This window comes from Gossypium arboreum, chromosome 8 (assembly GCF_025698485.1).
Source record: "Gossypium arboreum isolate Shixiya-1 chromosome 8, ASM2569848v2, whole genome shotgun sequence".
NCBI classification, from domain to species: domain Eukaryota; kingdom Viridiplantae; phylum Streptophyta; class Magnoliopsida; order Malvales; family Malvaceae; genus Gossypium; species Gossypium arboreum.
The window spans coordinates 23,499,804-23,643,982 of record NC_069077.1 but is presented as its reverse complement, the minus strand read 5'-3'; the positions used below and the strand labels follow the sequence as shown (position 1 = coordinate 23,643,982).

Here is a 144,179-nt window from a genome sequence, read left to right as displayed (position 1 = left end):
ATCTGAGATGGGCGGAAGCCCTAAGACTGTATCTGATAATGATTCTGTGGGGCCCAGACCCGAGTTATGACTGTATTCTGTTATTTGTTTGTATGCATGCTATACTGTAGGGATATACATATTGAGTTGCGAAACTCACCCCTTTTATTTATTTATTTACCTGTTCAAGTAATCCCCAGCAGTAGATGGATCGATGTGACGGAGGGCTCGATGGTGACCACTGGCAGACATTTACGAATTTTTGAGTAACACTTTATTTTGTCTGTTTTATTTAACTATTTATTTTGGGTTTATTTTGGAGATTTTAAATTGTTAAATTATTGATTCGTGAAATAATGATGTTTTAGCTTCGCGTTAATGAAATGTTTTCACTTAATATTTGGAATAGAGAGTTCACGACTTAAGTAAAGATAACAAACTGGACAATTTTCAACTCGCTAAGGTTTATCTAAAAAGGACTTACATGTGACGCCGCAAATTCAACCGTAGCGTCTAAGTCGGGTTTGGAGGTGTTACATTTAGTGGTATCAGAGTCAGGTTTGTAAAAAACTTAGCTGTGGATTTGGGCGGTAAAAAGGAATGGTTTTTGAAACATAAGTGGTAAAGTAATTTGGAATGTTTTTGATAAACGAGTGGTTCACCGAGTCTCTGGCGCTGATCTTGTAAGTTCTCCTAAACTCTGATATATACTATCTGAAACATGCTTAAAATGAAATATTGTCTGTATTTGTCTAAAAGACTATGTATGTATTGTGAGACTACTATAGGTAGTACTTTACTAAAACACTTAGGCAGTGTAAATTGAAACTATAGTGAGCTTATTACTCACGATAACTGACTCTAAAACTCTGACATTGTTTTGTATAAAATATCTACTAATAATTATCGAAACTATAAACTGATGTGCATAAAACTTCTAAATACAGATTAATTTGATAGTTACAATGAGCGCACGTGGTACTCGTGGACAGGGTACTAAAGGCTGAGGTAGAGGCCTTAGAGGGATTCGAGTTGAGTCCTTCGCATCTGATACGATCCTTAATCTGGACACTAACGAGAAGCCGATGTCACCTGTTACTGAGACTGGTGCTGAGTCGCAAGACCATGCAGCTGGGGATGACGCATTGTCCCAGGCCATGTTGCAAATTCTGGAGAGAGTCATTGGGGCTAATGCTGGATGTGAAGGTCGTGAATCGGTTATGGAACGACTCCGGTCCAATGGGGCTGAGGGATTTAAGGGCATCGCTAGAGTTGCTCCTAATGTGGCTGAGTATTGGATGGAGGCCATGGAGTGTATTATGGATGATCTGGATTTTACTGCTGAGTAGAAGCTCATGGGGCATGTTTCGTTACTTTGCGATAAAGCATATCAGTGGTGGCTCACGGTCAAGGATGGCTCTCAGCCTGACGGTCTGACGTGGGACTTGTTTAAGATGGCTTTCCAGAACAAGTATGTCGAGGCCAGTTATATCGACGCTAGGAGGCGTAAATTCTTGAATCTTACTCAAAGAGACCATTCGATGGCCGAGTATGAGGCCGACTTTCTGAGGCTGAATCGTTATGCGCAAGGTATGGTGGTGACTGAGTATGAGCATTGTGTCCATTTTAAAGATGGTCTGAGGGATAACTTGAGGGTTCGGATAGCTCCGCAGAGGGAGCGTGAGGTTGCCGTGTTGGTTGAGAAGGCCAAGATTGCGAAGAAGGTCAAGTGCGCTGAGCGCAAAAATCGTGACAGAGGGAAGGCTAAGAGGGAGGTAGAGTATTCAAATGCTGGGGTGAGGCCCAAGAAAAAGGCTACATCTGATGGGCCTGTAAGAGTTGGGCTTACTGTTGCACCTAATGGGGTGGTGATTTGTCAACTTTGTAATAGACGCCATCCGGGTGAGTGTTGGAGGTCTACTAGAGCTTGTCTTAGATGTGGGTTTTCTGAGCATCGTGTTAAGGACTGTCCATTAAGGACTAATCGGTCTGACTCGACTCTTGAGGCGCATAGGCTGCGAGGATAGTTAATGACCACTTAGAGATCGAGGACAGGCAAGGGGTGGTAACGGTATGGGCCGAGAACAGAGAGCACCGGAAAGAAGTGTTGGGCTGACTGAGGCGAGGCAGCCTGTACTTGTCTATGTTACACTTCGTCGTGAGGATAGAGATTCTCTGGATGTCATCACGAGAATGTTTTTAATCCGTAATGTACCTTACGTTGCACTGATAGACATAGTCTCTACACATTTCTACGTTGAATGTTCTGTGTCTGAAACTTTGGGAATACTATATATGAGCACTTCTAGTGAGATTTCAGTGGTGAATCCATTGGGGTAGTCTATTAGGGTTAGTAAACTGTTCAAAGACGTTCCGTTGGAAGTCCAAGGAATGATATTTCTGGCTAATCTGATGGAACTTCTATTTGGGGAGTTCGATTTAATTTTGGGTATGGACTGGTTGGTGAAGAATCGTATAAGACTGGATTGTGCTAAAAAGAAGGTTGTTCTGAGGACCGAAAAAATAAGATGGTCGTGATTGGAGAACGACAGAATTATCTGAGCAATGTGATATATGCATTGGTGGCAGAAAAGCTGGTGAGGAAAAGATGTGAGACGTTTTTGGCCTACATTAGTGTCTCTGATTCTGTGGACTTATCAGTTAAGGACATCTGTCCTGTGAAAGACTTTCCAGATGTTTTTCCAGAGGAGTTACCAGGATTGCCTCGGAGCCGTGAGGTAGAATTTGGGATTGAGTTGATTCCTGGTACAGCTCCAGTGTCTATCGCCTCTTACCGAATGGCACCGAAGGAGCTGGCAGAACTGAAGGCTCAAATTCAAGAGCTATTGGATCGTGGGTTTATTCGTCCCAGTGTGTCTCCGTAGGGAGCACCTATTTTTTTCATAAAGAAGAAGGACGGTACAATGAGGATGTGTATCGACTACCGCTAATTGAACAAGTTGACGATTAAGAATAAGAACCCACTTCCGAGGATAGACGACTTATTTGATCAGTTTAGAGGGGCTTTAGTGTTTTCTAAAATCGATCTGTGGTTAGGTTATCATCAGTTAAGAGTTAAGGAGGTCGATGTTAATAAGACGACATTTAGGACTCGTTATGGCAATTACGAGTTTCTAGTCATACCTTTTGGGTTGACTAATACACCAGCGGCATTTATGGACTTGATGAACCATGTGTTTCACCCCTACTTGGATCGATTTGTGGTGGTGTTCATCGATGACATTTTGTTGTATTCTAAATCTGAGGCCGAGTACGATGAGCATTTAAGAGTGGTTCTGTAGATCCTTCATGAGAAACAGTTGTATGCAAAGTTTAGCAAGTGTGAGTTCTGGCTTCGGAAAGTGACATTTTTGGGTCATGTGGTTTCTGCTGAGGGGATTCAAGTGGATCCTCGTAAGGTTGAGGCTGTGTTGGATTGGAAACAGTCAAAGAGTGTGTCGACAAGCTACAGTTTTCTGAGACTGGCAGGATATTACTGACGTTTCTTAAAGGGGTTCTCGATGATCGCAGCACTGTTGACTAAGTTGTTGCGTAAAGGAGTTCCTTTTGTTTGGACTGACGTGCAGTAGGAGAGCTTCCATGAAGCTCAAGACACTTTTGATTCAGGCTCCAGTTCTGATACAGCCTGAGCCTGGTAGAGACTTCGTGGTTTACAATGATGCGTCACATGTGGGTTTGGGTTGCGTCTTGATGCAAGACGGTAAGGTAGTTGCCTATGTGTCTCGATAGCTTAAGAATCACGAGGCTAGTTATCCGACGCATGATTTGGAGTTGGCAGCAGTTGTCTTTGCATTAAAGATTTGGAGGCACTATCTATATGGTGAGAAGTGTACCATCTACACTGATCACAAGAGCCTCAAGTATCTCCTCACTCAGAAGGAGTTAAATCTTTGGTAGCGTCGGTGGGTTGAGCTACTCAAGGACTACGACTGCAGTATTGAGTATCACCCTGGTAAGGCCAATATGGTGGCCGATGCGTTAAGCCGTAGGGCTATGACCAATCTGAGAGCAATGTTCGCTCGATTGAGCCTTTTTGATGATAGGAGTCTCTTAGCTGAGTTACAAGTCAGGCGGACGTGGCTGGTTCAGATTAAGAATAAGTAGTTGGGAGATGAGTCTCTTCAGTTGCGATTTCGTCAAGTTGAGACTGAGACTGCTACTAACTTTGGGATTAATAGTGATGGGGTACTGTGTTTCCGAGGTAGAATCTGTGTACCTAATGATGAGGATTTGCAACTGTCAATTCTGAAGGAAGTGCATAGTAGTCCTTACACTATGCATCCTGATGAAAACAAGATGTATCGAGATCTCTGAGAGTTGTATTAGTGGCCAGGGTTAAAACGTGAGGTTACCGACTTTGTTGTTCGCTGTATGACTTGTCAGCAGGTTAAGGTTGAGCATCAGTTACCTTTGCTGCAGTCAGTTAGGATACCAATGTGGAAACGGGAGCGAGTAATGATGGACTTCGTTAGTGGGTTGCCCCTAACACCCACTAGGAAGGATTCTGTTTAGGTCATCGTGGATCGATTGACCAAGACTGTACGTATCATCCCTGTTAGGACAGATATCTCTCTACAGAAGTTGGCCAAGCTGTACATTTCTGAGATAGTGAGGCTGCATAGGGTACCGGTCTCGATCATTTTTGATAGGGATCCTTGTTTTACGTCTCGGTTTTGGAAAAAACTTCATGAGGCTTTGGGTTCTCGTTTTGACTTCAGTACTGCATTTCATCCTTAGATAGATGGTCAGTCGGAGAGGGTGATTCAGGTACTGGAGAATATGTTAATGATAAACCATAATTTATACATATTTTTATCCCATACTTAGCACATTTATGGATGGTTTCTCCTTAGATTTGGTGAGTTCGATGCTCCTAATTCTTTAATTTCATATTTTATACTTAGATGAGCATAAGAGAGTAAAAAGAGCGAGAAATGGGCTAAAAACAGAGAAAATGGACCTACATTGAAAATCAACATGGCCTGGACTTCCTCACACTGGTAAGCCATACGGTCGTGTCCATTTGGCAGGATCGAAGCACGACTTACACTGGTAGACTACTATTTAATAGCCTTGACCACGGGTTGGAGCAATCGCACACGGGCGTGTCGTACGGGCGTGTCCCTGTCAAGCCCAAGTATAGTCCTATTCTGAAAAGGCCACTTTTTAGGGCTCTTAGGCATTCTAAAGCCTATTTAAATACCTGAAGAGGCACTTAGAACACACACACGGAGTGGGAGGCAAGAAATTACTCAAGGGAAGCCCATTGATCCATCTCAGAAGTCGAATTCATCGTCAAGACTGAAGATTTCCCTTCAATTTCCATTCAGGGGTTTTGGGTTATCTTTATGTTTTGTATTCATTATTCTTCTGAGATTTATTCCTTTATAGTTATGAACTAAACCCCCTAAATACCTAAGGGAAATGAAACCTAAGATGGATCTTATTATTATTATCTGAATTGTATGATAAATATTTGACTTGTTCTTAATTATGTGTTTTTAATTCTTGTCTTAATATTCCAGGATATTGATTCAAGTTAATGCACTTATTTAGGAGATCCATAGATCTAGTTAATGCAACACTAGGGCGTTAATTAGAAAGAGATTTCAATTAATCAACCTAGGGTTAGACGTATTAGTTTCAAGAGAGATAATAATATAACTTAGGGATTTCTACGGATCAAGTCAAATGAATAAATCGTCTGATTCAGAGTCAAATAACAAGTGAAGTCTAGGTGGATTTTTCCTTGGGTATTATCTTACTCAATTAATTTTTCCCAAAAGCTAACCCCAATTTCTCTCTGTGCACTCTTAGTTTAGTTAATTAGTTTAGATAAACAAATCCTTTAATTTTTAGGCTAGATAATAAAAAGAAAGTAATTACTAGTACTCTTGGTTCCTTTGGGTTCGAAAATCTGGTCTTGCTAAAGCTATACTACTGTTCGATAGGTACACTTGCCTTCATCGTGATAATAGTTAGTTTCAAGAACGATTAATTATAAATTTTTAAAACCTTTCACGAATATCACGCATCAGTTAAGATAAGAGGGTGTGTTATGGATTTTCGAGGTAGTTGGGAGGAGTAGTTGCCCTTGGCAGAGTTCGCTTACGACAACAGTTATCTCTAGTATACAGATGGCACCGTATGAGGCACTTTATGGTCATAAGTGTTGCACTCCTTTGTGCTGGACTGAGTTGGGTGAGCGACGTGTTATAGGTCCGAATTTGGTATCAGAAACTGAGGATAAAGTCCGTTTGATTCGAGAACGTCGAAAGCGACTTCGATGAGCGAAGTCTATCTTGATCTAAAGATGAAGGACATCGAGTATTCTGTGGGGGACATGGTTTTCCTGAGGGACTCGCCATGGAAAAAAGTTCTGAGGTTCGGTCAGAAGGGTAAGCTGAACCCTCGATTTATTGGGTCGTACAGGATTTTAAAGTGAGTAGGGCCAGTCGCATATCAGTTAGAGCTAACTCAAGAGTTAGATCGTATAGATGACGTGTACCACGTCTCAATGTTGAGACGTTATCGCTTTGATCCCACACACATTGTGCCTGTGGAAGAGATTGAGGTTAGACCAGATCTGACGTTCGAGGAGGAGCCAGTTCAGATTTTTGGATCATGACGTTAAGGTTCTGCATAGGAAATCTATTCCGTTAGTGAAGGTGCTATGGCGGAATCATAGCACTGAGGAGGCCACTGAAGAGTCAGAGAAATCAATGTGTCAGCAGTATCCTCACCTTTTCTGATTAGGTAAAATTCGAGGACGAATTTTCTTTTAGGGGGTAGAGTTGTAACTCCCCAAATTTTTATAATTTCAACATTTGTGATTGTAGAGCATGGAAATATCGAAACTTTTGTTTTGATTCTTTTTGGCATAAATATATGTAGTTTAGGAGGTTATGTGCTTTAGGGTGTGTTTGGGAAGTCCCAAGTTCAAGTTTTAACTTGGGCTAATTTTGGTTTTTATATGATGAAAGTCTGACTTTAGGTCAATGGGCTTATAAGGAATTGATGGTAAAAACCTAACAGAATAGGCCTATTGGTCTAGTAGTTAAGATGTGTGTTAGGGGTCTAGAGTTCGATTCCCTGTAGTAGCGATGGGATTATTTTTGCTGCAAGTTTTAGCTATGTGTTGGGTTTTATTAAAATTCTGAGTACAGGGTTTTAGGAAAAAAATTAGGGGTTTTCTTATTTCCTTCTTTTTAGAAAAATATTTTCTTTTTAGTTCTTCCTCTTCCAAACCCGAGCTGTCAAAATTCTCTTCTTCTTTTTCCCTTCTCTATTTTTCTTCTTCTTCGATTGCTAGTGATTTCGTCGGCTCGGTCAGTTTGGTTTTTAATTAGGTTAAGTGATTTCCTAGGAGATTGTTTAAGAAGGATTTCGGTTACTGTTTAGGGAATATTTCAGGGTCTATGGATCATAAATAGAGCTCTTAACAGCGAGGAATCACCGTTATTCATTAAAGGTAGGTAGATCTCTCATTTCGGGATTTGCCTATTCTTAATAATCTGACTTAAGAGACCAATTTTGGGTTCGCTATGATCGATTTTAGGCTTTGAAGTGCGCGTGGTTGGATTAGCAGCAGAAACGAACCAGGTGTGTACTATGATTACACAGGAAACGAGTTTTGACGAAAGCCAAAAATACTACTGTCAACGCCACACGGGCATGTGGACCACCAGTGTGGAGGCCGCGTGGTGATACAAGGCCGTGTGCTCGACGAGCCAGACCGTGCGCGTGCCACACGGGCATGTGATAGCTTGGAGGCCGTGTGTAAGGCACAGGCTTATGCAAATGGGCAGTGTAGGCCACACGGGTGTGTGGGCCCACACGGGTGAACCACACGGGCGTGTGAAAATTTGAACCAGGCAGTGTGACCCACACTGGCAAGGCCAATTCATGCCGTGTTATCCACACGAGCGTGTGGGCCCACACGAGCAAGGCACACGGGCATGTAAGCCCTTAAATCTAAAATCTTTTGTATAGTTGCACGGGACGCCCAAGTCGACTGTGACCTGTAGTAGGGTCGGTAAGCCTTATCTAGACTCTTAATTCTGTGATGTATGTGTTCGCATGATTATCTGGTCTATTCTGTAAATAAAAGTATGATCTGTTTGTCTGCATTATAGCATGCCATGCTTGTATGATGCATTACATCGAGGTGGGTTTGACGAAGTGAGGGGAGTTGCTGAAGGGCTTCTTAAGCCCGACATCTGGAAGCTAAATTGCATACTTATGATATGTGCTACGATGTGGTACTTTATGGTGTGTAGGGTTGGATGGGTTGATTATATCCCCATATACGGTGTGCAGTTATGGGTGGGTCGATTTTATCCCTACATGGTGTGTTGGGTTGGTCAGAGTTGGTGTGCAGGGCTAGTGGGTTTACTCTGTTATTCTGGCCTATTATGCATGTTACATCTGAGATGGGCGGAAGCTCTAAGGCATGTCGATAATGATTACATGTAAGGGCCAGCCCGAATTATGGTATATTACATTATTTGTTTGTATGCATGCTATCTTTGTGGGGATGTACACCTTGAGTTGAAACTCACCCTTTTATTTATTTATCTTTTGAGGTAATCCCAGCAGTAGATGGATCGGTGCGACGGAGGGCTCGATGGTGACCACTGGTAGACATTTACGGATTTTTGAGTAACACTTTATTTTGTCTGTTTTATTTAAATATTTATTTTGGGTTTATTTTAGGAATTTTAAATTGTTAAATTATCGATTCATGAAATAATGATGTTTTAGCTTCCGCCTTAATGAAATGTTTACACATAATATTTGGAATAGAGAGTTCACGACTTAAGTAAAGATAACAAACTGGACAATTTTCAACTCGCTAAGGTTTATCTAAAAAGCACTCACATGTGACACTGCCAGATTCGGCCATAGCATCTAGCCGGGTTTGGGGGTATTACAACTCTATATTGAGGCGCACACATCATCTGCCGATTTTTGCTATTTTCTCGGAAACATCCTATAGGTTGGTCACATTGATGCCTAAGATGGGATTAAGGCAAGCTAAGTAGATCGAGGTCGGGCACGTGTACGTTCAGGGGGTCCTAAAGGCCATAGCAGTAAATTGTCAAAAGGCACAAACAATGAACGTAGAACTGTATTTGCGCGACTCGAAGACTTTCCAAGTTTAAGAGTACATCGGCCGTGTGTGAGTGTGGGATATTCTAGACTCTTCGATATCCGTGTGCGCATGTTCATGCAGGGTGTGCGAGAGCAAACTTAAATGTTGAACAATTCATAGACGAGATCTAATGTTGCTACGCACATTGCGTATATGGTGGAACGAATTTCCTGTAATGCCCAATGTCTCAAACTAGAAAGTTCCACCGCCTGCTTTCGAGATGGTGCCTGACTGTAGTTTCCGTAGACATCCTAAAGGTCAACCACATTCAACGAGAATTCAAAATGACATAAATGTCAGGGAGATGGGCGAACCCAAACTGTGCACTGTGTCGAACATCCGGACACAACCGATCAACTTGACCACATCGTGTCTATGTTTTCGGTCAATCGTCTCGTAATACCGGACTCGAAGATAACGAATGATATATTATTGAGTGCATGTTCTTGTAAAAACATTCTAAAAATATGAAAAATTAGATAAATGATATACTTTATTCAAATTATACACTTGATTAAATATAATACAATATGCATACGTATTTAATTTAAAACACATTAAAATGAAATAAATAACAATGAGAGAAAAATAAACATGAGAAAAATGTAAATTAAAATGGAAAGAAAGATAATTTAAATGAAAAGAAAAAAATTAAATTTAAATGAAATGAGAAAAAATTAAATTAAAATGGAAAGAAAGATAGTTTAAATGAAATGAGGAAGAAATTAAATTTAAATAAAAAAAGATAATTTAAATGAAATAAAAAATTAAATTTACATGGAAAAAATATAAATGAAATGAGAAAAAATTAAATGAAAATGGGAAGATAGATAATTTAAATGAAATGAGAAAAAAATTAATTTTAAATGTAAAAAAGATAATTTAAATGAAATGAGAAAAATTAAATATAAATGAAATGAGAAAAAAATTAAATGTAAATGGAAAATAATATAATTTAAATGAAATGTAAATGGAAATGAAATTTAAATTCAAATGAAAGAAATAGAAATTCAAATTAAATGGAATTGAAATAGAAATGAAATGAAAAAATAAGGTGAAATGACATGTTAGGCAGGCCTATGTCAGCCCTGCGCCAGGCTTGAGAAATGGGGTGCCATTGGCCGGCACCAGCAGGAAGAAAGAGAGGTGAAATGACATGTTAGACGGGCTTGGGTCAAGCTTGAGAAATAGAGAGAGGTTGGCCGGCACCAGTAGACCTACTCCTAGGATTGGACCCATTATTTCAAACCTAAAAAACCCAAAAAAAATCCCCAAAAAAATGGAATGATAAAATTTTTTATTTTAAATGAAATTTAAAATTTTGTATGGAATAATATTTGAATTGACAAAAAAATTAAATAAAATATGAAAAAATTTAAATGACCTTGATATTGAGACTACTAATTAATATGAAAAAAATATGAAATGAATTGAAAAAAATTGAATTGAAAAAGATAAATTGAAATGAGACTATTTGTGATTAATATGAAAAAAAAATTGTATATTAGGAAAAAATAAATTTAAATGACAAAAATAATGAAATGAAATGTTAAATGAAATGTGAATATGAAATTAAATGAAATGTTAAATGAATATAAAATGAAATGATGATTATCAAATGGAATGAAAGTTTAAATGAAAATAAATTATAAATTTGAATGAAAACAAATCTGAAATGAAAATAAAAACTTTGAAATGAGAAATAATTAAATTTAAATGAAAAAATAATTTAAATGAAATGTAAATGTAAATGAAATGAAATGAAAATATAAATGAAATAAACAGGAAGAATGAAATGCAAATGCAAATGAAATATAAATTAAATGAAAAAAAAAAAGGTGAAAGGACTTGTTAGGCCAGTCCTGAATCAGGCCTGTGTCATTGACCAAGGCCAATTTGGCCTTCTAATGCTCGGCAATAGTTAACACAATTTTTTTTCCAATTTTACCCTTGCTCAGCTACTATGGTCCCTCCACTATAAATGGGCTACTTCAACCCATAAAAGTCGACCACCACCGATAACTGCCGCTCACCGTTAAGGTTAGCATCCTTCACCGATCGACGACCACCGATCACCTCCAAACATCTCCAACAACCGTCGTTCACCGTCAACCACCGTTGATCACTCCATAGATCCTAATCCTAATATTATTTTAAATGACAACAACCACATTGCAGCTTATGTGCATAAGGTAAACGAGAAGAAAAATGTCTCATTTAATTTTAAATATTTATTTAAATTCTTTTTTAAAAGAGAAATATAACATTCTATATTTACTATAAACACAGGATCTGTACCGAATTGTGAGGCCCCTGTTGCATGATCCCGGTTATTTTCCCGATCGAATTGTTTTACTGTATTTAAATGTTGTGGGTTTTGGGTATCCACGTACATTCAGATATTTGAGCTACGGGCCGATTTAATATCAGCATTAGTTGAAAGATAGCGTTCGAAGATACATACATTCCACCTTCCGAGTGGGGAGGTAACTATTACACTACAAGACGTAGCAGTCCAATTAGGGCTATTTATAAATGGTGAAGCAGTGACCGACCTTGGAAAAGTGCCCGATCCATGAGGCACTTTGCAAGCGGTTACTTGGAAGGGTGCCCCCCAACGACGAGGAAGGACGATTAACCTATATTAAATTTACCTGCTTAAAAGAAAACTTCCAGCATCTTTCGAGCAGTCCAACGCAGATAGACATTATCTATGCAAGAAAGGCATTATTCTACAACTTATAGGTGGGATACTATTGCCGGACGTCAACCAAAATAAAGTCCCAATAAATTATCTCCCTTTATTAGAGGATCTCAAGCTTACCGAAAGATTTAGTTAAGGTTCTGCAGTGTTGGCATGCTTATACCGCGATCTTTGTCGAGCTACAAAGCCGTCAAAGAAAACAATGGGCGGTTGTTGCCTTCTATTGTAGTCTTTGGTGTTATACCGAATGTCATTTCTGGCATCAGTGAGCCACCAACCGTATGTGTGGCCACTCGTTAATAGGTGTAAATATATAGTTCAATTTTTCCATCTATTTTTTAATTGTATAGTATAGTGTACTCATTTTTTATGGAAAAAATAATCTGATAATTTATTCATTTTTTTAGATGGGCCACTGTATTAGGAATCGGGCGATCATTAATCGTACCTATGTACCGTATGATGATAGAGACTCATTCCAGGGATGGCATAAAATACGATTCCGAATCTTTCTTTTTTAAATACAATAATTGCGCAAGAAAAAACTAAATAATAACGTGTTGTCTATATTATGCATTTTCTATGGATGCCATATGATGAGGAAGAAACCGCGACACTCATACCATCATGGGTTATCAACTAGCAATAGTTGTTCGTGTCAAATGTGCCGCTGATTCATTTCTATATGATAGAGTGGCATGATGGATGTCGAGTATTGAGGCAGTTCAGTTGCGCACAACCTATCCTGAATCATCCCGTCAACATCACAGAAGTCAACAGAATGGAAAAAAAAGGTTCGGTTCAGGACACTTTAAATTTGGCGAAAAAATATAAACCGTATATCTTTCTGTGAAATGATCGACATTCGAGGGTCCCTCCCTTGTATGTCTTAGAGGGAGGGCTCTCTTCTATGTGCGAGTACACAGCATGGTATATGGCATACGAAAACCCTTTATATTCCAAGGTTCTGTACATGCTAATCCAAAAAGACGCACAACGAGAATATTTCTGATGGCAATAGAGGAACGCATGATTGCGTCATAACTGAGTTTTACCATTTGGGAACACCGAAATCGATTTTTCCTCCAGCTCGTTATCATACCACCTAGAGCCCGAGCCCGAGCCCAAAGCCCAATTTCCTCTATCGTTCGTGGATATTTTTGGTGATGACCCTAAGCCTCAACATTCGATACAGTCCGAATCGTCCTCATACCACCCGGAGCTCAACCTAGAAGCATGTAGACCTACCACTGAGGATATTTTTCCATCAGCACCTCCGGTCATGCAATACCCATTAACTCTCGATTATTGTGTATATGATTATACTACTTTTCTAAGTACACTGGATGGGAAAACAGAGGCTAGACCGAGAAATTATCAAATGCCTCAGGAAGGTGCACGGCGTCGTCGACAGAGGCATCCGAACCGTTACACTCCAGCGCTGGGGACGTCGCCGAGATCACGACAATTTTAGTTTTATATATAAATATTTACTTTATTTTTAATTATTCTGTTTTTAATATTAATTTAATTTCTCTAAAATAATTATTTACTTGAATAAATGACTTCAAAATATTTAATAAAAAATATTGAATAAGTAATAGTACACGACAAATTAAATTTACATATATAATAAAATACAAACATTCTAAAATATTAATATAAAAATATAAAATTCAAACAAAAATAATACGCACTAAATTAAATTTAAACGCTAAACAAACTACAAGCAGTGGGTAAAATTAATACATGAAAATTAAATTCAAACTACATATAATATGGATTAAATTAAATTTACAGATACAAAAAAATACAAATATTCTAAAAAATTAATACAAGAAAATATAAAAATGAAAATTTAAATCCTAAACAACTATATTAAATTTACAGATATAAAAAATACAAACATTCTAAGAAATTAATACGAAAATATAAAAATGATCCCTTACATCCTAAACAATTATATTAAATTTATAGATATAAAAAATAAAAATTCTAAAGAAATATTACAATTATTTTGAATAGTATTTTCTTCAAAATTAGTCGCCTTCTACTTTAATCAAGTCTACGTTGCATCAGTACCCCACTTATAAGTTGCGGAGTAAACATTATTTTACCATAGGTAATATCCATCTGCATTGGACATCTCGCTTAGCCATCAAAGGCGTAGAAATTCATCCAACCCTTAATGACATAACATTTGGGGTGGATATGACAGTATATAATTCACCTCCGTTAAAACATGATAGTATATAAGTTAACCTCGAAACTCAGTTGTACACTACGAAAAACTCTCACCTACAATCCACTACAAAAAACTCTTTTGATGATATACTACAAAACACTTTCATTTTGATGGCTGTCACAAAAATATATTTTTTCATCCATTTACACTATCAGAACCCAAACCACTCACTATATATAGGGTTTGGTGCCGGCCCTATATGCTCCAAAATAAGAAAAAAATATTTTTTTAATGTAATAAAGTTGGTGCTAGCCATCGCTGTCCCAAAACCCTAAAAATAATTTTCGATACCCGAAAAAGGTGGTGCCGGCCATTAATGTCCCAAAAGGAAAAAAAATTACATTGGGAGGCAAAAAAGGTACTTGGTGCCGGCCATCATATGCCTAGCACCTAAAATTTAACTGGTGCAGGCCATTACATGGCTAGCACCCAATTTTTTTTTCAAATTTAACTGGTGTAACACCTCAAACCCAGCCTAGACGTTATGGCTAAATCTGGTGATGTCACAAGGAATAGGTTTTGAAAACGTAGCCATCACAGTTAAGTTGTTTTGTTTTATCAATCCCTATTTGCTTATATCCATTGTCAAAACGATATTTACATAGTTTATTTGCCAAAGCTTATTTTATCGCGAAAGTTTAGCAAAAACCGTTACTTTTTAGAAATTCGTTTTGTATTATTAGAAAAGCCCTTTGCGTAAAAACCGACGATTTCATAAAATATTTTATCAACATACAGATTATCGGGCAAATAAATCCAAAATCAATTTAAAAACCAAACAGTCCAGAAAGTCCCAAAAATTACGAACTCTCAGAATTTTAACCTTAAAATAGTAAAAAAAGCCATAAGTTAATAACTAAAAACAGTTTTATGGAAGAGTGGTCACCGCTGAATCCCTACTGTACCGATCCGCCTAAGTTTGTGGATTACCTTAACAGAAACAGAAAAAAATGGTGAGTTTAGGTGAACTCAGTGTGTAACCTAACAGAAATAGACATGCATTACAAACAGAATAATATCCACAGTTAAATATAGATATAAATTTGGGCTCAAGCCCATTTTAGATACAGTAAACATAATCAGATAATCAGAATCCTACCCCCATCCTCTATACACCATCTCCGACCATCTCTACACATCATGTGGGGTTAAAAACACTCACCCATCCCTACAGACCATGTTGTACCGTTACAACACGTATCAGATATAGTGCAGCCAAGCTACCAGAAAATAGGTGATGATCGCCGTACAGAACACTTCTTCCGCATATAAATCCCACCCAAAACAGATGCAGATAACATATATAGAATTACAGAATAAACATGCTTAACATACTTAGGTATAGATAACAGATATGCTTATACAATACAATCAGACATACATTTAGTATTCTACTCAGATCAGTCTATCAGAATTTCATCACATACAAAATAGGGTTTATTTAGCCCTTACCGACCCTATAGTAGGCCCACAGTCAAACAAAGTGACCTGTGTGACCCTAGGAAAAATTACAAAAATATGGGCCCACATGCCCGTGTTGGCCCACATGCCAAGATTGGCCTTGCCCATATAGCCCACACGGCATGGCCTAAGAATCCACACGCCCGTGTGTCATGCCCGTATGGACCCACATGCCCATGTAGCCTACACGCCCAAATTGGCCTAGCCCGTGTGGCCCATACGGCCACACTCGAACCACCACACTGTTGTATGCTGCGCATGGCCATGCCTTCATCGACCACACGACCGTGTTCTTACACACGGCCTACCATAAGAGTGACCACACGCCCTTGTGGCATCGATAGATTCATATTTTTTACTTTCGCTAAGATCCCGTTTTCTGTGTTTTGGGTACATACCTGTTACAGTTTTTATACAAAAGTACTCCTAAGGCCTTCAAACCTATGAAAAGGCATCCAATTGCCCAATTAGCAGTCAATTTATGAATCGATACCAAAACCCGAAATAACGCTCAAGACTTACCGACGTAAAAAATCGCCGCTAACACCGTTCAAGCAAAAGGAGAGATACTCACTGTTTATAGCCTGCTCCTACACCAGAATAATTATAAGAAAATCAAACTCCACGATTACACCTACAGAAACTAACTCATAAAACAAAACTATCTCAAAAACACAATGAAACCCCTAACCTACACAACAACAAGGAGGATAGCACGTCCATCTTACACGGTTTGAAAGGGAAATTTCAATAGGAGTCTGAAAAGGAAGAAGACGAAAGTTGAAAGTGGAAAATAGAGAAAAAAAAACGTTAGAGAGAATAATTTTATGGTAAACAGAAAAAGAAACTGCTAGCATATCCCTAATTTATCTCTACTAACCCACTAACAACCCACTTACTAAGAATTCCTATTAAACTGAAACTCTCTGAGTTAAACGAGCAAAAATAAACTTTTTCGCTCGTGCAAGGATAACATAGGAACTCCAACCTCGCAACTTGTTACCACTAGAACCAGCAGGCTCATTCTTATATAAATTTACAGGTAATTTAATATAAGCCTACTGAACAAAGATAGGACTTAATTCCAAAAATAACATAATTTTCTATAGGTAGGGCTTGAACTTGGGACCTCACACATACACCTAAGACACTTAACCACTGAAGCATAAACAAATTTGTCTCAAATATTTACAGGAATAGGGATATACATATCAAGGCGTTACAACTGGTGCTGGCCATCAGTGTTCCAAAAAAAATAAAAAGTATTGGGACACGAAAAAAGTACTTGGTGCCGACCATTATACGGCCAACACCCAAATTTTTTTAAAAATTTAACTAGTGTCAGCCATCAGTGTACCAAAGTAAAAAAAATTGCATTGGGACACGAAAAAAGTACCTGCTGCCAACCATCAACTGATTGACACCAATTTTTTTTTACATCTCTGGTTCCGGCCATTACATGAGCAGAACTAATTTTTTTAAATACTGGTATTTTTGTATACCAGTATGATACGATTTAAAAAAATACCTTGGTTTCGGCCATTGGGTTCCCAAACTCAAAAAAATCAATTTTTTAAAGCCTGACACAATCATTAGGCAATCATGGGACCAAAACACCATGTAGTGCCGGCCATTGGGTTCCCAATACCCAAAAATACTATTCATTTCGATCATTTTGGTGATTGTTTCTGAACCTGGGTTATTTTTGTAAATATCAAAATTTTTTGGGTTAGATTGGTAAAATAGCCCATCCTATCCTATGTTTATCCGGGCTGAATAAACATATCAAAACAATACTTTATGATTTAGTCTTTTCCTCACAATATTGTACCAATTTGTAAACAATTCAAGGTTCTTACAATATTATGCATTCACAATCCAGCCACAAGCATTATAAATATGTATATAACTAAACCATATGAACTTACCAGGTACAAACAACAACAATAGAAGTGTTATGGACGATTATACAATTTTCTCTTTTTCTCGGTTATCTATTGGTTGGTTCAAATTTTGATCTATACGATATTTTATTTCAATTTATTAGTGCTAAATAACTTATAACAATTTATTTAATGCCTATGATATCCTATTTTCACTTTTCACAATTCCCTAAGGGGTTGTAGTTTATTCAATTTAGTCCTTAAAACCGAAACAAGCGTATCTTTCACATTTAAGCAACGTTTTACAATTTGATTTCAAAAGCATCCTTATACAGCTCTTAAGCACCTATATTTACAGAAATTTCATGCTAACTTTGAAATAAATACACTTTAATCCTTATACTCAAAATTAACAAATTTCTCGTTACAAAATAGTCTTATTCGATATTTAAGTTTCAAAATATACCATTTAACATCCAAAAATCTTCAAAAGAAATAATGACAACTTTCAAAATCTTTGACTGTTTTACAATTTAATCCTCAGGTTAGCTAAATTAAGCTCCCAAGATTTCAAAAATATAAAAATTAAAAGAAATAGATTAAAATATCATACCAATGCAAGGTTTACAAGCTTGGTTGAATGGTGTTTCAAAAATGGCCCCTTGAGTGTTTCTTTTGTTTGAAGAATTGGTGGTGGAAGGTAAGAATGATTATGACATTTTATTTTATTTCTTTTTAACATATATTATTAATAATTAAAAATAAACTTTTAACAAATAAATCACAAAAAAATGGCACTAACCGTCCACTTGGATTTAATAGTGGTAAATTGCCACTTAAAACCCTAAAAAATTACATTTTAAGCCTTTTAACTAAAAGAAATCGATTGCGATTAACTTTTACGATTTCTATGACTTAGTCCTTGTACCCTATTTAACCATTCAATCACTAAAATTTTTGAAATTTAATGTAACTCTATAATGACTATTATTTACTAACTCGATCATTCAAAAATGAGGTTCCGAAATTATCATTTCTGGTACCACTGAAAAACATGCTATTACAAGTAGAGGAAGATTGTAACACCCTTCTCTCGACCTGATTGCTGAGTTTGAGTTGCAAGATGCTACATTTGTTGTTGGAGCAACTACTAAAAAATTTTCAACATTCAGCCATTCACACATGTAAATTAGTATCTTTCACATTTAAAATATGCTACAGATCATTTTCAGTCTCACATGATGTAGTGCCCTAAAACCCGACCTAGAAGTTTAGAACGAATCTCGGAGGTTACATTGATTACTGAAATGATTGTAGGAAAATTTTAGTTTAACCAGCTAGAAAACAAATGATATTTAAGTTACGTAAAAACTCTCAGTTGTAAAATCCCGATATTACAAAAATTTTAGTCCAAAAGACGCTTACGTGCGTGTAACACAACATTTCGTACCACAGTCTGCAAAATAAAACTTACAATTCAAATCGTGTATTTATAAATGCAGAATTTATAAAAATACTTTTTAAGTTGATTCTAAAATGTAGTTGCCCGAGATCTCTAGCGTGCCGAGCCTAGCAACAGTATATGAAAATACCTGAAAAAAGGAAAAAGAGGGGGTGAGCTACGCGAGCTCAGTGTGAGTTTGGAACATGATTAACAAAATATTTACAGAAGAGAATTCAAAATAGCAGTTCAATAGCAAAACATACTTACAAAGATATACAAAAATAGAAGGTAAATTTGAGGCCAACATCCCAATAGAACGTAACAATCAAGCACACCACATTATAAACAAAAACTCAACCGATAACTGGTCAACGGGTCGGTACCAAAACACTTATCATCACAAACACGGTGTTCCAAAACGTCATTACGCTAACACCTTAATACACGTAAAATCAGTCACACATGTTAAGTCACTTAACCATATACGCATGAATGCAGTCAAGTAGAAAAGTAACCCACCCATCCAGCTGGAACACCTCTCCGTCCTTTGATCACACCCCAAAAGAGCTATTTAAGCTCGTCCAATCCAACACACCACATAGGACCTCGAAAGGCCCATCCAACCCTATACACCATGTATATGGACTAGGCCACTCAGATAGTAATACACAATAAAGATGACATATATGCAGTACAATGTAATGGGTAACTTGCTGTCCAAATAGGTTATAGTTTAACTACAAGATCAGAATAGTTTTCCTTCTTTTCACGACCAAAACCTAAAAGTTTTATGCAAATATATGTGTACAGATAGACGTACAGAATCAAAATACACAGTTTCCAGTCAATAACACACCAGTTAAGCAGAGTCAGAAGTGCGTATGTACGCAAACAGTCTCACAGAATAATGAATACTTCGTACAGACAATCAAACAAAATCGAAAACATATAAACCCCATTGACCAAATACAGAATCAGAAGCTTTAAGCGAATACTTTTGTGCAAACAGACTTACCGAAATAGAACACAGTGTCAGAAATGTACACATTCAAATGTTCAGATTCAGAATGAATTGCAACGTAATCATCAGATACCACTCAAACGAATTGCCGAACTAGCTACAATTGCAAGTAGTACACAAGACCAAACCGAAACAGAGTCCCGACCACCTTTACTAAGACCTAGCAAAGGGTCGAAACATACTAAAACACAACCAAGTCAAAAACTAGCGACGTATGAAAATTGGCGAGATAGGGCCACACGGCTGTGTGGAAAAGCTTAGGCAGTGTGGGATTCAACATGCCAATGTGGAGGGGCACATCCCAATATGGAAGGAGGCACACGGCTGTGTGGCTAAGGCATACCCCTATGTGACTAGGGACATAGCTGTGTGATTCGGCTGTGTAACTCTCTGTCCAAAAGTCCTAGATTAAAGTGTAAGGTAGATATGGCTGTGTGCCCATCATACACGGCCATGTGTCCAAAACACAAGCCCATGTTGGATCCCTAAATCCCCAAATTAGCCACACGACTATGTGGCTAGGCCGTATGGTGCCAAATCACCCAAAACCTAATTCTCAAAAGCATACGCCTGTGTGCCCACGAGACACAGCCATGTAGAAGTTGACTAAAATCCCTAAATTAGCCACACGACCGTGTGGCTAGGCCGTGTAGTGCCAAAATTTTCCCAAAAACCCTAGTTCCCAAAAGCACACGGCCATGTAGACCATCTGTGTGGGGGCACATGCCTGTGTGGACACTCGTGTGGTCACGAAACGACCCAAAACCAGCTTAAAAATCAAGCTTTTCTATCGCTAAATCAACCCCCAATCAAAGTATTTCAGAAACATAAAATAACAAACTGGATTTCATGCAATTTAATACCGATTCGAACATCAATTACTCAACTACCAAATCACCCTAAAGGTTACAAAGTTTAGAACACACACATTATGTCAAATTTCAAAGAATCAACTTAGTGTTTTGACAACGAAAAGAAGAGTTCAAAACCCACACCTTAATTCACGATCAAAATGCCCAAAATGATCGACGCTTCAAACTCGCCAATTCCAATTCACACCTGACAATTTAGCGAATAATTCCTCTAACGAAAACGCTTGGAGACTCAAAACAAAATATCAAGGCACCAGAAAATAAACAACAGAACAAAATTGGGAAAAGAGAGAAACTAAAAATAAATAAAAAAACTAAAGAAGAAATAGAGAAATATGGGAACGTGTAAAACAAATTAGGGTCCCCTCTTTTTTTTCTCTCTCCCCCAACTAAAATAAAAATAAACTAGAAGTAAAATATTAAACAAAATCTTATGTACTTAAAAACAATACTAAAGAAAAATTATTTCCCCAAAATGCACACAAGAAGACTCGAACTAAGGACCCAAAGACAAACTAATACACAACCAACCATCAGTATTAGCAGGCCCATTCTAAAACTAAAACACATGAAAACACACATAACTAGTTGAGTTACGGCTGGCTCTAATCACAAATCTCAAAACTTCTAACCTTAAAATTTGGGGTGTTACACATGATTTTTTGAAAACTCCTTTACTATCCCGAGCATAAATTAGGACCGAATTGTAAAGTTTTAAAAATCCCAGGCTGACATTGTGACTTTATAATTTTCTCGTCGCTATATTTTCAACTAAGTGAGTTACTTCATGACGACATATATATCTATGTTGTGACGTAATTCACTGTCAGATGATTTTACGACGCTATGATTTCATGACAGGTTTTACATTTATTCAATTTGGTCTCTAATGTAACAAAGTTAATAATAAGCTAGATTAACTTTACAATCTAGTCCTTTTCATATTATAATATTAAAATCTATTAAATTCAAGCTTAATTCTTCATGAAATCAACAATGGTAACTTTTTAAAGCTATAACAGTTTTACAAATCGATACATGGGCTAGGTAAATGAGGCTTTCATGACCTCATGTAACATCCTGATTTTCGGGTTTTTCGCGATTCTTGATATTTTAAGTAAGTTTCTAAAATTTGGTATGTGATTATGGAATTCATAATTTGGGTATGTAAATGGGCTTATGGAAGGCCCATGAGTTGGCCAAAACTTAGGTAGAATTTTTTAAATTTTGGACTTAGGAGTTAGGGGTTCTGGCGAGGTGCCCTTATATAAAGTTGTGGGTAAAGTGTATCACAAAAAGAGCCTTGGTAAAGTGGCAAGGGTGACGCCACTAAGCTCCAAAAAAAGTGGCGTGTGGAGCATAGAGGAAGACCTGGATTCGATTCCCTGGAATGGCAAAGGTAATGTTATTTTTATGCTTGTGCATGCTAGAGTTTAAAGCTGGATGGAACTCAATGGGAGAGAGTTTAAAATAGTCAAGATGCATGGATTAAGGAGGGATAAGGGGAGAGATTTTAGGGATTTGAGAAAGGGATAGAGCTTAGCCGATTTGAAGGGATTAGAGAGGGGATTTCGGCAGAGGGGTATTAGGTTAGCAATTTCGATGTGCCGTTTTCTCTTTTGTTTTAGTTTTTCTCTTCTTTCTTCTTCCCTAGCCGAATCTACCATCTTTCCTCTCATCTTTTCTCCCTTTTCTTTTTCAAAAACCAGCCCATACTTTCCTCTACTCATTTATTATTTCTTTCCTTAATCTTTACTTCTGCCGAAATACTGCAAAAGCTGAAATTAGTGAAGATAGGGGGTGCCGATTCTTTATGACCAGCAACCTTTTTCTTCCTTTTCAATTGTTGGCATTCAATTCCTTTACCTTTTAGGTATCAGGATTCAAGAGGAGTAAGACTGTGGTAAGTACTCGAACTCTAAACAATTCCTAGAGTAACTTTTGGCCAAAAGCTGAAACCCCTCTAGTTTAGGGAGGTGGCCGAATGTGGGTATAGGCCTTATGGGGTCTTCTTTTAGTATTTTTATGGTTTATTTAGTGGAGGAGCAGAAAGGTGTAGTGTCGACTTGAAGTAGCTTGGATCACCGGAGTGGCTAGACCTAGTCATCAATCACGACAAAGGTAAGATTCCTAAGGCCATTGTGGATGGTGGCCGAATGTGTAAGTATTAGTATTAGATGATTTTTTGGTTTGGTTCAATTATGGGAAGCTGATTATTAACGATGGATTATAGGAGAAATCGTGTAGAAGATCTCGTCGAGGAATATCGCCAAACAGGTGTGTAACGAACCCTTTTTCATAGCTAAAAGCAATAAAATGTCGAAAAGCCGAAATGCCAAAATTCTGGCATTTCGAGGACTTGTGAGCAAGTGAATGCTCACTACTTAATTAGAATTGATGAGATGATGCTCAGGAACAATGGAAACGGTAAGGATGTGTTTTTGGCGTTCACGGTAAGTTGGGCCTCGAGGGGCTGAAATAGGGCCCAATAGGCTTTCGGGGCCCATTTGGGTAAAATTGGTAAAAAACAGAAATCTGTTAAAATTGCGTGTTAAGACTGTTAATTCTGTTATGGATAATAGGCTAAATGGGCCTAGATGACAAAATCGGCTAAGTAGAGCCTATTAGGGGTTTTAGGCCCAATAACTCGATTTTGCTAAAAATGGGCCAAAATCACTGTTTGCACCCATGAATTGTTAGTAACCGTTGATGAACATGGAAACCTTAATTTTTGGTAAAATTACAGAATTACCCTTATGATAAGAAAATGATCGTTTTGCCCCTAGGTAAAAATGACCATTATACCCCTAGGGTTTATGTATGATTTTAATACATGGGATTTTGATAAACATGGTATGTATGATATGCACATGACATGTATGATATGCACATGATGTATTCATAAATGCATTGGGTTGGGTTTTTATATGAATGGAGGAAGTGAAAAAGGGCTTATGCCCCAGTTATCAAAACGGCTTACGCCCCAGTTATTAAAGGGCTTATGCCCCAGTTATTAAAGCGCTTATGCCCCGGTTATAAAAAGGTCTTTTACCCCAGTTACTAAAAGAGGCTAGGCCTCCAGTTATATGATAATGACTATCTTTGCCCAAAGGAGAGTTATGGCGGGGTGGGTTGAGTTAATCCCACATGGTGTGTTGGTTGGTACGGGTGGAGAGTAGCGGATGGTGGGTTGAGTAGTCTCCCCAAATGGGCTTGCATTCTTTCATTGACATTATCTGTGATATTGAAATGGACCTATGGGCCATACCGTTTACAGTAAAGGCTTCGGCCTAGTAATATGAAATTTGAAAAGGCTTCGGCCCAGTGTTATGAAATATGAAATATGAAAAGGGCTATGGCCCAGTACATGTTTGAGATTGGATTTGGGCTTAGACCCAACAGGCTGTTATTGTTTTGGGCTCTAAAAGGGGCTTGTTGCACACTAAGTTTCCAAACTCACCCTCTTTCCTTAACCTTGCAGGTGAGCCTTGATGTGGGGACTTGGGCCGGAGGGGATTCAGAGTGGCCACGGTGATCACCTTTGGACCTTTAAATAAGCGTTGGTTTTCATTTAATTTCCTTTAATTATTATTTATTTTTGGGTTGTAATAAGGCCATTTTTAACTTTTCTTTTATTTCTTCTCAGGATTATTTTATTTTTAATAACTTCAAACCTGGTTGATAATTGTTCAAATGGGCTAGACTTAGGACGTGTGTTCAAAGCGATACTTGTTTTCAAAATATCTCAACACCACGATTAATCGATTTATCAAAGACGTCCACTTAAACAAATTTAAACTCGATATAACAAAGTGTGGCTATGGTTGTGGGCATGTCTAGGATTGGATCCAATCAAAGAGCTTGGTACTTAGCGACCTTCATAGCTCACCTCCTCTCTCGGATACCTACACGGTGCCCGGCTTCCATACACTTTGTTAACTCAACAAAATATATGGTTTTAAAACACTAAAACAGAACGTGGGTTTTCAACTCCAATGTGGCACGTCAGATTCGGCCATAACGTCTGGATCGGGTTTGGGGTGTTACACCTCAAATCTATAACAATTACAATAAAATGACTTGAATTACTTACTAATTTGTTAGCTGAATGTTTTGAACTTAAAAACCTTCTCTGGGTTTTTTATGACTTTGGACGGTTGAAGAAATGAAAATTATGGTGAGTTTCCACTATCTTTGTTTTTTATACCTTAATTAACATTTAATTAGCCTAGTTTAATTAAATTAAACAGAATTTAATTAACATTCTAAATACTTTGATCTCAATTAGGGGAATATGCCATCATCATCGATTACTTCCTATTGAAAATTTGCTTATATGTCATTTTGGTCATTTTTTCAATTGTAACTTAAGTCCCTAATTTAGTCACTGGGCCTTAATTAATTATTTTGTTGACAACATATTTTTAAATAATTCTCGTAAATAATCATATTTAGTATTTATAGACTCGGATTACGAAAATGAGGTTCCAAAACTATATTTTTTTACCACTAAAAATCAAGCTGCTACAAAGATACATGCCATGGATCTTGTTGACAAACTTGTTTTGCAACGACATTCCCCCTACCATCCAAAACATCCACGCACTAACATATTAATCCATTTCAGCCGTAGGTACATATAGTTTAAGGTGTTGGGATCTAGTGCCCTTAGTGTAATGATTTTTTTAAACATATTGGTTTAATAAAAATTGATCATTACCATTAAAATATTTTGTATATTATCCTTAAAAATTTTTGCATACAAAGAAAAATGAAAGCAAATATTGACTCATTGATTATCTAATGTTTAAATTGTAATAGCCCGCCTGGTGGAGTCTCAATATTCGGTTACTGTTTGACATATAGATAGTAAAATTTAAGATAAAGATGAGTAAGTAAATTAGTTGTTATGTCTAAATAGGGTATTCTGAGTGATTCTCCATTTGGTGAATACTAGGGTTTGGTGGACTATTCTGTTAAGTATTCGCCCCTCCAGATGTTTAGTTGAGACTTAATTAGTTATATTGGAATTTAGTTGAGACTTAGTTAGAACTAAACTAGACTACTGTAGATGATAACTCAAAACTTGTTAAGTGCACTTAATCACGAGAATCAAGAGTGTCAGTGGAATTATCTGGTCTTTCCACTAATCCTTGTCTCTGTTGCTTAAGTATATAAAGATAGTGGTGGTCTTTCAGAAACACCTTTACGTCTTCTTCTTTCTTGAATTTCGTTGTAAATATCTAAAAAACCTAAGTTTAGAAGAACTTATTTGAAGAGAAAGTTTGCATTATTTAGCTAACATCTACGTTAGTACCAGCTCACTGGTAATTTTTAATGAACCTTTTAGATATTATCGAAGTAATTTACATGTTTTTCGTATTGCATACATAGATGTTAGAATAGAGTGTGAAGAAGGAAACTTCCTTATTCTAGATTAAGTGTTATTGATTCTTACATGCATGTTAAAATTTGATAGAATGATAATCTAATATGTATAATTATTCTTCTTTTAACTCAAGAAGCTAACGAGGGTCTCAACAATAAAGGCAAAAGACTTGCTGTATATACGTGTACTAAAGTTTCTGGTAAGTTCCTTCTTACTTCCATATGTTGTAACTTCCATTATTATATAACTTGTGTAAGGTAAGTAACCTTCTTTAGTGATGCATGAATGATATATGTGTGGACGATGGTTGTTTAATATCATCAGTTTGAGTTCAATTTGTTTGTGTTATAAAGTAATCACCATCCTTCATGCTTAAGCCAATACCATTCGTTTATGCTATATAAGATATGATAAGTGGTGATGGAGAAGAGGAGATATGTTTGTGTACCCTCCAGTAGGACAGCTATATTGCAAACTGGTCTGGCAGATCACGATAAAACATGTTATTCTGAAGGAGAACAATATGAGGAGTTAAGGGTGAATATGTATGTGAATGAGACTGTATGATATATTTCTGACTCTGAATTCTAGGTATGTGGTTGGTATAAGGATGGGTTTGTCTAAGTTGTGTTAAGTTGGTGTATAGTATTCGCCCATGTGTTATACAAATTGGCATACTAAGTCTATCTGTGTTTTGTTAGCGCCATTGAGCGTATTATGATTATTATGTGAAACTCTTTCTGAACGGTTTAGTACTATTATAAGAAATAATGTGTATGATTTCTATCTACTTTTGGTAACTCACTAAGTTCATATGAACTTACTCCGTTATCTTTTCCTTCTCAAGCATGTTGATAGAAGGAATGCTTTCTGTTCAAGGGACTATGCCAGAGCACTGTTGCCATTGTGAGCTGTTCGTTTTGTTCTGTATCATGCATGACCTTTAAGAATGACGTATAAATGTATTTTTGAAACTAATATGTATAATGATCTTTTATTTTGTTAAGCCACTATTTTAAAGAGAATCTTTTTAATTTCAATGTTTGGATTTAAATTAATATAAATTGTTCATGAATCTATTTATTTGTACTTATATGCTGGATGATTTGAGCAATACTTTCAACAGTCAATGATGTACTTTGAAACCTTTATTAAGTAAAAGCCCATCATTTATACTCACAAATTTGTAAACTTTTACAAGTTTCCACTGAATAATTTGTATAAGAACTAATCTGATTTTAGGTGTGACATATCATACTCGGATCCAAGTGTTGGGTCGGGTTTGGCGTGTTACATAAACTAATATTAAGCAACATTACGTTGTCAGATCGTAATGTGAGAAGATTGTTGGATCTGGTGCCCTAAGTGTAGTATTTTCGTCTAATTACACTTGTAATTTTTGGAACAGATTGGTTAATAAATTTATTCATGAATTACATTAATACTTTGTGTATTGTCCTCACATTGTTTTTTCACACAAAACAAAATGGAAGCAAATGTTGCTTATTAGTTGTCTAATATTTAACTAATACTAAGTGATATTACGTGGTCAGATTGTAATATAAAAAGACAACTTATATTAGTAGATGAACCTAAATATGTCTTTAGTCTAATCGAAAATAAGCAAACCCATTAAAAGACTAATATGTTGTCTATCAAGACTAATATTGAATTTTTTATGGATTTATTCATTTGTGATGTTCATAGTGTGGAATACCTAAATCCTGAACGCATGACGAACTATTTATGCATGACTCATACACTTTGATGTAAGTAAAAGCCTGAGTTCGAATAGATAAGGAATCAAAAGCTGGTGTGTTGGGTGTACGACTTCTGTAATACGTAATGTCATTTACAACAGTGGAATTCATAGCCCGAGATATGGGTAAATGATATCTTCTCATTGGCATTACATGGTTAATGATAAGTAAATGTAGACATGGGTCGTTTTTCTTTATGATGGATGACTTGACCACTATTTAATAGTGATTGACTTTTCATGAAGGAAGATGTAATGGTTACCATGAGAAAAAATAGGATCATATGGAAGAGTGGATATTATCCGAAAGAGATCAATGATATCCTATAAGGGTAACACACTAAGTATATCCTATAAGGTCATTGGACGAGCACTGAGTAATTGTTTTCGTTATGGTATGTCGTTAGGGAGAGCTCAGTCACAATACTATAGTGGAGTGACTTTATGACTAAATGAATTTATAATTAATAGACGAAAAGATAGAACTTAATTATAAATCATTTGAGCGCTAATTACATATGTCTAATCGGTCCCTCCGCTAGCTCGTTAAAACTAGAAATGAATTGCGAGTTTGAATAGAAATGAACAGAATGAATAGGAAAAAAGAAATGGAAATCATTTAGGAATTATTATGGGTTTTTCCGAAATGGAAAAATGGAACCATTTGAAAATGAATGTAGGTTTCCAAAAAATAGAAATGGAAATGGAAATGATCCATTTGCAATTCTATTGAATTACTTACAAATGATCAGAATAATAAGTTTATGTTTTTAAGCTATTTTAAAGCCTGAAAATGAAAACAAATCATTCGGTCACAATGAACATGTTAAGTTATGAAAAATTGAACATATTTTCTCAAAATTTTACCAGGGGTAAAATCGTCAAAAATTTTATCAGAGGTGAAATCGTAAAAGATTTACTAGGGTAAAATAGGGGTGAGAAATTTTTTTAACATAGAATATTACAGTTTATTTTGAGAAATAGAAAAATTGAATCGGGTTAGATCACTTTACAAAACACTGGGTCAAAAGACTTAGAAAGTGCTCGTAATTGGACTAGATGTGATGAGTGGCCCGAATTCCCCATCATAATACACGAGGGGAAGCGCACCCTATTAGCCTTTCTCCCTCCCCTAGTTGGACTAGGAAGTTGTTTTTCTATTTGAAATAAACCTCTGCAATTCAACAAGGGTTCTACCTTGTCTTCTTATAAATCGATGACACTAGTAGGTCATTATATACAACTTTGAGAGATTGTTGCTCGACCAAAAAATGAAGAGAATTTATTCTCAACTATTAAATATATTTATTCTACTGTTTTCTATTAAATAAGAGAGAATTTTCGTTTTCAACCCAAATAAAAGAGAACTTTTTTCTAGTTCTGTGTTTCGATTCAATTGGTTCGAGCCCACACTCAAAGCAGTTTGTGGTGTGAGAATAGCGGAGAAGATCATTTGGTTGAAAGACGGGAACAATGAACATCTGCTAGGTCAAAAACATATGTATGAATTCAGTTAGGGTTTAGTGCTATAAATATCACAAACTGGGTCGATTTTCAAAATTTTAATTTTTTGCTGTGCAAGAAAATCATTTTCAAACCGATTTTTTTTTCCAAAAATTGGTATCAAGAGCCAAGTTGTGTTATGTTTATAGTGTAAACTGAGACTGAATCTCTCTCTTCATCTTGTTTGATTGATATTTGATCAGATGTGACATTCTTGTAATTATTCGAATGTTTTGGGGATTGTATGTGAATGAATGTAATATTATATATTTGCTATATAATTATTATTTTTGTCGAGTTTGTGGTTCTTAGGAAATAGATCATGGATTATCATCTCCATCAATGATTATTTTTTATATATATAATTCTTGTGAGCCAAAAACGGACATAGGACTTAAATATAATTTTTCCCAAAAGGAGTCCATAATGGTTTTGGTTTTGGTTTTGGTTTTGGTTTTGGTTCAGAATAGTTTTGGTTCCATACGACTATAGTTAGTTACACAGCTTGGCGACACTACCGTGTGACTCAGGCATACACGACATCATTTTATCACACGGTTTGGAGACACGACTCTATGATATTGCATCACATGGCCTCAGTCTATCACACGGCCACAATCTAGTCACACAACCTGTTTAGCCTTTTTGCCTTTTTTTTGTAAAAGTTTCAAATTAGTCCTAAATTATTTTTGAGTTGGTTTTAGTGCTTCGTAAGCTCGATTAAGGCTCGATTTTAGTTGTGGATCATATTATATTTATGATATTGAAAACTTGTTGTTTAATTTCATATTTAAGATGAATACGTGCATTTTAAATGTTGTTCACTATCGTAACTTCTTATAGCTTGGACTGGCGACTGGAGTAGGTATAAGGTGTTACACTTCGACAGTAAAAAGTCCCATGTATGTTATGTTATGCATACGCCCAAATATCTATTTTGTAATGGGATTGGTAAGTCGATTTCAAGCCAAGACACAAAGCAAGCAGTTAAGCATATAATAAAGTATTTACCGAGAACGATGTATTATATGCTTCTGTATTCTAGAGGAGATATTACTCCTATTGGATATACTGAATCTGACTTCCAACCATGTCAGGATTCGGAGAAATCAACATTGCTGTGCTTTTGTTCCTAAACGGAAGGTCTATAGTGTGAATAAGTGTCAAGTAAGGTTACATTGCTAACTTCATTATAAAGGGTCAAATTTGAGGTTTGGAAAAGCTATGGAACTATAACAATGCAGATAGAGCTAAACCTAAAAGAAATCACATAAGGAAAAACACATTAAAGGGGATGGTAGTATTTGACGGAATAATAAATGTAGTTAAAAATCTCATTTGAAGAGAAACTCGGAGTATTTGTTTTGCCAAGACTCTACTAACTAGAGAGCTCTTTGGGAAACATATAGAGAGGCATAAGAATGCAAAACATGATTCATCTACTTCACTAAGGCTAGTGGGACTATTAGATCTAATGCCCTAGGCGAAGTATTTTCCTCTAAGTACAGTTGTAATTTTTCAAACAGATTGGTCAACAAAATTATTCATGAATTACATTAATACTTTATATTTTGTCCTTACATGGTTTTTGCATGCAAAGCACAATGGAAGCAAATGTTGCTCACTGGTTGTCTAATGTTTAACTAATCTAAGCGGCATTATGTGTTGGATCGTAATACAGAAAGACAACTTTATTAGTAGACAAACCTAAGCAAGTCTTTAGTTGACCAGCTGCGCATGTGCGTTTAAAAAAAATGAATTTATGAAATAATTTTTAAAATCCGGTTTTACTGCAAGCATACAGGTCAGGTGTAATATTTATAGTGTTACAATGAAACACCTAAGTATTCCAAGGATTGAAACCAAAGGAAGAGGAAATTAACTAGGATACATAATAGAGGCTAAGTGGCTACAAATAAGATTTTATATTATGGGGATTCATAAAAGTTAAGTTTGCACAAAATTAAATATTCTACTCCAATGACTAAATTGCAAGAAATATAAACTAAAGAGATTATCTAGAAAATGAATAATGGGGGTTGGTTAACTTCGATATGGTTCACCAAATCTCGAACTAGGGACATAAATCGTGTAAATTACCAAATGGCTCTATTTTATCTTCTGATCTCAATTTCACCGACTTAAACGAATTAGGTTCTGTTTATCTTTCACGATTAATCCGAGACTAACAAATAGGTGCACGACAAGATTACCTTTCGGCCTCATTATATCTTAATATTCCCTTAGGGACGTCACTACTTAAGTTCTTAGTTCTATTCAAATTAGTCCAATTTGTTACGATCTATTCCTTTGTCCAAAGATTTTAGTTTATCCATATCTCTATCAACCAACCTCCTAAAGGATTTAGTTACACATGCTCAAAGTCAAGAAAATAAAAATAAAAATGGAAAACAAAGTAGCCATAAAAGTAAAACTTAAGAAAAAAAATGTGAAAGTTGAGATTTTTATGCAAGAAAACTTAAATAGCATGAACCCAAAAGCATTTAACAAAGAAATCTCAAGCAAGAAACAAAAAAGGAACAAACTTTAACAGATTTAAAGTGAAATAAATTGAAATACATTAAACTAAAGCTTAAAGAGTCTTGAAAACAAAGTACAGAGACTAACATAAAGGACATCAACAGCAAGAAGTAAATGCAGGAAAATAAACTCTAATATAAGGTAGAAGAAGAGAAAATTAAGAACCCTTAAAAAGTGCATAGAAAAACTAAACCTAAAACTAAGCTAAAATGTGTCTCTCTCATTCTCAACAATTTTTGGCTTATTTTAAAGGGTGTTCTAATGGTTTTTCGATGCCAAAATTGCAACTACATGAGCCTTGTGTGATTGGTAGGTCAGGTAGACAAAGGTTGCCATTTTTGTCCAAGTTTGTCCCTCTAACGAAGGTGATATTGCAATACCCAGAGGAGGATATTGCAATATCTCGAGTAGTATCAACTTGGGGGTCTTCCTTAAGAGGTGGATATCGCGATACCCAAGGAGGATGTTGTGATACCACTAAAGGGTATCCTTGGTCTTCTATATTGCCTGGGAGGTCGTGGTTCCAAGGGTTGGATGTCACGATATCCTTGTCCTTGACACTTTTTTCGCTCATTTTCGACCTCCAACACATCTTTACATCACTCAAATACACATTAGACCTCCTAATGGCACTATTGGTCAATTTGGGTAAAAAGGTTAAAAAATAGCAAAAAAGAGATATATTCACTTATTACCTGAAAAATGTAAAAATAGGAAAATAACAAAAAACTAAGCTAAAAATTCTATTTTGTTCGAAAAAGATCTCCTTAAGTGTGTCGAAAAAGCCTAATTTGCCACATCGATTTGTGATAGATCATATTCCCCCACACTCAAGTCTTTTCTTGTCCTCAAGCAAACATATCAAACATGCAAAAAGATAACTCTTAGACTAAATCAAGCAATTAAGTTCTATAGCTATACAAATCAAATTTGTACAAGAATTACTTCACATGCAACTTAAGAATGATATCTAGCTAATTTACCTACTCCTAATGTAAATATTATTAGTTCAAAAAGTTAAAGTGTCAATAGAGATAGAGACAATGTAAATAAACATATGTACAAATGTGGTCCTTCAAAATAAATTATACGGATCGCTCATAGATATTTAAAAATAATTATTTATGTTCGTTCTAACAAATGTAAGCTATACAAATTGATGAGTCAGTGATTTATTCAGGTCCCAAAGGTCTTTTCAGCTTGTAATGTTCTAAGGTTGGTACGGATTCAAAGAAAGTTCACCTCAAAATGATTCAAGCACTATTAATAGTATAGCACACGACATTATTCACAATTCCCCCCAAAATGTGATCTTTACATCTCATCACCTCATTTCTCCTTTTCTCACCTTCCTTATCTCTCCAATAATGTGGGAGAGGATAATTAATATTAGCTCATTTTTGCGCACTATGATTTTGGGACTATTTTATACTCATTTCTTTTTCTTGTTTTTGAGCATTTTTACATTTTGTTTGTTCTTTTCTTTCATAATGCTTTTGATCCTCACTTTTCTTTCTTTCACATTTTTTTTCTTTTAGCACAATTTTAGAGAGAATCAATTATGAGCTAATTCAATCCCTCTTCACTAATCACTCGAGTACATATTTGTGAGAAACCTCCATAATGTTCCTACCTAACTCTTAATGTTCATAGCTTGACACCCATTCAATAGTGCATTACAAAGTTTAGGGATAGTGAAAGGTTGAGTTTGAACTCAATTAAGCTTAAGGTTTCAAACAAAGAGGTTCATTAAGAAGGGCAATGTAAGCCTCAAATTCGAGAAATAGGGATAATGTAATGTTTAAGGTTGGTCCTTTAAGCTCAAAGTTATACAAACAATGCCTACGGTCCTTCTTGGATTAGTCACATAGCAACAATTTTATTAAGCATACATCTATCTAAACGAACAATTAACAATTCAAATTATTTATCTACAATGATCTATATTTTTTATTCATCCTACGGTACATTTTGTACTTTTTTTAATTCGATTATTTCCACTAGCCTATTATACCTATTAACTAAGTGAACTAATTAATCAATAGTTAAGACAAAGAAATTATCTAGCATCATTCAAAATTTACATGTTTGGCAATTCTATATATGCATTTGATATATACAACTACAAACTTATTCTTTGATCCAAGTCCAAGCACCATGAAATAACAAAAATAAAAAACAAAGAGGAAAACAAATATTTTTGTATTTTGAAAAATTAAAATTGAAAATAGAAAATATTTTTGGGATTTTGAATTTTTTGAAAAATAAAATTGAAATAAACACACAAATAAAAATAAAAACAAAAAAAAATACACATAAAACTTATGTGCACCCCCCACAATCAGACTACACATTGTCTCCAATATGTTAAAAATAAAGGTTAGAATGTTACTGTAGCTCGGGTGTCCACCTCCTCGTTGAAGCTCTAAATATTTTGTAGTCTTTCAGGGTAACTCGCTGCACATAAGAAAAATAAACAAACAAAAACAAACATAGAAATGTAAAAATAAAGATGTCCATAAACAAAAACCAAAAGTGTTTAATAGTTACAAACCGCATTAAAAATAAATAAGATGCAAAGACATGTAGCTGATCCTAATCATCCTCGGGACCCTTGCTTGGTACTACAATTCCTTTACCGCACATGACAAGTTTCGAGATTCGTTGTCGACTGAACTGTTCACTCGACTCTCGAAAGATTGGTCCCCCTCTTGCCGTAGATTATGTGCTGGAAAATATCTCAAAAAAGTTATCCTGGTAAGGCATGTCGTCTTCAGTTGCCTCATCATCCTCCTCGTCATAGTTACTGTTCTCACTACGTTCTTCTCCTTCTTCCTCGGATGCCTTTTCCTTGGATCTATCACTTGATCTGACCAACCATTGTATGTTCTGTCCCCCTTGGCTCTTTACAAACATGTCTATGCCTATTTTCATGGATTCCAAGAGTCGCACATTGTAACGCACATCGCGACCGAATCTATGCTCCCTTTAGGTAGGCTCATTAGTCCTCTTCGCTTTTGGCTTAGTTGATCTCTTTAGGGGAGTGGGAGGCATTTCCATTTTATGCTTTCTTTGTTGGTTCTAATTTTGAAATTGTTCTCGGTGCAAAGCTTGGAACTGGTAAAGCATTGAGTTGCCAATTATGCTGCGGACCGATTGGTGTGACTGCTCTATTGGGCATATAATCACCTTCTTTTTATGGGCATATAATCACCTTCTTTTTATGGCATAATTTCGTAATTAAGGGAGGAAAATAGATTCTCACTTTAGCTCTTGCCACACACTTCCTTATTTCACAATTAGTCTAATGTCTTATGCAAATACGCTTACACTGCAAAATAGAGAAAAGAAGCACAGCTCGAAACACGTTAACGGTGTTAGTGTTGAGTGAAAGGCTAACACGAGTGTAGATGAATTGCATCCATATCTTAGCTATGGGAAACATAATTTCTTGTTTAAAAGAAAATGTGAATCAATGAACCCATCACGTTTCTATACCCCTAGGTTTCCAATTAAAAAATTCAATACGGCATCCATATCCATATATGAAAAACGATAAATATCCATGTTTTGAATAGTGTCCTTTGGATAAAAAGGAACATCGTAATGTTTACAAATACTCTCAGGGGAAATGTCTATCCACTTATGCCTTACGTAAACATGATCATCTTCTGCAAATTTTAAGTTAGTGTAAAACTCTAGAACCACGGGTATAACAACAAGTGTAGTTGGCAGAACCACATATTGGCTACACCAATGATGACGAATTAAATTCCAAATTTCTCTGCAATCCAAAGTGGCTAAGTTAAAACACATTCATAAATGAACGATTGACCTTGTATTGATTGAAAATGTTTTTCCACCTCTTCAGAAAGAAATTTGGCTTCATGATATCTAGGTGAGTGGATAGGGTTGGTTCAAACTCTAAATCGCTTAGGTCTCTTAGTCGCATTTTGAAATTTCTTTTTCTTTCAACAAGCAATCGAATTTAAAATAATCCCAAGTACTCAACTAACTAATATTCAAATAACTATAGTATTTGAGAATTAAAATGATCGAAAGTATCTATTAATAAAAAAACTATTAAGGGTAAGAAAGATTTAACAGAATCGATTGTTGTTAGTTGATGTGAATGAGGCTACGTTTCGCGATCGATCCTGAGCAATGAAGGATTTAAACCTACAAAAAATGTAAGTAAATAAGAAAATTAAAGCAAAGAAACCAAAGATTTCAAATAAAGTAGAGAGGATTTAAAAGAGAATTTAAACCTACACTATAGAAAAATAGGGCTTTAGCGGTGTTTTTAGCGGCGTTTTATCAAAAAACGCCACAAAAATTATGAAACATAGAGCAATAGCGGCGTTTTTGGTAAACGCCGCTAAAAACAGAGTAATAGCGGTGTTTTTTGTTAAAACGCCGTTAAAAACAGAGCAATAGCGGCGTTTTTGGTAAACCGCCGCTAAAAACCAGAGCATTAGCGGCGCTTTCGGTAAAACGCCGCTAAAAACTGAAGCAATAGCAGCGCTTTCGGTAAAACGCTGCTAAAATTCATATAACCCCTAAAACCCTAAACCCCCCAAAAAATCATAAACACTAATCTATAATCCTTAAAACACTAAACTGCTAAACCTTAAAAATCTTAAACCCTAAACTATAACCCTTAAAATACTAAACCCCAAAAAACATCACATGGATGTTGATGTACATCATATGTTAAATATTTTCTTATATAATTATAAAAGAGATAGTATTAATTTTAAAATATTGAATTAATTATCATTATAGTTTAAGGTTTATGATTTAGGGCATATGGTTAAGGGTTTAAGGTTTACGAGTTACTATTTTAAGTTTTATGGATTATGGGTTTAGGGATTATGGTTTAAGGGTTAGGGGTCTAGGATTAAGAGTTTATATTTTAGGATTTAGGATTTAGGGTCTAGGGATTAAGGATTAAGATTTTAGGGTTTAGTTAATTAATGTTTTTAATTTATCGATAAATATTTTCTTATATAATTGTAAAAAGATAATATTAATTTAAAAATATTGAATCAATTAATCATTATAGTTTAGGGTTTATGATTTAGGGATATGATTAAGGGTTTAAGGTTTATGAGTTACTATTTTAAGGTTTATGTATTATGGTTTAAGGGTTGGGGTTTAAAGTTTAAGGGTTAGGGGTTAGGGGTTATGGGTTATGGGTTCAGGGTTAATGGTTAATGGTTAATGGTTTATATTTTAGAATTTTAGAGTTAAGAGTTTAGGGATTAAGGGTTTAGATTAATTAGTGTTTTTAATTTATATATTAAATAATTTATTATATGATTGTAAAGAGATAATTTTAATTTTAATATCTTAAAATTATGATTATAGTTTAAATTATTTAAGAGATAATAGATAAACTTTATATATATTAAATGATTTAGGATTTAAGGTTTACTTGATATTTGTTAAATGATAAAATTTTATACAACCAATTAATACTTTTATTTTAAAAATATTTAATCTAAACCATTTGATATATTTAAATATTAGATTTTAAAAAAATAATAAAAAATAAAAAAATTGATAACAAATAAAAATGAAATACAAAAATGAAAATAAAATATAAAATAGAGATTAGTGTCGTTTTTATGAAAAACGCTGCAAAAAGTATGCAATAGTGGCGTTTTTTTATAAAAACGCCACAAAAAAATGCAATAAAAAAAGTGGCATCGCCAAATTTCCCCCCGAAATCTCTAATTTCCCCCCTAAAATCGGTATCCTCAAAACCCTTTAGGTGTTTCTCTCTACCGCTTTTGCTACTTTCCAATTTTCCCAGGTAGATCTGCATTTGAATTCATCAAACAGCCATGGAAGCTTTCCTCTCTCAATTCACTTTCCTCTCAGATCAAGCTTTACAAGGCAACAAGAATTTCGATCCATCCGCCATGGAAGACCTAATGAAGCTTTTCGAGATCGAATCTTACAAAGCATGGGCAGCTTTGGAGCTAGAGGAAGAAAAACAAGTGAAAGGAGCTGAAATAACCATGCAACAAGCAGAGGATTATTTTGACTCAGTCATGGAAACCGCCGTGGATGAGTTCAGGAGATTCGAGGAAGAAATGGAACGCGAGGCAAAAGCTGAACTCAGTGGTGTTGATGATACTACTGAGAAAGTTAAAAAAATGGGGGATTTGATGGAAAAAGGTGCAAACATTGCGTCTAAATTGTATGTTGAAGCTGCTATGAAATCTACAGGTTTTAATGGACTTTTACCTAACAAGGTTCATCCTTCATGAAAAAAGTTATATATATATTGTATTTATTTAATTTCATTTTTTTTGTAATTTATATGTATGATTGATAAGGAACCTTGATGGGGGTTTCTTTGATGTTACTGTTTTCTTTAATGGATTATTTGTTTTTAATTAAAATCCATGAACTGGGTTTCAAGCAATTTTTCCACAAATTCTTCGGCTATGAGTTCTTCTTTCCATGCACAGTCATAGAATCATTGCTTATCACATTATGAAAATTTTCTTAGTTTCTTTCTATCTTTGCTGTAAGCAGAAGAAATGGGATTCTTAGTATCATTCAGAAAATCAAGAGAAGAGAAAAGAAAAGGAAATGCGAATCCTTATGGTGTAAGTTTCACATTTTTCTCTCCCTTCAATTTTTTTCTTCTTTTTGTTCATTCGATAATTTGTATTCATAATTATACCGAATTGTTGGCGCAGTGGGCTTGATAATTCAGGGAAGACCACGATTGTTTTGAAGATTAACGAAGAGGATACAAGCGTAATTAGTCCTACTCTTGGCTTCAACATCAAAACCATCACATACCAGAAGTAAAACTTTTGCATTTTTTAACAATTTCTAATCATTAACTACCTGATCTCACCAAGTGTTTGAAAATAAAAATTTTTGGGTTGTTTCTTTTTGTAGTTTTCTTCATTATATTTATGATTTGTAATGTTGAATTAGATTTGATTTTGGGTTTCGGCAGATATACTCTATATATATGGGATGTAAGTGGTCAAAGAACTATAAGATCATATTGGAGGAACTATTTTGAGTAAACAGATGGTTTGGTTTGGGTTGTTGATAGCTCAGATCTTAGAAGATTAGATGATTGCAAAATGGAACTGGATAATCTTCTAAAGGAAGAGGTAAGATGTTAATTTGACTTGTTTTTTTCCCCATCAAATGCACGTCTTATATTCATTACGGTGAAGCTATCCATCTTACTATAACAGTTTGAGGTTGCTGCAATAAATATTAGAAAATGAAACCTTGCAAGCTAATGCCGTGCAATGTAAACTGTGGCTTATGCTTTCTTTGTGTTGCAGAGGTTATCAGGAGCATCCTTGTTGATACTAGCAAACAAACAGGACATAAAAGGTGCTCTTACACAAGCTGAAATTGCTAAAGTAAGATTACTAGTTGATAATTAAGTACTTACTTCAGCTTGTTAATTTTTTAATTTTGTTGTCTTTGTCTATGTTTGTTAGACTGCAAAACCGTGAATGCGATGTTTAGTTCTTAATTTGAAGACACCAAATTTGGTTTCATTTTTGAAGAGTCAAGTCCCTACTTACCTTTAAATTTGCCCCTCTAGTTAATTTTTTTTAATTATGTGCTCTATTGCATGCTGGTTGATCTTTAAAATGATGTTAAGGATATCCTTTTTTTCATTAGCAGACATCATGCAATATTTTAACTAATACTATTAGCATTTATCATATGCTTTTTACATGAATCCATATGATTTTTGGGTTTTATGGAAGTTTGTATCTCTTAAACTGGAATAACAACCATCAGTATGAGTTTCTATTAATGTGCTCTAGATATGAAATCAAATTGTGTTGAATTATATTGTAAAACCACCGGGAAATGTTTATGTCCTCTTAATATCAAACTTTAGAGTCTAGAATCCAGGCACCTCGGTGTGGATAATAGATTGTAACTAGATTTATCTACCAAAGTGACAATGAATCTGATCATTTGGTTTTGCATCCTTTAGATATTGAAGGTGCGGCAGAGGATTCAATCCCTTCAAGCTGGAAAAGCCAAGGCTTAGCACTTCTTCAAGTGGAACGTTATTTAATGTTGCATTCCTTGGTCATTCATCTTAGTCAGAACTTGAATTTTGTGTTATGGAAACAGGGTTTGTGTACTAGCTTCTTTAACCATGATGGTTAATTATTACGAGTTTTGTAGCTTCTTTTATAATTGGCCGAGTTAATATAGATTAGATGAGCTGTGAGGTAGAATGCCCATTTATTTAAACATAATATTTAAATTCATCAATTTTTATATTTAGTTTTAAAGTTAAAATTTTAATAGAAAATTTAATTTAATTAATATTTTTTATTTATCCTTAAAAGTATATAGTTTAAAGTTCAAATTTCAAAAATAAAACATAATATAATATTAATCACAAAAATAAATATTATTTAATTAAAATATATTTTTAAAGGTTATATTTTTTAGCGGCGTTTATTTGAAAAGAGTCGCTAAAGGTCTGTTTTATAGCGGCGTTTGTGAAAAAAGTGCCACTAAAAGTTATGGTCTTTAGTGGCGTTTTTGAGAAAAGCGCCGCTTTTAGCGGCGTTTGTGAAAAAAGCGACGCTAAAGGTCATGGTCTTTAGTGGAATTTTTTAAAATAAACGCCGCAAAAATTTGCAGCGTCAGCTATAGCGGCGTTTTTTACGGCGCTTGTGAAAACGCCGCAAATAGTTCTAGCGGTGCTTAAAAGCGCCGCTAAAGGCAAAAAAAACGCTGCTAAAAGTCTGTTCTCCTGTAGTGCTAAAACCAGGTATCGTGTGACCCCACTTAGGTATCGTAATATCCAAGGGTGGGTATCGCTATATCCCTTGTTTTTGGATCCCTCTTATTCGATTCTTTCTTCGATGTCACGATATCGAGGTGTGGGTATTGCGATACCACTATGTAAAACATAATTTTTTTTTACTTCTGAAATTCCAAGGGTATCGCGATATTAAGGCTCCGATATTGCGATACCCAAAAGATTTTTGGTCCTCCTTAAAACTATCTAGGAAGTTGCAATATCCCCTTTTGGGTATTACGATTTCACTGAACTAATTCCTAAAAACACAACAAAATCATCAAAAACCTAACCTACCAAGTCTAAGATTAAACTAACACAATTTAAAATCCCAATCTAAATGCAAGAAATAAATAGAGTCCATGCTCAAAACATCTAATTATTTACAAAAAAAAAGATTATTCAATCACCACAGACGTTGAATTAAAAATCAATCTACAAGCTGTTAGTAATACCACCGAAATACTGTTTCACCAGTGTCTTCGACACTCAAACACGTCTTTCGTTCAGTGTACGACCAGAGCCTTTTGAGAGATGTAATATCTTCTTTACCCTCGTTCGTTTCCATATTCTCTTGCATGGTCCATGAACATTTAAAAAATTACACCATTCTATGAAAGTTGCAATTTAGTTGGCATGATAATCTTTCGTCTCAATCACTTGGCACTCATACTCTTATGATGGTTGCACTTTCTCAGACCTAAATTTGGGTTTGACACATTTGAAAACTTTAGTTTCTCCCTCGATGTCCATAGTAAATTCTCCCCATCCTACATTTATGGTCGGGTTTGACACATTTGAAAACTTTAGTTTCTCCCTCAATGTCCATAGTGAATGCTCCCCATCCTACGTCTATAGTGGCCCTAGATGTGGCTAAGAAATGTCTCCGTAAGAGTATAGAAATTTCTAGATTATCCTCAAAGTCTAGCATGATAAAATCAACTAGAAAAATAAGTTTTCTAACCCTCATTAACACATCTTCAAGGAATCATTTGGGTCGTACTAAAGATCGATCGGCTAATGGCAAGGTAATTTCCATTTCCTTAAGCTCTTCCATATCTAACCTCCTGTAAATTGAAAATGGCGTAAGGTTGATACTGGCTCCTAGGTCATACAAGGCCTTCCCGAAACTTAATCTTCCTATCTCAATGGGGATGGTAAAGCTACCAAGATCCTTTAGTTTTGAAGGAACTCTCTAAAACACTATTACGCTATATTCTTCATTAAATGCAATTTGTTATTTTCTCCCTATTCTCCTCCAACGTGACATTACTGTCTTAAGAAAATTAGCATATTTGGGCATTTTCTTAAAAAGTTCTAACAAAGGGTGATTCGTATTCAATGCTTTAAACATTTTGAGGAAGTCTATGAACTGCTCATCATCTCTCTTCTTCTTTTCCTCCAAGTGGCTAGGAAATGGTACAGGTTTCAAGCTAGGTGGTGGTGGTGAAAAGTGTTTATCCTCAATTTCAACTTGTGTGGGTTCACTCTCAAGTTTTTCCTTTTCAGCTACCTCTTCTCCAACATTAGGAGTGCGGGTGCTCTCGTCCTTCTCTCTCACTCCTTTCTTCCTACCATTTGGTCAAATAGGTTTCTTTACCACAACCCTAGATCTAAAAGTGATTGCCTTCGTGTGCTCATTTCCTTCTCTCTTTGGATTAGGTCCGATATTACTGGGTATGCTAGAGGTTAAATTGTTTTGCAAAAATTGCAAAACTTGGTCCAATTGGCTCCAATTTTGATGCATATCAGCTTGTATTACATGCAAACATTCCTCTAATTTACTTACCCTAATAGACAATGGAGGGTCACACTATAAGTTGGCTTCCTTTCTTGGTCTTGGAGTGCTCTAAAAGGTAATAGAGGGTGGCATAGTACGTGGGGTTTTAGAGGGTTAGTATTTTGGTTCCCTTGATTTAAAGGTCCCGCTTAGTTCTCTCCCCACCTGAGGTTAGGATGATCACACCATCTAAGGTTATAGGTGTTGAAGTAAGGGTTATATCTTTTATTCCCTACAGAATTAGCCTCTATATGGTTGCTCTCATCATCTTGCCCTATAGTAAAATTGGTTAGATTAGGTTATTTTTGGACTCTCACCTTGGTCGCATTTATCTCCACTTGATTAATCCTCTCGAGGACTTGTTGATATTTATCCTTGCTAGTGACAGCGTTTGCTGCCGCTTATTTGGCTTGATATATGAACCGCACAGTCAGCCACATGTAAGATTTTATCATCATATCCTTGATGAGTTGACAAGCCTTGGTGTAATTCTTTGACATGAATGCTTCAGTGAATGCTCCATCAAGACTAAAGCGTAAATTCCCATCAAGTTCATTTGTAGAAGACTTGATGTTGCAACCAATCTTGTAAACCATTGTACGAACAATTGCGCAACATCAATTTGAAGTGCTCTCGAGTCTTGTATAATGACTCTCTTGTCGAAAATTCATAATATCCATCCGAAGTTTCATCGTCTTGCTTGGTGGAAAATATTTTGCCAAAAATTTGCTCGCTAGCTCATCCCAAGTGTTGATTGAATCTACCAGCTGCAAATCTAGCCACATAAAAGCATATTCAGTAAGAGAGAAAGGGAATAACCAAAAACAAATAGCATCATCGAATACCCCATTATATTTGAAAGTATCACAAATGATTAGAAACAGCTTAAGGTGTTGATTTGGATCTCCATTCATTGACCCTCGAAATTGAAGGTTCGATTATATCATTTGGATTATTACCGGTTTAATTTCGAAGTTGTTAACATTTATCGTTTGGCAATCAATGCTACCTCGAATAACATCTAAGTTAAGCATCGCATAGTTCTTTGGTCCATAGGTAGTTGTGGTGGTTTTCGAATTTCTCTGTGCGGATCTTCAATAGGTTGCTCTCTTAGTGGAAATAGAATGTCTCTCATAATTTGTGTCTTTTGATATGTTCCGATTTTGGCTAAAATAGTAAGAAATTGTTATCGGTTCGACTCATACTACGTTCCTGCAAGTGCAAGAGATTGAAGAATATTACCTAAAAGTTAAATAACACAAAAATAAAGGGAAATAAAGTTGTATCTATAAATCCTACTTTAGCTACTTATCTCTACCTAAAGGTGTACACTAAGGATTACTCAATCTTACACCGTCTTCCCCGGCAACGACGCCAACAACTTGAATAGCTGCGCGTGTGTGAAACAATTTTTTAAATATGGTTTTACTGCAAGCATACAAGTTAGTTGTAATATTTATAGTGTCACAATGAAATACTAAAGTATTCTAAGGACAGAACCCAAAGGAAGAGGCGATTGAGAAATAACTAGGATACATAATAGAGGCTAAGTGGCCACTAATAATATTTTATATTACGGCGATTCATAAAAAAAAAAGTTTGCACAAAAGTTAAATATTCTACTCCAATGATTAAATTGCAAGAAATATAAACTAAATGGATTATCTAGCCAATGACTAATGGGGGTTGGTTGACTTTGATGTGAATCACCAAATCTCAAACTAGGGACATAAATTGTGTAAATTACTAAGTGGCTCTATTTTATCTTCCAATCTCACCAGTTAATCTGAGACTAACGAACGGGTGCGCAACAAGATTACCTTCTGGTCTCACTTTATCTTAATATTCCCTTAGAGGCATCACTCTCTAAGTTCTTAGTTATATTCAAATTAGTCCAATTTGTTACGATCTAGTCCTTTGTCCAAATATTTTAGTTTATCCACATCTCTATCAACCAGCCTCCTAAAGAATTTAACTACACATGCTCAAAGTTAAGAAAATAAACATAACAATGGAAAAAAAAGCGGCTATAAAAGTAAAACTTAAGAAAAATGTGAAAGCTAAGATTTTTATGCAAGAAAACTTAAATAGCATGAACCCAAAACATTTAACAAAGAAATCTCAAGTAAGAAATATAAAAGGAACAAGCTTTAACATATTTAAAGTGAAATAAATTGAAATACATTAAATGTAACACCCCTAATCTGACCCTAGTCGAAAAGTGGTTTCGGGACCACGAAACCGAGTTTTATAAATAATTGAAAGTTATATTCTATGTTCATGAGGTGAGTAAATGCATGTGTAAAAATTTCAAGCATTAATTTTGCCATTTGTATGTGAAATTTTGAAACGGAACTTATGTGAAACATTGGTAAAATAGGTTAGGTAAATATATAAAGTGATCTAATAAAGCATGTATTCAAAAATGTGGACTTGCATGTCAATTAGACCATTTTTGAATGTAAATGGCTGGCCAATACATGCATGTAATAATGTGTTCTCTTGTCTCCATTTTTAATTGGTGGGAATTATGTATAATAAAGACATAAATAAACATTTTATTATAAAATGATTTTTATATATTGAAATAATTTCAATAAATTTATATTAGTAGTGGTGATAAAAACAAAGTTCCATCATCTTTTTTTTCATCTTGCCGAAACCATAAGGAAAGGAAAAAGAAAAATGGGAGAAAGAACACCTAAGGCATTCGGCCATCTTGTGTTGGGAATTAAGGTATGATTTCATATGTTTTTCTTTGGATTTTGAGAAATTTAAATTGGTTTTAAAGCTCCTAAAATGACCCATGTATGTGATTTTGTGTTTGTGATGCATGAAGCATTCGATCATGAGCTCAATGGGTTACATTGTGTATGTTTTGATAATTTGTAAGGAGAAATGTTTCTAATTGAGTATAAACAAACTAAATTACTATATATGGCTCAAATGAGCTTGAGTAGTCGGCTAATGAAGTTAGTTGAGTTATAATACTTGCTTAATAATGAAAAGAACATGAGCTTAATGCTCAAATAGCATTCGGCTTTGGACTAAGTTAAATTAGTTAAGAAATGAGTTCCAAGATAGTGAATTATGTGTTAAAAGAGGGATTTAGGTTTTATATACGTGTTTAGATTGAAAACAAGAGGCTATGTTAGTTAATTGAGGGATTCGGCCATAATATTATAGTGAATAATAATTTGAACAAGGGTTTTAATTGTATGATAGGTTTTCGGATATGGTTGATTGGATAATAAATTGGTGTGGATGTTTTGAATGAGATATGTACAATTATAAGTTAAATTTAAGGTTTGTTAAATTTGTCCTTATCATTGCCGAATGAGTTCAATGGCTAAAGAAAATTGTTAAGTGCTTAGTTAATGTGCATTCGGTCATTTAGGATGAGTATACATTTGATAATGTTTTGATACCTTGAAATGGAATTTAATTATTAAATGAGTTATAAGCTTGTTGAATTTTGAGATGTAATTGGGAGTAAATTTGACATAAGCATATTTTGTTAATGACATATTGATAAATGTTGAGTTACGATACCATGATATTAAGCTTAAAGGCATTCGATCATGAGATGGATTAAGGTGAACTAAATGATATTCGCAATGGTACTTTTTACATGAGGAATTGGTGTTAATTGTATTAAATAAGGTTGAGGTAATTGCGAATGTGTTTATAATTAAGTAAGGTTAATAATAGAGCAATGAGTGGCTAGTAGAATCTAGTTAGTCTTCTTGTTATATTCGGCCATGAGTTTGTATAATTGGTTTGTAATAGATTCAATTTGTTTATTCAAGCTCAAGAGCTTAGGGAGTCTAATTCGGATAAGAGAAAAAGCTACCTAACCGAATAGTCAATCTGTAATCGTTCGGCAATTTCCGAGGTAAGTTCTTAAGTAATTGAGTTTGATTCCTTTGTAAGTTTTAAGTTTTAAAATGGGATGAGTATGAATTATGTATATACGTTAAGGTCAATGACTTTTCTAAATGACGGCATATACGATATTATGTTTTAAATATGTGAATGAGAACTTTACAGAGTAAATTGTATAAATCTGCTAGGGACAGCAGCAGTAGCGTGTTTTGGAAAAATTACCATAAATTGTGGGAGTTGAGTTAAAGGCTGAATAAATTATGTAATTAAAGCTTGATGCGTCTAGTTTCGTATAAAAGAAATCGTGTAAGTAAAGGGTTGCCGATAATGAGATTTTCAAAGTTGTGTGAGACAGAGTCGAATGGCTCAAATCCCTGCTCAAGATTTGGAAAATCATTATAAATCGTAAAAATGAATATAAGATAAAATTATATGCTTAGACTCCTTAATGAGTCTAGTTTCAAACAAAATAAACGAAAACATATTTTGAATTGATACAATGAGAAATTAAATTCTTAGTGAAGAGTAGTCGAGTAGTCAAGCGGTAAAATAGGGAAAATTTAAGAAAAATCTGGTATTTATTGGCCAAACCAAAAATTCTGAAAATTTTGTGGATAGAGGGTATCTGAGTCTATTTTCATGGAAAATTAACGGAACATAATTTGGAATTTCGTAGCCCAGTTACAAATAATTTAACGATTGTTGCTCGGAAAACAGCTTGTAGAGAATTTGTGGTTATGTTGTAAACATGGATAAAACTTGTTTTAGTTGCTCATAAGCTATTGATTAAACCCATACGTGAATTCTAAATTGTGATATTGTAAAATGATATATGAGTGTTAGATGGATCTTTGATATTAAAATTTGTGAAATTGTAAGTTTATAAGTATTCGAATATGAAATGATAGTATGGCATGAAATTGAATTATTCATTGAAAAATGATAGATGTAGATTCAGCCAAGACAAAGTGTATACATGAAAGTATATGTGGTATGTGAAGTATATTTGGATAATTGTGATGTGAATACATGAAAATTTATATTTTGATTTAGGATTTTATGAGATGAATGTGAATGTGTATATATGAGATAAGGCTTAATGGCCAATGTGATGAATGTGAACATGCATATGTGTGACAAGGCCGAATGGCCAATGTGATGAATGTGAACATGCATATATGTGATAAGGTCGAATGGCCAATGTGATGAATGTGAACATGCATATGTGTGATAAGGCCGAATGGCCAATGTGATGAATGTGAACATGCATATGTGTGATAAGGTAGAATGGCTAATGTGATAAACGTGGAAGTGTATATATGTGGCGAAGCCGAATGGCTAATGTGAGATATGTATGAGATGTGTATATATATATATATATATATTGTGGCCAAATGACAGACGGCGGAAGGTGTGTTTTATTAGATATTTGATGAGGTAAATGAATTACAGATATGATAGTCGATGTGAATGTTGTAACATGTGAATAAATATGCATGAAACTCTATGATGTAAACCCGGGATTAAAGACCAGATGACCATATGTGGTGATTATGTCTGGGTTAAGACCCGCTGACTTTGTGTGGAGATTTCATCTGAGCTAAAGGTCTCGCCGATAATCCGAGTAGAGTCTAAAGCTATAAGACTTCGCAATAAGAATTGCTTATAAATATATTCAATACGAAAGGTTGAACAGGTATGTACTCCAAGTTTATATGTGAGCTTGATTTGAACTAAATCATAAGGTAGTTATGCGATGCATACGTGAGCAATCTATGAGACTATTGCTATGATTATGTGACATCGGATCAGTGTGAGGGGTTATGTGAAATTATACAATATATCTATGTCACATGAGCTCACTTTTATGTGAAAGTTTATCTGCCTATTATATATGATGAGATGTGCATATTCGGTAAAGGGATGGTATGCCCGAAGGAAGAGTGAAATAAAAATACAAACAACTATGTTATAATTTGATTGTTATCTGTTGACACTGCTTAAAACTTACTAAGCATTGTAATGCTTACTCCGTTTACTTTGTTTCCTCTGTTTTATAGATCTCATTTGGAAGCTACAGGCTCGGGGATCGTCAGCAACTAGTCACACTATCACTATCCTTTGCTTATTCTTGTTATGTTTTGAATTATTTTATGGCATGTAAAGAATAGACCGTTGGTCGAAGAATATTTTGGTTAATGTATATAAGCCATGCGAAAATGGCATCTTTTGAATGTGTACTTATAGAAGTTAAATTGTATCCCTGACTGTCTTTAGTATTTACCTAAAGGAATCTTCTTTATTAAAAAAAAGAAAAAAAATATTCGAAATTTTTACTGTTCTGATATGAGTTTCAAGTCCGGTAATGCCCCTTTACCTATTCCGTCGACGGATACGGGATAGGGGTGTTACATTAAACTAAAGCTTAAACTGTCTTGAAAAAAAAGTATAGAGACAGGATCTTAGCTACAATGTTAACTAACTTAACTAACATAAAGGACATTAAAAGCAAGAAGTAAATGCATGAAAATAAACTCTAATTTAAGGTAGAAGAAGAGAAAAATAAGAACATTGAAAAGTGCATAAAAAAAATAAAGAAAACTTTGAGAAAACTAAACCTCAAACTAAGCTAAAATGTCACTCTCCTCCTCAACAATTTTTGGCTTGTTTTGAAGGGTGTTCTAATGACTTTTCGGTGCCAAAATTGCCACTACACAAGCCTTATGTAATTGGTGGGTCAGGTATACAAAGGTTGCCCTTTTTGCCCAAGTTTGTCCCTCTGACGAAGGCGATATCACGATACCCAGAGGAGGATATCGCGATATCTCGAGTAGCATCGAATTGGGGGTCTTCTTTGAGAGGTGGATAATGCGAAACTGAAGGAGGATGTCACGATACCACTAAAGGGTATCATTGATCTTCTATACTATCTAGGAGTTCATGATTCCAATGGTTAGATGTCGCGATATCCCTGTCCTTGACATTGTTTTCGCTCGTTTTCGACCTCCAACACATCTTTACATCACTCAAACACACATTAGACCTCCTAATGACACTCTCAGCCAATTTGGGTCAAAAAATAGATAAGAACTAGAGATTTTCACTTATTACTCGAAAATATAAAAATATGAAAATAATGAAAAACTAAGGTAAAAACTCTATTTTGCTCAAGAAAAAGCTCCTTAAGTGTGTTGAAAAAGCTTAATTTTCCATATTGATTTATGGCAGATTATTAGTCTAACCAGAAACTAGCAAACCGATTGAAAGACTACTATGTTGTCATCAAGTCCAATTATGGAGATGCGTTGTCTTGGGTATTAGAGTGAATGACTCCCAGAAGATAGAGAAATAGATATGACTAATTATATTGACATTACATCAGACAGAACCCAAAAAGAATAGATCCTGAATTTGTTTATGAATTTATTCACTTGTAACGTTCATAGTGTATCATACCTAAACCCCGAGTGACTAACAGGTTATGTATGCATGACTCGTACATATTCAATAAACAAGGAACTGAAAGTTGGTGCATTGGGTGTACAAGCATCATTCGCAACAGGAATTCATAGCCCGAGACATGGGTAAATGATATCCTCTCATTGACATTACATGGGTGATGAAAAGTAAACGTGGCCACAGGTCATTTGTTTTTTTATGAATGACTTAATTACTATTTGATAGTGATTGACTTTTCATGAAGGAAGATTGGTTACCATGAGATAACATAGGATCATATGGGAGAGCGAATATTATTCCAAAGAGATTAAGGTTATCCTATGAGGGTAACAAACTTATGAAACGATCATTAGACAAGCACTAATCAAGTTGCTTTCGTAATGGTATATCGTTGGGGAAAGCTCAGTCACGATACTATAGTGGAATGATTTTGTGACTAAATGAGTCTATAATTAATAGGCTTTTGGTTGGAACTTAATTATAAATCATTTGAGCCTCAATTGCATATGTCTATTGGGTCTTTATGCTAGCTCATTGAAATTAGAAACAAACTGCGTGTTGAATCAAAATGAATAGAATTAATATAAATGGAGAAATGGAAAACATTTAGGAAATTATTATGGTTTTCTCCTAAATGAAAATGAAAAAGGAGAAAATGGAATCATTGAAAATGAATGTGGTTTTCTCAAAATGGAAATGAAAATGAAAATGAGAAATGAATTCATTTAGAAATGAACAAGGGATTCTAAAAAATGATCGTAAGATTGAGTTCATATTTTTGAGCTATTTTAAAGCCCGAAAATGAAAATAAACCATATAATCATAGTGAACAAATTGAATGGTGAAATATAAAATATATTTTCTCAAAACTTTTATCAGAGGTAAAATCATCGTAATTACCGAGAGTAAAATTGGGATGAGAAAATTAGTTAATATAAATATTGAAGTTTACTTTGGGAAATAGAAAACAAATATTGGGTTGGATCAAATTATAAAGTATTGGGTTAAAATTCCAAGAAGTACTTGTAATTAGACCCGATATAGAAGATGCCCAAAAGCCCATTATGTAATAAAGGGGGACGACAAACCCTAGTATATTTAACTATGGTTACCGCCCCTTACATCCTAGTTGAATAATAGTATTTCATTTTACTAGTTGAAATAAACTTCCACAATTCAATAAGGGTTCTATCTTCTCTCTCTATAAATAGATGACACCGATAGGGCTATTTAAACAATTTTAAGATATTGTTACTCTGTCAAAAAATAGAGACAATTTATTCTCAACTATTAAATCTAGTTTTTCGGAATAACAATTCTGATAGTTTCTATTTGAGAAGAGAATTTTTCATTTTCACCCAAAAGAAAATAAAACTATTTCTAGTTTTGTGTTTTGATTCGATTTGATCGAGCCCATATTCGAAGCAATTCACAGGTATTGTTTGCGCACATGGAGACATTATTTGTTGAGTTTCAGGTTTGTGGTATTTATGGATAACATTGCAAATAGTTATTTTCTAACTCGTAAAAAGTTGTCTCTCAAGCAAGCTTATTGGCAAGTCTTCCTAGCAAAATTTGATTTTAGCATAGAGTATAAGCCGGGAAGAGTCAACACCGTGGCTAATGCACTAAGTTGAAAGGTGGAGTTTGCAGCAATCCACTGACCTGATAACTCTTTATTGGAGTGCATTTGAGAGGGATTACACCATGATCCTACAGCCAAAACTTTGATCGAGCTAGCTAGTGAGAGAAAAACGAGTTGATTTTGGCTTGAGGAAGAGTTATTGTACACTCAGGGGCATTATATTTATGTACCTCAATATGATAAATTGTGTAAAAAATTCATGAATGTGTGCCATGATTCGAGATGGGATGGCCATCTAGGAATACATTGCATTTTGTCTCTTTTGGAGGACCATTATTATTGGCATCACATGGGTGCTGATGTTGAGACCTATGAGAAAACTTGTCTGGTATGCCAACAAGATAAGGTAGAGTTGAAGAATCCGATCAGATTATTACAACCTTTGCCCATTCTAGAATGCCCATGGGAGAGTGTATCCATTGACTTTATTATTAGTTTGTCTAAATCTGATGGATTTGCAAGTCTTATTGTTGTGGTGGACAGATTTTCTAAGTATGGAACTTTCATTCTAGCAACCAATGAGTGCCCTGCTAAGAAGGCAACTCAATTTTTCCTTAGAAATGTGGTGAAATATTAGGGAGTGTCATAATCTATTATCAATGATCGAGATGGGCGGTTTATGGGCCAGTTTTGGATAGATTTATTCAAGTTAAAGGGATCAAACTTGAACTTTTCCACTAGCATGCATTTACAAACTAATGGGCGAACTAAAGGAGTGAATGCTTTGTTGAAGATGTATATTCGGCACTATGTGAGTGCCACACAAAGGGACTAGCCAAAGTTGTTGGATGTGACCTAATTTTCTTATAACTTGAAGCGGAATGGGGCCACAATTCAAAATTCGTTCGAGATAGTGATAGGGCAACAACAACTCACACACAACGTTGTTGCAACCTATTATGCAGGAGAGAATCTAACAGCTTATCGATTTGCAAAGGATTGGCAAGAGCAGCATGACTTAGTCAGAGCTTGCTTACAAAAGGCAAGTAAACGCAATAAGAAGTGGGCTAATCAGAATCATAGGAATGTGCAATTTCAAGTTGGTGATTAAGTTCTTACGAAATTACACTTGTTTTGCGCCACAATTGCTTGGACAAGAGGCTTGTATGTCAGTATGATAGACCTTTTTGAGTTTTGAAGAGAGTAGGCAAGGTGAGCTACAAACTTGAGTTGCCAACAAAACTCAAGGTTCATTCAATGTTCCATGTTAGTATGCTTAAGTTATTTCATGAGGATCAAGAGGATCCAAATTAAGGCAAGTTCGAATGAGCGCTAATAAGGGTAAATGTCTCATATGATCTTGAAGTTGAATGCATCATGGTAAACCAAATGATTCAACAGAAGTGCTATAGGCCAATGCATGAATTCTTAGTTTGATAGAAGGGACTTCTCGATAGTGAAGCTAGTTAGGAACTTGCTGAGGCCTTATGGTAGTTCCAAGACAGGATAAACCAATTTCATTTTGAGGATGCCACGACGGCTTTGCCAGAACAAGTGGGGGAGAATGTCATGGGCTACACAAGGAAGCCTATAAACAAGGCACACTTGGATGATCCATCTTGTTCGCGAGGGGTCATGTGGCCCAACTGGATTGCCCTATTGCTTGGAGAGATTGAAGGCTCATATGCATAGCTTGGCAAACATGGGAAGTAATCTTAGAAGATTTGCAATCATTGAAGATTCCTAATATGAAAAGATTTGATTTTTTAATCTTAAAAGATATGATTTGTAGATTGCCTTTAATCTTGGCCATTAATGTATTTTAATTTGCACCGTTAGATCTAAGGGAACTCAACTATAAATAGAGGCTTCTCCCCTCATTTGTAATCACTTCATTCTTGAATAATAGAATTCTTTAAGAGCATTCACTCAAACTCTTTATACTTTTTTCTTTTTTGTGGTTTTTCTGTTCTTTTGTACTCTTTTCTCTGAGTTACTTCTACTTTGTTTCGATTTCTTAGAGAATTTTTAAAAAAAAATTCAATTTCGAGAATTAAACTAAGATAGATTTAAAACAAAGAAATTTTCACACGGACAAAAATTCTACATTTTCATATAAAATTCAAACATTATTTGTCTATCTTGAAACGGGTGAATTTTAATCACAATATAATTTACGTTAGATTAAAATAATTAATATAAAATATAAAATATTGTCTTTAAAACTTAAAAAATAGCTTTAATAAAAATGATAAAAATATATTAGATTTAGTGAGAGGCAAGTGCAGCAATGGCAACGTGGCACTCTCTCAAACAAGGGATACCTCGGACAAGTAAAAATCTTTACACGATCCACCGAACTTAGGTCAGGATTTTATTTGACTGTGTCGCGCATGACACTTCTTAAAATCACCAGTCAATCAGATTCTTGCACCTCTGACAAACGTTCTGTCTATCTTGCCCTTATTTATTGATTTTGAATATAATAATTAAAATTTAAACTTCACAAATAATTTCTGCAAAGCAATCGCGTGCCGTATTATTATTATTCAATAAAGGGATTTCAGTTTGGGTGGATCAATTTTAAAGTTTTAATGGTTTCAATTTAATTTAATTTTAATGTTGAGTTTTTATATTAATTCTATGTACTTATGTTTATATAAGAGGATTATGAGTAATTTTAGTATTAATTGTATAAAATATTTAAATAAAATATTTATTTTTATCTCCTAAAATAGTTAAAATTAATTATAAAGGGATAAGAGAAACTATAAGTAATTTTAAACATCATTTATATTAAAAAATATTTATTTATACTTTATAAAAAGTTAAAATTAATTATAAATTAATAAAAGATAGAATTCAATTTGGTTTAGTTAATTATTTTCTTTTAACTCATACTCCATAAATTTTCAAAACACCATAATTCAAGTTAGAGATAAGCGGAAAAAAAATAATGAATCAAAAGGCTTAATGATAAATTTGACCACTAATGTTTGCATGTTTTGTTAAAATGGTCCTAATTGTATTTTTGACTATCAACCTTTGTTTCTTTTTTTCAATATACTTTATCTAACAAATTTAATGAAAGTACTATTACAAAAGTTAACAGGCATGATGTAGAATTTCATATGTAGAATATTTTTAATGAGATGTAATTTATTACTTAGATAATCCAATAAAATAATTACATGTGAAAAATAATAAAATAAATAATATATTAAATTAAAAATCTTAATTTAAAGAAAATAAACGTAATTATCTAAAAGAAATTAACTCGGTAGAAAAACTTCTCAATAAATAAACATATAAAATATTGAAACTTTTTGAAAGACAAGAAAATTTGAAACTTAAAATTTATTCATTAAATTTATTAGAAAAAAGATTGAAAATAGAAAAGGTTAATAGTCAAAAAGCTCAAAATTACAATTAAAGTCATTTTAGCAAAATATGTAAACATTAGTAGCCAAATTTATAATTAAACCAATCAAAAACTAATTTAAACTAAAGTGTTAGCACGGTTTTGGAATAAAAGTTAAAATTTATCAATTTTCAGAAATTAATTTGATTCTATTTTAATTGATTCTAATTACTTTATAATAAAATAAATATTTTATATTTAAAATAGAAAAAATAACTTAATTTTTTAAAAATAATATGGACTTCTTGATTATTTTTATTTTAGGCTTAAGGGTGCAAAAGTCTTCAAACTTTTTCAAAAAAAGCAATTAAGTCCTTACTTTTTTTTTGCACTTATTTGGGTACTAAAACTTTCAAAATGCATCAAAAGCCCTCAAACCTTTTCAAAAAAAAAATTAAACCCTACTTTTTTTACTCAATTGAGTACTTGAACTTTTAAAATGCATTAAAAGGCTCTCAAACTTTTAAATAAAAACAATTAAGTCCCTTCTTTTATTAAAATTTAGAAAAATTAAAATCAATAAAAGCTATAAATATTATTAGATTTTAATATAAAAATTAAATTATTAAAAATTATTAAAAATAAATATAAAATTTGTAAAAATAATAAAATTTGTAAAATTTTATAAATATAATAAAATTATAAAATATATAGAAATATATAAAATTATAAAATTTTATAAAGTCGTAAGAAAATTATACAAAATGTAAAAAATATAAATTTCATAAAAAATTTTAAAAATTTCGTACCAAAAGAAGCAATTTATAATTTTTCTGTAACTTTTATTGATTTTTATTTTTATTATTTTTCCACATGTCACACTATGTTGCGATACATGATGGCTTTAATTGAAAAAACTAAGGGTGGTTAATTTTTTATTTTTATAAAATTTTACAATTTTTATTCTTTTATGATTTTTATAAAAAGTTTAATCTTTGTTAAGTTTTTAATTTTATATTTTTATTAAAATTTAATAAGTTTTCTAAAATTTATTATTTATTATTTTTTCTAATTTTTAATAAGAGTAGGGGCTTAATTGTTTTTTTGAAAAATTTTGAGGGTCTTTTTGATGCATTTTAAAAGTTCAAGTATTCAATTGAGTGAAAAAAATAGGCTTAATTGCTTTTTTTTGAAGAAGTTTGCGAGATTTTTTTATGTATTTTGAAAGTTCAAGTGTTCAATTAAGTGCAAAAAAAAAGACTTAATTAATTTTTTTGAAAAAGCTTAATAGCTTTTTACGCACTTAAACTTTTATTTAATTAAGATATATTTTATTTTATAAATATGAAAAAATTAAAAACATATTATCATAAATAGTTCTAATTTAACCAAATCGAATTCACCTTAGTTGGGTCTTTTCTTCAACTATATTATCCAATCATATTCTACCGTTAGATAAACTCTTTTCACCTGCTGGTGACATAATCATTACTCGATCACCAACGCTCATAATTACCACGAGGGAAATCAGAAGACGCCAACCAATCAATAAAATAAAGAAGCTCCAATTTTGATTGGCTCGACAAAGGCATCGGTTTCGTGTATTCCATCAGACCAGAACACAAATCTAGTCCGGTTGTTCTGTAATTTCAAATGGGTTAATGTCAATAAAAGTTTCCAAACCATCATGTTCATTCTAAATTAGTCCCTATACTTTGGAATCAATATTATCATTCCATCAATTTAGTGGTTAAATATAAATTCAGATATCAATGGTGTATACTTCAATTTTAAAACACTTGTGTCTAATACATACTCAACTTAGATATAACAATTTTAAAAAACATTTAGTGCTAAAATAAAATAAAAACTTAGAAAGACCACTCTCTAGCACGTTTTAAATATGCTTTACAATATATTTGAGCGTTGGACGAATGATTTAATTGATAGCAATATTGACACTTTGAAACTTCAATTAAAATGTTCTGACATTAAAAAGCTAATTTAAAACCTGGGCCATAATTTGAGGACTTTTGATGGAAATTAGCCCTTGTTTAAATTTCTAGACTGAAAAAGATAAATAACAAAAGGTGGCATAACTGTGAATAAGTCAACAAGTCAAGGGCATAATCTAAGATGTTCAATTCTTTATTTGACAAACAAGACAAAAAGCAGGTCAGCGGCAATAAAATGGTCGGCCCTTCAACGCTAACTTTGCAGCTTTAAATGGAGGGCACACACACAAATAATATACTTTTTGGGGGAAAAAAATGCTATTTACTCTATTTTCACCCTTATTTATTCCCCTCATCTTTTTAACTAAATTACTGTTTTACCCGGTTTTAGTTAAAAAAATTCAAAATTCAATTTCCGGACGTGAAATTCCTTATTAACCAAAATTTTATAATTAGGGGTAATCAAATTTACCTACTAATTAATAATAATTTAAACCTTAATAAAAAATTCATTTTTTTTCGTATTTTCACTTTTTCTTTTTCCCTTTGTTCAGACCAGGAATTCAGAAAACAGTTTCTTTATTTTTTCTGTTTGGTTGGCTAGAAAAAGATTTTGAAGGTACTTTGCTCCTGGAGAAATGTTAACATGTGTGAGAGGAACGGTGTCAGTGAAGAAATTTCTGGGCTGTATTTATAAGTTACAGGTCATGATCTCTACTTTTAAACATTTTACCTCGCAATTTGTTTAGCATTTTTTTTATTAAACTTTGAGTATTAGCAGCTTCTCTTGTATCTTTTCATGCTCTTTACTTTTTTTTTTTATGATCCTTGTATTTAGAAGTTTTTTGGCTTTTTTCCCCCCTGAAAATGCCTTAGACTTTTTTTTTTTTGACAATTTTTGTATAATTTCTCAAAGTTGCTACTTATGAAACCATTATAACTTTTTTTTCCCTGAACTTTTGTTGAAAGAGAATAGTAGGGTTTTTATTAGTTGTATTTACCGTGAGCCTTGTACTCTAGTATTGTTTTTGGTCGGGGTTTTGTCTCTCGACTCGGAGCCGTAGAGGGTTCACCGATCGGCAGTGCTTCGGTATGTTGCGGAATTATAGCAAACCGAAGAGCTTGTGCATGGTCTGACTCATTGACAGGAGCATGCTATCACTTGAACTAGAACATTGTATTTATTGTTGATTTTCTGGTTTTTGATTGATGAATTTCTGTTTTGTAGGTGATTTGGCCTTGAATCTGCAAGTTTTGATATAGTTGTAGTGAATTTCTATTTGCGATATATGCATGGAAACAAATTCAGGTGTTAAAGTGATAGGAGCTGAAGCTCCATCAACTTATCATATGGCACCGAGGACTGAAAATGCTAACCAGATCAGCAGTGGTTTAACACCAGTCGATGGTTTAACACCAGTCGATGTTCCAGCAGTTAGTGTAGGATTAACCGGTAGTACAGAAAAGAAGAAGAGAGGTAGACCTAGAAAATATGGACCAGATGGGAAAATGGCAAGGGCATTGTCACCAATGCCTATTTCCTCATCTGTCCCACCCGGTACAGCTGAGTTTCTGAGTGGAGGAAAGCCAGGGAGAGGGCGAGGCAGTGCTTACCAGATTAAGCATCATAAAGGAATGGAAATAGATAATTTAGGTAATAAAACTTGTTTCTTTTAGTTCAAGTTTCAGCATGTTGTTGTTCTAGGTTAGTTTTGCCATGTTATAGATTTGGTAATGTTTCTGGTTTCTGTTTGCAGTAGATCTATGTAAGTTTGACAAGTTTTTTATGCTTTAACAGCAAAATTCCTTATCTGTGTATCATTTTATAGGTGAGTCGCCCGGTACTTCTGTCGGAACAAATTTTATGCCGCATGTCATCACTGTCAATCCCGGCGAGGTATGTTCCAATACAGGAAAGAGATAGCTTTTTTTAACTATTGAGGCATTAGGATTCATTTCTTTCATTGTTACCCTAGTCTTGCTTCTTGAACTATTTTTTTTTTTCTTGCTCCATCTTTCATTTTCTTTGGTGTATTTAAGGATGTAACAATGAAGGTGATATCGTTTTGTCAACAAGGACCACGAGCCATTTGCATCCTATCCGCTAACGGAGTGATTTCAAATGTTACACTTCGTCAGCCCGATTCTTCCGGGGGTACGCTTACATATGAGGTTAGGCAAATTAGAAATTACCACTGCATTCCATACTATGCCCAGTTTTTGACAATATTTCTCGTATCTACGATGGGTTTGATGCTATGAACCCATCTATTAAACTTAAATCATGTGCTAATTTGATGGCTGCACGAATGTGTAATGCATATAAATTTGATAGGATATCGGAAGAGACAATTCTTTAAACTATAGTCATATTATTGTAGCTGGTACACTGAGGATCTGATCGATGCTCGGCTACGGTTTCTAGGATTTGTCTTAGTAACTAATTGTTCATCTACGGAAAATGAAGATTCTTCTAAGCCTTAAAAGAAACAGTAATATGTCCTGTTTGGTTGTAGGGTCGTTTTGAGATACTGTCCTTGTCCGGTTCCTTTATGCCTACTGAAACTCAAGGAGCTAGGAGTCGATCTGGAGGGATGAGCGTCTCATTGGCAAGCCCTGATGGACGCGTTGTAGGTGGAGGCGTAGCAGGCCTTCTCATAGCTGCCAGTCCTGTACAGGTAAGCTTTCTAAAGTTCGATTTTTCCCTTTTGGAACCAATAGTCCAAGCAATATGCAGTGATCCATGACTATGAGAACAAGATTTTGCATCAGTGAACAAGCCGACTTGTGTCGGAATCTTGGAAAACCGGCATTGACCTTTGGTCATTCTAGCATTTTCCAGTATCTTGCGGTCATGAAACACGATGTCTAATCTTTTCGTCGAATTATCAGGTTGTCGTAGGAAGTTTTGTACCAGGCAACCAGCACGACCAAAAGTCCAAGAAGCAGAAAAACGAGTCCATGCCAGCAACTCTTGCACCAAACCCGGCCACAGTCGATTTACCTGCATCGAATGCAGAAAAAGAGGATGGCATCGGTGTGCAACATTCACAACAAAATTCCAATACCCTGAAACAAAACTTTGCTACTACTGCTAGTTTCAGAACAGAAAATTGGGCCAACATACAGGAGCCAAGAAATTCAGCCACTGATATCAACATTTCCTTGCCTGCAGTTTAATTTAATAACGTAGCAAATCATTCATGTCTTAATGTAGGATAAAGTAATTTCCTGACATTCACCTAGGTTTTAATTTTTCAGACATGACATAGACAATATATATTTTTTATTCTGAAGTTTTTAATTTAATTTAAAATGTGTGATTTATAATCGCATGTTTAACAGTTACAGATTCTTAATATTACGTGTCCAAGTAAGGCATTAATAAAATCCTGAATAAAAAGAAAGCAGAGATGTGAGCTTTTAATCTTTGATTTACAGGGGAATTAAAGAAAGACACCTAAACATGATTCTCTCATAAGATATGAAGTGCAGAAAAGAAAAAAGAACTTACATTGGTGGAATTATTCACCAAACTCTGTTTTAACAATCATCAACTCCTACAGTACAAAGCAACCTGAAAAGATATGGAAGGGAATCCCTTGGGAACAGAAAAAGGGCAAAATATAATGATATTAAAAATGATGGTAAATTACCTAGATAGAAAAACAACAAAAATGAGTATAACATATCCAAATTTAATAAGTCGTTGCTTCTTTTCCGAGTTCAGCTTATTAAAGATCTCAGTTACATCAACCAAGTGCCTTTTTGATCTATACCTGTTCATTTTCATTTTCAAACATCACATCACATCACATTTTCTTTCCTTTTCTTGTTATCAACAAATAAATAAATAACAACTTACAATTTGAAATTATAGTGTAAATTCGGGAGAGACATGAAACACAAAAAACCTTGCCCTGTCGCTATACACACAAAACAGAAAACAGCTTGTACTACGAACTCCGGCACGACAACCTTGTTTATCCGTGCCGCCGAATCAATTAAAGGGTCAGTGTAATCAAATTCCAAATCCGCAAAACACATCAGCTGCAACCATTTTTTCAATTTATATCTTTTACTCTTTTTTTTTTTTAAAGAATAAAAAAAGGAAAGCGAAAATGACTCACCTGATAACCTAAAAGGGCGAGAAGAGCTATGAGGACGAAGAAGGTGATGAGACCTACGAACAAACTCGCCATCGCCTTCTTCTTCCTCCTTCCCTCCGTCGCGGAAATCTCAATCTCTGTTTCTTTGTTTTGTAAAAAATAATAAATAAATAAATAAATCTAATTTTAATAATTAATTACAGAGGCAACTTCAATGCCGCCAAAAGGGCTGTTGGTGGCAATGTTTTTGGTTGTGGATTCAGAACTTAGGAGAAATACTGTGCCAGTTTACTAATTTTAACTGCTATTTTTTTCATTCGGTTAAAACATTAAAAAAAAAAGAAAAAAAGAAGAAGAAGAAGAAAATGCCTATATTTTTAATTTCTTTAAATAATTCTTTACTTTTTTCTCAATGTCAACTAATTAGAAAATTTGTTTTTGTTCAACTTAATTATAAATTTGTACTGTTCAAATATATATATATATATATATAATTTTTCTTGAAATTTATCAGAAAGATAAAAGCTTTTTCTTTTTTCTTTTTATAAAAAAAGAGATATTATTGCAAAAATTTAAAAAGAAAAAAGTAATATTTCAAATAAAGAAAGTAAACAGGTTTTTAAAATATTTTGAAAAAACTCAGCTTGATTCAATTTAATTTTTAAAACTGAAATATTTCACAATAATAGTAATATTTATTTTCGTTTTACCTAAATATGCCATTTAAATAATATAATTACGAAAATGGGTCGTTTTTTGCGTTATTTACTAGATTAGGCCGTTTCCTACGAAAACGCCTCCATGTAAGCGCAATTTGAATGCGATGTGACAAAAGCGCTCCCTGGGGCGTTTTGTCCACATCGACAAAAACGCGTTCTTGAGGCGCACTTTGTCGATGTGGACAAAGCGCCCCCAGGGGAGCGTTTTGCCTCTTTTTTAGGGTTAGGGTTTTATTATTTAATTGATTTAGGGTTAGGGTTTTTATGGTTTAGGTTAAGGTTAGGGTTTTGTAAGGGTTTAAAGTTTTAGGTTTTAGGAAAATAATTAATTGAATTGGGGTATAAATTAACTATTAATTTTAAATATTAAATATTAAATTAGAGTTTAGGGTATTAGGGTTAACTGATTAAATTATGGATTGATTTAGGGTTTAAGGTTAATTGATTAAATTTAAGGTTAAATGATAATACAAGAAAAAAATTCTCAAAGATAATATGATTAAAGATATATACATCTTGGCGCTATGCTAAGTTTAGGGTTTAGAGAAAAATTAATTGAATTAGAATTTAGGGTTTAGGGTTAATTCATTAAATTAACTATTAATTTTAAATACTAAATACTAAATTAGATTGTATTAGGTTAATTCATTAAATTATGGATTAGGGTTTAGTTTTTAAAATAAATTTGTGTTTAGGGTATTAGAAAAAACATATAAGCAATATAATTTTTTTCATAGGTTTTAAGGTTTAGGGTTTCTACAAGAATAATTCTAAGCAGATGTTTCTTAAAAAATAGTGTCGGAAAACGCTTCAAGCAGGATGCACTGTCAGCAAAATTTCTGGGAAAAGCTCCCACGTGGACGCTCTTTTGCTACAATAATTCGTAGAAAAATAATTCTGAGTAGACATTTCTGAACAAATAGTGCCGAAAACACTTCAAGCAGGATGCACTGTCAGCAAAATTTCTGGAAAAAGCTCCCACGTGGACGCTCTTTTGCAACAGTAGTTCGTAGAAAAATAATTCTGAATAGACGTTTCTGAACAAATAGTGCCGAAAACGCTTCAAGCAGGATGCACTATCAGCAAACTTTCTGGAAAAAGCTCCCACGTGGACGCTTTTTGCTACAGTAGTTCGTAGAAAAATAAGGCTATAAATTAGCCAAATTTTATTCTCAGGTTGTATAACTTACAACAAAAAAATTAGAGAGGCTAAGAAGAAAAGAAATTAAAGATGAGTGAACGTATTAGTGCTGTTATTTACTATGATGGTGAGGTCTGTAACACCGAGAACGGTGTTGTTTTTTTATCGGAGAACACAGCGAGACTGGTTTTTAACCAGAACATAGATTTGACAGAACTTCGTAAAAGAATTAGGCGCAAAATCTTAGGAACGACGCCAATAAAAGTTTTGTCTATTAAGTATCGATTTTGTGCTTCAGTTGATCCTGTGACATATGACTCATTTGACATCAAAGGTGCTCGTAGCTTGGAGGCAATGGTGCAAACTCATCTCGCTAGTGGATCATCCTATCTTGAGTTATATGTACAATTTTCATCTCCAAATGATGCATTTGCAGCTTCAACATTTATTGCTAGTCGAGAAGAATACACGACCCCTGCCCAACACTTCGTTAGTGGGTGGCAAAATATGAAAGTGCCCATGTTTAGTAGCAGTATAGAATACTCAACCCCTGCACGACACTCCGTTAGTGGATGGGACATGCACCTCAGTGGGTCGATGTTTGATGCTGGAAATACGTACTGGGGAATGACATCAACTTCTAGTGGTTGGCAATCCACATCTGATTGGAGACGTTGTGACACGTCTATAAGGAGGGATGATGTACTCCCTACGACATCCACCGGCGAGGGGACCTTTTACGTTGCACATGATGATGGGTCAGATAATGAGTCTAATGCGGATCCACCTCGAGAGACCGGCCCCGATGGTGCAGAAGTTGTATTATTTTTTAAACCAGAGCCTATTCCAACTATACCTGAAGATGTTAAAGGGGGTTCAAATGATGAAGAAGAAGATCCACGATTCAGGGCGTATTCGTCTCCAGCCCACATGCATAATGTTGATCTATCTGAAGATGATGCGTTGGAGTTTCCAGATCTACCACACAGAAGGCATGACCGTACAAGTTCCTCATTGGATTTAGGTGAATTAGAAGTTGGTAAGGAGTTTTCCAATAAATATAGTTTTCTTGGTACATTAAAATAACATAGCATCATGAACGGGGTTAACTACAACGTGGTTAAATCCAAATCCAATAAGTTTGAGGCCAAGTGTGCAGTGCAAGACGGTATATATTCATGGAAAATCATGGCCTCGTTGAGGAAAAAGACAGCTTGTGGGAGATAAAAAAGTACAAAGGTCCATATGTATGAGCTGCCGGTACAGTATCACAAACCGTTTAGATTTTTTTAATGGTACTGTTATTACGTACTGTTGCATTTTTTAATGTACTTCGTTGATAGATGTTTCGGAAGATCATCCCAAGATAAATTCAGATATGTTAGCTACCTTAATTCAGATATGGTCATATGACCTCAAACCTGGTTGAATGTATAAATTCTATTCTAAAAGGAACACGTCATTTGCCGATAACATCAGTTGTTCGAGAGACATATTTTCATTTAGCAGCACTATTTCCAAAGCGAGCAGGGAGTTATAAAGGCCAAATGCAAGGAGGTCGTGTATGGTGCGCAAAGGTATTGCAAGAAATTAACAAGGCGAAGGCGCGGACGAACACCATGCACACAGTTTGTCATGACCGAGACAACCTATGGTTTCATGTGACGGAGTTTGACAGACTGCACAAAGGTATTATTGGCGGGCAATATCGTGTACATTGAGAAATAGGACTTGCGACTGTGAGAGGTTTGACGTGCTTCGTTATCCATGTGCTCATGTAATTGCAGCTTGTCAGAATCTCCGGCTAGATCCCATGAGCTACATCGACGAAGTGTACAAACTAGAAACCATGTACAACGTGTGGAGACACGTATTCCCACTTGTCTCAGATAAACATAACTGGCCGCCTGTATCGCTTGCTCCGTTTAAGCTACTACCGGATATAAAATTGCGTCACAAACCAAAAGGTCAACCTTGCTCGACTAGAATACGTACCAATATGGATATTCGAGAAACAACCAATAATCAAAAGTTGTGCGGATGGTGTAGGAACCCAGGCCATACAAGTAGATCATGTCCAAATCGAAATAGTTGATAGTTGTCGTAAAAAACTATGTTGTATTATTTATATTTTATTAAATGAAACAATATTATATTACAATTGTCTTTTTCAAAAGAACTTTTATTTTTATTAAATGAAACAATATAAAAAAGTTTGTACAAATATATTAAAAAAATCAATGTCTGTGGCAGTCGGAATCAGTGTCACATGGGGGTCATCAACTGGTCCGTGCTGGATTCCTCTTTCGATCAAGTTCCAGCGAGGGTTGTGGTTCCTTCGGCAGGGGATCTGGTTGTGGCTGTTGAGAAGATGACCTACCTTGATAGAATAATGATTGCGGTAGTGTTTGCGTCACCCATGGCGGAGGTGTTTAAATCCCGTAAGGTGATGGAGATTGCTAGAAAGAAGAGCTCTTCGATGGTGCCTCGTGCGATCCCTCATGCAACGGCGACCTATAGATCGGAGGTTGACTCGGAGTAATCGGGAACGAAGATGATCCGGGCCATGATTCCAACCTGCCATAGGACTAGGAAAAGGAAACATATAAGGGTTAGGATATATATAAGGGCTAGGATACGTACCTGGCATAATCTAAAAAGGCTATGATGTAGGTGTCATCCGCTGAACTGTTGAGCCTGATGATTGTGTAGGTGTTGTTGATGGGCTTGCGTCGTCGTCCTTCTTCTTGGATTTAAAGGGCCCCGTTGTTCCCTTTGGGCATAAATTTGTCGTCGCTTCTCCTCTTCCGACAATAAATATGGCTTGCCATAGATCCTAAACCATGGCATGTATTCCGCTACGCACGCTAACTCTGAAACAATGATTGGTTCCCGAGTAGGTATATAATCATATTGATTTTCCCACATTTCGATATAATGTGACCAGAATCTAGGCCAATCTGTATGCAGTTGCCGTAAATCGACTTTGTGCTCGTCATCAAACACTTCGGGTACCACGAGAATCGGTTGTCAGAATCCAAATTGCCACAATACTCTATCTGACTGGTGCATCTCCACGGTAGCATAGTTCACCAATGGGACCTTCACATGCCAAACGTTTGGATTTTGAAAGAATTCATCCAGAATTACTGCCTGAATTGTCGGATCCTCGTATGGTGTCCATTGAAACTATATGAACATGATAAAATATTACTTATATACATAATACATAATACTAAATACTAAATACGAAACAACTATTTTATTATGTATATATATTTTATTTAATACTTACTTCTGTTTGCGATCGTTGGTCTAATAGTAGTCGTATATCTTCGAGAGAGGTAGGTATTCCAACATAACTTGCCGAATGGTTCCACCTAATTAAATAAATTTTGAGCATAAAATTATATTCTAAATCTACGTAATAATTGTAAAATCTAATATAAAACTTATCTCGTTATGAGTGAAAATGTATATGGGTGGTCGACTCGAGGACGTAAAAATGGAAAGTGAAATCGTGCCTATAATTGCAGTAGTGATAGGCAACCTCCTATTTTGGCTTTGTTCGGTCGCGTTGCCCTGCACATTTTCTTGTACAATGTTGCCAACACGGTAGACCTCCAACTCAATTCGTCGGCTGCTCTAAAATCTACGAGTTTCAACAACCATCTCAGATGTACGAGGTTTCTTGACAAGTCTGGCATCAAATAACCTCCAACCATCTCAAGAATATATGCCCGACCATATCGTATTCTTTCGAGTTCAGTCGCATCATTATTCGGCTCCAGGAATATGTCTCGTAACCATCCCATCTCGATCCGACCTCCGTTAATTTTATCTGGTATAGCACCCAAAAGCTCGTAGCATATGGCTCCCCAATCAGTAGATGATGCGGGCCCGTTGACTGCGTACCCATCCACCGGTAATCCCAATTGCAAATGCATGTCTTCCAGAATGATAGTACACTCTCCGCATGAAAGATGAAAAGTGTGCGTCTCGGGTCTCCACCTCTCTATCAATGCACTGATTAGTTTCGGGTCCAACTTGCACCCCCGGCCTATCGTAGCCACTTGCCAAAATCCCACTTCTCGCAAGTAATTCTCGATCAATAGCGATAGAGGACCAAACATATTACGGATGTAGCATTAGAACACCCGATCTACAAATTATTGTAAAAATTTATAAAACAAAAATTAATTAAAATTGCATAAATTAATTAATGCAAACATCATAAATGAAAAAAAAATCAAGCAGTATTGAAATTGTAATTATAATTGCATAAATGAATAAAATATCAAACAGTATTGCAAATTTAATTAAATTTGCATAAATTAAATTAATATCGAATAATATTGAAAATTTAAAATTATCACTTACCATTGTCATTTGATCAACGGAGATGTGCTTATTATCGAGACGGATTAATTCTCCGGCCATTCCTAACACGATCAGATTTTTTTAATTTAAAAAAATTAAATTCAAAAAAATTTTAAACAATGAATTTTGATAGAATTTTGAGAAAATTTCAATGAAATTTGATAGATTTTTGAAGGGAATATTGAAAGAATGTTGAGAATTATGAGAGAATTGTGTGAAAAATAATTAAAGGGAAATGAATTTTGAGAGAATTATAAAAATTTGAGAGATTTGTGTGAAAAAATGATTTGGGGGGTTTTATAGGTTTTTTTTTTTGGACCGTTGGCTTCCAACGGTCAAATTTTTTACCGTTACACGGGCAAAACGCTCTCCTGGGGGAGTGCTTTGTCCAAATCAGTAAAGCGCGCCCTCAAGGACGCGTTTTTTGTTGACACGTACTCCGAAATCGAGCCTACGTGGCCGCATTTTTGTGGGAAACGGCTTAATCCGGTAAATAACTCAAAAAACTACCCATTTCCATAATTATATTATTTAAATGGCATATTTGGGTAAAACGCCCATTTATTTTTCTAATATTAATCCCAATTCAACTGTTATCACTTATATATATATAAATTATAAAACTATAAATATATAATTTATTTAGATTTTTTATTTTTTAACTTAAATTGTTGTTTAACCTACTAAATAAATTTTGATAAACAATAAAAATGGTCACTAAAATATTAATTTTTTTAATTTAATCATTAAATTTTTGGAAACCAAATATTTTCATCACTCAAAGTTGATTCGGCTTTATTATTATTATTTCTAATAATAAATTTAGCTCTTTAATACTTACACATTATATCAATTTGATCTTAAATATAAAATATTCAACAAATGTAACCTTCAAGTGTTTACAAAATTTGTCATTTTAGTTCGAATTCTAAAAAATTCACATAATTTTACCTATTACTAAACAATCTGTTTCCCATAAATTTATCTTTTGTTTTAAAGTTGGAGATGACAACTTTAGCTCACTTTTTTTTTTTCTATTTCAAGTTTTGAAATTTGATGTTTGGTGATGTTTTTTTATTTATTTATTATAAGTTAGTTGGTTAGTTGTTGCAAAGTTTGTGAGAGATTTGTTATCAACTTTGCTTCATCAATTATAACATTTTAAATATCAATACCATATGGTGTTCTTTTCTTTTTCTTTTTTTTTTCCTTTTTCCATGTGTTGGGTTGGTCAATAGAATGTATAAAAAGAGTTTATACCAAATATGATGTTAGAAATTTTATATTGGAGTAGGATAAAATTATAAAATCTGAAACCTAAAGCTAAGATTTCTTTGTTAAGAAACTTAAATTATTAATTCTGGTACAAAAATTAATATTTTTAAAATTAGAACTAAATTGATTATACCAACAATAAAAAGCCTAAGTCTAGCTTTGAGTGATTAAAATATTTGATTTGAAAAGTTTAATGACTAAATTAGAAAAATTAATAGTTAATTGACCAAAATAAAACGAAGGCAATAATTTAGTGACCATTTTTACAGTTTATCCATAAATCTTTTAAAGTTTTTAATTTATAGCTACAAAATTTTATTTGCACGTGGAAATTACATGCTTAAAACATGATGTTTATTTAAAGGTAACGATAAAAAAAAATAAAACTTAAATTTTAAACTAATTAATAATAATAACAATACATACATTAAAATAAAAATAGATTAAATTGTGATTAAAACGAAATTTAAACTTATATGTACATCAAATTAAAAATATTAAATGCACTATAATTATTTATTATGGTATTGTCATCAATCTTAAATTAATATCGAGCTAACTTAAATGACATGACAAATTGATCGTTAATTTAATTGTTAAATAACATGTCAATTTATAAGTAACTAAAATTAGTAATGATAAAGATCTCTTTCTTTTAAATTTTCATTTTAAATTTAAATATGTACAATTTGATATTTCATTTAACAATTTTAATAATGGAAAAGACCGACTAATATAACATCGATAGTTTAGAGATGTAATTAAAATATTTTAAAATTTAAAGACCAATTTAAAATGAATATCATAATTTAGAGAGTCTGATGCAATTAATTCTTATATTTAAAATATTTACATATAATTCAAAGCACATTAATTTTTTTATCCTAAAGATATAAAGATGCTTTAAAATTTTTAAATTTTTTAAAATTTAAATTTAAAACAAATCAAATTTAAGTTTTCTAAATTTTAATTTTCAAATTATTATTTTCATACACTTCCACCCACCCAATCCTTAGATCCTTGGGACTATCGATATCGAGTCAAGGAGGAATAAGTATTTCTAAGTTTTGAAAATATTCAATTTGTTTTCTATATTTCTGAGTTCTGGTTTAACTATCTTTATTAATGTATTATTTTTTTTGTTGAGTATTGATACACAGTCCAGTTAGCCATGGGTTAGGCGTGTTAAGGACAGAGTATCCATGTAGGCAATTGTAGTAATCCAGAAATTCTAATAGTAAAACCCTATTGTAGGAAATACGAAAACAAAAAGATGTTTCTTTTCATTAGGAGAACCAATTCTTCTACAAGCTTTGCCTCTAACCTGTAACACCCCTAACCTGTTTCCATCGTCGGATTAGGGTTACAGAGTGTTACAATATAAATCAAGACCTTTATCACAAACAAAAACAAAAATATAAAATAAATAATAACATTCAATAGCTTATAAAATCAGGGTAAAAATACACTTACAGGCTTTAAATCGAGCTTACGTGGCCTTAAAAATAGTTTGGGAACAATCCGGGACTAATTAGAATTAAAACGGATTAATTTGAATTAAAACAGACAAATATGAAAATTTTGAAACTTTTAGAATCAGGGGTCACACGCCTGTGTGGCCAGGCCCAGGCCGTGTTGTAGCACCCCAAACCCGGCCCAGACGTTATGGCCGGATCCGACATGCCACATCGAAGCGTTCAAAACATTTTATATTGTTGATCCAGAAAAACCTACTTAGTGTTTTAAAAGATAATTTCATTATAGGTTAAAGTGAATGGAAGTCATGCACCGGTAGGAAACCTAAAAGAGGAGGTGAGTCTATCGGACTACTTAAGTACCAAGCTCCCTTCGGATCCAATCCTAGACATGCACACCGCCATTGCCACACCTTAACGTCATGTATATTTCTAGGAAACCGATTTGATTAAGTCATTTTTAGGAAAAGTGATTAATTTTGGAAAATACTTTCATTTGGAAGCTTTGCTTGTTGTCGTGTTATTTTGAAATCAATTGTTATTTTTTTTTGAAAACGCGCCTAAAGCTATCCAATTTCAACAGTTAAAATAAGTAATACCTATCTTAGTAATACATATTAAAACCATCAAAAATAATTAAGCGGCCTTATTACATTTAAAAACCCAAACCTCAACATAAATAATAGGATGTCCAGTTCACCAGAAGAAAATCAAACTTTCGTAACCGGTGGCCACTCGAATTCCCTCACGACTCCAAGCCCACTATTGTTGGGGATTTCTGTGTGGATGAAAATAAAAGGGTGAGTTTGGGGAAACTCGGTGTGTAAGGAAAACCCATTCAAAGCCCAAGTCAGCTCAAGCCTATTGGGCCTAAGCCCATTCAGTAATGATGGTCTGGACCGAGCCCTTTTTGATTACAATAAACTGGGCCTTACCCCCTTATTCAGATAAGAGTATGGCCCATAGGCCCATTTCAAAATACATGCAACATCAATAACATATGCAAGCCCATTTGGGGAGACTACTCAACCCACCAACCACTACACTCCACCCGTACCAGCCCTACACTCCATGTGGGGAATAGTTCAACCCACCCAGCCCAACACTCCACAGTTGCAGCCTTGCTACTCAGTTAACAGTAAATTGAGGCAAAGCCTCTAGTACGTGGACAAGCCACTTTCAGTACTTCCTCCATCAATATCCCAATCCCATGCATCAGATAATAACAACATGGCATGCAGTAAATAACAACAGTCAAACATGCATTTAGGTCAATTTAACCCTAAGGGTATTTCGGTAATTTATCTACCAGGGTAAAACTGTAAGTTTTCCACTTTTAAAGGTATTTCGGTAATTTATCTATTTTAGGGTTTTTCATGCATATTCCTACTTTTCACGTACTAACAGAATCACGTACCGAGGGTTCTTACCGAATTGGGCCCGTTGGCCCATCATTCCAATTTTGCCCATTAAGCCCAAAAATATCGAGGGCAGAGAAATCATGCACTTTGCAATCCAAATTTTGCAGCTTACCAAAAACATTAATCTATTTACCTCACGAGCATTCGCTTTTCGCAAATCTACAAAATATCGGTTTTGGCATTTCGACTTTTCGACTTTTGCCGATCCAGACTAAGAAAGAGGGTGTTAGTTACACACATTTACTGACGATATCTCGACGAGATCCACACACGAACCGCCTACAATTGGATTACTAACACGTTAATCTAACTATTCAAATACAAATTACGTATTAACCCCTTACAATATTCGGCCAACCACACCTACAGATCATAGTAAGCTTATAAGAAAACAATAAGCAACTCATTAACAATTTTTTGTCAATGTTTACCACATAACCATAATTTCACTGCAAGCTGTCTTCCTGAGCAACAGTCACTAAATCATTTATAACTGGAGCTACGAAACTCCAAATCAAGTTCCGTTAATTTTCCTTGAAAATAGACTCATATATCTTATATCCATAAAATTTTCAGAATTTTTGGTTTAGCCAATCAATACCAGATTTTTCTCAAAGTTTTCCATGTTTCACTATTTGACTAATCTAACCACTCTTCATTACGAATCAAATTTCTCATTGTACAGAATTCAAAATATGTTTTTGTTTATTCCATTTGAAACTAAACTCATTAAGCTTTAATTACATAATTTATGCAGCTTCTAACTCATCTCCCACAATTTATGGTGATTTTCCAAAGTCACGTTACTGCTGCTGTCCCAAGCAGATTTATTACCAAATCACTCTTTCACACCTAACTTGCATGCTTGTTATTTAAACATGTATATCACCAATCAATCATCACATATCTATGATTTTACTTAAGTATAATCTCCATTTCATCATTTTAAAGCATAATATGTTAGCTGATTTTTCCCTTTAACATCTAAGGCACATGCATGCTCATTTGTTTGGCTCAACTTCACCTATCTTCCATTTTTTTCATCAAAAGAACATGAAACAACAACCATTTCCTTCATTTTAATTCATGACTAAATGCTCACAACACAACTAAAAACCAAAATATGCTTCAAGAGTTAAGGTAGAATCAAGAAGAACTCATGAACATCAAGATAGAAGCAAACTACCATGAACTTACCTTCAATTTTCTTCCCCAAGTGACCGAACATTCAAGAGCTTTCTCCTCTCCTTTTTCTTCTCTAACTTTCGGCTATGATGAACAAAGATGGACAAAACTTTGTTCTTTTCACCCCTTTTTCTTTTAATAAAATTTCATATTTCATCCATTTAATTCTTTAATACAAAAGACATGAAATTCCCATCATGGAACATTTACCTAACCCATTATCATGGAACATTTACCTAACCCATTATCAATTTGTATCAATTTGTACCATAAATTATGGATATCAAGTGCACATTTTGTCTACAACAACATGATGGCTGGCCACTTCGTGTAAAATGGGAGGTTTGTCATGCAAATCCTCCTATTTTGCACTCCTATTTATTTGGCCACTTCAATTTAGCCTATAGCATTTTCAAACATTTTCACATAGGTCCTATTTCATAATTTCACCCCCTTTTTCTTATGGAACAAAAATTAACTAAAATTGCAGGGTTCTATCTTAAGCTTGGGCCTTCTAGAGGCCCACTAACATAATTAAACCTATGCCAACATTCACAGAATTCCCGAAAATTGGGGAGTTACACGTGTGGCTTCCCTACACGCCCGTGTGGCTAGACCGTGTAACTAACTGTGACCGTGTGAAAAATCCTGCACCTAAATTTAATAAGACACATGGTCGTGTAGGTCACATGGCCGTGTGGACAAACCGTGTGCATCTTAAAAAGCTCCTAAAACAAGACAAACTTTCATCCAACCCCTGGGTTCCAAGCCAAATTAAAAACCTACCATTTTCATACTTTAAAACACATTTAAACAAACCTAAAACATGTCAAAACAATCAATAATATTCACATGCAAAAGGGCATACATAAGAATTTAACATCACAAATCTATACCATGTTTACAAAACATCCTCAAAAAGGGCAATAAAACACAAATAGACCTGGTACCTAATCAAAACAAACCAAGAAAATATTTAAGCCCTATTACACACCATTTATAACCTTAACCAAAGTGATCGAAAGCTACCAAAATGATAATTGGATAGTGTGATTGTGCTCCAACGAAATTCCAACCGAACAAGCTTACCAATGATCTACAAGAAAAGAAAGACAAATACATAAGCATATAATGCTTAGTAAGCACATATAAACTTAAATAAAAACTTATCAAATAGGCTCAATTTATAAATTTAATGCATTATTCCAATAGCATGCTCATATATATAATTGATTCCTAATTTCAATCACCATTCTCACCAGTTAGTGAACTGGTACATAACATTCAACATATATCCAATGTAACATTTATACATCTCAAACATTTGCTTAAACTTTAATCCTCATTGAACCAAATGAATTTACTTAGGATACACGGGAACCATGCTCACACGAAGTGTGCCTATACATGTAAGTATAATCATATCATGTAATGCTCACACGAGCTGTGGGTCGGAATGTTAGGTTACACGATGCTGCTTGCATGACTTGTGGAGAATCAACAATAAATACAGGACCTCGCCATTGGTATGACACCCAAGTCCAGCACCCGAAAACCTATAACCTCTAATGGTGTGTCATTTGTATCCTAAGTATTCATAAGGCTTAAACAGATCATGTTTCCATATCATTCCCTAATCCTCAACGTTTTACACTCATTATCTTAAATTACACAAATTTACAATATCACCCAAATAACAAATTATCAATTTATATACAAAGAAATTATACAAAGCGCAACATAAATAAATTTTTCATCAAATTACAAATTTGGTTAGTTTACCATTAAACGAACTAACCTCAACTACACGACCGCACAAAAAGGTATCGAAGACTAATCTAAAACTTTGGCCTTCCACGATTCAAGTTCGGTTGTTACGTGTCTTGATCTAAATAATAATTTTATTCAATTAAATTATTCAAAGTCATCTTAAAAATAATTAATTCGAACACATAACCCTTTTGAAGGTGATTTTACAAAATTACCCTCAACACTTTAACATTGGTAAAACTAAGTCCTTAAACCGAAATTCACAATTTAAACACAATCAATGTAAAAAACCAAACTAGCCAATTTTTCTATGTTTTCAATTTAGCCTAAATTTTCTATCATTTCCTATTATTCACATTGCATTTTACTATACTCTCAAATAGGTCTTTAAACTCAAAATCATCAAAAACCATCTATTAAAAATACTTATACTTAACCTTTAATCTCAAGGATTTAACAGCCAAGTTCACAAATATACTTATCACATTCATGGTAAGTCTTTAAACTTTGAACGATTTCATAAATCAACCCTCGGGTTAGCTAGACTAAGCTAAAACGAACTCAGAAACATAGAAATCAAAAGAAATATACATAAAAAAAACTCACCCAAGCTTAGAAGGGAATTTGGCTGAGCCTTCTTTGCTCCAAAAAATGGAGTTTCTCACATTTAGGAAGATGAACAACAGAAAAAAAAAATTTCCTTCCTTTTTATCACTTAATACTTAATATTAATATATTAATATTATAATTTCATCTTGTTCAAAAAAATTTTATAATTTCATCGTGAAAATATTAATGGTTTTGTCACCAAACCGTCCACTAACCATTGACAGGGCATAATTGCCATTTAAGTCCACCTATTCCCCTTTTCAAGGTCATTTAATATATTTAACTAATAGGATTTAACTTTTGTTGCTTTTACGATTTAATCCTTTTTGTTTAATTAGCGTTTTAAACATTTTAATTTCCTAACTAAAGTTTAATATGACTTTACTAAATGTTTGTAAATATTAAATTAATAATATTTATTGACTCTCTTGTCAGAAATTGTGGTCCCAAAACTATTGTTTCTGACACCACTGAAATCGGGCTGTTACACAACCGATCTGAAAGTCTGACCAAAGCTCAAATAACATTGTTAATGAATAAGAAGAACATTATGAAAATGATCCACAAAGATTTGATAATTGGACTCTCCCAAGAGTTCCAACAAATCAAGTTTATAAGAAAATAACTTTTGAAGATTTAAATGTCTTTTGAAGTTACATTATAAAAACAAAAGAAAGAAGTTTACCTATTAAAACATAATATGAAACAATCTAATTATTAGATAAGGTCATCATTAATAAACTCAAAGAACAAAAATATAAATATGTCAATTTTAGATTAGTCCAAGTTGGTGTCAAATCTCTTAGTATTGAAGCCACTAAAAACACCTCAATTTTAATTGTCTTAAAAGACTATAGACATACTATGTTTAATGATTCCTTACTAGGAACATAGAAACAAGCCTATGTAGTAGCAAAATACATTTTAATTGCTACCCAAATTTTATGGTTTCTTTAACAAATAAAAACATTTTACAACCTTTGACCCTTCAAATTCATACTCATAATTACAAAATGCTTCCTGGATCTGAAGTACTAACTCTAGTCTATTAGTTCCACTTTAAAGCTATGTATTCTGTAGTCAATACAAGACTTTACTTTAGAGCCCAAAAGGAGAACCCTTTTAATAGAAACAGATACCTCAAGATCTCATACCACAATCCCAAGAACAATACAATGGCATGAAATTAACCTTCATGATAGGTAGAAACTTGAAGATGCTACAGACCTTGTTGCGCCAACTCAAGTGAAATAGGAATAACCAGCACAACCTTTAGGAGATTAAATTTAGAAGAAGAATCAAATCCCGAAACACAAACAACAAATTTTAGGACAGCTAGAGCCTCTATCTTTTCTATCCCAACAACATTTAGGACCAATTTACAAGGAATAAATAATTCCTCAAATTTAGCTCAACTTATCTATGCCGAACAAAAACAAAGCCCCAAAATTCATCTAATATGTCACCAACATACTCATCAATGACTAATAATGCAAAACAAGGAGAAAGTTCAGAAATTTTTGTTCTAGAAAAATCGTTAGAGATCAATAAAGAATGATGTAGAAAACACTTCTATTCCAACAAAAATAAACAAAAAAGAAGAAAAGATTACTTTAAATTTTATAATAATAAAAAGAGAGCATTTTCAAGAATATTATTAATTCATAAATACCTATAAAATTCATATAAAATTCTTTGAATAATTTGAAAAATATTATTTAGAATCTATTAATGCAATAAAAAATACTAGATAAAAACTAATAAAGGATAAGTTGAAACATTCGCCTTTCATGGAGGGTCAATATTTTCATAAAAATATTGGAATAAAAGCAAGTCCTTAAAAAATGAAAGCTTTTGATGTAGGAGAAAAAATCTCATCAAAAGATATTAAAATGATAGTAAAACAAAACAAATAAACAAATATCAGTCTTCATACAATAGGAAATCAATTAGGTTATATTAAAATTTTGGTAAAAAGCGACAGAGTAAAAGAAATAATCAATAAAATAGATAACTGAAAAAAGTTCTAAAGAACCAATAATTACACCTTATGAAATCCCAAAACCTTTCCAAAAATCTCCAAATGATTTCTTAACAGAAATCCAAAGTAGACTTGAAGCTTTGGAAAACTACAAGTCTGAATTAGTTGCACTAGATACCCCAATGCAAGTCTAACAACAAAATTTTTAGTGGTGTCGAAAATAGTAGTTTCGGAGCTACAAATCTGACGAGTGAATTCATAAATATTATATTATTATTTAATATTTACGAGTTAAATATAGTATTATATTAAAATTTCATTTGATAATTTTATTAATTGAATGAATAGTTTAAGGACAAATGGTTTGTCCTAAAGTCAAATGGTTTTGAGAAACGAGGTATCGAGACCTCGTTTCTATAAACAGAACCCATAAATATTTTTATTAAATATTTATGGAGGGATTATATAGGTGTACTGAAATTGATTTAAAAATTTTAACGTTTAAATAATTAATTAAATAAAAAAACTAAACCGTAAACAGAACAAAAGTTAATAGCAATTAACTTTTATGCGTTAAATGGGTTTAAAAATATTAATAGATGAATTTAAATGATAATTTTACCATAATAAATTATAGTGGGACGGTTAAAAAGAAAATATGTTGATTTTATAATTAAAAACAAATAAAATAAAAATTAAATTATATGTATATTATTAAATAAGCCAACATTATCATCCATTTGGTTTTTCCTTCTTATCCACTCGAAATAGCAAATAACTTAAGAAGCCATAGCCCTTTCTTCATCTTGTATAACCGGCCTCGCATGTGAATAACTTCCTAATTCGTTTTTCGTAAATTTAATATTTTTATATTATTATAGCTTAATCTAGCTAATTCAATGATTAATTCAGTAAAATTGTTAAATATTTTAATTTATATCATTGATGAATTTATGATATTTTGAAGTTTGATGATAGATTATTAAGTTTGATAGTTAAATAGAATTATTTTGTAAAATGGTTTTGGTTAATTTTAAAGTTTAAGGACAAAGTTGTTAGAATAGTAAAATTACATGAAATTCTTGTGAAAAATTGATATATGTGGGCTGAATAGGGACTACATAGAAATCAACTAGCATTGATTTGGTAAGATTGTGATAGATTTGAAAGTTTTGGGTTTAAGGACTAAATTGAACAAAAGGTAAAAGTTTAGGGTAAAAGTGTAAAATGATAATAAAATGGCTTATATGCATAAGTTGAATTGTTTAATTTTTTAAATGGTTAATTGAATTAAAATTATTATTTAGATCAAGAAATGGATCAATCAGACAATAATCGTGGAAAAAAGAAAGTTAGCGGAATAAACCTCGGTGTCACGTTCATAGTCGTTTTTTACTAGGTAAGTTTGCAAATTGAATTAAATTAAATTAATTGTTGTTTTTGTGTTTTATTACCTATTTATGTGTGTTGTGATTGATTTCATTTGCTTAATAAATGGTAAGCAATGAAATGAATTAAGTTGAAATGTTAATTAATTTAAAGGTTATGTTTGAAAATGGAAAAATACATAGATAAATTCTTGTGATGAAATAATGTGTTTATAATTAAATAATATAGATATGAAACATGACCCGTATGAACCTCATGAATGCTTAGGATACAAATGACATGTCATTAGGGTTATTACCGTTTTGGGTGTTAGTCTTGAATGTCTTACCAATGCCTGAAGTCCTGCATTTGTTGTAGATTCTCCACAGCTCGTGTGAGCAGCATCATGTAGCCTAGCATCTCAACCCACAGCTCGTGTGAGCACTTACATATACAGTTTCAGTCACAACTTGTATGAACATTGTTCTCGTATATCCGACGTTATTTCATTTGATTCATCGAGTGTTAAATGTATAAAATGAAATGGATATACGAAATAGTTATAGGAAATGAGACATTGAATGGAGAAATTGATATGAATTATTAAAATGAAATGTGATATACAAAATGGTTATGTGCTAAATGTGTAAAATGAAATGGTTATATGAAATGGATATACAAAATGGTTATATGAATCAATTATATGGAAGCAAATATACGAAATGATTATACAAATAGATTGTATAAAAATAGTTGTATGAAACGATTATATGAAATGTTAAATGAATAGATGTGGAATGAATGGTATATCAAATGTGTTTACTTGTACATGTTTCATGACATGATAAAGTTATAAGTTTCGTATATGTGAACTCACTAACCTAGTGAGACTTGTGATATGTATAGGTTAATAATGAACTCATGACATTGCTTATGAATTTAATTGCAAAACGTTTAAGTTACAACCTTTACGGTAAGTTAAAGTTAAAGTTAAAGTTTAAGTTTAATACGAACTTACTAAGCAAAGATTTGCTTACATCTGTTGTATTTGATTTCTTGTAGATCATTGGAAGTTTATGTCGATTGGAAGTTTAAGTCGGAGCTCACACTATTCGTTCAATGATTCGGTATAAATTTTGGTTATTTTGATTTAGGTTATAAGTGGCATGTACTAAGGGTTTGAAAGTTTACTTGTTCATAGTTTTGTTGTTTTATGTTTTGTTTATGAAATGTTGTGAAAGTGTTTCTTATTTGGTACTTTTGGTATGGCCTTGTTCATGTATGAATAAGTGAGTTGAACCATGCCTTGTGAGATTGGTTTGAAATGTGGAAAGATGCTATGGTATGGATGATAGTTACATGCTTATGGTTTATGAATGTGAAATGATTTAATCTTTGAATTGTGGTGTCAATGAGGGCACATTGGTTAGGCACTTAGGTTGAATGATATATGATATATATTGACATGTTTTGGTATGTTTTAGTGTGCTTTGAATCGGTGAATATGAATGGAAATGGCATGGCTTGAAACTTAAGAAATGGTAGTTGAAATAGCTTGATTTTGAAGTCATTTTTGGTGCACACGGCCTAAGACACGAGCTGTCACATGACCGTGTGCCACACACAGTTACCTACACGGTTGTGTGGTCTGTTTGATTTTTAAGTGCAAGATTTTTCACACGATTCACAAATGTTACACGGTTTGGTGACACGATCTTGTGATCCTATTTTTGAATTGTACATGGTTTGAGGACACGGGCATGTAAAGTAGCACCACATGGCCTTAGCCATGTCACAAGGCCTTGCCACAAGGTCATGTGACCCCTCTTTACAGTATTTTCCATATTTTTCAATTTTGTTTTAGATTAGTCCTTACTTGTTTCTAAATTTATTATTAGGTTCCGTAGGCCCGATTTAAGTTTTGTTTTTGCATATATGTTATGAATAATGATTGACTATTGATTTATGATGATTAAATTGAACTCTAAGTTATTTTTATTTATTATTGGACTTGTTAATCATCATAGCATCCCGTAACTTTAATCTGGCGATGGAGACAGGTTAGGGGTGTTAAAGCAAGCCCAACATGCAGTAAATACGTTACACCAATCTTTCCAATCTGATTCTAAATAGTCAGATGAACAACAAATTGACAAAATGGCTTGGAAAAGATTATATTATCCAAAAATCACTGCACTTGATCTTAATATTGAAGAAAAATCTCTTTTCCAAAATAAATATAATGCTAATAGAATTTATGAGGGGAATATAGATGGAATGTTTGAATATAATATTATCAGTTTATTACAACAAATGACAATGGTTTTGTTTATAAAACTTAAAACTAAAATGGATTAATTAGTGATCATGCTATAGCCATTCTCTTAGTTGCTGAATTTACTGGCCAACTAAAGGGATGGTAGGAACGTGTACTCACTACAACAACAAGAATTTTTAAAAGCAATAAAAAAAAGTTGATTAAGGAAGAATTATTTTAGATGAACAAGTATGAGAAATCCAAGATGCAGTTGCAACCTTGATTTTCTCAATCTCTAAACATTTTATAAGAGATCTTTCTCATATTAAAGATGGGAATTAAGAATTATTATCAAATTTAAAATGAAAAAAATTAATAGATTTTAAATGGTATAAATATGTCTTTATGACCAGAGTTATGCAAAGATATGATAATCAACAACCATTTTGGAAAGAAAAGTTTCTAACAGGACTTCCTACATATTTTAAATTAGGAAACTTACAGAGATATTTCATATGAAAACTTACATATGGTGAACTAATTAGTTTCACCAAAAATAAGGATTAAATATTTTCAATATTTAAAATTACTAAAACAACTTTAAAAATAAAGATTTTAATGTAGAAAGGAATTAGGATAATTTTGCCACCAATTTGATAAAAAAATTAATTTTTTCTTCAAAAACTTGTTGCGCTGTAAAACCAAAAAAATAGGAGAAAGAATAAATGATTTAATTGAATAAAATTATTATTTAGATCAAGATACGTAACAACCAGACTTGAATCGTGGAAATGTTAACTATAAGTGTTCTAATAAATGATTTTTGATGATTTTAAGTTTAAGGACCTATTTGAGAGTATAGTAAACGCAATGTGAATAATATGAGATGATAGAAAATTTGGGCTAAAATGAAAACATAGAAAAATTGGCTTGTTTGGTTTTGCATTGATTGTAGCTAAATTGTGAAATTCGGTTTAAGGACTTAATTGTACAAATGTTAAAGTGTTGTGGGTAATTTTATAAAATCACCTTAAAAAAGGTTATGAGTTCAGATTAGTTATTTTAAGTTGACTTTGAATGATTTAATTGAATAAAATTATTTTTTAGATCAAGATACGCAACAACTAGACTTGAATCGTGGAAAGGCTAAAATTTCAGATTAGTTGTCGGTACCTTTTTGTGCAATCGTATAGTCGAGGTAAGTTCGTTTAATGGTAAATTAACCAATTTTGTAATTTGGTGGAAAATTTATTTATATTGCGCTTGGTATAATTTCTTTGTATATAAATTGTTAATTTGTTATTTGGGCAATAATGTAAGTTTGTGTAATTTAAGATAATGTGTGTAAAACGTTGAGAATTATGGGATAATATGAAAACATGCCCCGTTTGAGCCTTATGAATAATTAGGATACAAATGACACGTTACTAGGGATTATATGTTTTCGGGTGCTGGTCTTAGGTGTTCAGCCGTTGGCTGAAATCCTATATTTGTTGTGGATTCTCCATAGCTCGTGTGAGAAGCATCGTGCAGCCTAACATCCCGACCTACAACTCGTGTGAGCAGGCCAATTTCACTGCTTGTGTGAGCATTACATGATACGATTATACTTACATGTACAGACACATTTCGTGTGAGCATGGTTCCTGTGTATCTTAAGTAGATTTGTTTGGTTCAATGCGTATTAAAATCTAAGCAAATGTTTGAGATGTATAAATGTTACATTGGATATATGTTGAATGTTATGTACCAGTTCACTAACTTGTGAGAATGGTGATTAAAAATAGGAATTAGTTATACATATGAGCATGATAATGGAATAATGCATTAACTTTATAAATTGAGCCTATTTGGTAAGTTTGTTTAATTTTATACGTGCTTACTAAGAATTATATGCTTCTCTATTTGTCTCTCTTTGCTTGTAGATTATCAGAAAGCTCAATCAGTTGGAATTTCATTGGAGCATAATCACACTATCCAATCATTGTTTTGATAACTTTTAGTTACTTTGGTTAAAGTTATAAATTGCATGTAATAGTGCTTAAATGTTATCTTGGTTTGTTTTGATTAGGTGCCAAGTCTATTTGTGTTTTATCGCCCTTATTATTGATGGTTGTAAACAAGTTGTAAATATTTGAAGTTAAATTCTTATGCATGACTTTTTGGAAGTGAGTGGTATTGGTTGTTTTGGTATGTTTTGGAGTGTGTTTGAATGTGTTTTGGTCATATGAATGTTTGTGAGAATGGTTTGGCTTGGTGCTAAAGTATGTGAGTTGAAAATGGCTTGTTTAGAGGACTTTTGTGCTGCACATGTCCTGGGACATGTGCTGTCACACATCTGGCCATACGACCGTGTGTCATTTTTTATTTTAGTTGCAGGTTCCACACGGTTTGAGACATGACCGCGTGTTCTAAGTCAGTGAGTTACACGACCTAAGTACACGGGCGTGTGGTGTAGCCACACAACCATGTTTGGGGCCACACTTGCTGGCCTTTGTTACACGACCGTGTGACCCCTGTTTCTAAAATTTTCCATATTTTATGTTTTAATTCAAATTAGTACCTGGTTGTTTCTAAACTATTTTTAGGGCCCCGTAGACTCGATTTAAGACCCGTAAATGAGTTTTTTCTATAATTAAATTGAGTTATTAAATGTTAACATCAAAGTTGCATAATTATTTCTGTTTTGAAGTGAAATGTTCTGATTTGTATAGTAATGCTCCGTAACCTTAATTCAATAATGGAGACAAAGTTAGAGATATTACAAATTATGTAATTTTGGTAATGATGAAAGGGATAAGATTCCTAAATAAAAATGTTGTAAAAGGTAAGAATCCTTTATAAAAGATTTTCAATTTTATAATAAAGGCATGACTTCAAAACTTTAAGAATTAAAAGTTTCTCTGAAGTTTTTCAAATATCAAAATTTTCAAATTTAATTTTAATATTCAAATTTCAATTAAGTTTTTAATAATCAAATATCTAATTAATTTACTTCCATCTCAAATTTATTTTCACTTGCTCCTCATGGCACATTTACCATAAGTGTAAAAATTTATGTTAAAAACAAAAGAGAGTTGGATTGTATTGGTAAAATTATTTTTTTGATACTTGTAAAATTAAAATTTTAAAATTATGATATTTTGAGTTCAAATTACATTATATAGTAATTTAAATTGATTTTTTTATAGATTTTAAATAAACTGTAAAAACATTCTGAAAATGATATTTATTTGTTTATAAAATAGATAGTTTTCAATAATTTTAAAATGAATTAATTTACGGTTAATTTGTAATAATAACTTAGTTAATCATGTTCTCATATTGAAAGACACTCTTAATATAAATCAACATGTTTTCATATTTACAAATTGAGTTCCTTCCTGAAAATATTTTCTTTATATATATATATATATTTAAATTTAAAAGCAAGTTTTGATAAATAAAATAAATTTTTGTTTTCAATAATGCATGTTCTATTCATATTTTTAATGATAGAAACATGAAAAATAAAATAAAATAATTCTTATATTTATATAGATTTGAATCCTTATTTTCAATTTTTTTCAGTTTTACAAAATATATATTTAATATACTATTTGTGATTTTTTATGTTTTAGATGACGGTTTGCTAAGTCTATTTATAGAATTAAAAAACCTTGTCAGTATATTTTAGTGAAAACAACAAAAGGAAATTGTTTTTATTTTCCCACTTTCACATATTTTTAAAAATTATTTCAAAAGTTTTAATCAAACACAATTTCTTTAATGTTTCCATTTCACAAAATGAGAATGACTTCTATTTCTTGAAATCAAATGAAGGCATTATTTAAGATTTGATTTTCTTTTCTTGAGTCACATATAATCTAATTTTTCATTTAAAATTGAGTTAATACATAGTTTATCCCTTTATTTTATGTAAAAATATTTAGTTGATATTTGAACTATTTTTTGTACTTAATTACCACCTGAATTTATATTCTATTCTATAAGATACATTACCCCAATTTGTTAACAACTTAATATTAAATTTTAATAAATTTATAAAATATATAAATACTAATATCAAATGAGTTTTAAAATTTTATATTTTCTAATAATAAAATGGAATATGAAATGTTTGAGTTAAATTAATTATTAAGTTGATGCTAATTGTAAAGCTGTAATCCCAAAACGAGACTGCAGTCTTGTTTATTTTCCTATTTTGTGGATCCAAGTCTTTCAGCTTCTTCCACCGTGGCTAAGCAGCTACCAAACTGGTCTCCGTACAACAACAATGGACGGTAATTTTTTTACCGGTCGATTTCGTTGTTTAATGTCGATATGCTATTGCTATTGCGCTGCTATCGCTGGGATCGATTACTGTGTTATAGCAGCGGATACTTGAATGTCTACCGGTTACAATATCCTCACCGGCGACTACTCCAAAATCTCCAAAACTGTATGTTCTTTACCCATCCTTCGCTTTTACAATGCAAAACTTAATAGAGAAACTGGATTGTAATGGTGTTTTGGCACTAAAGGGCTTTTCTTTTTTGCACTTTTATGTCGTAATTAGTAGGAAGGTTGGGTTTTAGTCTCCAAAACTGGTAAGCTACTTTGAATCAAAGGAATAGAAAGCTTTAGAGAGAAATTAAGAAATTTTTTGAAATTTGCTACTAAGTTTTTGTTGCCTCCTATGGTTGAAGAAGTAGAAAAACTACTTCTTTTTTTTTTTTTTTGTGAAATTTGTTTACCAGTCATGGAATTTTAATTTAGTTTTTGCCTCCATTTACAAAAGCCACTAGCAGCTAGCTACTTGGTTAGATTTCAACTTTCAAAGATATGATGATGTAAATTTGCTTTTTCATATCAATGTTGGCTTCACTTGACTTTTTTTTTTTTTTTTTTTGTTGCAGTAGAAACTGTTCTACAGTAATTGCAAAAGACAAAGGCATTTAGCTTTGATATAGATTAGGAATCTAAGAACAAAACTATGGCATCACTAAATCTTGTGAACATTCTTCTGCAGCTAACATAATGAACATATGATTCTGTTGGTGCTTTCTCTAGAATATAGATTTGTCAGCACCAACACAAGAAGCAAATGAGCTGCCCTGCAATGGCTCAACTACTTTCCAACACCCTTTATTATTACAATTTACAAGCACTTGTTTCCTCATTATCCTTATTAATGTTTTTGGGGGCCTTGATTACGAAGGTATCTGCTTTTAGTTGCTAGCTTTAAGCCTTTCTTTTTTCTCTTTGAATATGAAATAAAATTCTTATGTTAAACCATTTGGCAAGGGTTGTGTCTTCACATATGATGCCATTGGTTCCTATGAGAGGGTCAGATACAGCTCTCAAGGTTCTGGTTCAACACTCATCATGCCTTCTTGGATAACCAACTAAAATCACCCAACCTTCTCCTATTGCCTGCCAATGTGTGCTCTTAATTTTGATTATTCTTTATGTTTTGATTCTTTTATAAAAGATTTTCATCTCTAGTCCTTCACCTGGCAGAATGCGTTAGTCCACTTATGGAAGCTGAAGCTGTTGATTTGGTAAAAACTGTTTTTGCATCAGCATCTGAAGAGATATCTACACTGTTTGTTTTATTTGTTATTGTTTTGGTGATTGGGTATCTTCAGAAGGCTGTTTTTTCAATTCTGGAGCCACAATATTGATTACTTCCAGTGCTATGTCTCAACCTTAGTCGGCTTTTAATTTCTTTTTTTTTCCCTTGTATATATGTTGTGAGCTTGAGAAATGCTCAATTTATAGAGAATTTGAAAGTCTAAACACCTCAAACAATAGATGAGCTCCCTTGTTGGTTTTTTCCATACAGATGGATAGGTAACATGAATATCGAACTTGCTGTTGGAGCTTCGATCTAGTTTACCTTTTGCTAAGAATGTCTAACTCCATGTCTGACTCTCCTTTCCTAATTCAGGGGGATAAACTCGAAACTGTTGTCTTAAATCTAAGGATCTGAGGAAGGATTGATGGTGGCTTTCTACTCTGAATCAGGTAAGAGCTCTTACAGAAGTGGAATACTTGAAATTTAGGGAATGATCATGGTTCTTGTGTTAATGTGTCACTGGCCTAGACTTTGACCAATGAAACCGTGCAGCCTTAAGTGGAGAATTCACTTTAAATTGCCTAACTCAGCCTAAGTCCTCAAAGTTGAAACAACAGAAAGTAAAAAAACTCAAGAAAGCCTTTAGAGTAAATGCTCTCCATTCGTGCCTACGGCCGCATGATTTGCTCAGTTAAAGTCCAAGCCCATGACATCTGCTGGTTGTATTGAACTGTTTTCTTGCATTCTGACAGTAGTGATACTTAAAATCTTAGTTGATTTACCTTTGACATTAGGCTATAAAATAGATTTGAATAATCTTTCATGGATGGATATGGCATTAACTCATGATTACTCTCTTTTGACTATTTTTGGTAGATTAGATATTAAATTGTAAATGCTAGGATTGGAATACTATAATTTTAGCTGTCATCTTTTAAGATAAATTTGGGGTTGAAGTGCATTTGGTACAATGATGGTTCAGTGTATGATAATAATCTTTCAATTATGGAAACGCAAGTGACACAAATCTTGCATTGATGATTTATAACAAAATCTTTGAACAGTGGTGTGAAACAACAATCTAGGAGTACAGTACAAAATGATGTTTTTGTCCTTTTAAAACGTTTCTACGGAAGCCCATCCTTTCTTTTCCAACTCCACTCGCAATGCCTGTAAGCAAAAGAAAGTTAATATCAGGGTTTAAGGTTTATATATTCGTGTGTATATTTGTATCATGTTTACCTTAATTCTTTTTCTATTGATATCAAAATCAAAGTTCCCGATCCTTGATGCGGATCGGTACTCCACGATTGAATCCTTACCGGGTGGAAACCAGAACTCCACATCATCCACAAACTGTTGAACAACATAACATAAATAATCAATTAAGCCAATCTGCAGGTCTGTTTTTGATATGTTTGGTAATGAAAAAGAAACAGAGCTTAAACTTTTACCCCTAGTATGGGACTTTGATATTCAACGCGCACGTAATCGTCTTTCTTCTCCACGATTTTGGGGGTATATTTGTCTGGTTTCGTTGATTTTATCTGGCATTATGCCGTATTATTAGACTGATTCTTTTTAAAACTTGAAAAGCCATTTAACTGTGAAAAAAAAGAGGAAAAAATTACCACTTGAAGAAGCTCTTCCATTGCCACTTCACGATTCACTGGCTTTTTCCTATTACGCCCACCATTGTAATTCCTTTTACATTATATATATATATATATATATAGTTAACACAATGTGCATCACATTTTGTCGGGGCGGCGCACATTTTTCATGCGTTTACCGACCAAAAATAAAAACGCTTCCAGCTTCGATTTTCGACCAAAGAAAAAAGAAAAAGGCAAAAGGCAAATGGGGAGGTGTTTACCATGGTGGGGCGTAGTGGGTGAGATCAGTGGCATTCTCAGAGGTTGAAATACAGTTGTTAGTAGCAGGACAAAGAGCCAGCGATGGGGGATTTTTCTGCACTCCTAGATATTCTGGTTTCTTCCCACTGCATCAACAAACCATTCATTCACTGTTTTGGTCAAGAACCCAGAAATCAAAGATTTTAGAAAGGCGATGGCGTGGACACAAAAACCTGAAACTGAAGATGGCTCCTATAACAGCTAATTCGCTGCTCCTCAATATGATTTCCCTTCAAAATTAAAGGCAATGTTTTCAGCTCCGATTCTTAAGCTTAAAAACTAGACACGTATGTATTATGATAAATAACGGGAGGGAGATAAGATAAGTTAACCTTCGAGGAAGTTGGTGGTGGGGTTTATCGTCGGGCAGCTGGGAGGACTGAGAAAGGACGATGCGTGGAAGTATTTGGGCTTTGGCTTTGCTTCTGCTTTTGTATTTGTTATAGTAGAGAAAGCTTGATGATGATGCCATTGATGCCATTCTCTTACTTTGTCGCTCGCTAGCTTCCTCCCCCTCGTTGCTAGCCTATTCCAGCCTTTTAATAGAGCACCTAAAGTATGAGCTCCACCGGCCATGTTGTTCCAACGACACCGTTTTCTTAATATTTTTTACTGCACTTCTATTTTCGTATATTTTATTATTATCTTTTATACCCATTCTGTTTTGCTTTGTGTAAATAAAATACTAAAATAAACAACCTGTTTTTATGTACCATATATATATATAAACCGCAGCTGGATACGTAATTTGGCCAAACTTGCTGCTCCGTGCCGTGCGGGAAGAAAAGATCAAAAGAGAAGCAAGAAATAAAATACATTTACAAACACCGTAATCGATTTTACAAAAATCTTGAAGAAAAATTCAACAAGCCCGTCTAGTTCAGTCGGTAGAGCGCAAGGCTCTTAACCTTGTGGTCGTGGGTTCGAGCCCCACGGTGGGCGCCTGACTTACCGCATGTTTTTTATGCTGTTACCGTGACATGAATCGCAAAACATTTCATTGCTCAAATAATTATAATTCATAACATGGGCCAATTGCCTTGATACTACTCGTGCGAGTTATCGCAAACAGCCCACTACATCTTTTTTAAATCCTTCAAGTAAGCAAAAAAGTTCAGTAACATAAAAGACCATTCAAGCAAATATATGGAACATTCCTCCGTATCTCCTCCAATCATATATGCCTACCATACAGCTATTCTACCATTCCGGAAGAGCTACGTATGTATTCTCTATTGATGTTAAAAGATTGCTGAGCAGATCTGATCTAAAGTGCATCCACAGGTATCCCTGGTCTTCTCCATGAAATTCTTGACAATGAACGTAAAAGCATTGGCTCACGAAGAATTTACTGATGGTGCTGCCCACAATCTCACTTTCTTGTCAACACTCGCTGTAGCCAGAACCACCACTTGTTCATTTCCTATTTAAAAACAATGTGGAAAATTGTAAGAAATGCACGTAACTTGAGATATCAGATATAACTCATACAAGCAGAAAATAAATTTTACCTAGAGGTATAGTCTTAGGTGACCACGAAATCCATGTAATATCACCTGCAGCATAAAACTAGGATTAATACCAGAATCCCAAATATCATTCCAAGCCAGGTGACAGTCATCATAGAGCATCGTGACTAAGAAAATTGTTAGCAATATGTAGTTAGACATGACATGGTTTCTATAGATTCGTATGTGAGAACATGGTACGGATAAGGGGGGAAAACAATAAAAGAAAATAAAAGTTTGCTGCTTGGGATGTACCATCATGTGCCTTTTCAGCGGTATCCAAGACCTTTCCTGTTTCCATGCACAGCCACTGTAATGTTGAACCATGAGTTGTTGCCAGTATCTTTCCTTCAGGTGATAAACTGAGACGATCATAGTGCAAAGTAGAGCCACTTGAATCCTGAAGGGGTATTGGGAAAACCTTCAGAGTTTTTGGATCCTCATCAAGATGATATCGAACTTCACAAATCATTTAGAATAGTCAGCAGACACAAATTTGTAAATATTACTACGATAAACAGAAATGCTAAGTTTAGGCATAAACAATTGAAAATTAGCTCATTGTTTAGATTTTTTATATGTCATGTCTTCAAATTTATGGAGAATATTTCTTCCACCTCCCACTCCTGCCTCTTTTCCTTTTTTAGGATCAGACTTGAAAGGGGTTGAAGGTGGAAATGAAACTGACCTTCATACAGTTGATTTTTTTTCATCGAGTATTTTGGATATGTACATAAAAGAGGGAGAAAGAAAAAGGAGTTCAGACAGACCATTGATGTTCCAAATTCTTATTGAACCGTCCTTGGATGCTGTTATAATTTGCTCTGAGTTTGGAGAAAAGCATAACCAAGTTACTGCACTCTGAACATTTAGGAAAAAGAAACATAAAAAAGGGGAAAGATTAGAAACAAACAGCAATCTCAGGGAAAGTCATACAACTATTAGCCTATTACTTCCAATATGCAGAAGTGAGAAAACTTTGTAAAGTCAACCCTTCGGTCACCATTCTCCTATACATAAATTGTCATAAAATTTCTAAGAACCTCTAACAAAGAAAATGCAATTTGTGGCATGATAGAAATTATGTAATTGAATAATATGAACATACTGAAAGATAGCAAATAAGCTTCAGCACTAGTGAGTGAAATCACAGCATATTGAAAGATGCAAATAAGCTTTAGCACTACTGAGTGAAATCACATGCCTTGTGCCCTTTAAGTTGCATAGCTTTTGAAACCTCCTTGACTGAACCATCCTTCGAATACACAATCTCCCACACCTGACCAAGCAAATAGTACTCTTATGAAACTGAATGATAAAATGCAGAACTATTATTAGTGCCTCACTGCACGTATTAACATAGTAGATCTCGATGCATCTTCAATATAAATGAAAAATATGAACCAAAATATTCAAAAACTAATAGGAAGTGGAAATCTCACTTCAGTTTTTTATGCAGCACAGTTATGCCCTGACTATCTGTATAGCATAAATTCAAAGAAACTGGAATGGTCATTCATACAAAGTAGGGCTAAATATCCAATACCTACCAAAATATAAATGTGCAATTGAATTTTGTAATAGACTGTGTGATTTGTGAATCTCATCATGTTGCTATGGACACAGTCTTCATTTCAGCACAATGTTGGTGATATATAACTTGAAATGTTAGGACATAACTTCAGGATTTATACATACTGATCATAGTCTTGATACCGTGCTAATATATAAAGGAATTCATAGAATTTTCACCTTGACATCTGCAGTAAAGGCTGCAGCAGCAAGAAAACGGCCATTTGGTGATATAGTAGCCATGTTATTTTTTAACTGATTAGTGTCGACATGCCCTAAAACTTTCCCAGTTCTTCCATGCCAAAGTGTGATATCAGTACCTGAGAATTAATTAAAAGTTACTTATATTGTATCTGAATTAACAATTGTACTGCTTTTGTAACCTATATATATATATATATATATTATGTAACACATATAATGTCAAACCTTCTGAACAAGAGGCAATAATGGTACTCCCATCTGCAGTTCCATAAGTTGCAGTAGATCCAGTTAGGGTCAGGATTGCTTGTTTCTCATGGATTTTGTGGTGTTCCCACTTAATTTGCGGAGGGAGCTTTGTCTGTTGCTTGGGTCCATTGGCTGTTTTTGGTTTTTCTTCTTCATACATATACAAGGAACAACCAGTCATAGCCTGAGAAGCCACAACTATGGAAGATGCATCATCAGAAAATGCAACAGCTATTGGATGACCTCCAGCAGGCAGATTAATTCTTAAAAACCTGCACAATGGTCACAGAAAAAGAGATTAAGAAGCAAGTCCTTCTAAGGTCATCACTAATGAAAAAGTGTGTCAAGTTCGTACTTGAAACTTTTACTTGAAGCATCCTCCAGCTTAAATATCCTCACCACGCCATCAGAGCAAGCTTTGCAGAAACAGGAGAAAGCGGAATAAGAACAAAATATTCCATGAACATACATATTTCAGCATTATTAAAAAATTAAATAAATAAAAAAAGCAACCAAATTACCTGTTGCCAAGTTACGAGCATCAGGGGAGAAACAGAGTCCTGTGACCGAATCCGCATGACCTTTAAGAGTATTCAAGTCCAATGGATGATGACGCTTATTTGAATCCTAAATTACATGATAAGAAAATAAAAGCATTTCTTACTCATTTTCAATAATTTTTTTTATAAAAATAACTACTAAAACCACCGGACTAAACCCTAACAACATCAGATTATCACAAAAAAGGTTCCAAATTCAGGAGAAATTATAAATTACACAAAGCAAAAGTCTAACCGCTTCGATAAATAAGTAAAGTTAAAAAATGAAACTTCAAGATGTGTTTCGGATCCCTTTCTAATTCCATTCGCCAATCAACGGAAGAGCGAAAATAAGAAGGGGGGATAACCTTGTCAGGGGCATGAGCGTGAGATTTAGAGTGAGACTTTCTAGAGACATGCTGAGGAGGCTTTGAATGCTTTTTCGGATCTGAATGAAGATCCGGTTTCGCAATGGTCTGTACTTCGGATCTTTGTTTGAGAAGGTAGCTTCTGAAGAAAACGAAAGCGATCACAGCTCCAATAACAAGTGAAAGAACCGCAGTTGAAAGAATCGGATCCATTACCAAGGGACGAAATAACAGTAATTTTCCTCAATTACAGTGGGAGCAATCGAAGCTTTGACGAGAAATGGAAATGGCGGGGGTACGGTGTCAACTTTGTGCTACTCGTTATCGGCGTGGAAACATCGATATGAATGGACACGTGCCGTGCCCTATGCACAAAATGAAATTATGGCCCGGGCCGGTTGACGGTCCAATTCTTTTTTAATTTATTTTGTTTAAGTTCCGACAAAACGATTTTATAATTTTATAACAATATTTAAATATGTTTTTTATAATTAAATCAATTGGGCTTGACTAAATTCAAAGTGGTCTAGGCCTGGGGCATACAAATGTCTACTCAAAAAACTGTGACAAAATTGCCTTTTTAACAACGACAATGAAGATGAACAACTACAAGACTCGATGACTGTACATAGGCCTTGTTTTAAATATCTTAAATTGCACTGCTTTTTAACTACACAGAGTAAGGTAAAACCGCTCAATTGAAAATGGCAGGGTTATATCAGCTCCCCAATGAGGTAATAGTAATCTTCAAGTTGCTAGGACCAATTGTGGGGTTTCGGGGGAGTTTTGAGGATATCATTTTCTGACAACAACTGTAGTTTCTGCAAAATTAACATAAAAATTCATTAAAAAGCAACAATGATGTACGTACGTATGTATGTATGTATGCATGAATGAATGTCTTTAGATACTTCCTTAGCCATATGTTTGTATGTATGTATGTATGTATGTTTATATGTATGAATGTGTTTAGGTACTTGGCCATATCAGATATGCATGAAATTGTTTTTCTTTTACCGAAATATATTGTGGAGGATCGTCGAAACTAGTAGAACCTAAGATAACTTCCCTCCTCAACTTTGCTGTTAGCTTGTGACATGCTCTTAGCTGCCAGTAGCAAAAGGAACTTTCAGGGGAGATTAAAATCTTGATGCAAAGGCAATAATGCTACGAGAAACCCGACAGCTATTTTTACCTCGGATCGAGTTGCCCCACCGATGATGAACACAAAAATTCGTTGCCCCATCCTTCTGAAATCGGGAACCACATTCTTCAGAACTGAATCACTACAGAAGGCAACAAAGAGAATTAGGTGTTGGAGGATTGCATATTCTCTAACCAGCAAACACAACTAAAAAGGATGAGATTTTGACAAGCAAGGCTACCTGGAATATCCATCATCAGAACAGTGACCTCGTGCCCACGCTGGTGTTCGTCTTGATCTCATTGAATGAGCAGGCCTTCTACCGTTAGGTGCAGTTGAATTTGTCGATCTTTGGGATTTTGAATCCTTCGCTGGTTCATTCATACATGCATATTCATCCTTTGGCAGCTGACCTTTGTTAAGGTTTTCAAGAAGCTCCTATCATGTTAAAAATGTCAGCTAATGCCATTTCATCGTAACTATATTCGTATAGCAATAAGCCAAACCTCTAACATAGGATAAAATCGAAACAGTTGCCAAGTTTCTTCTTCCTCTCCTGTTCGGTCTTTCCTTGCTGCATGTTTTGTCTGACATAAAAAATGATGTGGATCGATTCATTGGCTAAATGCAGGATGCTACTATAATCTCAGCTGATATCTTTAACCTTCTTGGCTTACCTTTTGACCGCCATCAAACTTGAGTGAGAAACCAGAGCTTGACTTCTTACTTTGTGGACTTCCTCCAAGATATTTCATATTGTTAATAGCTTTCATGTCTTCTGGTGTTAGTTTAGCCAACTGAAGAGTAAATAGGGGAAAAAAAGAACAGTGTGAACTTGACTGTTTTTATCAGACATCATTCATTAATCTGTTTTAATAACTAGAAGAAGAATAAACCTACTGTTGCTTCGTAATGTAACCAACTAATGTGACTGCAGTAGTTACCTGCATTAGCTTTGTAGCTTTATCGCCCTCGAATTTCTCTGGATACACAATTGCATAAATCATCAGCAGACGCAATTTATTCTTAGTAGATGCATCCTGTATTGGATTAAATTTCTGAATGTGTGAGATTTTTAAGAAGAAAAGGTAATGATCAATCATACAATATAAAAATGTTATGCGATAACGCCAATCGCTGGCATTACCTGCAATGACCTCAGAAGGTTGATGACATCCTTGGCTGCAGCATCTCCGAAAACAAGATCCTGTTCTAGTTGCCCGATATCACGAAGTCTCATATCCCTAATACATTCGTTGATTGTTCCGGCGATCTGAAATGAAATGATAAGTAAACACAATCGGCAAAACTATCTTATTTGTTCAAGAACTGCAAGCATCTTAAAACTCTATCTAATTCTTATTATTGCTATTCAAATACTTAAAATGTATACCGAAACCGTGCATGTTGCAGACGAATTACTGGAAGTTATATGAAGATACAAGTCTGGGGTTTCAGTTTTAGTGGCTAAAACCCGGTCATATTGATTTCTCTTTATTAGATTATAAATTTCAGAAGGAATACATGCATCTTTGGCGTTCAACAAATGACAATTTCAAAAAAAAAAAAAAAGGCCAGGCATTCAAGAAGAAACAAACCTCCACATGCAGAGTGAGCTTTTCAACTGTTTCATTATATTGTGGCAAAGCTTGCACAATTTTCTGCAATTCTCGTGTAGATAATTCACCATCTCTGCAATGAACTAAACTTCAACAGGAAGAATATATGGTATAATTGCATGAATATACAACTTAATTAAAGTTACAATAGTAGAGAGTAAAAACATTTGTCTCCTTCAACCATGCTTGTAAGCAGCCCTAAGAGGAAGCATCTAAAGTTTCAGTTAAAAAAATACCCCCCACAAGGAAAAAAAAAAAAAAGATGACAGAATATGTTTACTTATTTAATTGTAGAATAAACCTAATTTGTTTGGGACATGGATATGGTGATTGGAGAGCCATATCTCCATACCCATGTCCAAATATACGTCAGATATGGATACCTCGAGAAAAAAAAATGAATCAGAAAAATAAATGGATAAACTGCATTATATTTCAAAGAAGTACATCGTGCCAAGCCATACACTAAATGCATCTTACATATGAAGTTGACTTTGTTACTCTGATAACAAACGAACAAACACACTTCCAGCCTTATTCCAAGCTTAAGAGTAAGACTGAAAATTCTCATAAGTCATAAATTAAGTAACATGCTGATGCTATAACTATATGAGATGAATAATACCAAGTTAAGCAGTGAAGCCACTAACCTATTAATGTTTGCAGCCTTGTTCTTTGATTTAAAGGTGGTCATCTTATCATGCAAGCGCTCACTAGCCTAACATGTCAATTGTAGAAAAGAAGATTATAGTTCTATTGATTCCAGATAAAGGAGAATATAAGTGGATGAGACATACATCTGCTATGTGTGCATGACGAAGCTCAAGCCAAACTGGATCATTATCATCAAGAATGACCTCTTTTTCCACAGGTGGGCCACCATGTTTGCCAGGAAGCTAAGAAAACATGTGTTACAAAACCATATTTTGAAAAAGGATTAGCAAGGCAGATGGAAAATCATAAAAGCAATTTAACAAAAAGACTTACCTCTACTACATATTTGTTTCCATCCATATTAAGTAAATCATGGCACATAGCATCATATGTCCATTCATGTATCACAGGAGCGATCTGAAAAATGCAAAGCGGGGTCGTCATATGCAACAAAATCAATATCACATTGGCTCAGAAATAGAAAGTGATGCTAAGAGTAGGTACACTAAACCTGATCAACAGATCTATCCAAGATGACCAGGTCGCAGGTTTCAGTCTGAGGATAGTTAGGAATAGATTTGTACTTTTCAAGACATTTCCAAAGAATCTCAGCAAGCTTAAAAGGAATTAAACTGCGGGTTGCTGCTGGAGATCCATCTTGTTCCCTGGGAGCACGATATCGAACATATGGAAACTCCTGAGAAATCCAAACCTAGTTATTCACTTAATAGTAAAGCATATTCATTTCAAGGCAAAAGTAGGTTTCACCATGAAAATGTGCTTAAAAGGCATATAAACAATAAACCGTCAAGCCAACAAGACATGACATTCATACTTTCATTTGTAACTACCATAGTTGCTTCCTAATTTCTTATACAGTTCTCACCTTCATCGAGGCAAAAACTGTGGCAAGTCGAGATGCCATTGTGTACAAACAAATTTCAAAATACGGAGAGTTCTCTGCCTCTTCACTATAAAGTTCCACCAAGGCTGAATCATGATCAGTGATGAAGGCCTGCATCGAAAAAAGTTTTGGTGGGTAAAATATTTTTAAATAAAATACGTGTCTGATAATTATCTAACAATTAAATCACCCTTAGACCCTAATCCAAACTAGTAAGTATGCGAGGGTCATTGCTAGAGCTATATATGATCGTAAATTTCCTAGACCATTGTCCCCTGTTGGGCACAAAACATGTGATTCCAGTACCACAACACAATGCTTGTAATAAATTACGTTATCTTACCTGACTATCTACAGGAAAGTACTCCAAATTCATCTGCATATTATCAAACAAGAAATTATATGGAAAACCAAAAAAAGGAATAATCTTGAGTAAAAAAGGTTGCAAGAAGTAATATTAAAAGAAATTTGACCTCTCTCAATGCACCTATGCGAGGTAACACACTAATGTCGCTCTTGATATTGTTAATAAAATCCTTTGAAACAGGTGAACTGAAGAATACAAATGCCCTGGAAGAAAAAGGGGTTGAGACCAGACACTTCCATTCCAAGCTGAAAGAGCTAAATCATCAATCATAATGGAACAAAGTTTGTGGGAAAATCGTTCACATACTTCTTGTATAAAGGCTCCCTTCCAGACATATCAGATAAGAACATGACAATACTGCATGCTAGCAAAAGATAGGGTTAAAATAGTTTCGGAGTTTTGAAACATGCTTACCTACAGCTTCTTAATAGACACAAGCGAAAGCTATGATACATTGATTGAAGTTAAAATGAAATGTTGCTACTTCTAAATAAAATCCAAACTTATCCTTTTAAGTGATATTCTTTTGGTAATATTTTAAAATATAAAATAAATAAATAGATTATTATTTAAAAGACTAGATATTCTAGATCAACATCCTAATCTGATTAAATCTTAGATTTCTAAGCACTTAGTGCACTTGGATATGGTCAACTCTACCGTGCATGAGTATTATAGTGCCATAAGAAGTGAAGTTAGAAAATAAAATGTTAACTGGTTTCAAAGAGTTGGTGTTGCGTTTCGCTAACATGAAATTTAACTGGAAAACAAAAAAGATTTACTTTTCTTTTGTTGGTTGGATGAAATATATAACATCCATGGATGGTAATGGCTGCCTTCTCCGGAAAATGTCTTCCACCACTGCAATATAGGGAAAAAGAATTTACAGTAATTTCCGATTTTTAAAAAAAATTGCTTAATTTTTGTCCCGAATGTTTAAATAAACTTACGGGAAACTCCTTGATCTGTAATATCTGCCATTTTACATGAATGCGACATGACTTTGACTGTCACTTTATCCATTATCAGTACCTTCCAAGACGATTTTGAACCTTCTCCTGATGTTGACTCTCCTAGCATTTCATACAATAGTCCTGGGAAGAGAAGAAAGAAAATGAATCCCTCAAAATCATAATTCAAACTTTAGGAAAAAGAAAATGGAGAGAGGACATACGATCGCGGCTAAACTGACGAAACACCTTGTATTCTTTTACGCCACCATGAGACGATTCAGAATCCGAATACGTCATCATTAATTAAATAAAATCCGATTTCCAGATCTGAACCGATTATGATCAATTATTTTTTTTCTTCTTTGAAGCCAAAATTGAAAGAAAACAATGATAAAGGAAAAAGTGGGAGAAAAAATAGAAAACAAAAAAGAGTGCATGCAACTGGGGTTGTATGAGAGAAATAAGGCGCAGTGTGAGAATGACCGTTAATTTTCATGGATTGTCCGTCAGTTTTGAAAGGTCTACATTTCAGCTTTCACGAAAATATCGCAACTTTAAGTTCAATACTAATTTTCTCAGTCTTTAACTAGTCTGATTACAACTTTCTTATGCTTTTAGAGAAAAAAAAGTTTCCCTGTTTATCCATTTAAACTCTTGTGTTTTTTTATTTAATCAAGTCTTGATCAGCCATGAAATTATAAACCCAGAACAACATTGATCTCTTCTTTCTTTTTTTCTTTTTGTTTTTCCAAATTTTGACGATTCTTAACTTTGAATCATAGAGATAAACATCATTATTTACATTGTCAATGCTAGTTTTAACTTCAGATTTGTAAGTTTATATATTAATTTTGATATCACGAAGGGGTTCGTTGGTTCAAAGAGAAAATGGTGAACTTCATCATGGCCTTAAAACTTATGAAGAAGTCACACTTCAAGAATACACAAACATCCATACATGAAAATTCAACCCAAATTATTTTTTTGTTACTAAACCATAAATATATAGCTTGATTAAAATCTTCAAAGGAAGCACTGCATCATATATTAATGAATTTAAATATACTTTAAATATATATTTTTACTTTTACAGTATCTTTTTAAAATTGATATTTTTCTTTATCAAAAATTTATAATATCATATTTAAAATTGACATTCTATCTTATCAAAATACTTTTGATAATAATGATAAACATTATCAAAATTTTAAAACAAATTTCAACTTAAGTAATAAATTAGACTTAAGTATAAGGGTGAAGTAAAGGAGCTGGTGAATAAAATAAAAATTACTTTTTAAACCTTAAAATTTATAAAATTATAATTCATCCTCTAAATTTCTAATTTCGCCCTGAATATTCTCAAAAGTTTTTATCACATTCTCTTTTATAGACTTAAGCATAAAAAAGTACCTTCAAACATAAGCTCCAAAAGCTATGTCAATTATTCTCGCTTACAAGGTTGAAACTCTTACTAACTCAATAACCAACTCTCAACCTACCTCCTCTGTAAGTAGAAATAATAACCGAAAGATGAATTTTAATCCTTTAGTTGAATTAGAGATAGGTTCTTTAGTGTTGTTTTCCATTAATATTTATAATGCAACATTAAATTATATTTGGTGGTAAAATACATTATATTTCAAAAAAAAATTAAATTCAAATTTTAAAAATCATATTATTATAAGAGGAATCATAACAAATAAAAAAAATTAGGGCTTAATGGTATTTTTAACCATCAAATTTTTTTAATTAAGGTTATGTGATTTTTGCGTCCACTTGAGCCTTTAAACTAAAAAATCTAACAAAATAAACCCTTTGATTAACATTCGCCGCTAATACTTAACAACAATACTAACATAGCCGTTAGTAACACTCATATCAGCACCATTTGCAGGTGTGACAATGCCGCATGGCCTTTTTTTTTTTTAATTAATGATGAACAGCTTTACTTTAATAAAATATTTAATTTAAGCTTCCTCAATGAAAAATTTAAAAAAAAATGAAACCTTCAACAAAATTTAGCACTCAATTGAGCCTTTAAAGGATGAAAAATTAATCAGTCAAGCCCTTTCATTAATGTTGACCAAGTTTGACTACTAAGTTTCACTAACATGGTTGATAGGCCAATCAGCACATTGATAACCGCATGTACATTATGCTAACGTGTTAAAATGTCACATCAACAAATATTTTTAAAAAATAATTATTTAAAAAATCACATCTAAGATGCCACATCAACATGATATACACATGGCTGCCATGCGTTGCTAGACGATTGGTCTATCAACCACATCAATGAAACATAATGGTCAAACCTAGTAAACATTAAAAGAGGGGCTTAATTGATTTATTTTTCATCCTTTAAGAGCTCAATTGGATGCTAAATTTTGTTAAGGGCTTAATTGATTTTTTATCTTTCACTAAAGGCTTTTTTTACTAATAAGCCTTTAATTTATTTTATAAAATTTTATGATTTTAAATTAGTTTCTAACAAATTTATAAAAAAATTCTAATTTTTATGGTTTTAATAAATCTATTTTTATAAAATCTATAAAAAAATGTTTTGAATTAATCTCTAACAATTATTATAAATTTTAATGATTTTTAATATTTTATAAATTTTGATTTTTATAATTCTATAATGAATTTAGACAAATTAGATGTTCAAATTCATTATGTATTATTTAAAAATAATGTTAAAATATAATTTGATTTTTTTATTGATGTGACATTGACATGATAATATTTGATGATGACATGACACTACCACATTAGTCTTCAATGATAATGTGGAAGCACTACGTCAGTAATTAATGATGACGTAAAGTTGCCACTTTAGCTTCAATGATAATGTGAATTGCCACATCAATGATTAGTGATGGTGTGGCATTGCAACGTCAATAAACGATGCTGACATGGCACCTGTTAACGGCCACGTCTATTTACCGTTAAGTATTAAGGATCAATATTAATCAAAGGGCCTATTTGACCAATTTTATTAGTTCATGGATTCAATTAAGTAAACAAAATTAAGTCATTTTTTTTTTAGTTTGAAAGCTAAAAATACGGTTAATCAAAAAAATTACACCCAAAATCATAGAAAACAAAATAGGTAAACTATCAAAATAGTCACTTTTGTTTACATCATGTTACATTTTAGTCACTTATATTTAAAATATTATATTTTAGTCACTTACGTTAACGCGTTGTAATATTTTAGTCATAGAGCCATTAATTGTCGTTACCGGTGTAATGGTAAGCTGACGTGATACGTTAAATCATCATTTCAAACAAAAATTTTAGGTTAAATTATACAATTGGTCCCCATAATTTTTCGTTTTGAGTAATTTAATTTTTTCTTTTATGTTCTTTTAACTTTCCTTTTTTTTTCATTCTCTTCTGCTTCTCCCTCTATTTTCTTCCATTCTCCATCTTTTTTAACGTAATTTTTCTATATTTTCCATTTGTTAAAACTTTTTTATGTTTATGAAAAAGGAAAAGGCAAAACCTGAAACCAAAATAAAACTTGCTTTGCTTATTCTCACCCCACAAATCAGAGGCAAAGCTAGAGCAATTTTTTAAGCGGGCCGGATAAAATTTTAATTTTTTATAGTCTATATCTTTATAATTTGTAAATGATTAAATCGAATTTTTATAAATTTAGGGGGGAAGTGCAATTTTTCCTTTACTAATTTAAATTTTTTAAAAAATTTTAAGGGTCTAAATAAAAAATTTTCTTTTTAGGGAGGGCGGGGCCCATGCCAGCCCCCTAGCTTCGCCTCTACCCACAATTACAAACCCTCATCATCCATCATCATTTTAACAAACCAATTTGGATATTAAAATGACCTAGTCCACAAGCTCGCCTCACTCGAAGACTTTGCTAGTCGTGACTTATGATAGTCCACCCTCAACAAAGTTTCTTGAGCCTGTTCCCTTAACCTCCTAACCAACCCCCACGACCACCTTATCTATCTATCTTACCTACAACATTCTCGTCGTCTCAAAACTATATTGTTTCACAGATTATTTAAATGAGCTCTACACTTTCAATGACTAAAATTATCCTCAATGACTAAAACGACCATCATAAGAAACTTACCCTCAACTTCACCCAAACCAGTTTGGTTCCATACTCCCTTTCTCTCTTTGGTTCATCCATGCTTGACTTCCAATCAAGCTTGCTTGGGAATATCCAAGAATGTTTAGATTAATTTTATCGTTTGCTTAATTTTATTCATCAGAAAATAAAAGAAAAGGAAATGAATAATCCACATGATTTTGTAAAAGTTTGGAAACAGAAAAATTTGTTTTGAATATAAAGAATTCAATTTATGTTTAGATTTGATTAATGATATGATTTTTATATTGATTAGTTAGATCCAATTTTAGTTTCAAAATTATGTTATATTCAAATTGATATTTGATTAAAATGATTGATATTCAATTTTGAGTGAAATTCAATTTAGGAATAATGTGAAAGAAACAAAGACTTGGTTTATTTAGTGGGCAAAGATTATGTTTCTATAGTGAAAATATGATAAGAGAGAAAATAAAGGGAAGAAGAAAAGGAAAATAAAGAAAAAATAAATTGTTCAAAAAAATAAAAGTATATATAGGGACTAGTTTTAACAAATGGAAAATATAGAAAAACTACGTTAAAAAAAATGGAGAAGGGAGGAAGCTGAGGGAGAAGCAGAAGAGAACGAAAAAAAAAAGAAAAAAAAAAGGAAAGTTCAAAGAACATAAAGAAAAAAATTAAATTGCTCGAGACGAAAAAATATAGGGACCAATTGTATAATTTAACCTAAAATTTTTATTTGAAATGATGATTTAATGTACCATGTTAACTTATTGTTATACCATTAATAATAATTTACGCCGATGACTAAAATGTTAAATATAAATAATTAAAATATAATCTGTAACTATTTTAATAATTTACCAAAACAAAATAGAGACATTGGTTTTAAAAAGGATATTTGCAGCAGGGATAATAAATTTTTAAAGAAGAAAACAAAGGGAAATGTGAAGATAAGAAGCTTGAAAGCAGGGCCATAGGCAAAATAAAAATGTAGTTTCAAGAATCCCAAAATAAAGTTGGGGAGACCATGGAGGGTACTGTATAATGGCATGGGTGGGCGGTGAATCGAATAGCAATGATCAATCTTAGATTTTAGTGTTGGTTGTTGACCAAAACTAACCATTAATGTACCCTTGTTTTTAGTCTTTTCTATGCACCCATTCATCTTATTATATTATTATTAATATTCCCTTGATTTATACCTTCAACATTAATCTTTTGTTTGATTTAATAATTGCAGTTTCAGACTGATGATTTATATTCTAATTTTAGAATATTAACTCTATATTAATAAATATTATTTTTCTTTTTATAAATAATTTTAACCCTATATTTGAATTAATCCTCAAACCCATTTTTTTTTTTTTCTTATATTGCTTCCACGTTTTACCTTTTAAAAAAACTTTTAATTATTTTATTACAATTCATTCAGGCCTTAAAATTTTCACTTTATTCACTTATTATAAAATTTCATTGTATATTTTATTTTTTGTTTTTAATCATTTATTTAAATTTTCAATATTCTTCATTTATTTAATATAATAAATAAATTAATATAATTATATATTAATTAATCAAAATATTTAAAATAATTTATCTATATCTTAGTAATTTTAATATTTTAAATTATCTATTAATTTTTTATTTTATAAGGTCTACTAAATACATATATTACTATAATATTCTTAAAAATAATTTCTTGTAACAACCTAATTTTCAATGGTGTCGGAAACAGTGGTTCGAGATCACCAAATCTGACGATTTAGTAAGCTCGTAAATTTTATTATTAAATAATTATGAGTTAAATATGATTTTAGAAAGATTTTTGAATTAGTAATTTGTGTTTTATAAGGATTTATTAGGTTAAATGGTTTAGGAAATGAGGTATTGACATCTCGATTTTACAAATCGAGCCGTAAATATTTTTATAAATATTTACAGAGTATCATTAAGGTAGTATTAAAGTGTCGTTAGAAAATTTTAACGTTTTGATAGTTAATTAATTAAAAAGGACTAAATTGAAAAAGATGCAAAACTTTCTAATTAAGGAAATAATGATTAAATGGCCTAAATGTAAATAGGGAGGACTTAAAGAGTAAATTAGCCTAAGTAAAGGCTGAGGCGGCATAAGTAGAAAAAAATAATGGAATTAGGTGATTTAAGGGCAAAATTGGAAATAAAATTAAAATTAAAATGGCTGAAATGAGATTTTAAGAGTTTTTAGACTATTTCTTCTCCAATTTTCTGTCCAAAAACAGGGTTTTTTTTATTAAAATAGGACAAAAAAATAAAAAAAAATACTAAAATAATACAAAGCAAAAATTATGTACCAAAATGGTACATTTTGGGTGGTGCCGCCTATGGTAGAGGCGTGACCACCCCATGTCAAATAAAAAATTTTGTTTAAAAATTTAAAAAAAGCTAAAAAAAAAACTCTGTTTAAAAATTAAAAAAAAACAAAAACCTAAAAAAAAAGCTAGCGGAAAAAAAAAAAGCTGGCAGATCGAGGGGGTGCCAGAGGTGGCATTGGTTGTGCCTCTGACAGAGGCGGCACTGGTTGCACCTCTAGAAGAGATGACACTGGTTGTGCCTCTGGCAGAGGCAGCACCTTGATAAAAAAAAATTACCTTTTCACTTCTCCTTCTCCTTCTTCTTCTTCTTCTTCTTCTTCTTCTCTTATCCTTTTTTTTTCTCATTCTTCTTCTCCTCCTTGCTATTTCTTGTTTCTACTGCTGAAACATAAGAGATCTTATAATGGTCACCAAAACAAAACAACAAACGGCTGCTGTATGAACCGTTCCATCAAGGTGCCGCATCTGCCAGAGGCATAACCAGTGCCACCTCTAGCACCCCCTCAATCTGCCAGCTTTTGTTTTTTTTTTTTGCCAGCTTTTTTTTTAGCTTTTTGTTTTTTTTTATTATTTTTAAATAGAATTTTTGATTAGACATGGGGTGGTTATGCCTCTGCCATAGGCGGCACCATCCCAAATGTACCATTTTGGTACATAATTTTTACTTTGTATTATTTTGGTATTTTTTATCTTATTTTAGTAAAAAAAAAAAACCCCCAAAAACACCATTGAAGAGCTCTTAAGGCTGGTTTTCATATTTTAGGTTCAAGTAAGTTTAATTCTTGTCTTTTTCTTGTAATTATTGTGTTTTTAATACTTTTACAATTAGGTCCAACTAGCTATTTCATTAGTTTTTGATTTTATTGAAAATTTTGAAAGTTACCATTGATGAATATTGGATGTTTTTGATGAAATAACATGTTTAGAGCTTTAATTTTATTGTATGACGATTTTATAAAGTGATTTTGATAAATATTGATCTTAGGACTAAGTTGTGAAAAGACTAAATATTAGGGTTTGGTATTAAATTTCTGTTTATCAAGGGCTATATGATAGCTTAGAATATTTAGATAAATTGTCAATTGAGAAAAATTAGTTCATTTGATAGACTAATTAATAAGGGACTAAATTGCAAAAGTTGTTAAAGTTAGGGTGATTGTGTAAATTTAAAAAAATTGAGGGGTATTAATTGTGAAGTGAATTGGAACTAAAATATATGCTAATGAATGAGTAATTTTATATTTTAGATTAAGAGCCCATAGATACTCGTGAAAAAGGAAAATTAGCAAAATAGTCCTTAAACTTCTACAAATCTTACAATGTAACCCAAGTAAGTTCGTATGGTTAAACTTTAATAATTATATTGAATTGATGAATGGTATTATATATTTAGTATATTTTTGAAAATAAAATTATTGTTAAGATATAAATTTGAGGTGAATATCCGAGTTAAATGGAACGCAAGATTTGAGTACAATCGTTGTGTGGCGCAAGATAGTAAAGGAGGAATTGACGGCAAATTACCCAAGTAAATCGAGGTTCAGTATCTGTTGTGAACTTTTGTGTTTACTTTCCGTTTAGCTCTCACGAGCTTTTGTTCAACTCATATGAGTTTCCGTTCAACTCTTTTGAGCTTTTGTTTAACCATTATGGGTTTTCATTCAGCTCTTATGAGCTTCCGTTCAACCCTTATGGGTTTTTGTTTAGCACTTATGTGCTTTTGTTCAGCTTTCGGGCTTCTGAAAATGATGTACTCATATTTGTAAGCCGTTCTCCGATTTGGTAAGATTTGGTAAGTGACTTATATAATTGAAATTGGGAGACTTATTGCTATTATTGGTATTGGTCTCAAATAAGCATATTCATCGATTGAAGTTGTGGTTGACAGGGAATTTACATTGAATGAATTTATTTAATTGATGGGTTATAATAGGGTCGGTAAGATTTATGTTTAACCTATCAAACTTACAAAGCTTCATTAAGTTTACTCGTGTTGTTTAATGTCATTGTAGATTAACGTGACGTTAGGAGATCGGATCAACACATCAAGCCACACTATCCAACTTATTCTGGTATTTTTTGTAACATATACTATGATTTATATGGCATGTATAGGGTTGATATGGATTTAATTAAAGCTTGGTTTGTATAAATGTTAGGAGTGAACTTTTGTTTAAATATTCAACTTACATATATATATGTTGGTTTAGAAATGAAGTAAATGAAAATGTGGATGTGAATGATATATGCTTGTATGTATGTAATTAGTAGAAAATTTTAATAAATTAATGAGACGGATTAAATAGGTAAGTTAAAGCATTTGAGTACATGTGATGTTATGTTATGCTTTAAACATGATTTTGGTCAAATCCTTGTAATAGCCCCCTTGTAATAGCCCGTTTTTGGTCAAATCAAAACAGTGGTTTCGGAACCACAAATCTGACGTTGGAAAATTATTTTAATATTATTGTCCATATTTACAGTATGTTATTTGATAGATGTAAAAATTTCACAAGTTAATTTTATCGATTGGTTGGTTAATTTGATAAAAATGACTAAATCGCGTAAAATACAAAAGTTACATTCTACTTGTTAAAGGTGTTTAATAGCCATATTTTATTAAAGTGAAGGTCCTTATCTTGTAATTATACCCTTAATAGTATGAGTGGACATATATGGACATTTAATTGATGTTTTAAATGGATTTTCATTAAGGTTAAAATGGTAATTAGCATAATTATTATATGTTAAATAAAACAAAATCAATTTTAAGCTTCAGTTTCATCTTCTTGGTTGAATATTAAGAGGAATAAAACCATTCTTATGTTTTAAAGCATTTGACACACTCCTATCTTGATTAAGGTACGGTTTTAGCTCGATTTTTGATGATTTCTATGTTTTTGTAATCGTTGCAGCTCAATCTAGCTAGCCCATACCTTTAATTTCGAAATTGTTAAAGATTTTTAGAGTTGACATTGTTGAATCTAGGTGTTCTTTGATGTTTAATGTTGAAATATGATAGCTTGATGATGGATTTTCATGTTTTGTAAAGTGATTTTTGATGAAAATACATAATATGGATTAAATTGTGAAATTTGCAAATTGAGTAGTTAAAATGTGAAATAAATGAAAGTTTTGGGTTGCTAAGGGCCTATGAATAATTCGACCAAGCTTAGGTTTATTGAAATTATGAGAATTTTGTGTATTCGTGAAATTACGGACTAAATTGATTAAATTTGAAAGTTTAGGGGCTAATGTGAAAATAGGCCTAAATGTATGTCTTAGACTAAATTGAATGAATGGTTGATTAAATAAGTTAATTTTGAATATATTTAGATTAAGAAAAGAGGAATCTAGAATTAGATCGGGGGAAAAGCAAGGTTATCGAGTAGTATATCCAATCTGTCAAATTCCGAATACAAAATAAGTTGGAATGTGATAATTTCATTATAAAAGTACATTAAAAGCTTTGATTATGAGATTATGGATAATGTTCAAATTATGAAAACGACTTTATGAATGCATTCGATGATAGAAACGGAAAGTGTGAAATCTCGGTTAAACTTTAGGAACCGATTTGGCTTCGGGCCATACATATCGGATGATTTGGCTTTGGGCCATGATAATTGTTCTTCGGATGAGTTACCTTGATTTGGCTACGGGCCATGGTATAGGTACTCATCATATGAGACTATTGAGTATCCAATTTCTATTCTGAATGGTTGAGCGGGTAAACGAATGATGTGGTTGAGAAAGAAGTTAGTACGATACGATACAGGTATGTATAAAACCTATTTGAGTATTAAATAGAGAAAGTTCAATAAGATGATACTTAATCATGTTTTAAGACATGAGAAAGGTTTGTAGTTAATGTGAAATTGGTTGATTTACATTTATACGATGAATTAAGTCATTTACATACGAGCTTACTAAGCTATGAAGCTTATTTCGTGTTATTTTTCTATGTTTTATAGTGAATCAAGGCTAGCTCGGATCCGGAAGTCATCTGGAACATCATCGCACTATTGAACATCTATTTGGTACTTTTGAGTTGTGTATATATGGTATATGGCATGTGTAGGCTAGATATGGTATTTTGGTTGTGATAATAGCCATGAGAGTTGGCTTGTAAATTATGTTAATATTGATAGAAATGGCTTACTTTGGCATGTTTGGTATGAATATGGTTAATTGTTTTGTGGAGTATAAATGCTTGAGGAATGCTTTGATGAAGTATGATTTTAGAAGTTAAGTTGATAAGTATTTGATTAGGTAAATGGCATTGAATTGAGTATTGAAATTGGTTGAAATGGATATTGCATGAATTGTGGATTTGATTGATGTTTTTGGCTGCTTAATTGTATGACGAAATGGTACCATTTTGGTTGTTTAGGTGAGCATGAGTTAGGGTGGCAAATTGGCCTTGTAAATGGCCTATTTTTGTCGACATAGACAAAGACACGGGTGTGTATCTTGGCTGTGTGCGACACACGGTCATGTTACACGTCTGTGTGTCCCCTGGTGTTGTTATTAAAATAAAGTCAGTATGCCCCACAAGGTCTCACACACAGGCGTGTGACTAATTGTGTGGTACAAGTCAGTATACCCCCTAATTGGCACACGGTCTAGCACATGGGCATGTGACATGGCCATGTTGCATAATTCAGTATACCCTCCAGTTTTCACACGGTCTGGCACACGGGCGTGTCTTCAGCCGTGTGATACAAGTTAATATGTATTCCCTGTTTCTACACGGCCTAAGACACAAGCATGTTTGGAGCCGTGTGAGGTACACAGCCTATTTACACGGGCATGCGACCCCTGTATGATTGAAATTTTACTAAGTTTCTAAAATTTTCGTATGATATCGGTTTAGTCTCGAACTACTTCTAAAGCATGTTTAAGGCCTCGTAGGCCCTTATAAGAGACAATGTGATTGTGTTGAATGATTTATGAGAATGAATGCTTTATAGTTGATAAATTTATGCTATACGTTGTGTATTGATCAGTAATGTAACGCCCCCTTACCCGAGACCGTTTCCGGAGTCGAGCATGAGACATTACTAAACTTATTTTAGCATTTAAACAAGTTCAAACAATTCTCGTAGTAAACTGTCCATCTGCATCATAGTGGATAAAAAAATCATATCTCGAGTTACGAAACTCGAAATAAAATTCTGTAAATTTTCCCTAAAACTAGACTCATATATCTACTTACTAATTTTTTTCTAAAATTTTTTTGTAGGGCCAATTAGTACAGTTTATTAGAAGTCTCCCCTGTTTCAGGGTTCGACTACTCTAACCCCTGTGCACTACAAATCAAATTTATTCCTGTACAGAGATCCAATGACCATGTAGTTTGTTTCTATTAAAAATAGACTCAATAAGGAATCCATACATATAAATTTTTAGTCCAAATTATTTTTACAAAATTTATGGTGAATTTATAAAGTCAAAATAGGGGACCTAGAAATCGCTCTGATCCTGTTTCACCAAAACTTAAATATCTCATAAAATACAACTCTTTTACCTATTTTATTTCTTCCAAATGAAAATATATTCATTAAGCTTAAATTATATATTTTATTAATCATCTAATTCTATCTCTAGTATTTTTAGCTATTTTATAGCCAATTTCACCATTTTATGGATTTCCATAGATTAGTTAGCACATAAAGCATACGTGTTATCAAATATAATCTTGATTAGCCACTTTAATAGCTAATCATTCTCAAACATTTCCATGCCATCCATGAGCCATATCATAAGATTATATACACAAAATGGTTATAATGCTATACATGCCATATTCCCAAAATATACAAGTCATTATACCGAAATATTTGTTGATAGTGTGAGCGTGCCTCCGACCGTTCCCGATCTCCTAGTCAACTTGAAAAAACTACAAACAATAGAGAGGAGGGAGTAAGCATAATTGCTTAGTAAGTTCACATGTAAATAACAAGTAACATAACCATGCAATAATACGAAATCCACATTTGCATAATATCACCAAAGCATTCATATCATATTTCTCATTCATGATCCTACCATATTATTGTTATATTGAAGTCTCAACCCGAGTGTTAAGTACATACCTTTACAAATTTTCTCATTCACCACACTTACCAACATGTCACCTTCGTTTTAGGTACTCACCTTATCCACTTAAGATTTACCCGTTTAACACATCAGAATATGATTCGAATACACGGATTTCATGCACATAAGTGTCATACCCGCAGCTAGACAAACTCAATAGCCTGCGGAAATTATGTAGCCAAGCTACCATGTAACCCACTCATAAGTGAACTTGGACTCAAATCAACGATCTCGGGCGTTCACATCCATAAGTGAACTCGGACTCAACTCAACGAGCTTGGATGCCTAGTTACATCTCACAAACTCGGAATCAACTCAACGAGTTCGGAACTCAACCATCCTAGTGACATGTCACTTGTACCCTAATCTATTTCCAAGGTTCAAACGGTATTCTTCTCAATTACACATTTTAATCGTCTTCCGATAATTGCTAGGATCTCATACTTATCAAGTTGTTCACACAATTTGCATATTACCAAATACTAATTCACAAAGCATAATATTTCATGATAATAAGTATAATATCATATAAATATCATTAAATCACTTAAAATAAAAATTATGTTACCTTATTTACACATGAACTTACCTCGGTACAAAATAAAGAAATTTTACAATTTAGTCCACAATCTTTTCCTTTTCCCGATCAAGGTCGATTCCATGTCTTTCTTGGTCTAAAATAACACATTTAGCTAATTTAATACTCAAATTTATCAAAATAGTCCTTAACTCTAACTTTGGAAAAATTACGATTTTGCCCCTAAACTTTTGCATATTTACACTTTTGCCCCAAAACTCGAAAATTAATTTTTTTTTCCAAAATTCTTATGTTTTATGACATTCTGGTCATTTTCCCTTCTATAAAAACATCAAATTCTCACTCTAACATGTAGTTATAAACATTAGGTATTTTTACCGATTATGTCATTTTACTCGTTTCACGTAAAATTGTTTAGCAAAAATTGTTTAATACAATTTAAAGCTTCATATTCTACCATAAAACATCAAAATAAACACATTTCACCTATGGGTATTTTGCCAAATATAAATCCTAGGTTAAATTATTGCTAGAATAAGCTAAATCAAGTTACCGGCACTCCAAAAACGTAATTCCATATGTATCTATGAGATCGAGTATGGAATTCTGTTTACTCACTTGGGCTTGGAATCACTTACTATGGAGCTTGGAAGCTTGAAACAAACCCTAGCTATGGAGAACCCTTGAAATTTCGTCCTAATGAAGAAGATGGACATATTTTGCCATCTTTTTCCTTTTTTTAATCTTTTAATTACCAAATGACTAAAATACCTTCATTAAAAACTTTGGTTATTTCTACCTATATATGTCCATTTTTGTCCATGAAAACCTAATGGTATAATTATCATTTAAGGACCTCTACTTCAATTATGCTCTTCAATTAATCCTTTAACATCTAAAACTCATATTTATCAACTTTTGCAATTAAGTCCTAATAGGCAAATTAGACATGCAATTCATGAAATTTTCTATCGATATTCTAACACATGCATCTAATCACTCAATAAATTATAAAAATTAATCGGAATAAATTTTTCTACTTCAGAATTATGGTTTCAAAATCACTATTCCATTTAGGCCCTAATTCGAGATATCACAAGTAATACCTCGTAACCCTACTCCGGCGACAGATACGGGTTAGGGGCATTACATTTTATTGGTATCAGAACTACAGTTTAGTTGATTTTAGGACTAACGTAGCGTGTGTGAGAGTCTAGCTATACATTCCAGATATACTCTGTGATAGTGTGATGATTCCTAACAGTTTAAATTGTGTTTTTGTATAGTAATGGGTCCCGAACGAGCTGTAGCCGATGATGTAGAGAGTAATACACCTGCTCCCGCTCAAGGGACAACGCCTACTGAATCTAGACCCGTGTCGAATGGTCACGGAGGTGAGGCTCAAGAAGCCTTTTTCTAGATGATGAACGAGTGGTTTACTCAGTATGTCCGGATAAATCCCGCTGTTCAACAACCCACACCCCCACCTATTCCTCAAAAAATCCCTATTGTTCCTCAAGTTGTAGATTCAATACGGTGGAACAAGCCGCTAGTAGATAAAATTCGTAAACATGGGGTTGAAGAGTTTCGGTCTACTATTGATGATGATGCTAAGAGAGCTGAGTTCTAGCTTGAAAATACGATTCGAGTATTCGATGAATTGTCTTGTACTCCTAATGAATGTATTAAATGTGTTGTATCTTTAATGAGAGACACTATTTTTTAATGGTGGAACACGTTAATATCTGTGGTTCCGAAAGAACGGGTTACCTAGGAATTCTTTCAGACGAAGTTCCAAAAGACATATATAAGTCAGCGATTCCTTGATCAAAAGCATAAAGAGTTTCTAGAGTTAAAACAAGGCCGAATGACTGTCACTGAGTATGAAAGAGAATTCGTACGGTTAAGCAAGTATGCTTGAGAGTATGTGTCTATTAAAGAAATAATATGTAAGTGATTTGTTGATGGGCTGAACGAATATATAAAACTTCTAGTCAGAATTCTAGAGTTGAAAGAATTTGTCGTTCTAGTTGAAAGGGCTTGTAAAGCCGAAGATTTTAGTAAAGAAAAGAGAAAAGTAGATTCAGAAGCTAGAAACTCGAGAAAAAGATCGATGAGTAAACCGTATCAATCTTTGTCAAAGAAATTCAGAGATTCATATGCTCACCCAAATGCTTCAAATGAATATTCGAACAGAAATCATAGAAAATAATACTCAGGTTCTAAAGCTCAAGTTACATCAGTATCGAGTGTTGGCAGTGTAAGAGACAACAAACCCAAATGTTAGCAGTGTGGGGGACGACATTATGGAGAATGCTGGAATAAAAATAGTAAAGCTTGTTACAAATGTGGTTCGCCAGATCACTTCATCCGAGATTGCCCTAAGCCAGATGAGAAAGATAAAGTTCAGAATGTGAGACCAAGTAACACGTTGAATAGAGGTAGACCATCTAGAGTTGCCGGAAATATAAGTGGTAGTAGAGGGGCGACAAAGGATTCAGCTATGAGGTTTGAGGCCACAGCACCTGTTAGAGCCTACATTATTTGCACTCGCGAAAAAGCGTCATCTCTAGATGTTATCACCGGTACTTTCACTCTTTATGATACTAATGTAATTGCATTGATAGATCCAGGATCAACTCATTCTTATATATGTATGAATTTAGTATCTAGTAAGACTTTGCCTATAGAGTCTACTGAATTTGTGATTAGAGTATCGAACCCCTTAGATAAATATGTTGTGGTTGAAAAAGTCTACAAGAATTGTCCGTTAATGAATCGAGATTTTTGTTTTCCGGTTAATATGATGTTGTTTGCATTCCATGAATTTGATGTGATTTTGGGTATGGATTGGCTAACGATGCATGATACTATAGTGAATTGTAGACGAAATATTGTCGAATTGAAATGTCAGAACGATGAAATTCTTCGAATTAAATATAGTGATTCGAGTGAGTTACCTACTGTGATATCATCTATGTTAGCTAAAAAAATGTATGAAAAAGGGTTGTGATGCATACCTTGCATACGTATTAGATACAAAAGTGTCTGAATCAAAGATTGAATCTGTACCAGTTGTGTGCGAGTATCTAGATGTATTTCCCGAATAGTTACCAGGTTTACCTTCTATCAGAGAGATTGAGTTTGGTTAGTGTCGAGAACAACGTTGATATCAATAGCTCCGTATAGAATGGCTCCGACAAAGTTAAAAGAATTGAAAGCCAGTTACAAGAGTTGACAGATAGAGGTTTTGCTAGACCGAGTTTCTCTCCCTGGGGTGCACTGGTGTTATTTGTGAAAAAGAAAGATGGCACGATGAGAATGTTTATAGACTATATATAACTCAACAAAGTGACGATTAAGAATAAATACCCTTTGCCATAAATAGATGATTTGTTTGATTAGTTAAAAGGGGCCACAATGTTTTCAAAAATTGACTTGAGATAGGGTTATTACCAGTTGTGAGTTAAAGACTCAGATGTGCCAAAGACTGCATTTAGAACAAGGTACGGACACTACAAATTCCTTGTTATGCCTTTCGAACTAACAAATGCACTCGCTATTTTAATGGACATGATGATCCGAACTTTCAGACCGTAGTTAGACCGATTCGTAGTTGTGTTTATTGATAATATTTTGATTTACTCTCATGATGAATTTGAGCATGCCGAGCATTTGAGAATTGTGTTACAAACTTTTAGAGACAAACAGTTGTTTACAAAGTTCAGCAAATGTGAGTTTTGGCTACAAGAGGTTGGTTTTCTAGGGCATATAGTTTCAGCCGAGGGTATCTGAGTTGACCTAAGTAAAATTTCTACGATTATAGATTGGAAGCCTCCGAGAAATATATTCGAAATCTGTAGCTTTCTGGGACTATTCGGCTATTATAGAAGATTTGTGAAAGATTTCTCGATGATTGCGACTTCGATGACACGATTGCTTAAAAAAGATGTTAAATTTGAGTAGTCAGAAAAGTGTCATCAGAGCTTCGAATAGTTGAAAGCATTATTGACAGAGGCACCTGTATTAGTTCAGCTTAAGTCGGGTAAATAATTCATAGTTTTCAGTAATGCATTGTTAAATGGCCTGGGTTGTGTTTTGATACAGGAAGGCAAAGTTGTAGCTTATGCCTCAAGACAGTTGAAGCCACATGAAAAGAATTATCCGACGCATGATCTAGAGTTAGCCGCTATAGTGTTCGCATTGAAATTTGGCATCATTATTTGTTTGGTGAGAAATTCCATATTTATATCGACTACAAAAGTTTGAAATATCTGATGACTCCGAAAGATTTGAATTTGCGACAGCAAAGATGGTTAGAATTGCTAAAAGACTATAAATTAGTGATTGACTATCATCCGGGAAAAGCGAACGTAGTTGCTAATGCTTTGAATCAAAAGTCCTTATTTGCTTTAAATTAGCTTTGTCTGATGATGGTTCGATAGTAGCCGAGTTGAATGCGAGACCGTTATTTCTACAGCATATTTGTGAGGCTCAAAAATTTGATAATAAATTTCAAGTAAAACGAGCTCAGTGTGAGTCGACTTTTGATTCAGAGTTTCGAATAGGGCCTGATGACTGTTTGATGTTTCGTGATAAAATATGTGTACTAAGAAATTTTGAGTTTATTCGGAAGATTTTAAATGAAGCACACAGTAGTTGTTTATCAGTACATTTGTGAAGCACGAAAATGTATAATGATTTAAAATAGCTTTATTGGTGGCACGACATGAAGCGAGATATTTCAGAATTTGTTTCGAAATGTTTGATTTGTCAGCAAGTCAAAGCTGAGCATCAAGTGCCTTCAGGTTTATTACAGCCTATTATGATTCCCGAGTGGAAATGAGATAGAATAACTATGGATTTCATATCGGGTTTGCCCTTATCTCCGAAAAAAAGATGCGATCTGGGTTGTTGCTGACAGATTGACAAAATTAGATCATTTTATTCTTGTACGTACGGATTATCACTTGATAAATTGGTTGAGTTGTATATCTCAGAAATTGTTCAATTGCATGGAGTGCCATTATCTATTGTTTCGGATAGAGATTCAAGATTCACTTCGCGATTTTGGAAGAAATTGCAAGAAGCTTTAGGTACGAAGCTATAAGTACGAAGCTACATTTTAGCACTGCATTTCACCCGCAAACGAATGGTCAATTCGAACGAGTTATTCAGATACTTAAGGATATGTTGCGTTGTTGTACTCTTGAGTTTGAAGGTAGCTGGGAGAAATATCTATCGCCAATTGAATTTGCTTACAATAATAGCTTTCAATCAAGTATAAAGATGGCACCATACGGAGCTCTATACGGTCGTAAATGTCGAACATCATTGTATTGGAGTGAGTTCAGCAAAAATAAGATTCACGGGGTTGATCTAATCAGAGAGACTGAAGAAAAAGTGAAAGTAATTTGCGATAGTTTAAAAGCAGCTTCGGATCGACAGAAATTGTACACAAACTTGAAACGGAAAGATATTGAGTTCTAGATCGGGGATAAAGTGTTTTTAAAAGTGTCACCGTGGAAAAAGATATTGCGGTTTGGTCGGAATGGGAAATTGAGCCCGCGATTCATTGGACCGTATGAGATTACTGAGCAAGTTGAGCCAGCGGCATATCGACTATCTTTACCATTTGAGTTAGAGAAAATACATAATGTGTTTCATGTGTCGATGTTTTGGCGATACCGATCCGACCCTTCACATGTAATTTCTCCGATCAAGGTTGAAATTCAGTTTGATATGTCATATGCTGAAGAATCGATTCGAATTTTAGCTCGTGAGATCAAAGAGTTAAGAAATCACATTAGTGAAAGTATTATGACATTGACACGGGGTTGAAGAAGCTACATGAGAACCTGAGGATGCTATGAGAAAACAGTATCCCAACCTATTCACTGGTAAGATTTTCGGGGACAAAAATCCCTAGTGGGAGACTTGTAACAGCCCGTTTTTGGTCAAATCAAAATAGTGATTTCGAAACCACAAATTCGATGTCAGAAAATTATTTTAATATTATTGTCGGTATTTACAGCATTTTATTTAATATGTGTGAAAATTTCGTGAGTTAATTTTATCGATTGGTTGGTTAATTTGATAAAAATGACTAAATCGTGTAAAATGTAAAAAGTTACATTCTACTTGTTAAAGGTGTTTAATAGCCATGGTTTATTAAAGTGAAGGTCCTTATGTTGTAATTAGACCCTTAATAGTATGAGTGGACATATATGGACTTTTAATGGATGTTTTAAATGGATTTTCATTAAGGTTAAAATGGTAATTAGCATAATTATTATATGTTAAATAAAATAAAATCAATTTTAAGCTTCATTTTTATCTTCTTGGCTGAATATTAAAAGGAAGAAAACCATTCTTAGGTTTTAAATCATTAGACACACTCTTAGCTTGATTAAGGTATGATTTTAGATCGGTTTTTGATGATTTCTAATTTTTTGTAATCGTTACAACTCAATCTAGCTAGCCCGTACCTTTAATTTTGAAACTGTTAAAGATTTTGAGAGTTAACATTGTTGAATCTAGGTGTTCTTTGATGTTTAATGTTGAAATATGATAGCTTGATGATGGATTTTCATGTTTTGTAAAGTGATTTTTGATGAAAATGCATAATAGGGATTAAATTGTGAAATATGTAAATTGAGTGGTTAAAATGTGAAATAAATGAAAGTTTTGGGCTGCTAGGGACTTATGAATAATTAGACCAAGCGTGGATTTATTGAAATTATGTGAATTTTGTGTATTCGTGAAATTAGGGACTAAATTGATTAAATGTGAAAGTTTAAGAGATAATGTGCAAATAAGCCTAAATGTATGTCTTGGACTAAATTGAATGAATGGTTGATTAAATAAGTTAATTTTGAAGATATTTAGATCAAGAAAAGAGGAATCGAAAATTAGACCGGGGGAAAAGCAAGGTTATCGAGTAGTCGATCCGATTTGTCAATTTCGAATACGAGGTAAGTTGGAATGTGGTAATTTCATTATAAAAGTACATTAAAAGCTTTGATATTGCATAAACTGCGATTATGAGATTATGGATAATGTTCGAATTGTGAAAATGACTCTACGAATACATTCGATGATAGAAATAAAAAGTGTGAAATCCCGATTGAACTTTATGAATAGATTTGGATACTAGTGTCATGTTGTTAGATGAGTTGAGTTGGCTTCGGGCCATGATATTAGCACTTTGGGTGCGAGTTATACCAATTTGGCTTCGGGCCGTGCATATCGGATGATTTGGCTTTGGGCCATGATAATTGTTCTTCGGATGAGTTACCTTGATTTGGCTCCAGGCCATGGTATAGGTACTCATCGTATGAGACTATTGAGTATCCAATTTCTATTACGAATAGTTGAACGGGTAAACGAATGATGTGGTTGAGAAAGAGGTTAGTACGAGGCGATACAGGTATGTACAAAACCTATTTAAGTATTAAATAGAGAAAGTTCAATAAGATGGTATTTAATATGTTTTAAGACATGAGAAAGGTTTGTAGTTAATGTGAAATTGGTTGATTTACATTTATTTGATGAATTAAGTCATTTACATATGAGCTTACTAAGCTATGAAGCTTACTTCGTGTTATTTTTCTATGTTTTATAGTGAATCAAGGCTAACTCGGATCCGAAAGTTGTCGAGAACATCATCGCACTATCAGACATCTATTTGGTACTTTTGAGTTGTGTATATATGGTATATGACATGTGTAGGCTAGATATGGTATTTTGGTTGTGATGATAGCCATGAGAGTTGGCTTGTAAATGATGTTAATATTGATATATGTGTGGCTAATAGAAATGGCTTACTTTGGCATGTTTGGTATAAATATGGTTAATTGTTTTGTAGAGTACAAATGCTTGAGGAATGCTTTGATGAAGTATGATTTTATAAGTTGAGTTGATAAGTATGTGATTAGGTAAATGGCATTAAATTGAGTATTGAAATTGGTTGAAATGTATGTTGTATGAATTGTGCATTTGATTGATGTTTTTGGCTACATAATTGTATGATAAAATGGTACCATTTTGGTTGTTTAGGTGAGCATGAGTTGGGGTGGCAAATTGGCCTTGCAAATGGCCTATTTTTGTCTACACAGACAGAGACACGAGCGTGTGTCTCGTCCGTGTACGACACACGGTCATGTTACACAGCTGTGTGTCCCCTGGTATTGTTATTAAAATGAAGTCAATATGACCCACACAGTCTCACACACGGGCATGTGATTGACCGTGTGGTACAAGTCAGTATACCCCCTAATTGGCACACAGCCTAGCACACGGGCGTGTGACATGGCCGTGTTGCATAAGTCAATATACCCTCCAGTTTTCACACGGTCTGGCACACAGGCGTGTCTTCAGCCGTGTGATACAAGTCAGTATGTATGCCCTGTTTCCACATGGCCTAAAACACGGGCGTGTCTAGAGTCGTGTGAGGCACATGGCCTGTTCACACGGGCGTGTGACACCTGTATGATTGAAATTTTACTAAGTTTCCAAAATTTTCGTATGATATCGGTTTAGTTCCGAACCACTTCTAAAGCATGTTTAAGGTTTCGTAGGCCCTTATAAGGGACAATGTGATTGTGTTGAATGATTTATCAGAATGAATGATTTATGGTTGATAAATGTATGCTATACGTTGTGTATTGATCAATAATACCTCGTAACCCTACTTCAGCAACGGATACGGGTTAGGGGCGTTACACCCCTGCAACTAGGAAAAATTTTAAAATTTCGCAAAAGAAATTTTGAGTTCCCGGTTTAGTCCCAACTTGTTTCTAATGTATATTTTGGGCCTCAAAGGCCCATATAAGGGACAATATGATTGAATATGATTGATTTCTAATATGAGTAGTAAATGATATGAATTAACTATATTTGATCTGTAAACTTCGGTAATGCTCCGTAACTCTATTTCGGCGATGGATATGGGATAGGGGTGTTACACTGTATCTTTAAAATTGAGAAACAGAATGCCTAGGTTTTTGCATACGACATAGCACACGGGCGTGTCTCTTGGCCGTGTGAGCCACACGGCCTTGCCACACGAGCGTATGTCCCCTGCACCTAAGGGAAAATTTTGAAATTTTGGAAAAAAAATTCTCTGAGTTCCCGGTTTAATCCCGATTTATTTCTAATATGTATTTTGGGCCTCGATGGCTCATACAAGGGACCATATGAGTATTTTATGATTAGTTTCTGATATGTATATTAAATGTTATGAATTGTTCGTATTTGATCTAAAAGGTCCGGTAATACTCCGTCAGCCTTTTCCAATGACGGATAAGGGTTAGGGGTGCTACTTTTCTATTTTATCACAGTTCACATCACTATTATTATTGTGTTTAAATTCAAACATACATCTCCCTATTTATTTTAATTTCACCACCACTATTGTTTTTAACTTCACAAGAGATAATCTCAATGGTAGTAACCTCAATTTAATAATTTTTTTAATCCTAAAATTCTCACTTAATAAACTAATAAAATTATAGCCTAACTCTCCAATAAATATTGGTCGCACTAAAAAAAATCGATTTCACCTCCTAAAAGATGTACAAATATTTCCCTATGGGAAATGTTTTTTATATAGCATTACACGCATCATTTAAAATGATGCATTATACATCATAGCTAATATATAGATGAGAATATTTGGGGGAATGGGTTAAGTAGAAATCATAGTTTCTACAACGTGAGGACGGCCTCCAAAATTATAAAGAAAGAGTAAGGGCAGCTCACTATTGGTTCGAGAAATTAGTTGAATTAATAGTATAGATTTTTAAATGATTTTAATTTTATAATTAAAATTTAAAGGAATAAAATTTATAATCATAAGTTAATTTTGGTTTAATGTGTAATTTTATATATAAAATTTGATTTTTATAATTTTATATATATAATCTTGGACATAACATCATTTTATGTTTATATGTTGTATAAACAAATAATTATATTTATTCAATATAAAGATAATTTGATGTATTTATTTCTTTAAATATACATAATCAAATCAAAATTAAAATTTCATATATATATTGAATCACAATCAAAATTTTACATATATATATATTAAAGAAAAGAAGAAGATAAAGAACATCAGATATTCAATCAATCAAAGAATACATGGCACACTGTATTTATAATACTCAACGTTAACAACTAACTAACAGCTAACTGAATAACTGTTTACAATAACCCACGTTAACTGATACTAACTACTAACTTCAACTATTTTCATTCCTAATATGCCTCCATCATCTTGACTCTTGCTGAACGGTCAACCTTTTAGAACCACCTTAAGACAAGTTCTGAATTTTGTAAACAGTGGTGCTGATAAAGGCTTTGTAAACATGTCAACGACTTGCTCCTGTGCAGGCACATATCCCACATTAAGCTTCCCAGCAATAACCTTTTCTCTAACAAAATATAAGTCCAATTCAACATGCTTAAACTTTGAGTGCATCACTGGATTGGTAGAGACAACAACTGCGCCAGAATTATCACACCAGATAGAGGTCTTCCGAGAAGGTGAAACATGAAGCTCAGATAGTAAAGACTCAAGCCATACCACCTCAATAACCACATGGGCTAAGGCTCGATATTCAGCCTCAACGGTTGAGCGAGAGACTACCGGCTATTTCTTCGAACCCCAAGCAACAGGATTTCCTCCAAGAAAAACACAGAATCCTGATATTGAATGTCGATCATCAATATCAGCACCCCAATTGGCATCAGAATAACCAACCATATCTAAAGCAGGAGCAGCAGAAAACCAAATACCATAATCCAAAATGCCTTGTAGGTAACGAAGAATGTGTTTAACTGCTTTAAAATGATGATCAAGAGGTCGATGCATGAATTGACAGACTTTATTAACAGCAAATGTGATGTCTGGTCTAGTGATGACCACATACTGCAAGGCACCGACAATGCTGTGATATTCAGATGCATTGTCAATTGCACAGCCAGTGTGCTGAGATAAGATGGAGGATGTGACCATGGGAGTAGGAGAACTATTTGCCTGGTCCATGTTAGCTCGTCGAAGAAGGTCGAGGACATACTTACGCTGACTTAGGATTAAGCCATTTGAAGTAGGAGATACCTCAATTCCAAGAAAGTAACTCAGAGGCCCTAAATTCTTTAGAGAAAATTGAGAGTTTAAGGCAGTAACAAACTGATCAATATACGCCTGATGAGTTCCAGTGATAATAATGTCGTCGACATACACCAAGACATACAACACCACACCTTCAGTTTTCTTAATAAACAGTGAACCATCAGATTTGGCCAAAGAAAATTGTGAAGACAACAGAAAATCTCGAAGCTTAGAAAACTAGGCCCTGGGAGCCTGTTTAAGGCCATAAAAACCCTTTTTTAACTTGCATACTAACAGTTTGTCACCATCACCCTGCTGCTCAAAACCAGGCGGTTGTAGCATATAGATGTCTTCAGTTAAATCTCTATTAAGAAATGCGTTATTGATGTCCACTTGGCGAAGTTGCCAACCAAATTGGACAGCCAAAGCCAAGACAACTCTAATGGTTGTTGGCTTCACTACAGGATTGAAAGTGTCCTGGAAATCAATCCCAGCCTCCTGTAAGTAACCTTTAACCACCAGGCGACCTTTATAGCGTGCAATAGTGCCATCGGCATGCCTTTTGAGCTTAAAAACCCATTTACACCCCACAGCTCTTTTGTTAGAAGGTAGAGAAACCAAATCCCAAGTGTCATTCTTCAAGAGAGCCTCATACTCTTGTTGAGCTGCTAGAGCCCATTCTGTGCTGGCCAAAGCTTCCACAATTGTAGTTGGTTCTACCTTACCAAGTTCAGCAGAGAAAAGTTTAGGCTTAAAAATCCTATTCTTGGACCTTGTCTGCATAGGGTGTATATTGGCAGGCAGGCTGACAGAAGAAGTATGAGCTAAGGAGACTGGAGGAACAACAGACGAATGTAAGGTAGGAGTAGACATACTACCAAAGGAAGCAGCTCCAGGTGAAATATCATCAGCAGACTGTTCTTGGAGACTAGGAGAGTCCACAAAAGGGTGAGGTGAAGAAGACTCCACCGAAGGTTGAGTAGGAGAGGAAAAAGCCACTTGCGAAACAACACCTGGGACCTGCGGAGGATTTGAAGACTCAGCTGGAGGGGAACTCATAGAAGCCACCACAACAGGAACTGAGGACTGTTGATGTTTGAAAGAAGGCTGAGGACTAGGCAAACCACCAGCAACTGCAAAAGGAAAACATGCCTCGTCGAATATTACATGTCTGGAAATGAACACCCTCATATTGTCATCAAGACACTTATATCCCTTGTGAACAGGACTATACCCAAGAAAAACACATGGTCGAGACCGAAATTGAAGCTTATGAGTGTTAAAGGGCCGTAGATAGGGATAACACCGGCAACCAAAAACTTTCAGATTCTCATAACCTGACACAGACTTGTCTAACATCTCATAAGGTGATCTACCACCGAGAACTGGCGTTGGAAGTATATTGACTAGATATGTTGCACTGATTAAAGCATGAGCCCCAAAACTCATAGGCATATGAGCCTGTGCCAGCAAAGTCAAACCAGTGTCAACTAAATGCCTGTGCTTCCTCTCCACCAGGCCATTTTGCTCAGATGTGTGGGGGCAAGACAAGCGATGACGAACATCAAGCCGAGAGAGAACCTTTGGAAAAGATCTAAACTCTCCACCCCAGTCTGTTTGGAGAGCTTTAATTTTAGAACCAAACTGAACTTCCACCAGTTTCTGTAGATGGAGAAATTTATCCAAAGCTTCAGACTTTCGTTGGATAAGATAAAGCCAGGTGTACCTTGTGTAAGCATCAACAAAGGAAATATAGTAAAAGTATCCTTCAGACGCCAAGGGAGCAGGACCCCATAAGTCAGCCACAATAAGTTCAAACGGAGCAGTGTACATAGTTGAGGAGGGAGAAAATAGAAGCTTATGAGACTTGCCAAGCTGACATGCAGAGCAAACCAAATTTCCTTTATAAGATTTGGAAACAATATTACACTTTTTGAGAACTGTCATAACAGTTTTAGTACAGGGGTGACCTAGGCGTCTATGCCAGAGGTAAAAAATGGAACTAGCAGAGGTAGGTGACGCCAAGGAAGTGATGTGAGTAGTAGCAGCAGTAGCAGAAGATGCTGATTCAGGATGAGCGTCGGACAAATCAAACTGATACAAACCATTATGTATGCGGCCCACCAACAAGATGGTCCCCGTCTGAATGTCCTTCACAAAATAATGAAAAGGATGAAACTCAAAAAACACTTGGTTATCACGAGCAAATTGAGTAACAGATAACAAATTCTTGCAAATTTGTGGAACATGTAACACACGTTTCAGATGAAAAACTTTGTTAGAACTTGTAAAAGAAGAAGAACCAATATGAGCTACGGGCACAGACACACCATTGCCCATGAAAAGCCTGTTGTTACCTGTGTACTGTGTCGAATCATGGAGATTACCCAAATCACTAGTAACACGATTGGAAGCCCCAGAATCAGGATACCAAATTTTTGTGTTCAAGTCTTGGTCTTTTGTCGAAGCAATATTAGCTTGCAAACCAGAAGTCTGATGAGAGCAACAGTGAGAACTTCCACATGGCGAGTTGGATACATCACTAAACTGATGACAATGAACTTGCATGGGTTGATCAGATACCCCCTCAAATGACTCATCAAACCTGTAGTAACATTTCTGAATGGTGTGACCAACTCGTCCACATAGCTGACACTGTGGCTTATTATGAGCAAATCTTCTTCCTCGACCTCTGCCTCGAAACAACCGAGAACTATTACCTCGAAACGGTGGTCGAGAGCCACGTTCAGGTTGCTCAGCATTCCTGACAGAACCAATATTCCTATCATCAGAGTTACTTTGATGAGCCACATTAACTTGCAAAGGCATGCTCGAAACTAAGTCTTGTTGTCGAGCTTCACAATCAGTAAGTAGATCAGCAAGAAGATCAAGGGAGACAGGCATCGTCGAAGCCACTACACGAATTGATTCATACTCTATAGGCAATCCAGTAAGAATAATACTGGTTTGTTCTTGTTCAGAAATGGGATTACCAGCAACCACCAAAGTGTCACATAGGCCTTTTATTTTGGCCAAATATTCTTTAATGGTAAAGTGCCCTTTCTTTTGAGAATACAAAGAATGCCTTAACATAGAAACAGTCATAGTGGATTTAGTAGCAAACCTTCGCGTAACCATGCTCCAAACATCAAAGCTTGAATGAGCAGTAGTAAGATGCACTAAAATATTGTCACTAATCGTGGATAACAACCAAGAAGCCAGCAGCTTATCTTGCTGCTTGTGCACCAAGAAGGCAGGATTAGGCACAATATCGCCATGACTATCAACAAGGGATTGCGGAGGGACAAAAACAGTTCCAAGAACAAAATCATGTAGTCCATATCCCTCAAGAATCAACAAGACCTGTTGCTTCCATAAAAGAAAATTGTGCTGCCCTAGCTTCACAGTATCATGCTTAGGAAATGGCTGAACTTTGCTCAATAAGCCACACCCAAGATCAGAAGAGGAACCAGCAATAGGTGTAGTAGTATGGACCGAGTGATGAGAATCACCGTCATTACCTGAACCAGTATCTGTGGCCATTAGAGAAGAGAAAAAAAAAAATCAAGGCTTTGTTACCATAAAGAAACAGAAAAAGATGAAGAACATCTGTATATTCAATCAATCAAAGAATACATGGCACACTGTATTTATAATATTCAACGTTAACAACTAACTAACAGCTAACTGAATAACTATTTACAATAACCCACGTTAACTGATACTAACTACTAACTTCAACTGTTTTCATTCCTCATATATATATAATTGCATTAAATTAAAATCCATTTACACTTTTAAGATATGTTAAAGAATTTAAATTAAATATATTCAAGACCATGGGCTGCAGAATTGACTTAGTTAAGCTGTCACATATCAATTGCATATCTCTAATATCATAATTCAAGTTTGGTACAAAAATATAATAGCTGCATTAAATATATTAACATTCTGTCTCTTATTTGGCCAAATTAAGAACAATATATTATATAGTTAGTAAAGAACAAAACATAGCTTAGTTAGTTGGTATCATCATCTTATTAACAAAATAAAATGTTTAGTTAAGAAGTTGGACTGTTTTCAATCCTTGAAAATTTTAAGAAAATTCAATAGATTATATTGCAAGGAAGGAGTTGGATAAACGGTGTTTTTATCTTTAATAAAGTTAAAAATAATAATAATAACGATGATGATAAGATTATTTATTATAATTGTAAGATAAAAAATCTTATCGCGCTAAAATTAATAGCTACCCATCTTCCCATGTGATATCACTTCTGTTGGAGTCAAAAATAATGTTTAGATAAAATTCTATCCACAATGAAAACTCTAGAATTCGATATTGAGAAAAAAACAAGCATATTTATTTGAATCACCTGTTGATCATATATTCTTGTTATAAATTTTAGCTTTTTAGTAGTCGAAAAAGGAAATTTCCTCCCCACTTTATCTCCGTCAGAGTTTTATCTGTAAAGTATTTAACTGTAATTTCACAGCAAGAGCAAGGGGACAAGACCTTATCCTCCCATTACAACAAACAAGACAAGAGAGTGAAACCTGGTGGGGAAGATACTGATGTAAGCGTCTGAGCTACGAACGTTTCATTTTGTCCCCACGTGTTGGTAGACCCGCAGGGAATAAAGGGTATTCCATATTATATAATTCAACATACACTGAATAATGGACTACACTTCTCCATGGTTCATTTTCACAGGCTTTGAATTTTTGTTCATTTCTCTGTTTTTAATTGAGTCAAGTTTCTATGACAAGTTAACCCGAATTTGGTCTAACATATTTTCATAGGCTTTTTTTTTTTATAGATGTTAATTAGAAAGAATTTAAACTTCGATTTTGGTTCTTCACTTATGTTCAAATTCAAAATTTTCCATCAAAACGATTTTTTTTCTAACTTACCAAGTTGGTTTTTGTGTGTGTGAAAATGATATTTTTAAAAAATAAAAAATCACATTAATATTTTAGCCCGAAATCTTAACACTAACTATTTTGAATAACAACATTAAAATAATATCAAATAAAAAAAATAAACACCAAATCTAGTAAAGGAATCAAATTTAACATAAAAATAATTCACATTGTCGGTTGTCAAATGGCTGAATCTCTTCAATAAGAACCTACCCCAGTTGTCTGCATGCAAATATTATAAGCCAATATAATACCAGGTGCCGGGCCTCACCTCATATATATGACATCCATGGCATTGGTAATAACCTCAATCAAAGGTATAGTTTTACTCACCAAAGACCAAACATACTTTCAAGCAAACAGAAGAATAAAACCCAAGTGGGGCAAAATGGCTTGTTGTTGGTCTGCTGAGAATGCCACTAAAGCTTATCTCCGAGCCTTGAATATGGTATGCAAAGGTCCTTTTATACTCCGTAATTTGTTTCTCTTCTAAACTATATACTTGCTAATTACTTTCCCTTCTGATGTATTTTATAGGGAAGAACAGGCAAAGGCAAAGAACCAGACGTAGCTGAGTTCATATCCGCCATTGCGGCCGGAAACAACGCACAGCTCATGGTGATAGCATGTGCTAACGTCGCCGGATCGACCGCGCTAGCCTTGGTCGCGGCGGCTCGTCAAACGGGAGGCCGAGTGGTGTGCATCTTAACTAGTCTCCACCATTATGATGCATCCGTAAGTGCAGTTGGAAACTATGGAGATTGTATCGATTTCGTCATTGGCGATACCGAGAAGCTTCTAAATGAGTACAGAAATGCAGATTTTGTGCTTATTGACTGTAATATCAGCGATCACAAGACGGTATTGAAAACAGCACAAGAAGGTGCAAAGCATGGAGGAGGAGGTACCCTCATTGTAGGGTACAATGCCCTTCATAAGGAACTTGCAGGTTGCAGCGGTGCTGATGGATTTAAGACCTACTATCTTCCCATTGGAGAAGGCCTGGTGGTGATTAGAAAAGGGAAGCCCAACGAGGCAAGAAAAAATAGCCGTTGGGTTGTTAAAATAGATAAATGGACCGGTGAGGAGCATGTTTTTAGGATCACTTCACCACAAATCAAAACTTAAGGCCGAGGTTTTGCTTTTAAGAACCCGAGCTCGAGTTTAGTTGAATTAGTTTGTGCATATTTTTTTCTCTCTTCGTTTGTTTTACTGTTCATGTTAATCATGTTTAAACGCAGGTAAAATTTTCTTAACCATAATTATTTTAAAAAATAAACTCAATTTAAATCTGAAGAAAATATCTATCATTGATAATTTGTACCTATTAAAGAAGTAAAATCGGTTGTATTTTAATTCGGATTTTAATATCTGCAATCAAAAATAAATTTCTTTACCCAAATCACAGCTTAAACAAAGATGTTCTAGCTTCACTAAAAGTTTTTTGCTCAAAACTTTGCTCCACTTCAGCAGAGTATTGTTATAGAAGCTTAAACTTAGCTGGAATATTGAAGCAAAAATGATTAAATTCAACTAGAACTCTAGAACTCTTGTTTGAACTTCGAGTTGTAAGTAAATATATTATAAGCAAAATAATAATCTTTTATTAAATATATATTAATAAATTAAAAACTTGATTCATCTTACACGTTGTTTGAGTCAAGTGTTAAAATATTCAAACTCAATTCACTAGAGATCTCGAGCTACATGAGTTACAAATCACTTGACAATGAACAAATTATATTTATTCTTTATTCAAATAATTTGTGAATACAAATATTTTATTTACTTTCTTATTCTCATTGTAATTTACTGGTAATTAATACTAGTAACTAAAGTAAGATCATTATAATCTTGATATAAAGCAATCAAAAACCTAATATTTTATAAGCAATCATTCTAGGATCTTTAAAATAATATGATTTTCACAAATTTAAAAATTACTTGATATGGAATTAGAGTTAGTCATTGGGTTTGATAAAAAGAAAATCATGATAAATTGATTTCTTTCTCTTAACATTATCCCTCTTGTTACACAAACCCTAAGCAATGAAGTCTATAACATTTTATGTTTTTTCTTTTTTTCTTTTTTTTTTTTTTTGTGTGTGTATTCCTCGTAGGTAAAGGAAAGGAATGATTAATTTATATGGATAGATTTTTACTTTGATACATCTATCAAGTAACTGAATAAATAGATAAAATTTAACTTCTATTAAAGTAAAATACTTAATCCCCTTAATTTGGGTCAGTTGATTTTAAACTCACTTGGGTCCATAAAATTAAGCTAAAAGCTTACATTCTTCCACTTGACCCAATGCGATAAAGTATAAACTTTTAAAATAATAACCATTGAGAGGGCATAACAAAAATAACACTCATCATTATTATCATGTGATAGTAAACTGCAAAAATGAATTATGACGGTTGCATATAGTTTGAATCACATGCTTCCTTCCATATACAACAACATTACAATTCAATATAATAAGTCTTTAAGTAACTATAAAAATTTTATTATTTTAAATTATTTCAAAATTACGGGCACACAATCATAATAATTGAACATGAAATATGTTAATTTTTATTTCTAAAACACAATAATTGAGTTCAGAGTATCACATTACCATAAAATATATTATTCATATTGAGATCTATTCTATACACATGTTTTTTTGAATGCCTTTAATTGTAAGCCTTTAGTTAACAAATTTGCAATCGTAAGATCAATTCTAAGACTGCTTTATAAACACTTTTTTTTTTACTAAAATTTCAAACTGGACTTTATTATTTTTTATTTAAACAGATGAAATAACAAAAAAAGTATAAAAAATTGAAAGAAACAGAAAAACAACGAAATTTGGACCAAAAACTAAAAGGCCTAAGAAAATTCAGCATAAAACAAATAAACAGAAAAATCTAGAAACGTGAAAGCACCGAATATGCAACTTCTTAATTCGCGATTGGGAAATATAAAGAGTGGGTTTTCTACAGTCAAGACATCTAGCAAAATCTAAATTTAAATATCCAATCACTTCCAATTGATTAGATCTCTTATAGGTGAGCATTTAATTCTTCATTCGTTTTAGGTATCGTAAATCTTTCTTTGCAATCTTTTGATGATCAATTCTAAGATTACTTTGATATCTGCCAAGCATTTCAACTGCAAAATTAATATCAGGTCTTGTGTAGGTCTTGACATACATCAAACTACTTATAACTGAAGCGTAAGGAATTGATTTCATTCCTTTTCATTCCACGTCATTTTTGTGACATTGCATGAGACTGAATTTGTTCCCTTTTTGTATAAGAACAATTCTTGCTAAACAATTATACATATTTAATCTCTTTAGAACTCTTTCGATATAGTTTTTTCTAAGACAATCCTAACAATCCTTGTGATCTATCTCAAAATATTTCAATTACTATCACATAGGATACCTCTCCCATATCTTTCATTTTAAAGTTATTCGAGAGAAAAACTTTCGTCTCACCCAATATGTCAAAATCATTTGCAGCAAGCAAAATATCGTAAACATATAGAACTAAGAAAATAAACGTGTCCCACTGATCTTTTGATATATACACCGATCAATGATGTTTTCTTGAAAACTAAAAGGCTTTATGGTACCATTAAACTTGATGTACCATTGTTGTGAATCTTGTTTAAATCCATATATTGACTTTTTAAGTTTACACCTCATTTGACATTTTCTTTCAACTGAAAAACCTTTAGGTCGGTCCACATAAACTCCTTTCTCAAGATCCTCATTTAGAAATGTTATTTTCACATCCATTTGGTCCAAGTACTCTAAATCATAATAAGCCACTAATGCCAAAATAATTCTTAAGGAGTCTTTTTTAGAGATTGGTGAAAAATTATCTTTATAATCAATATCATCGTTTTGAGTGTAACTTTAGACAATGATTCTAGCTTTATATTGTTCTATATTGACATTTGTTTCATATTTGGTTTTAAAAGCTCATTTACATCGAACTCATTTTGAACCTCTTGGCCATTGGACAACGTCTTAGACTTTGTTTTGTTCCATAGATTTCATCTCATCTTTCATGGATTTAGTCATTTATTAATCTCTTCTCCATTTATGGCTTGTGAAAACCAAATTAGATTTATTTACTCAAATATTAAAATCTGACTATTGCAAATAAATACCAGAAATGACTGATTTTCTCTCTTTGAGATCTTCTTTACGGGGTTATTTGTTTGGTTCATTTTTATTAGACCTTTGTGAGTTAGTTTCTTTTAAGGGTGTTTCATCACGTAAATGTTGTGCAACATTTTTAGAACATTCATTAATTGTTGAAACAATATTTGTGAAATTTGTGAATAAAGAAACATTTATAAATGTAAGAAATTTACACTAAGTATTCTTATAATCATAACTTATTTTGAATCACTCTAACTAACTTCATCATTCTTATTCTTCAGATTATATTAAAGCACTTAGATTTAGTTTATACAACACAAGGTTTAATTCTGAATCCAGTCCATGTACTTTTCTGAACCTTGAAATTCACTCTTTTTATTTTTGTTTCTAAGAATCACATTGTTATAATGTTTTCATTAAATTTAAAGATGTAATATTTAAATATTTAAAATTTCATTTAAAATTAAAACTCAATAGATAACATATATCCAAATTTAACACAAGTGAATTAATAATGTTATCAATTGGATTTTAATTTTAAAATTTTAATAAGTAAAAAACTATATTTCTAAATTTTGAATACACAAAGATTGCATACAGAATTAGACCTATTGAGAAGAAAACTCACTTCGTCTGATATAATATTTACATAAGATTGCCGCCGCATCTTTCGGTTTATCCTCTAAAAACATGCTCCTCTCCTGATCGATGATCGATGTACTTAATCCAGCGGCTAGGACACTTCTTGTTCCTCACAACCCCCCTATTAGCTCCTGCATGAGCAACATGTAATCCCTGCCCTACCGGTAAGAACAAAGATCTCACGACACGTGCCCCTTTTTCAAGCACCCCATGCCATCTAAACCCAGAAATGCCCCTATGGCATGCATTCTTGCATGCCAATACCGCACCGTCATGATTCAATTTAGCACACCTTAAAACCCTAGCGAAATCCTTTCGCTTTAAGTCCACGACCAGGAAATCCACATCGTGGAGCCCCTCCATCACTTCCTCCGCTTCTCCGACGATCACCGCCGTCGATGACACCGTCCCGGCTTCCTCCATGGCCTTGATGTAGCCCAATCTTGACCGTTCATCCGGGACTACGCACATGTGTCTTCCGCACGTGTGACGCGCCGCTACGGCGAGGCCTACGCTGGTTGCTATGGGACTCCCGTACGACCACGATTCCACTATCAGCTTCGAGTTCCAGCCGGCAGCCATGGCTGATAGGAACTCCGACACGCCTGGCTCTTTGAAATTTTGACACTGCAAATTAGCTAGCTATTAAAATACAAAAAGAAATAGATCCATGGGTAAAAGGCTATGGAAAAGGGAAACTTACTTACCAGCGCTTTAACAGTGTCTAGATAAGCTTTTGAAGCTATTTCTTGAGACCAAACCATCTGGATCATACCGCTCTTTATGAATTTTCTCCAGTTTTTTTCTAGATTTCTTTTATTATGTATTTTTTTGCAGTGGAGTTGTTAGTTATAGCTTTTAAATGCTTGCAAGTTGGGTGCAGGAGAAAGGCCAACGTTGACATTCGCTTACAAAATTGGAAATTTAAAAAGACGTATAAGCTTGCCCTTCCTTGTGAGATGATAACTGATAAGCAGCGCTAATTGCCTCACCACACTAAAATTACTAATATTCAATCTAATTTAACGAATATACCAATTCAATTTTGATTGGTAATCATGCGGAGGAGGGGCAGGCCTTGTACTGGCAGTCCGGAATCGTACGTATAATCTAATTTTTGTCAACTCTTATACCCGACTTTACTTTTTCTTCTTGAATAATTGCTGACGTGTTTGTGTTTTTAAAATTTTCTAAAAACGCATAATGATAAGTTAGTCCTTAATGTTTATTTTTTTTCCTTTTGTATTTTAGAGTCCCAACCATTAAAATTAAGTTAAAATGTTTCTTTTAGATGGAAAAGTTAATCAAATCATTAAAATTTTAACGAAATTTACGCGACAAATCATTTGATAGTCTAGGTATACTTAATAAAAATATTTAAAATTTCTAAAAATTCATAAAAAATATTTATGTCAGAAATGAAGTTTAAATAAACTATGAGATGTCAATACCATAAAAATTTTAACATTTAAAATAAATTTTTCATTCAAAAACAAAGCAATTTTAGCAAAATTTGAAGGTTGAGGGTCAAGGTGATCTAAAGAAAAGAATTAGGGTCCAGATAATAAAATTAATAAAAACATTAAGTGCTAAAACTATAAATTATACCTTTTTAAAATATCCACTTTAATATGAAATAAAGCGTTTACTTTAGTTGCAAGTGACAATTAAATTTTGATTGGTCGGTATGGACAGAAATGTTTAGTTTGATATGAATCAATAAATATTTAATGTGGAGAGAGAGGAAGATAGGAATGAGCTGGATTATGCTTTAGGCGTTTTAATTATTTTTTTTTTTATGAATTTGACTTGCAAATTTTGAATTATATTTATATAGACCTCGTAGTAATTCAAGTTTTCCGGTCAATGATTTGTTATGATTAATTATAAATCCTTTTTCTTTCCGATTCAGCACGCACATGAAGGAAAATATATCTATAAATCTAGGATATATTTTGAGATAATATTATAAATCAAATTTTGTGTTATTCCCACCTCATCCATTTAATTTTTATATTTTAATTTGCTCAATTACAATCTTTATATTTTTCTATATTTAAAATTTTCTTTTAACCCAAACAACCAACTGTTAAATTCATTTTATTGTATTTTCCAATTTGATCATTCATAATTTCTATATATTTTGAATTTTAAAATTTTAATCTTAGCATATACGATGAAACTTAAATTTACTAACTAACTTTTTTTTATAAATAATATGTGAAAATCACAAGATAAAATGACAATAAACATATAATAATTTGTTTTCTACATAAGATTTTGAAAATAGTACTATAATTCAATAAATTTAATAATTACCCTTTTAGTTTAAAAAATTATTATTATTTAATAAGATTAAAAATTAAAATTTTAAAAATACAATGACATAAAATAATCTAATTAAAATATAAAAATTAAACCCACAATCTAATATAAAAACTAATAATAAAATTTAACTTACTTAATAATAAAATGATATTAATAAAACAAAAGTCACAAGTGGAAGAGAAGTGAAATGAAATGATAACACAAAATTGCCTACTATTGTTACTGTTAAGATAATGATGGTAGCCATTCCCCCTACAGTACACTTAATCGACTCAAATCTATGTACCATACATACCTATATATAGAATGAACATTCTATTTAGGTTTCTCTCTTGTTCAAACAATATCATGGATGTCATCGATGATATCACATGTATAGTGATTTTTTCATACTTTAGAACAAGGTTGAGATTGATCAAAATCAACACAATGATAGCCTACCTCAGTTTCACCTTCTATCTTTCTTACTCTTATCAGCATATTTGTCCTCCATCCATAAGTGGTCACTAGAAGTTGGCACTACAACTTCCAATGAAGATTTCAGAGGATTATCTTCTATCAAATTTCTTCCACATTAGCATTCATCATCAACCACCACATTAATGGACTCCATTATCGTCTGTGTCCTATTGTTGTAGATTTTATAAGCTCTACTATTCATAGCAAACCCCGGAAAAACACCTTGATCAAACTTGGAGTCAAACTTTCCTGGATGCTCTTGGTCCTTCAAACTGAAGCAGGCACTTCCAAAGACATGAAAGTATTTCACACTTGGTTTCTACCATTCGATAACACATAAGGGGTGACTTGAGTCTTTGGTCTTAGATGAACCCTATTGATCATATAGGTAGTTGTGTTAACAGTCTCAGCCCAAAACTTGTGAGCAATAACCTTACTGTTTAGCACCACCATAGCCATCTCTTGTACTGATATGTTTTTTTTCTTTCTACAACTCCATTCTGTTGCGGAGTTTTTAGAGCAGAAAACTCATACTTGATCACTTCATTCTTATAGTAATCAACAAAATCCTCATTTTCAAACTCCCTTTCGTGGTCGCTTCTTATCCTTATGATCATTCCAATAACTCAACCCTTTTCATTCATCAAGATTCTGTACAGCTTCTTGAAGGCTTCAAAAGTGTCAGATTTGTCTCTAAAGAATCTCACCCATATGAATATCACATATCTTTGCCACCAATAATCTCTGTTTGTATAAGGCCTATCAAATCCATGTTAAGTAACTTTAGTGGCTCGAATGTTTGAACTTGAGAGACTTTCTGATGCTTTTCTCTATGTTGTTTACCCTTCAAACAATTGATGCAGACTTTAGGAACATCACCTCTCAGTTTAGGAACACTGCTAACAGCTTTGAATTGGATCATTCTTTGAAGTCCTTTGTAATGCACATGGACAAGTTTCTCATGCCATATTTCTAACTTAAAGACACTTGCCTTGTTACACTTCACAAATTGTAGAACCTTGTGAAATTATCAAAGGTCCTAACCCCTTGCATAATTTTCTCCTTTGTCTTGGAAAGACATTTTCCAACCATTTTTGGTAAAGTTGACCAACATCCTTTGGTCATACAATTGGCTTATATTGACAATATTAGCTTTCAAACCATTCACCTGTAACATATTTTTCAACCTAGGCAAACATTGAGTATCTAGAATACCTTTTTTAATTATATCACCCTTATTTCCATCACCAAAAGTAACTCTCTCATCAAGATAATCTTCAAAGTCAACAATGAAATTCTAATTCTCTATCATATGTCTTGAACAACCATTGTCAAAATACCACACATCTTTATGAGAACCTTCAAGGATCTATGCGCTACAAGCAAACACTTTGCTTGTTTTTTCCTCCAAACTTATTTCTGTCTTCTAGTCGTTGAGGGGTTATGTAGTTGGCACTTTAGCTAGCATGGAATGTTTCCACCTCAAATCATGTAACATATTGAAACACCTTGGTCTAATATGTCATGGGGTACCACAATAATGTCGAATGATTCTAGAACGAGTAGATACCTTTTTATTCTTAATCATTGTAGTCTTAGTTAGAGGTGATTACGGGTTGAGCCTCAACAAAATTTTAGGCCCATTTTCTAGGCCTAGGCTCAACCCGACCTGAAAAATGAGCCTAAAATTTTTCCCAAGCCCAACCTAGATAAAAATGCTAAAACTCAAGCCGAACTCGACTCACCAGTATTAATTTTTATAATGTTATTTTATATAAAAAATTTTAAAAATATAATACATCAAATACACCAAAAATTAAAATAAATGTTTTCCAACAAATTGAAAATAAATTACAAAAAGTCTCTATACTTAAATAACTTTAAAATAGGTGTAACTTAATAAGCATACGCCTCTAAAATAATAGAAAAATTAACAATAAAACAATAATTATACAATATCAGAGCATCAACAATAAAATAGTAATAATATAATACTGAAATGGAAGAAAAATAACAACAAAACACAACAGCAACATAGTAGAAACAACAGCAAAACACAACAGCAGGTTTTTTTTTTTTTTTTGCAAATCTAGGTTAGGCTTGAACCAAGAAAAGCTTACCCAAGGCTTGATCTGTTCAGAAAATGGGCTTTAATTTTTGTCCAAGACCATTTTTCAAGCCTATGTTTTTGCAAAAACCCTCCCACTTTTTGGGTCGGTAGTCTTAGTTAAGCATTTACCAACTTCAGTCTACTTGGATGCTTTCACAAACACAACTAGACTCTCCATAACGACTATCCATTTGTTGATAAATCTTAGTCCACCTCTTCCAATTTCCTTTTTGCAAAGGAAATGATTTCATCCAACTTCCTAATCCTAGCATTGAACATCTCAAGAAGCAATTTTATTTCAGCCAACTCTTTTTGGTGTTAACCAGATTATCCAACTCTTTGGTCAACAAAGACTCTTTAGCCTCAACCTGCTTAATCAACTACCTATTTTCTTCATTTAGTTGAGTATTCTCTTATGATAACTGAGTAATGAACTCACATACTTGTTCCTATTTACTCCGCATGGTCTTGTAAGTGTTCGGGAGCTCTCCATCAAAACCTCTATCAAAATCATCATCTACCTCAAGCTAAAAACCAGATAACACATTCAAACTGAAGGTAAAAAAAGTTATTCACTTGTTCCTAATCAGACCCAAAATTGTTAGAAGTGTCCTGATCACTCCATAGAGAACTCAATGCTTTCTTCATCTTCTTTAAAGTGTTAACACACTCAACCTGACTATGACCATAACCAAGACATTCATGAAACTAGATGCCCTTCTTCTTTTCTTTCTTAGTCTCCTCTTTGACAGTAACACATTTGCCCTTATTCTTAGAAATGTTCTTTGATGTGTTGGATCTAGTGCCCTAAGTGTAGTATCTTTTTCTATGTACACTTGTAATTTTTTTGAACAGATTGTTTGATAAAACAAATTTCATGTATTACAATAATATACTTTGTATAATTGGCCTTATATGGTTTTTGCATGTAAAACAAAATAGAAGAAAATATTAGTTCACTGGTTGTTTAATGTTTAAACTAATACTAAGTGATATTACGTGGTTGGATCGTAATACGAAAAGACAACATGTATTTATTGACGAACCTAAATATTCCGTTTAATCAAAAATTATCAAACTGATTAAAAGACTAATATGTCGTCTATCAAGTCCAATTGTGGAGATGTCTTGTCTTGGGCATTGGAGTAGAAGACTCCTAGAAGATAGAGGCATAGATGTGACTGACAGGACTAACAAGACTAACAGTACATCGGATAAGACCCAAGAAGAATAGATTCTGAATTCGTTTATGGATTTATTCACTTGTGACGTTCATAGTATGGCATACATAAATTCTAAGTGGATGACAAACTATGTATCTGTGAGTCGTATACTTTGATGTAAGTAAAAGCCTAAGTTCAAACAAATAAGGAAACGAAAGATGGTGCATTGGGTATACAACTTCTGTAGTATGTAGTGTCATTCACAACAATGGAATTCATAGTCTGAGACATGGATAATGATATCCTCTTATTGGCTTACATGGTTGATGAAAAGTAAAAGTAGCCACGGGTTGTTCGTCTTTGTAATGAATAACTTGATTACTATTTGATAGTAATTAACTTTTCATGAAGGAATATGTAATAGTTACCATGAGATAAAATAGGAACATATTGGGAGAAAGAATATTATCCCAAAGAGATTGAGGATATCCTATGAGGGTAACACACTTGTGATAATGTAATTGGACGAGCATTGATTGAGTTGTTTTCGTAATGGTATATCATTGGGAAAGCTCAGCACGATACTATAGTAGAATGACTTTGTGACTAAATGAGTTTATAATTAATGGGTGAAAAGCTAGAACTTAATTATAAATCATTTGAGTCTTAATTGCATATGTCCAATCGATTACTCCGCTAGCTCGTTCAAATCATAAATAAATTGCATGTTTAATTAAATGAATAGAAATAGTGAAAATGGAGAAATGGGAAACATTTAGAAATGATTATGGTTTTCTTCAAAGTGAAATTGAAAATGGAGAAATGGAATCATTTGGAAATGAATGAGGTTTTTCCCAAAATAGAAAATAAAAATGATCTGAAAATAATTTTATGTTTTTCAAATTAAATGAAGTTTGAAAATGGAAATAAAGCATTTGGTCATTGTGAACTGTTGAATGTAGAAATATTAAATATATTTTCTCATAGATTCTTTTATGGTAAAATCGTCATGATTTTAACAAAACTAGAATTGAGTTAAGAAGATTATTTAATAGGAAAAACATTAAGATGTTTATTTTAGGAAATAGAAAAGTAAATCTCGATTTGGATCGAATTATAAAATACTGAGTCAAAAACCAAAGAAGTACTTGTAATTCAATCCGATATAAGAGAGGTCCAAAAGCCTCTGATGTAAAAGGGATGGACAGGAAGCCCTAATAATATTAACTATGGTTTTCGCCCCCTATAATCCTAGATAAACTAGGAGTTCGTTTTTCTAGTTGAAATAAACTTCTACAATTCAGCAAGGGTTCTACCTCCTCTCCTTGTAAATAGATGACACTAGTAAAGCTATTTAGACACAACTTTAAGACATTGTTACTCTTCCCGAAAATAGAGAGAATTTATTCTCAACTATTAAATTTATTTTCTAGAATAAAAATTTCTGTCTGTTTTTATTTGAAAAGAGATTTGAATTTTCACACTTAAACAAAGAAAACTTTTTCTAGTCCTGTGTTTTAATTCGAATCATTCGAGCTCACACTTGAAACAGTTCATGGTACGAGAATAGCAAAGAAAGTCATTTGATTGAAAGTTAAAAACAATAAGGATCCGTCAAATAAAATGTAGGTGTGAATTTGGTTTAGGGATTATTGCTATAAATATCATAAACTGGCTTAGTTTTGAAAATTTTAATTTTTCGTTATGCAAGAACACTGTTTTTGAACCAGATTTTTTCCAATCATTAGTATTAAAGTGCCAGGTTGTGCTACATTTGTAGTACAAACCGAGACCAAAATTCTCTCTCTTCTTTATGTATGATTATATTTGATAAGATGTGACATTTTTATAATTGTATGCATGTTTGGGGGAATATATGTGAATGAATGTATATTATTATTTTATTATTATGTATGATAAAATAATTTTTCAAAATTTGTGATTCCTAGAAAATTAATTGTAATTTATTAATTTCTCGGGCATGTATATTTTAGATCGTGGACAATCATCTCCAAGTAGGGTTTTATTTTATTATTATTTTAGAATAAAATATGTGAGTCGAAAAAGAACATAAGAATTTTGTAATATTTTTCCCAACGCCAACTGGAGAATAGAGACGCATACAGTTTGATTGGGATTACGCAAACCCAACCCAATCAAATTGGAAAATGACCTACGGTGGTTCGACAACAGGAGGTTGTCGATGGTCCAACGGTGATGATCGACGACAAGGTCGCCGCGGTGGTCTGGTCATGGCCGACGATGGTCTGGTGGCGATCGGAGGTATCAACAACAAGGAAACGGTGACAACAGAAACATGAGACGATACTACAACAGAAGTCTGTGGTGGCAAAATTGAAGACCCAAAGTATGCTCTGGGGTAAATTTTGTCATATTTATTTTTTTAGGATTGAATCATTGTAAATTTTTTTATGAGATAAGCATGATGATATTTATATGATTGTGAATGTATGTTCATGCTTATATATGATAAACGTGCCATATAGTTTAAGGAAGAATGCCACATGTACTTGTCATGAATATATTGATCATTCATGATTGAATCCAGACATTAAAGACCTTACATATTTTTAAAAATATTGAGTGAGAGAACGTCCCTAAACAAGACCTTCGACCTCTATCAATAGTCTCTTGTGATGGCATGGAATGTTGGTATAAATGGAAGATTTTAACATATATTTTTTGAGTCATAGTTGATGATTGAATGAGATTAACATGTTAATTATATATTTGGCTTGAATGTTTGAATTGAGGTGCCAATGAGGGCATATTTGTTAGGCACTTAGATTGATCATGACTTTGATATATTTTGACATGTTTTGGCACATTTTGATTAGATTTGAATGTTGGTTAATGCATGGTGATGCAGTCGTAAACCAACTAAAAATCTGATTAAAGTGTAGCTATCAATTAATAGTATAACTATGGTGAGCAAAGATATTGTTTCCACGAAGACTAGAAGGACTAGTATTTATTGTCTTTCTATTATTTAACCAATAAATTTGAGTGGTGGATTAAAAACTAAAATTAACTAAATTAATTAACTACGAACGCGACAAAAAACAAATCAGGAAAATAATCAAGTAAACAACCAAGAAGCAAAACAATACCCAGGAAATAATTCACATAGATTTCATTTATCATTATCAATCTAAATTACACAATTTCTTCACTTAGTATCTTGATCCGTCTAATTACCTAAATTATGCTAATATCTCTCTTCAAGAATAAGAGCAACTGACTCTAGGTTAATTAATTGAAGTTTCTTTCCAATAAAAATCCCTATTATCATATTAACTCAATTTATATATTCCCTTATTAGATTTGACTTTAATCCGGTAGATTTATGTCGTCCTATTTCTAGGATTGCATGCAACTCCACTCAATTACGCTAGATCTACTCTTAAACAAGGTCTATTCTTCTCTAATTTAAGCACATTAAACATTGATCAATAGTCTAGAAATATTAAAATAAGAATTAAACACACATAATTAAGAACAAGATCTAAGTATCTATTGCGTAAAATAAAAATCAAAAGACGTAATTCATCATAGTGTTCATCTCCCCTAAGTATTTAGAAAATTAGTTCATGATCACAAATAAATACATTCCAAAGATAGTATAACCATAAGAAACAAAGAAACTCATAATAATCTCCAAAGAAATCGAAAGGAAATCTTCAATCTGGACGGAAATCTAGTTCAGAATCTGCTTCAATGGTGTTTTTCGAGTTGTTACTTGAGTATTCTATGACGGCTCTCTCCTATTTTCTTATTTTTGTCATACATAGGTCTTAGAATGCCAAAAAAAACCCTCAAAATCGTGTTTTTCTACTGTCCGGTGTGTAATTCGTGAAATCGACACAGCTTGCCATATGGTCGTATGGTAGACCATGTGGCTCACACGGCTGTGTGAAATGGTTCAGCCCATGTGGCTGCTATAACTCGCTCTGATTTTTCAGTTTTCGCCTGTTTTTCACTCATTTTATTCCCAAATGCTCTCCTATGTATGGAAACATGAATTTAAAGGTTTAGAAACATAAAATTCACAATTTACATCGAATAATCACCTAAAAAAATTAAGAACGAGATTAAAACATGTAACTTTTAGCATTTATCACATAGCTTGGAACCTAAGAAAGGGTGTGTGAAATAGCTTATGTTTGAAGGTGTTTTTGGGTATACACGGCCAGTGACATGGTCAAGGCTATGTGGTTCTTTAATTTTTGGTGCAGGATTGTTCACACAGTCTTAGAGAGTTACACAGCCTGGCGACACGGTCGTGTAACCCTATATTCGAATTCTACACAGTATGAGAACACGGACCTGTGATCCTATATTTGAATTGTACATGGTATGAGCACACAGACATGTGGAGTAGTGATACAGGTGTATAGAGTAACCACACGACCAAGCTTGGAGCCATACGGGTTGGTCCCTTTCACACAGCCATCTAATCTCTGTTTACACATTTTACTTTATTTTTTTAGAAGTTTCAATTTAACCCAAATTTGATCTCGGTTTGTTTTAAATGTTTCGTAAGCTCGATTTAGGTCTTAAATTGATTTATTAGCATTGAAATGATTGATAATGAATTATTTGATCATTATTAAATGTTTTTATGAAAGTTGTTCAAAGTTTATTGTCGCAACACCTTATAGCTCAAGTCAGGCGACCGGACCAAGTATAAGGTGTTACATAGACCGGCCTCTTTGGTAGGTCCAACTTATTTTCACTTTTTTGGGTAATAAGTAACATATTTTCTTCATTACAATTCATATATGAATATATTCAATTTTTCAACATCATACCAATTATCAAGCTTATTATCAATGACCTCTATTAACCTAACTCAGACTCGACTAAATACACAGATCATCCAACCAATACACTAGATTGGCACCGAGTGCTAGCATGTAAGCACATCAACACATACACAATCTAATCTTATGGTATGCCAACTATAACTGACTCAGTCCGACTTGTTAATAGGGTACAAATGTTCAATTTCATATACAATTCAATACATATACCATGTTTCAATCATATGCATATTAAAATTGAAAATCATCATCTATATACATTTTTTTATATCATACCATAAAAGTAACAACCCGATTTACAACAGTGTTGAAAATAGTGGTTCCGAGACCACAAATTCGATCATAGAGTTAATAAATATTATTTATTAATATTTACAAGCTTTTTATAGTGTTTTATTTATTATTAATTGGTAATTTCGGTTAGCATATTAGAAATGATGTGTATGGACTAATTGTAAGAATTAGTGAATAGCTAGTTAAATAAGTTTAATAGGAATTGATTAAGGTTTAAGGTGATAAATAACCACTCTTGTATGTTTTAGCTGTTGTGTCAATGTATATATACACCTGTTAATTTTCATTGATGGATAAAAAATATACTAATTGGTGGTATAGATTGTAATGGATGGAAAGAGAATTTTCACTCTCATCTTCCTCCACCAAAAGCATTATTCTCTAAAGAATAAAGCTCTATGCATTATTAGGCAATCGACCCTTGCATGTAAGTGAATTTGAAGTCTATTTCGTAAGAATGTTATGTTTTTGAGATATTTATATCTCGATTTAGATAACATGCATGCTCGATTTCAAAACTATTAAAGTTGAAAAGTTGAAATTGATTAAATGAATGTGTTAATGTTTAGATCAAGAACCAAATCAACCCATTAATAATAGAGGAAAAAGAGGACTCTTGGAATAGTCTCTAATATCTGGTTCTGTTGTTGTACCAAGTAAGTTCATAGGGTGTTGTTATGTTTATTCATAAAATGTTTAAATGTTAATGTATATGGAAAAATGTTAGTAAACTTGTATTAATAAGGTCAGAAAGGTGTTGATTAATAAAAAAGAAGCTCTATTATGTTTATGGAGCTTGAATGAACAAAGGATACAGTTGGTATGCCAATAGGGGGATTGTACGCTATATGAGATAGAAGGGAGATGTGTAGAAGATGAAGGAAACTGAAGGTTTCTGGAATCCTACATTTGTTGCGGATTTCCAAATTTAGTCTCTATGGAGATTCTGACATGTTATCGAATGGGGAGCAATCTAGCATGTTA

General features: G+C 33.6%; 10 protein-coding genes, 1 long non-coding RNA gene, 1 other non-coding gene and 1 pseudogene across 17 annotated transcripts; 7 read left to right on the top strand and 6 right to left on the bottom strand.

The window, feature by feature from the left end:
- The first annotated feature begins 1,334 nt into the window (after nucleotides 1-1,334).
- LOC108468667 (uncharacterized) lies at nucleotides 1,335-2,006 on the top strand. The gene has a single exon (XM_017769537.2). It carries the CDS (start codon nucleotides 1,335-1,337, stop codon nucleotides 2,004-2,006), a length of 672 nt encoding a protein of 223 aa, XP_017625026.2.
- A 30,242-nt stretch (nucleotides 2,007-32,248) lies between these two features.
- Nucleotides 32,249-40,035, top strand: LOC108468666 (ADP-ribosylation factor-like protein 2; annotated as a pseudogene).
- Nucleotides 37,826-38,254, top strand: LOC128279401 (uncharacterized). The gene has a single exon (XM_053018198.1). The coding sequence runs from the start codon at nucleotides 37,826-37,828 to the stop codon at nucleotides 38,252-38,254; it is 429 nt and encodes a 142-aa protein (XP_052874158.1).
- A 17,072-nt stretch (nucleotides 40,036-57,107) lies between the features above and the next one.
- Nucleotides 57,108-60,158, top strand: LOC108467730 (AT-hook motif nuclear-localized protein 1-like). Its single transcript, XM_017768482.2, has 6 exons — nucleotides 57,108-57,532; nucleotides 58,057-58,482; nucleotides 58,658-58,725; nucleotides 58,869-59,000; nucleotides 59,345-59,506; nucleotides 59,721-60,158. The coding sequence occupies exons 2-6, from the start codon at nucleotides 58,122-58,124 to the stop codon at nucleotides 60,006-60,008; spliced, it is 1,011 nt and encodes a 336-aa protein (XP_017623971.1). The 5' UTR covers nucleotides 57,108-57,532; nucleotides 58,057-58,121; the 3' UTR covers nucleotides 60,009-60,158.
- A 180-nt stretch (nucleotides 60,159-60,338) lies between these two features.
- On the bottom strand, nucleotides 60,339-61,254 carry LOC108467731 (protein cornichon homolog 4-like). Its single transcript, XM_017768483.2, has 4 exons — nucleotides 60,959-61,254; nucleotides 60,694-60,878; nucleotides 60,485-60,607; nucleotides 60,339-60,405 (listed from the first exon to the last, which is right to left on the bottom strand). Exons 1-4 carry the CDS (start codon nucleotides 61,028-61,030, stop codon nucleotides 60,372-60,374), a joined length of 414 nt encoding a protein of 137 aa, XP_017623972.1. The 5' UTR covers nucleotides 61,031-61,254; the 3' UTR covers nucleotides 60,339-60,371.
- Nucleotides 61,255-66,321: 5,067 nt separating this feature from the next.
- Nucleotides 66,322-66,930, bottom strand: LOC108468665 (protein MAINTENANCE OF MERISTEMS-like). Its single transcript, XM_017769536.2, has one exon. The coding sequence runs from the start codon at nucleotides 66,928-66,930 to the stop codon at nucleotides 66,322-66,324; it is 609 nt and encodes a 202-aa protein (XP_017625025.2).
- Nucleotides 66,931-84,646: 17,716 nt separating this feature from the next.
- On the top strand, nucleotides 84,647-87,022 carry LOC128296494 (uncharacterized). Its single transcript, XR_008287100.1, has 2 exons — nucleotides 84,647-84,959; nucleotides 86,451-87,022. It is a non-coding gene; the product is annotated as an uncharacterized LOC128296494 (long non-coding RNA).
- A 59-nt stretch (nucleotides 87,023-87,081) lies between these two features.
- Nucleotides 87,082-88,668, bottom strand: LOC108469908 (uncharacterized). Of its 2 annotated transcripts, none has more exons than XM_017771018.2 (7): nucleotides 88,327-88,668; nucleotides 88,168-88,224; nucleotides 87,955-88,080; nucleotides 87,710-87,782; nucleotides 87,533-87,625; nucleotides 87,401-87,434; nucleotides 87,082-87,248 (listed from the first exon to the last, which is right to left on the bottom strand). In XM_017771018.2, exons 1-7 carry the CDS (start codon nucleotides 88,473-88,475, stop codon nucleotides 87,160-87,162), a joined length of 621 nt encoding a protein of 206 aa, XP_017626507.1. In that variant the 5' UTR covers nucleotides 88,476-88,668; the 3' UTR covers nucleotides 87,082-87,159. The 2 variants fall into 2 exon arrangements, with proteins under 2 accessions (XP_017626507.1, XP_017626506.1); XM_017771017.2 differs by having other exon boundaries at nucleotides 87,321-87,434; nucleotides 88,327-88,583.
- Nucleotides 88,669-88,863: 195 nt separating this feature from the next.
- TRNAK-CUU (transfer RNA lysine (anticodon CUU)) lies at nucleotides 88,864-88,936 on the top strand. Its single transcript has one exon. It is a non-coding gene; the product is annotated as a tRNA-Lys (tRNA).
- A 53-nt stretch (nucleotides 88,937-88,989) lies between these two features.
- Nucleotides 88,990-92,858, bottom strand: LOC108469907 (uncharacterized). The gene is made up of 10 exons (XM_017771016.2): nucleotides 92,432-92,858; nucleotides 92,046-92,151; nucleotides 91,880-91,940; nucleotides 91,504-91,796; nucleotides 91,255-91,394; nucleotides 90,707-90,781; nucleotides 90,273-90,363; nucleotides 89,758-89,961; nucleotides 89,506-89,550; nucleotides 88,990-89,417 (listed from the first exon to the last, which is right to left on the bottom strand). Exons 1-10 carry the CDS (start codon nucleotides 92,642-92,644, stop codon nucleotides 89,332-89,334), a joined length of 1,314 nt encoding a protein of 437 aa, XP_017626505.1. The 5' UTR covers nucleotides 92,645-92,858; the 3' UTR covers nucleotides 88,990-89,331.
- Nucleotides 92,859-92,898: 40 nt separating this feature from the next.
- Nucleotides 92,899-98,743, bottom strand: LOC108469006 (protein transport Sec1a-like). Of its 2 annotated transcripts, none has more exons than XM_017769885.2 (20): nucleotides 98,294-98,743; nucleotides 98,070-98,213; nucleotides 97,902-97,980; nucleotides 97,426-97,476; nucleotides 97,226-97,322; nucleotides 97,096-97,128; nucleotides 96,735-96,863; nucleotides 96,360-96,545; nucleotides 96,182-96,265; nucleotides 95,992-96,090; nucleotides 95,845-95,912; nucleotides 95,174-95,282; nucleotides 94,723-94,848; nucleotides 94,520-94,615; nucleotides 94,253-94,372; nucleotides 94,082-94,162; nucleotides 93,817-94,013; nucleotides 93,627-93,717; nucleotides 93,449-93,538; nucleotides 92,899-93,252 (listed from the first exon to the last, which is right to left on the bottom strand). In XM_017769885.2, exons 1-20 carry the CDS (start codon nucleotides 98,370-98,372, stop codon nucleotides 93,187-93,189), a joined length of 2,025 nt encoding a protein of 674 aa, XP_017625374.2. In that variant the 5' UTR covers nucleotides 98,373-98,743; the 3' UTR covers nucleotides 92,899-93,186. The 2 variants fall into 2 exon arrangements, with proteins under 2 accessions (XP_017625374.2, XP_017625375.2); XM_017769886.2 differs by having other exon boundaries at nucleotides 95,174-95,267.
- A 28,651-nt stretch (nucleotides 98,744-127,394) lies between these two features.
- LOC108469168 (uncharacterized) lies at nucleotides 127,395-128,436 on the top strand. The gene is made up of 2 exons (XM_017770059.2): nucleotides 127,395-127,637; nucleotides 127,727-128,436. Exons 1-2 carry the CDS (start codon nucleotides 127,470-127,472, stop codon nucleotides 128,315-128,317), a joined length of 759 nt encoding a protein of 252 aa, XP_017625548.2. The 5' UTR covers nucleotides 127,395-127,469; the 3' UTR covers nucleotides 128,318-128,436.
- Nucleotides 128,437-131,884: 3,448 nt separating this feature from the next.
- LOC108469417 (uncharacterized) lies at nucleotides 131,885-133,101 on the bottom strand. Of its 4 annotated transcripts, none has more exons than XM_053018290.1 (2): nucleotides 132,701-133,101; nucleotides 131,885-132,624 (listed from the first exon to the last, which is right to left on the bottom strand). In XM_053018290.1, the coding sequence occupies exon 2, from the start codon at nucleotides 132,577-132,579 to the stop codon at nucleotides 132,031-132,033; it is 549 nt and encodes a 182-aa protein (XP_052874250.1). In that variant the 5' UTR covers nucleotides 132,580-132,624; nucleotides 132,701-133,101; the 3' UTR covers nucleotides 131,885-132,030. The 4 variants fall into 4 exon arrangements, with proteins under 4 accessions (XP_052874250.1, XP_052874249.1, XP_017625792.1 ...); XM_053018289.1 differs by having other exon boundaries at nucleotides 131,885-132,608; XM_017770303.2 differs by having other exon boundaries at nucleotides 132,705-133,101.
- Between the last annotated feature and the right edge of the window lie 11,078 nt (nucleotides 133,102-144,179).

What these genes read in the sequence shown, in the direction of transcription:
- LOC108468667 (XM_017769537.2), top strand. Translation starts at nt 1,335, where the DNA reads ATGGGGCATGTTTCGTTACTTTGCGATAAAGCATATCAGTGGTGGCTC.
- LOC128279401 (XM_053018198.1), top strand. Translation starts at nt 37,826, where the DNA reads ATGGAAGCTTTCCTCTCTCAATTCACTTTCCTCTCAGATCAAGCTTTA.
- LOC108467730 (XM_017768482.2), top strand. Translation starts at nt 58,122, where the DNA reads ATGGAAACAAATTCAGGTGTTAAAGTGATAGGAGCTGAAGCTCCATCA. An exon ending in AATGGAAATAGATAATTTAG is followed by an intron (nt 58,483 to 58,657) that starts GTAATAAAACTT and finishes ATCATTTTATAG; the next exon opens with GTGAGTCGCCCGGTACTTCT. An exon ending in TAGCTGCCAGTCCTGTACAG is followed by an intron (nt 59,507 to 59,720) that starts GTAAGCTTTCTA and finishes TCGAATTATCAG; the next exon opens with GTTGTCGTAGGAAGTTTTGT.
- LOC108467731 (XM_017768483.2), bottom strand. Translation starts at nt 61,030, where the DNA reads ATGGCGAGTTTGTTCGTAGGTCTCATCACCTTCTTCGTCCTCATAGCT. An exon ending in TCGCCCTTTTAGGTTATCAG is followed by an intron (nt 60,879 to 60,958) that starts GTGAGTCATTTT and finishes AAATGGTTGCAG; the next exon opens with CTGATGTGTTTTGCGGATTT. An exon ending in TTTGTTGTTTTTCTATCTAG is followed by an intron (nt 60,406 to 60,484) that starts GTAATTTACCAT and finishes ATATCTTTTCAG; the next exon opens with GTTGCTTTGTACTGTAGGAG.
- LOC108468665 (XM_017769536.2), bottom strand. Translation starts at nt 66,930, where the DNA reads ATGTTTGGTCCTCTATCGCTATTGATCGAGAATTACTTGCGAGAAGTG.
- LOC108469908 (XM_017771017.2), bottom strand. Translation starts at nt 88,475, where the DNA reads ATGGCATCAATGGCATCATCATCAAGCTTTCTCTACTATAACAAATAC. An exon ending in GGAGCCATCTTCAGTTTCAG is followed by an intron (nt 88,081 to 88,167) that starts GTTTTTGTGTCC and finishes TTGTTGATGCAG; the next exon opens with TGGGAAGAAACCAGAATATC. An exon ending in TGGAAGAGCTTCTTCAAGTG is followed by an intron (nt 87,626 to 87,709) that starts GTAATTTTTTCC and finishes GCATAATGCCAG; the next exon opens with ATAAAATCAACGAAACCAGA.
- LOC108469907 (XM_017771016.2), bottom strand. Translation starts at nt 92,644, where the DNA reads ATGGATCCGATTCTTTCAACTGCGGTTCTTTCACTTGTTATTGGAGCT. An exon ending in TGCTCGTAACTTGGCAACAG is followed by an intron (nt 91,941 to 92,045) that starts GTAATTTGGTTG and finishes GTTTCTGCAAAG; the next exon opens with CTTGCTCTGATGGCGTGGTG. An exon ending in CCTTTACTGCAGATGTCAAG is followed by an intron (nt 90,782 to 91,254) that starts GTGAAAATTCTA and finishes TTGCTTGGTCAG; the next exon opens with GTGTGGGAGATTGTGTATTC.
- LOC108469006 (XM_017769885.2), bottom strand. Translation starts at nt 98,372, where the DNA reads ATGATGACGTATTCGGATTCTGAATCGTCTCATGGTGGCGTAAAAGAA. An exon ending in ACTTTCCTGTAGATAGTCAG is followed by an intron (nt 96,864 to 97,095) that starts GTAAGATAACGT and finishes TTTTCGATGCAG; the next exon opens with GCCTTCATCACTGATCATGA. An exon ending in TCTGATGATGGATATTCCAG is followed by an intron (nt 93,718 to 93,816) that starts GTAGCCTTGCTT and finishes TGCCTTCTGTAG; the next exon opens with TGATTCAGTTCTGAAGAATG.
- LOC108469168 (XM_017770059.2), top strand. Translation starts at nt 127,470, where the DNA reads ATGACATCCATGGCATTGGTAATAACCTCAATCAAAGGTATAGTTTTA. An exon ending in ATCTCCGAGCCTTGAATATG is followed by an intron (nt 127,638 to 127,726) that starts GTATGCAAAGGT and finishes TGTATTTTATAG; the next exon opens with GGAAGAACAGGCAAAGGCAA.
- LOC108469417 (XM_017770303.2), bottom strand. Translation starts at nt 132,770, where the DNA reads ATGATCCAGATGGTTTGGTCTCAAGAAATAGCTTCAAAAGCTTATCTA. An exon ending in TAGACACTGTTAAAGCGCTG is followed by an intron (nt 132,625 to 132,704) that starts GTAAGTAAGTTT and finishes GCTAATTTGCAG; the next exon opens with TGTCAAAATTTCAAAGAGCC.